Source organism: Diceros bicornis, chromosome 21 (assembly GCF_020826845.1).
Source record: "Diceros bicornis minor isolate mBicDic1 chromosome 21, mDicBic1.mat.cur, whole genome shotgun sequence".
NCBI classification, from domain to species: domain Eukaryota; kingdom Metazoa; phylum Chordata; class Mammalia; order Perissodactyla; family Rhinocerotidae; genus Diceros; species Diceros bicornis.
This window is the reverse complement of record NC_080760.1, coordinates 35,642,543-35,777,567: the sequence shown is the minus strand read 5'-3', so window position 1 is coordinate 35,777,567 and position 135,025 is coordinate 35,642,543. Positions and strand designations below refer to the sequence as shown.

Sequence of the window (135,025 nt, the reverse complement as noted above, 5' to 3'; positions counted from 1 at the left end):
GAGCATAAAAGAACCTTGGAGAACATCTTTGTCAATAATTTTAAAATTATTCTCTAAGGAGCCATAGGATTTCTAGGAAGGTAACATTTCAGCAATTATAGGAATTAAAGGAAACCAGTCGGGTAGTGCTTCAGGCTCCTTATTACCGCTCAGCCTGAGCAACTCCGCTTTTATCTGTTTTATTAATGGGGTCTTTAAAAGCTTTTGTTCAAAGAAAATAATCTGTGACTAAAAAGAATTTGTGAATCCATCTTGGCACTCTTCTCTGCTGTGTCAAGGTGCAGCCTCAGAGTCCTTCTCAATACAGTATTCCTCTCATCTACTAATAACAGATCAGAATTGGCACTTCAGATGAATCGTGTTTGCTATTCCTCACATAAGTCCAAACTTGGTATCTCATCACATAGCCATCAGTCAATTTCAATGCCTCTCAGTCTGACTTTACTAGCTTCTACTTTACACCCGCCCGGCTTTCGTGGCTGTATTACAGTCAGCCATGTAGAGATCATGAAATGGTCAAGCTAAAGAAATATTTATAAAGTGTTTAGGGGTTGAAAACTCAAATGCCTTCAGAAGACAGGTGGGCAGCAGACAAAGACCAGAGCCTGAAGTGGGAAGACAGATGGGCCCTGGGTGAACAGAAGTGTGGATGTCCCAACTAAAGGCATTCAAGTTCAAAATTTAAAGAAAATTCTAGCAAACAATGACAATAAGTCAAAGAAACAAATAAAAACATTCCACAATGCCTCTGGGCTCTTTTTTGGCCCTCTAGAATCTCAAATTGGTCTAACTTACCCATTTTTCAGATGAATGTCATAGAGGTGCCATGGCTTGGGAGGCTGTGTAGTTTGGGGATTTGGAGCTTGGATTTTAGAGTTAGACTGACCTGGTTTGTATCCTGGGACTACTGTTTGTTAGATGCGTGATCTTGCAAATAATGACTTCTGTAAGCCTCTATCTCCTCATCTACACCTCCCCAGGAAGAACTTGGACCTGGGCCTGGCACATTAAGTGCTCCATAAATGGAATTGTTTGTGTTGTTATTGGATAGGGTCACACACAACTAGTTTGGTGCAAAGCTGGAAGATTCCCTGTTGACCTGAGATGTCACGTTGAGGAAGTCTAGCACCAGACTTCTGGGCACTGTGTGTGCATGCACATGTGCGGATGCTACTTCTAGGACGTAAAAAAGAAGATTGGAAAAAGAGGAGACCTGGGAGGTGGATGATTTGAATTAAGGGATGGTTTGAGGCAGGACACAAGCTTCCTTTTAGCCTGATGTTGTTTCTTAGGAGCATCTGTTTTGCTTTAAGCCTGGAGTCCCTCTAGGGAATGTTTTTAAAGGAAGTTGATCTCTTTCTCAGGTTTCTCTCAACCCTGCCATGTGGTTCAGCAGAGGCCAGTGGCATCCAGAGCTTGTGCAGAGGCAGCTCTGCCTCCTGGGAGCACTGATTTACCAAGAATGAGCATGGACTGCTGGACGGCTGTCAGGAGGGAACAATTTTCTGTCATTCAAATCTAGAACAGATTTGAACTAATGCCCTGGAATTAAAAAGCCTTCCTGTCTCTGGTTGAACAGAGAATGAAGTTTGCAAATGCAGTTTTAAGCGTGTTGCCTGGATGGGTTTTGTGTTGCAGTATACCCTTCTCTAGAGTGTTAACACTTTGTGAATATCTGTGGGCTGTTTGGGGACAGTATGGTTTTCATTAAATTATATTCACAATTCCAGGGAAATGTCATCCCTGACATATCCATATAGTATGGGTTTTTGGTAGCTGTAAGGACATGATTTTATACAGTGTCCACTCATCAATTCAGGACATTGACACTTGCAAATGAATCACTTCTAATTAAATATTTTTTAATGTGCTTAAGGGAGGGAGGCAGCATGGTGTAATGGTTTAAAAGTATAGGCATTGAAGTCAGAAGGACAAATTCCAGCCTGCTTTCCAGGTATGTGACTTCATCAAGTCACTTAAATCTCTATGAACTTTTCTTTCTTCATCTGTTAAATGGGCATAATAATATCTCCTACTAAGGACAGGGCTGTTAGGAGATTTAAACTGCATAATGGGTGTGGATCACTTAGCTCAGTGTCTGGGAATTAGTGGGTGCTCTGAACACCAGGTTGCCATCCTTTACTCTCTTAGTGGCTTTGATGAGCAAAAATAATGAATCACAGGGGCCGGCTCCGTGGCGTAGTGGTTAAGTTCAGTGTGCTCCGCTTCAGTGGCCTGAGTTCGGTTCCCAGGTGTGAACATACACTACACATCGGCAGCCATGCTGTGGCGGCGACCCACATAGAAAATAGAGGAAGATTGGCACAGATGTTAGCTCAGGGCAAATCTTCATCAGCAAAAAATAATAATAATAATAATAATAATGAATCATGTTTGTACAGCCTGAATCAGCAATGCATGTGTTAGGTGTCTTCAGTTCAGGAGGAGCAATCTTTAGGAGTTTTCCTATCACACGGCAAGTGCTGGGAGGCAAGTCCAAAAGAGAACTGAGGATATCACCTTTTTCACTTTCCAGGGCTCTCCAGTGATCAATGATATTCTGCATTGGAAAAGTGCAAAATAAAAAACTACAAAGGAAATCGATAACTGGTGATGCCAAACAAATCAGGCTCGATTCACAACTTTGGCAGGTGGAATGTGGGGTGAGAGACAACTTCAGGGTAGGCTGACGTCTCCTGAGAAAGTTTAAGAATTAAGGAAAGGGAAGTTTGAGATCCCAGACAGACAGGTAGAAATGCCAAAGGGCCAGGCACAGCGGCACCCTCTGAATTGCTGGGACCCAGACTGCCCGAGAGGATCCACAGCCCTGGCTCCACTGAAAGACTCGAGCTTGAGTTTTCTGTGTTTATCTGTTCTGCCTGACGAGGCAGCGCCTGCCGTGCTTCGTGAGCGGTGCCTCCCTAACTACCGAGCTCGGCTCCCCAACCCTTCCTCACCTGCTGAAAGGCTCGTGATTGCCTCAGGTGTCCACCTCTCCAGCCATCTTCTTCTCTTTCTCTCATTAAAATAAAAGTACATTTCTGGGAGAAGAAGGTTTTCTAGTTGCTACCTCGTTTGCTGTGTCAGATTGCTGGTTTCCAGTGAGCCAGGGAGCTGAGGGTGATGATGAGGACATGGGGCTTGTGAGTTTTGAAAGAGGAGGAGCCTGACACAGTATCCTAGGAAGTCTTTCTGTCAATATGGTCTGAGCACCTACATCATAATCCCACCTGAATTGCTTATTAAAAATTCAGATTTCTGTGCTCCTGAATCAGTCTTTCAGGAACGAGATATGGGAATTTGCACATTTAACAAATACGTGGGATGATTTGATCACAGTTTTGTTTGAGAGCCCCTGCCCAGGTGGAGAGACCCTGGGGGTGAACCACGTGCAGTTTTAAGCAGCCAAGTATATGATATATTTGCTTACATGGTTGCCTTGGAAGATAAAATCCATCTACTCTATCTCACCGTTTTGCTAGAGCACGTCCTGGTACCACTTCTCCACCATGTGAGGAACGCCCGCACCAGCTGGCTGAGATGGAGAGGCAGGAGCAGGAGGGAGGATGCCCTTTCTTATCCCCTCTACACCCACTCCTTGTTCTACACTAACAAAAGCATTACTCCCAGGTAGAAATACACATGTCCTTTGATCCCAATTGTGCTCAGTAGAGTTCCACTGTGAGCATATCTGAATTGCTTTGTTCGGAGATTCAAGAAGAGAAAAGGCATTTAGCACCTTCCTGCAAGATCATCGGTACATGGCGAAAAGATGAGTGAGCATTAACACAGTCTGCTGTAACTCAGAAACTCACTAGATCCCTGTCCAATTTTCTAGGGCTGGTTTGCATGTTCCTTAAGTCCTGTGGCGACCTTTTGTTTTGTTTTGTTTTGGCAGAGCTGAAGGAAAACTATAATGGGGGTTATTTTCCATACTTTTACCATAAATTTTTATTTATCCACCAGGAAAGAAAAGGAGCAGTAAATTGAATGTTCTGCTCTTAAGAAAGACATGCAGGGAGGAAGGAAACTCACAAGGCTCCTAGTGACATCATTTACCAAAGAAAAAGTCCTTAGAAACCTTCAGTGCTGCCAGTCGGACTTGCCTCGGTTGGTGTCTGAAGGAAATTAATTGATTCCTGTTTTTGTGTGTGAGTAGAAAGGGCACTAGACATAATGAATAGTGGCTTTCACCTTGACAGCCGTCCTCCAAACTTGCAAACAGAAATAAATGCTCTGAAGTATTTTCAGAGAGAACTAGTTTAAGTGAAGGGGTGTCTCTGGTGGTCTTCATTTCTGGTTGGAAAGGAAGGATTTTTGTATCTTTAAAACAATTTTTTCTAAGAAGAGTGGTAATATATGAATGCTGAGGTTTGAATTGTATAACTGCATACGAAGAGTTTATATGATGACTGTATACGTTGTGAGCTCTCGGAGTTTTTACCTCTACTTGCATGTTAGTCAAATCAAGATCATATCAAAGGCTGCGCATTTAATTTCATAATAGTTGTAAATGTATTGAGCGTTTACTTTATGCCAGACTTTAGAAGTCTAATCTTGTAAGACATCAAAAGAGGTAGGTACTCTAATTTTTATTTTACAGATAAAGCAACTGAGACTTGGAAATGCCCAAAGTAAAAAAAAAAAAAAAGCAGTGGAAGATTTGTAATTTGAATCAAGACTATCTGATTTCGAAGTCTGTGGAGTTAACACAACCCTAAGCTTGTAGGTTTCTAGAGTACTTTGCCATGTGCGCACACACACACAGTCATGCACGCATGCACACACACACAGAAGGATGATTATTCCTTAGCGACAAATATTCCTTTATTTCATTTTATAGGGGCAAGGTTCAAGAGAGAGGGTATTAGAGGAAAGAAACAAAAGACCAAGAAAGATGTTGCCACTTGGAAAGAGGTCAGGAGTGTCAGCCTTGACTTTGTGTTGCAGTCTTATTCTTTCACTAACTCTGTATGTTCTTATGGGCAAGTGGCAATGTCCTTGACTCTGGGTTTTCTCACCTGTAAAAGATGGAGTTAGATCAAATGACCATTAAATTCCTTCAGTTTCTAACATGCTGTAAGTATACATGGTTCCTGCCTTCAAGAAACCTGCAGTCTCTAAGCAGGTGTAAAAATACAAGCAATGTATGATGCAGATAGAAGTTCAAGTGAATAACTGAAGTATCTCTTTAGATGGTCTTGGAGTCATTGCTAAATGAATGGTAAAGACTGTAAGGAAGGCAGAGAGATGACATAATCCTGGTGTCGTCCGAAAAGATTTCCCTGAAGGGATAAAACTTAAGCTGGGCTTCTTAAAAGTTCAGACAACTGGACTTACAAAAATTTACAAGATGAATACATGCTCTTTGTAATGAGTCAGATATTACAGGAGTGTGTGAAGTTGAAGGATATCTAGGATAGGTAAGAAAAAAGACGGGAGCCCTTTCTCTAGTATAGTTTGGCTTTTCATTTTGCTGTGTTCCCATGAATACTTCACACACATTGTAGCTAACTTTATGTCATATCGTTGCCATTCACTCATGGTGCTTTCATTTGGTCTGGAGCTCCTCAAAGACACTTCTGTAGCACCATATCTGGCACAGTGCCTGCACTGATGATGCACTTAATAAATAATTGGTTGAATGAATGCTGGCGTATTTTGGAGATGTTTGTTCATTCATTTCAACAACATCTCTATTGAGCACATTGTGGGCCAGACACTACATGCAAAGACTAAAGGGATATTAATCCTGCCCTCATGTAGCTCCATAGTCCTGTAGAGATGTGTTCATAAATAGCTGAACTGCAAAGTAGGAAGAGAATGCCTCAAGAGAAATTTTGTAATTGAGACTCTTCAAATTTGGGTGGACCAGAAGAAAGAGTGCAAGTAAATTTTCAACTCAATAAAGCCTAAAGAGAAGACACAGAATGGGCAAAAATAGCCCCAAATAACCAGGTGATTTTTTTTTTCCTATCAGTTTCTCAACTCTCAAGGTGGATCAGTTTCCTTAGGCCTTGGATGTTGACTCTTAAATTTCCTCCACTATTCTAGCATTTTGTAAGGCTATATACAAGAGGCTAAGATCACTTCCTGACTTTTGGGTAGAAGTGTATCTAATTCTAGAAGAATCCAGACACATGAAAGCAATGTAATAATATTGGTTCCCAACACAAACTGAAGAAGAACTTATTGGAAATGTTGGCCTGAGGTTGAGGGGAAAGGGAGAGAGGAGGATGCAAGAAAAATGGGCTGATCTTTTCATTTCCATTTTCCACCTCACAGAGAATTAAGCATGGGAAATCTAGGCGAGCAATTATTCCATTTTAAATTAATTAATGAATTCATTTGAAAAACACAAATGGACTGTTTACAATGTCCAAGGCAATGTGCTAAGCTCTGAGAGCCCCAGAGACTTCACCATTTGTGTAAATCTGAGACAGAATATGCAAAGTGTATTAGTTTGTTAGGGCTGCCATAACAAAGTACCACAGGCTTAGGCAACAGAAATTTATTTTCTCATAGTTCTAGTGGCTAGAAATCCAAGATCAAGTCCAAGTCAGCAGGGTTGTTTCTTCTGAGACCTTTCTCCTTGGCTTGCAAACGGCCACCTTCTTCTGTCTTCACATGATATTTCCTCTGTGTGTTATCTGTGTCCTAAATTCTTCTTATAAGGACACCAGTCATATTGGATTAGGGCCCACCCGTATGACCTCTTTTTACTTTAATTACCTCTTTAAAGGCCCTATCTCCAAATATAGTCACATTCTGAGGTATTCGGGGTTAGGACTTCAACATACGAATTTTGAGGGGACACACCAGCCCGTAATATGAAGCTTCAAACTTTCAACCTCAATTCAGGAAGAGGAGAAGCTTAGGAGTGTTTATTTTTATTAATGTTTCATTTAATAGGTAAATAAATATATGTTCTTCTGACAAATAGAAAACGAGATTGAAAAATCCAAAGCATTAAAATTTTCCATTCACTCGGGATTTCATTGTTTGATAAAGATAGTAATTTTTCAGTTTTTTGGCACTAAGCTATGTTAATCAGCCCTGACTGTTTTGTTTACTAAGTCCTTAGTTACAGCCTACAGTTGACGTAGAATGTCTTGCTCTGGAAATGTGTACACATTGTACAAGCTCTAAAAGAGGAAAAAACATGATACTTTGCTGGCCTCAGGCTGAAATTTACTATAAAGCAGGATTTCAAGGGTGTTAAAAGAGGGAATAGATGATGCTGAATGCTTTTCTTCCAATGGACATAGATGAATTGTTTGGACTTGGATAAGAGGAAACATTTTGACTTGGGATCAAGGGGAACAACATGACATTAAGATTGTTGGTTATGCTTATCAACAGGAACCTCTATGCTTGTAAAAGGCACTTCTGTTTCCATAGAGGACATTTTCATTTCTGACCTTAGTCATGACCTATAAGAGCCTGTGTGAAATGTTGAAAGATAATGCAAAATTCCATCTCTGAGCCAATTTTGTTATTATCACAGGGTGGTAACTTTTTAAAAAAAACCATCCTTATTTTGTGCATGGAGCACTAGGTTGGGGTTATTTTAAATAGTACAACCTATAGATTTTAAATCTAATAATATTATTAATTTGATTTTTTCCATCAAGAAAGAATAATTTCACATAAAGCATTGATAGAATAGTTGAACTCTATGAGATACTATAAGGCATTTTGTTCAGCTCTCTTATCTCACAGGTGAAGAGCCTGAGGTTAGCAGATGTTGCATATCTCTCTTAAGGTCGTCCTGTGTGCATTAGTGGAAGAAACAGAATTCAACCCAAATGATATCAACATTTCCCAACTCCCCTATTTAGTTAGAGCGTTTTTCCCCCATAGAGTCACAGAGCATTTGTGCTAAGGAAGACCTTGGTGGCCATTGAGTCCAACCCTCTTGTTATAATTAATTAATTAATTATTATTAATTAAGGACCTTGTGGCCCAGAAAGATGAGACTATCTGCTGAGGTCACAGGGAACTGAAGGCAGAGCCAAGAATTGGAACCTACATCTGTATTCTCCAAGTGCGTGAGAACCCTCCTCCAGGATTTCTCCTAGGGCATCCTGAGTTTATATTGTGCACAGAGCTAGTGAAAGATGTTCTGGCTCTTTATCTTACAGAGGAAAGGAGGATGGGGTTTGGTGCTCCTCTTCTTGGAATCTTTATCTTCCTTTTGCACAGAAGGAAGATGATACAGGGTTTAGAGATTCCAACAAGAAGCTAGCCAGAGTTCCAGTTTTACTTAAGTGCAATAATCAGTTGAAGAATATATTTATCAATTGGTCAAACCATTGGGTTCTTGCTAGTATGCAAGGATAAAAAGACCAGAAAAATGAAGACTTTCTGTGCTCTCTTACATGTGCATGTAGGGAAACTAGATATAAAGACTCCAAAACATACTGAAAATATACTGTGCATAGAACTTTTCTACTCTCATACCAGGTATTTCCTTTATTATAGTCTCATGGACATGTCTCCTCTACCTTTCTAAATTGCAACCTCCTTGAAGCAAGACTGTGTCTTAGTCATTTCTATCTATAGTGCTCACCATGTCCAATCCCAATTTAACTTAATGGAGTTGCATTCAACAACAATACAAGATGTCATAAAACACAAGATATGATAAGGCTCCTACATTGGTTAGAATTAGAACCGACTGTGGGAAACAGGACATAAAGGCAGTAGCTTAAACAAGTAGAAATGTATTTCTACCCCATATTCAAGACGTCTGTGGGTGGTAGCCAGTGCTCATGGTACAAGTGATCTAGACACCTTATTTCTATTGCACTACTGAGCATGGCTTCCATTCCAAAATGGCTCTTGGAACTACATTCACGTGCCGCATAACATTTCAGTCAACAATGGACTGCATATACAATGGTGGTCCCATAAGATTAGTACCATATAGCCTAGGTGTGTACCATACTATCTAGGTTTGTGTAAGTGTACTCTGTGATGTTTGCATAACGACGCATTTCTCAGAACACATCCCCGTCATTAAGCGACTCATGACTTTATAGTGGTTATGTGTATATTCTAGCCAGCAGTAAGGAGGGAAGTGATGAAAAATAATATCTCCCCTCCCTTTAAGAATAATTCCAAGGGGCCGGCCTGGTGGTGCAAGCAGTTAAACGTGGGCGCTCCGCTTCAGCGGCCCGGAGTTCGCAGGTTTGGATCCTGGGCGGGCACCAACATGCCACTTGTCAAGCCATGCTGTGGTGGCATCCCATATAAAGTAGAGGAAGATGGGCATGGATGTTAGCTCAGGGCCCATCTTCCTCAGCAAAAAGAGGAGGATTGGCATTGGATGTTAGCTCACAGCTGATCTTCCTCACAAAAATAAATAAATAAATAAAATAAAAAATAAAAATATATTAAAAAAAAAGAATAATTCCAAGAAATTGTCTACACCACTTCTGCTTATACCACATTAGCCAAAATTTAGTCATGGACATAGCTAGCTGCAAGGGAGGCTGGGAAATGTAGTCTTTTTTCCAGGGGCCACAGGCCCACATAAATATCAGAGATTCAATTACTGACAGAGACTGAGGAGGAAGATCATGGAGGAAACTGTCAGGATTGATACAACTCCAAGTTCCTGAAAGAAATGTTTCACTACAGTATTTCAGTATTTTTTTTTTTAATTAGTGGAGGGTCACTGATCTCTAGTCTAATGATTAAGATTGTAGACTTAATAATAAACAGACCTGATTGTACCCTAGTTCTGCTGATTACTGCACGTGTGTGACTTTGGTTAAGGCACTTAACTCATAAGATTGTTGAAAGAATTAAGCCACGGTCTTAGCACATGTGCAATATGCAATAAATTATGGTGTTTATTGTCATTTTTGTTCTTATTAATTTCCCAGTTGAGAAAATGTATGTCCAAAAACATGTCTAGTAAAAGATATATCATCTGTCAGATGGAGGATGAATGCCTTACAAGCTGCAGTCACTGTAGTGCCAAAACAAGGAGTTATTCTTTCCTTCTAATTAAATTGGTTGGGGGAACCATTGCTGTGAATATTTTGTATGTATGGATTCTTGTCCTGTGGCCCCATGGGGAATGTCATTCCTCATAGGATTCTCTGTACTTGGGGGCTAGGTGCCCTGAAGAGAAACGGCATGGAAGAATTCCAGAATCTTTAAATATGTTCCCATTACAAGTATGTCCATAAAACATATCTTTTCCCCATGTTTAGGAAAACTCTAAAGTTGCTGGTACCTCTTTCAGTCAATTTTACTAGTTGGTTGATTTTGAATTAGTTGAGCCATGAAGTTGAGCACCAGTTATATACCCCATCGTTGGTATTTTTAGGCTTTTTTAAATAGAGGCAAATGGGTTATAGAATCTCCTGCAGTGACCTTGGCCTGGAAAGCAACTCAGTAGAACAAACATTCACTGAGCACTCGCTATGTGGCAGGCACTGTATTGAGCACTGACGAGCACTGATGTCTTGTGGGAGAGACAGAATCCAAGGATGAGATGATACTCTCAGAAAGAATTATAACATAAGCTCTCAGGTCAAGAAAGTTTGTATATTCATCTGTCTACAATATAGTTAGAGATGAATATACAGAACTTGGGATGGAAAAATTTCTATTAAAGAATGTGTAGGGAAAATATAAAGATATTTGCATTGTCGCCTTTCTTTTGCCACTAATTTTGTGACCTTATTAGTTTAGTTCCCCTTTACCACTAGTAATGTTTAGTTCTCACTTACCATTGCCAGGAATGAAGCCAATGCAGTCTGGCTGATTTACAAGTGGGAGGCTGGTAAGTGAACATTGCACCAACACAGTCCTGGGTGCAGTGATTATGTATTTTGTGACAGCCAGAATTTGTAATAGGAATCCAACAACAATTTTCTAATTGAAGTTACTAGGAAACTATGATCTGAAGCATAGTGCATTTTTTACGCTACAGGCATTTGTTAAATTGCTATAATCTGACTTTCAAGTTAACATAGTGGAAACGGGGTGGTGCTTTGAATGCAGGACAGGCTTGCGTGTAAATCCAGCTCCTGCTTAGCATCTGTGTGATGGCGCAAGAATTACTTAATGTCTGTTAGCCTCTGTTTCCTCTTCTGGGGGATTTTTGAGAAGATTGACTGGGATGATATATGCAAAACAGTAGTGTATTTCCTGGTGTGTATTAGATACTTAGTTTGTCATCTTCCCCTCCACTCTCCTTTCTTCCTCCCCAAATTGCTCTTACCAATTGCCAATTCAGCGGACAGCTTTCAGTCCTTGCTTTACAACCGTTTCAACATCTGACATTGCTGACTATGCATCCTTTCTTGTACTTTCTCCTGTTGTTTTCCATAGTGCCGTTGTCTCCTGTTTTTCTCCTATCTTTACAATTCTATCCTTCGTGGGCTCAGCTTTCCCCACCTGCCCCTTAATGACTAGTGTTCCTCAGGCTCCATCTTTAATTTATATTGTCTTTCTTGGCAAATTAATCTATTTCATGGCTCCAGCCACCACAAGTTTCAATCCGCTGGAGACTTCCAAATCCACACCTCCTGCCCTGACTCTTCCTGAATCTCAGTTCTGTTTCCAACAGCCTGCTTTCTATCTTCCCATGAATGTCCCAGGAACTTCAACATATTAAAAAAACTTTTCCCTCTGCTGTGTTTCCTCTCTCAGCTAATGCATGGCCATCCACCAAGTTGCTGTTTCCTTTTCCACTTATCCTAACCTTCCCTTTTAATCCGTTACAAAGTCCTGTGAATTTGGCCTGCAGAATTTCTCCCACTTTCCTTTCTTCCCATTACTGTGACAACCACCCTAGTCCAGATTTGCTTCACCTCTCTTCTATATTCGATGACCACACTAGCCTCCTAATTGGTTTCTCTGCCTCCATTCTCTTTCTCTCTCCAGTCCATCTGTCAAAATCATAATTAGTTTTATGTCAATATATTCTCTCCTGCTTAGCTGTCTTCAGTGGAGAAATTCTGGCTAAAACAGGGGGAGTAAAGCCATTTCTACCCCAACTCTATCTTTTAAAAGCAACCGAAAAAAAAGAAAAAAAAAATTATCTTCCAAAAACTTAGAAAATACCTACAACCCCAAACTCCGAAGAATAATTGCTGAACACAGTATAATTTGAATCTAATTGAGGGAAGACACTTATAGTAAATCCACATTTCCATAGTGGTCTCTAAAATGTGGCAGCACATCGTTGAAGAGCCAATTGTGCTTGAAACAGCAATGTGTGGGGTTGTGGGTAGACTATGAAAGTGTCCGAATGCCTCTTCCACACTGTGAAGTGTCATGGGAAATGGAGCCAAAAGAGAATCCTGCAAACGTGCCATCTTCACAAGAATTCTTGGAGTGAGAGGGTACAGTGGAGATGGAAGGTAGCAATCATATCAGAGTCAATTGATGTACAGAGGCAGGCACATACACACAAAACACCTCTGACAGATGAGGCGTCCTTGTGTGCCAGGCAGACCTCTTTGTTCTTCCATCAAATAGTTCTCCTTAAAAAAAAGAAAAAAAATTTGCAGAGATATCAAAGAAGATAACAACAGACGATGTAGCAAAAATTAGAAAACAGAGGAAGCACTAAAAATAGAAAATGTAACTAAGAGAAGGGAACTAAGAACAAACACATCTATCATGTCAGTAAATTTAAAGGAGGGAAAAATCGTCTATTAAAAGAAAGACACAAAGAATGAGTAATAAAATAAAATCCGTATCTGATACTTTATAGCAAAATAAACTCTCGATTAATCAAAAATGTAAACATAAAATAAGTCATAGAAGTATGAAAGAAAACATGGGTGGATTTTAAAATAATATTGGAGTGGAAGAGCCATTTCTAAGAACTGGATAGAACCCAGAAGCCATAAATGATATCGTGGTCAATCTGCCTATTTTCTTAATATATAAAGAGCTCTTATAAATCAGCAAGGAAAAACCACAAACTAATAGAAAAATTGGCAAGGAAAAGAAAAAAGCTGTTCCCAGAGAAAGAAGTACAAATGGTTTATAAACATATGAGCACTTGCTCTTCTTCATTCAGTTAAAGAAATGTAAGTCAAAACAAGGAAGTTAAAAAGGTTAACTTATCAGATTGGCCAAGATTTAAAAGTTTGATAACAGAGTAATGTCAAGAGTGGGTGGAAACGGATACAGTCAAACTCTGGTGGTGGGAGTATAAATAGGTACTTTTTAAATGGGCAAGTTGAAAATAGCTCTCAGATTTTAAAAGCATATACCCTTTGATCCAGCAATTCTGCTTTTAGTAGTTTTTTCTGCACGAATATGCTCACATATTTGCAAATATTTAAGTACAAGGATGGATTGCAGCTTTGTTTGTAATAGTAAACAATTGGGAACAACTTAAATATCTGTCAACTAAGAATTAGTTAAATAAAGATGATGCAACAATCTAATGTGTGGAATACCACAGAGCTATTTAAAATAACGAGGCAGGGGCAGGGGCTGGCCCGGTGGCGCAAGTGGTTGAGTGCGCGCCCTCTGCTTTGGCAGCCTGGGGTACGCAGGTTTGGGTCCCAGGCGCGCGCTGACGCACCGCTTGTTAAGCCATGCTGTGGCGGCATCCCATATAAAAAGTAGAGGAAGATGGGCACAGATGTTAGCCCAGGGCCAATCCCCCACAAGAAAAAGGGGAGGATTGGCATCGGATGTTAGCTCAGGGCTAGTCCTCCTCACAAACAAAAATAAAATAAAATAATGAGGCAAAATTATATACGCTGAAATGGAAAGATCTCCATGATACGTTGTAAAGCAGGAAAGAAGCACGTACAGTACAGTGTATAAATATTCATCCACAGGAAGACTTATAAGAGTATTTATATGGAAAATTTCTGGAAGGAGAGAGAATGAAGATTTAATACTGAGGAGTAGACCCAGTAGTCTGGGATAAAGAGAGGGATTCATTTTTTATTATATCCTTTTGTACTGTTTGAATATTTTTTTACTATGTGTATCATTTTCATAATGAGAAGAGAAAATGCTGAAAACAAAATACAATAAAATGCAAAAGAGATATTTTCAAATCTCTTTAATGAGCTTGCGTTATTTATAGGATTAAGCCCAGAAACTCTGCCTAGCGTGGTAAACTACCCAGTGGACCTTGCCAACCCCATCTCCCAGCATCTCTCATTTCTTCTCCTCTAGCCGTACCTAACCAGTTATTGTTTCTTGAGCATCAGTTTCTTTATTCATTTACCCCTTTTGCATGATGTGTCTCTGATTCGCTCCCAGAAAAGGTTACTCATTCATTAAGACCCAATTTGAATCATGCCTCATCTATGAGGTCTGACCTGACTGTTCTAGGCAAAATTAGCTTTTCCATCCTCTTTGCTCTCATAGCACATTAATCTGAGGGAGGCCAGATTTGTTGTCATCTCACCTGTGAGTCCCAGGAGGACCAGATGAAATGAGCCCTCTACAGAGCACCCTGATCAGGTCTCCAGTTGCTATGTAAATTGGACCCACTCCCTTGGGACTTCCCTGAGTGGGGACTGTGTTCAGTGACAGTTTGGGCTCCACACTTACTTGGGCAGGTCATCATACAGAAGAAAGGGGCAAGAAGGGTCCAAACACGTTTGCTAACATCACACCCGTATGTGTTTTACATAAATTAACCTCATTCAGTCTTCATCCCTCAAAGTAGGTCTTATTATCCTTGTTTTGTAAAAGAAGAAATCTGAGGCTCAAAGAGGTTAAGTACCCAAAGTAAATGGTGGAGTTTGGTTTCAAATTTGAGATTTTCTGTTTTGAAAGCCTGTGCCTGTTCCATTCTGGAATCTGTGTTCTGGGGAGGGAGGAAGAGAGGTTCAGCATGAAACAACAGTGTTCTCACTTGAGCAACTAGCTCCCCAAATTCCCTCTTCTCTTGTGATATGGAAGTGAGCATGGACTGGGCTGAGGGTGGAGGGCATGGTGGGTAACATAAGGAGTGGGGTTGGGGAAGATGGGGAAAGTTGAGTGTGGCAACTTCGCCTCTACATGGCATTTATTTGCTAATTTCTCTGTCTGTGGAAGTCCTGGATTTGTGGATGCTCTCCTGACCCAGGTTCTGTCCTTCCAAAAGGCCAGCTGGGGCGATTCTGTTTTCTGGAATAACATAAGGAGGATGATGATTAATACTTGGCAAACTTCGGAGTAGGAAATCTGAAACACGTGCCTGTTTGGGGTTCCTTCACATGTTTCTAATCAACCAACCAGATTTCACTTGAATCTTTCATTCAATTATTCAATTTTATTCACTTGAATCTTCTCTGAAATTCGTAGTGAAATTGAAAGCCAAGTGTAGCCCTAGACCAATTTGTGGTTGCTGTAATAACTATCCCCTTTCCTGACTCCTTCTACCACTTAGTGAAAATTATTATTGCAGTAAAATTTCTTAGTCATACTTTCCAGGGGGTTGAAATTTCTTAGCTTGTCATGTGGACAAATATTATATTAATATTAGAGCAATATGGCTGGATGGGTCTTTGCATGGAATTTGACAAAAGACGCAATTGAAATTAGATATTGAAAATTCTATAAGTAACATGCATTGCACCTTCAATTTAATTCAAGAAACATTTTGAGCACCTACTGTGTGCAAGGTATGCCGGAAACTGGGTACACAGAGATGGTTCCTACCTTTATTTCTTATAAAAGTCCATAAGATAAACTGAACACATCTTAAAGTGAACTCACTATCTTCACAGTCCTGAGCTCAGATAATGGCACCACTAGTGACCCAGTTGTTGAAGCTAGAAACCCTGGAATCATCCCTGATTCTTCTCCCTCCTTTACAACCATATTTAATCAACTCCAAGAGATTTTTCCTTCTAAATGTTTCTTGATTTTGCATCCTCATCTCCATTGCCATGATCCCTTCTGTGGTCTAGGCCTTCATCATCTCTTGCCTGGACTATTCTAGTGGCTTTCTTTCTCACTTCCCTAACCCCAGGCTTTCATCTCCCTTACCCCTGCTAGAGCAATTACTCAAAACACAAAGATGATTCTGTCACTGCCCTGCTTAAAACCCTTCGTGAACTCCCTATCACGCACAGGATGAATGCCAAACTCCTCAGCAAGATATTCAAGGCCTTCGACTCTGTTGCCTTAGGTGTCATGTTGGGGGAGGGTGGGCAGATCCATGAGTGAAGATAGATACTTTAGAAAGACCAGCATCTTTTCATTTGGAAATATCCATCAAGACTAAAGAGACAGCAGTCTGACATTTTTAGTCTATAAAATGGGAAAGCTACGGTTTTGGATGAGCTAAGATAAGTTCCCAGTTCCTAGAGCTCCACCCTTTCAAGTGCATTCTGTGAAGGCAGGAAAAAATACATTTAAGACAAATACAGGACAGTAGATAATAAGCTTTTGGAGCTCTTTTAGTCAAAATGTGGTATTCATTGGAAACATGAGTTCAAGTTTTTTAACATATTTGTGCATCCACCCATTTATTCATTCATTTCTTTATCAACAGATATCTATTGAATACCTAGGCAAGGAGGTTACAAAGTACCATGATACAGTCCCTCCTCTCTAGGAAAGAAAAAAGTAGGCATTATGAAACCGTAGAATGAGTGCTCTGTTATGAAAAACACATGGTGCTTTGAGAACACATATTAGGAACACAAGAGGGTCAGGGAAGGTGATGTTTAAGTGGAGAATGGAAAGAAGAATGTGACTTACCCAGGAAAGAGAAGAATGAAGAGAAGGTCAATGGGAGAACATGGGCAAAGGATCAAAGCAAGACAGAGGGGAATTTTGAGATGCTAATATGGCAGAATTATAGTGCTGAGGTTAGGATGGAAGCAGGTAGGGGTGATTAGATATTAGCCTACAGCAGGAAGTAATAGGCCCTCCAGGCAGCACCTCTAACCCCTCCTGGGTCTTAGGCAGAAGTGGGCCAGTGCCAGAGCTCATGGCTTGGCATATGGAACATGGACTGGGTCTCAGCTCATTCAACTCCTTAGCTAGGGACTTGTCTATAGGCAGCAACTTGACCAGATTATAGCTAAACTATGTTAAGGAGTTGACCCTTTATCTTCAGGACAATGGGAAACCCTGCAGGGTATTAAGGGAGGAATTAGGTGGCTTAGAATTTTGGGAAGATCTCTCTGCTGCAGCATGGAACGTGTGTTAGAGGACTTCAAATTGGAGTCAAGGAGAATGGTTAGGAGACTTTCTCAGTGGTCCAGATGAGAGATGATGGTGGCCTGACCTAAGGTAGTGGCATTCATTGAGGTTAGCACCATCATGAGTAATTAAGAGAAACTCATCAGCAGCCTTCAAGGAGCTAGGCAGGAATTATAGTCTTGCTCTTTCTTACCAAAAGCCTGCCTTGGTGAGAGACACAGAACACTGGGTTTGCTGGACCATGATTTCAACTCAGTGAGGAAATAAGTTCTTTTTTGTTTTAACACCTTTTTTGAGGTATTGATATACAAAAACTGCACATATTTAATGTACATAATTTGATGAGTTTGGATGTATGTGTACGCCAATCAAAGTAATAAACATCTCCATCACCTCCAAAAGAGAAATAGGTTCTTAACAATAGAAGTTCAACAAGGGAGTAGGAAGAGGCACAGAACAAGATTCTGTTTATCCCCCAAGCTGGCCCAAATGAGTGTCCCCTACTTCCTTTAGTTGTATAATAACCTCACCTGAGCCTAATGGGGACATTTATATTGTGACAATGTGTTCCGTTTTTCCTCCCACTGGAAACATTTTCACGAGGCTATTAAAGAATCTCATTCATTACCCCAAAAAAGCAACTTTAGCTTTCATGGTTGTGCAATCGCACTGAGTTAAATTTGTACAGGCCCTTGGTTGGCCTGGCATGGGTGAGATGTGAGCCACCAGGGCGGAGGTGTGAGAAGTACAGAGAGTCAGACAATAGTGGAATTAGCCACATTGCAGATTTGGGTTGGTATCTGTTAATATCCTCAGTCACCAACTCAAGGGTGCTTTGAGGGCTAGTGCCTGAGCTGAAAAAACCATTAATGAACAAAATAATCATTCATATTTTCTCTAGTTTTCTAACCACATTAAAAATCTATTATTTTAACCAAAAGAAAAATCCCTGTGGTAAAAGAACAAGGTATCAGGAGAGTTGAATTCTATCCCCAATATTTTCCCTACTCAGGCATTGGATTACTTGATAAGACACAGCCTTCTCTGGGGCTCATTTGCTTGTCTCAAAATTCCTCTCTGAGTTTAAATCCCATGCTTCTATGAAATGTTTGCATTTTAAAGTGTCAGCACACAGTAGGATTTCAATATATATCTGTATAATTGGAGGAATGAGGTCTACGTGCTGGGCCCAGGGCTATTAATGGGAGACACAGAGGTAAATGAAAAAGGTCCTTGTGTTTTAGTTATTCATGGTCACATACACAGGTGATAAGTGGACGCTGTCTAGGCACTATCCCATAGGCACACACAGGGAACTGTGGAATCACAGAGGGGAGGAAGGCAAGAAAGAGAGACAGTTGAGCTGAATCTGGACAGAGGTTTGCCAGATGTGCAGGAAAGACCATTCAAAGCAGTGGAAGTCAGATGAAAGTCCACCAACTACCCTAAGTAACTGAAAATAGACACTTGATGCTTACACGAAAGGGCAGCTCCCCTGGAGGGGGCAGGGTGATTGTCAGACCACTTAGTAGCAAAATCGGTGTATCCTGTGGCCACTTGCTACACGTGGTTGTGTCTGACCACTGGATTCCTACGAAGGGTCAGCCACACTAGTGCGGATTTCAGGTGGACTTAACAGACACTCCAGAAAGGCTTAGCAGAGGCTGCCACGAGTAGGTCTGACACCTGAGAATAATCGAGGGAAAATGAAGAAATTGCAGGAGAGTAGTGCAGGTGAGCAGACAAGACCTAAGGTGCACAGAGCAAATATCCTCCGCCTGCTAGTGGCACTGATGGACATTTGGTGACAGAACTAGGTTCTCGCCATCAGCTTTTTATGCCAGGAGTGGACCTAACCCTTCCTTCTCTCCACTTTCCATCAATAATAGCTCTTCAGCTTCTGCTAAATCTTGCCACTGTCCCTACTCGCATCAAACAGAACACAGATGACCATCTGGCAATGAATATCTGCACGTATTTGTATTATTTTTAAAGCACCAGAACCCTCTTTCCATATTAAATTTTACTTAGAAGAACAATATATAAACAGCTGTGGTAAAACTTCAACAACTACAACAGCAGAAATTTTCATCAGGCTTTGATAATGTCCCAGGTGCTGTGCCGTGCACCTGATGTGCATCTCCTCATTTCATGTTTATAACGATTCTATGATGTGGTCCTCATAAGATAAGGATTTTTTTTGTGTGTGAGGAAGATCAGCCCTGAGCTAACATCCATGCCAATCTTTCTCTTTTTGCTGAGGAAGACCGGCCCTGAGCTAACATCTATTGCCAATCCTCCTCCTTTTTTCCCCCTTTTCTCCCCAAAGCCCCAGTAGATAGTTGTATGTCACAGTTGCACATCCTTCTAGTTGCTGTATGTGGGACGCGGCCTCAGCATGGCCGGAGAAGCGGTGCGTCGGTGTGCGCCTGGGATCCGAACCCGGGCCGCCAGTGGTGGAGCACATGCACTTAACCGCTAAGACACGGGGCTGGCCCCCAGGGATTGTTTTTACCCTCTTTTCAGAGATGAGGAGGCAGGGAACGAACGGTTACAGCTAATACGTAGCAAAGCTAGAGTCTGACCTGGCAGTCTGCCCTCAATGTGGAGTCCGTATGGTACAGAAAGTCCTGCCCCAGTGGCCCAGCTGGGACAGGGCTGGGGAGGCATTGCTGAGCCATCCTGCAATCCATCCCCTTTCCTTTTCTTCTGTGGTAGCAGCTGTGGCTAAGCTTCTCTATCCTCCTTCCCCTAGCTCAGGAATTTGGATAATTTACCAGGTTGCTGTGTAATATGGTCTAAGAAATATTGCCTAGTTAGTCCCCCAAGATCTCTACAAGAATCCATATTCTGTCACATCGACTCAATGTGAAAGGGTTGCTTGTGGCCAAATAGGTCTTCAAAAGTGCAAGTAGATGCCAATCATAAAAAACCAGTAATTGTATCATTCCATTTACATGAAATGGCCAGAACAGGCAAATCTGTAGAGACAGAAAGTACATTAGTGGTTATCTAGGGGTTGGGAGGCTGGGGAGATGTGAGGAGAGACTGTTGATGGGTACAAGGTTTCTTTTAGAAGTGATGAAAATACCCTAGAATTGATTGTGGTGATAGTTATGTAATTCTGTGAATATCCTAAAAATCATTGAATTGTACAGTTTAAATTGGGGAATTGTATGTTATGTGATTTATAGCTCAATTAAGCTGTTAATAAAACAAAAAACAAAAAATAAAAAATAAACGTAGAGCATCTCTTTAAAAATTTATTCAATGCGTTAATCCATTAATTTATGAATTCATTCCACAATGTCTGCAGAGGGCCATCTCTGGCTGGGCGGTCTGCTCCACGTGGGGATACAAGGAGAAAAGAGCTCCCAGTCAAGAACAATCACGACACAACAGCAGTGGCAGCGTGACTGCTCTCATAGGGACAAGAGCGAGGAGTGAGGAAGCCCAGAGCCCTCTGGGGACATTGGGAAAGGCCAGGTAGAGGAGGTGGTATCGAGCCCAAACCCAGACGTTACCTGGGGGTCCAGCAGCAGGGAAAGTCTTTAGGTAGCCAAGGTAGGGTAGAGCTGGCAGCATGTGGAAGCTCGGAGAAATGAGAACGCAGGGCTTGTTTGAGGGTTTGCATACTTGGAGAACAGATCACGTGTGGAAGGACCAAGGGGAAGAGGATTGAAAGATAAGCAGGAGCTAAATGACTCCATGCCTTGAATCATTCATTCATCCATTCAGTTCTTTACCGAGCATCCCCTGTGTGTCAGGCAGAGGTTAGGTCAGTGGTCTCAGGCTTGGCTTTTCGAATTGCCTGGAAAGCTTACAAAAACTGATAGTTGGGTCTCACCCCAGAGATAACTGGTTTGAGGGTACTCTGAGCAACAGGATTTTTCAAAGATCCTCAGAGGATTCTGATCGTAGTCAATGTTGAAAAACAGTAGATTGTACGATGGAGATAAAAATAATTAAGGCAAAGATGTCCTGGCACTTGGGGATTTACAATCAACAAATGTTTTCTGAGCGCCTACTAGGTGCACCCTGGGCACTAGGAGTACAGCATGAACAAAAGACAAGAGTCTTGGCCCCCATGAAGGTTCAGACTAGTGGAAGCAACAGAAAATAGGCAAGTAAGCAAACAGAGGAGTCTGTTATTACAACGTGGGATAAATGATGTGAAGGAAGTAAAGAAGGTTCACAGAGAGCCAATTATGAGGGAGAGGATGGCTCCCTCGATTGGCTGGTCAGGGAAGGTCTCTTTGAGGTGACTTTAAGTCAGGTTCTAAAGGGAGGAACCGGCCTTGGAAGATCCATGGGAAGTATGTTCCAGGCAGTGGGCACATGTGGGGAATGTGTGTGTGTTGTTATTGTTGTTGTTGTTGTTACAAGGAACAGGCACGTATTCACACCGCATTGGGAAAAATGGAGTTCATTTTATGGGAGAGACTTGAATGTGTTTATAGGTTGTGGTGTTTTGTTTATCCTTGTATGCCCAGAGTCAAGGATGCTGACTGTCATCTAATAGTTGTTTTATAAATATCTGCTGAATAAATGAACTGATGAAATCAGTAGAGAAAAAATTGAAAGGAAGGGGGATGTTGATGAAAGAATATTCCAGAGGAAATGGGAAGAGAGGGATTCCATAACACACAGAAGGAGGAGCACCTCTGAGGTGGGAAGGAAGGAGTTGAGACTGGAGATAATTTTTCTGGTGCAGGGGCAGAAAGAAGAGATCCCTCCTGATAGCCTCTGTACTCTTTGCTGGGGGAGAGGAGGTTATTTGCTGAAAGAAAGCCAGCTGGGAGTGGGCTCAGGGTTCTAAAGAGGTGGGAATAGTGACTTTGTGTAATTGGAGACGTGGGCTGACCGGGACACTTGTAAGGAACACAGTGGTGCTGGGCACCCAGCTGAGGCTGCAGACCACACACAAATGGTGGTGTCAATGCACACGGTTGTGTGAGGATGTGTAGCTCTAGCAGATAACTTCGTCTTGGGCAGGGGGTTTGCAGATAGATGGATATGGCAGTGGTTGGACAAGGAAATGAACAAACTGAGGTGGAAGGAGAGAAAGATTGAAACTGATATTAAAGTCTAGACTGGGACATAAAGGAAGGAGCTGAAAGATAACAAGTGGAAAGAACAAAGGACAATCCCTAATGAGTCAAAAGCCAGAAGTATGGTGGGAGGAAAGGATTAAGAGAAGTGGAAGGAAAGGGGGTTCCTTGTTACTCCACAGTAGGCACTGCACACATTAAAGTACTTTAAAATTCTTACCTTTTATTGAGTACCACTGTGTGTCAGAAGAAAGGCAAAGGGTTTTACCTACATAATTTCATTTAATCCTCATAGCATATACTATAATCCCCATTTTACTGATGAGAAAACTGAGGCTCAATGAGGTTAAATATATTACTCACATTTTTGTAGCTAGAAAGAAGAAGAAATTGCATCTGTCTGATGAAGCTAGTGCCCATTACTACCAAGCTAAGTTGATATTTTATTTTTCTTGTTGTAAAACAACATATAACACCTGCATCTTTTTCTTGGGAGCTGATAACCTAGGGCCAGTTATATTAACCCATTCGGCACTGCAGGATGAAGTCCAAGTTCCCTAGAGTGACACAGGAGGCTGGTCAGAGTCCAAACTCACACCCTCCTTTCTAGACACAGCCTCCCACACCCTCTGCTCCTGCCTGCAGGAACTATTTTCAGAAGGCACGAGGACAGCTTTTGTATGTGGTGTTATCTGGCTCGGTGATGTCCTTCTCCCTCTTCTCCTGGCTGACTCCTTCCAGTCCTTCCCAACTGAGTGTGAGTATCACCCCCTTTCCCCTTCTGTAAGCTGAAAAAATGTGAATGATGCCACGCGACACTCCAGGTGGCTCTAGAGCATCTCTGCAGACCTCCAGCATAGCCCTCCTCATCACACTAAGATTCTGGGATGCTGACTCCTCGTTCAGGGCTCTCTTCACAATCCCACAGCCCCATCCCCTTTCATCACCTGGAAGGACCCAGAAAAAAGAGAGAAGAAGGCTCTGATTGTGGCTAGTGATGGACTCTTATAGCAGCCTCAAGAATCCCTGACTTGTACCCAACACCTCAGGTGGCCAGTCTGGTTCCCATAGGATCCATTTAGCATCTGGTAAACAGAAAAAATTAGACCAAAGAAAAAGAAAAAAATGTAGTCAAGGGGCCGGCGGGGTAGGGTAGCGGTTAAGTTTGCATGCTCTGCTTCGGCGGCCTGGGGTTCATGGGTTTGGATCCTGGGCACAGACCTATGCACTGCTTATCAAGGCACGCTGTGGCAGCATCCCATATAAAGTAGAGGAAGATGGGCATGAACGTTAGCCCAGGGCCAATCTTCCTCAGCAAAAAGAGGAGGATTGGTGACAGATGTCAGCTCAGAGCTAATCTTCCTCACACACACAAAAAAATGTAGTCAATAAATTCAAGATATCTGTGGATATCATTACCAAGACAGTTATTATATTAAAAAAATTTCTAACACTTTTATAATTCAAAAATTAAAATACTTATAGCTACTGTGGCTTTATATTACTCATTATAATTATGTGTTATAATATGTGTTTATGTGTTATGATTACGTTTGTGTGGTGGGTCACCCAGAAGGGAGGTGGGTGGTTTGTGGATGTGGAAAGGATATGGATGGAGAGGACGCAGATTTCACTTTCTGGTTGGGTGATTGGGCAAATATCTTATTTTTCTGGAGCTTCTGTTTCTTTATGTGTAAAATGGCAGTAACAGGAGAGCCTCCAACATTGTTCTGGAGGCCAAATGACAGCATGACTGTGAAAAGCCCTTTGTAAACTGCAGCATGCTCTAGGAAAAAAAAAATGGTGGTATTATTCCCCAGCACGTTAGAGGACCTCATACAATATACCCTGCCCACGTTTAACCTGGAAACGCTCATTCAGGGAACTCATCAACAACACAGCAGGAAACTTCTGCAGCAAAATCCTTTTAGAAACCGGGAAAGAATCCGACAGAATGAAGGAGAAATGGCAAATCAAACCTCACAGAGACTCTCCTTGAACGATTACGGGATGAAAAATTAACTTGGCACTGTTGGGGGTGGGAATGTGGACGGCTGCCCCGGGTGCCCCGTCTTCAGCCTCCGGTCACTTTCCTTCCCTAAAGCCGTTTTAGTCAAAGGTCATGTGTGAGTCTTGTCAAAGGCCAGCTTCCAATGGAATCATTGTCCCCCGGGACAGCGGCCCCCTGACTACATCTGCATTGGAGAAATCCCAAAAGCAAACGGCCCAGTGCAAACAAGAGCAGCCGGGGCAGCCGTCCCGGGGCAGAGCACGCAGGTCCGCGGGCCGGCAGCAGAGGCCGCGTCCGCAGCGCCCGGGCCGGACCAGGCACCCAGACGCCCGCAGCATGACCCGCCGCGCCGATCGGGTACGGTAGGCGCCTCTCTCTTCCCGTCCTCCATTGCTTGGGCTCCCGGGTCCAAGCTGCTGTTCTGTCAGCCGAGAAACCTTGCAAAGGGCCTCCAGATTTGCCGGAAAACGGTCCCTGTTGGGCTGCGTTCCCGTGCACTCAGCTGGAGCAATTTCCAGGCGCGCAAGATGCAGAGCTTAACTCATTCCGAGTTTTCGTGGCCAGGGAATGTTTGGTTTGTAAATATGTATCTCGTTTCTGGGAAACGAGCCGGTAGAACTTGCAGAGAGGGGCCGTGGACGAGTCTGCGTCCACCGCGGCTCGAAGCTATGCCAAGCGGGAGCCGGCTTGGGCACAGCCAGTAGTCGCGGGGTGCTGTGAGCTCCGTCTTCCCGGGGCCGCGAGACGGCTCCGCGTTTTGTTTATTACCTGTTGGACAAGGGCTTTGCAAGAAGGATGGGGATTTTTGAAGCCATCTGTTTCGGGAATGCTGTCTGGGATCCTACACTTGTCTCCAAAGGAAATAGAATCATCTCGCAGATGGAGGGAGCCCCTTCCACACGGCCGGGTCCCCTCGCGGACTCCACAAAGGAAAGAAAGATGTTGATTGGCGTGCACAGAGCCGGCGCAGCCAGTCTCTCGGCCCTTTGTACTTAACTATTTGAACAAGCCTTTCAAATGGATCTGGCTAATTTTGGATAAGAGTTGAGGGAGCCTGGGGTCTCAATTGGGTAGCCGTGCTTTTGATCTGGACTTAGAAATCTCCCAGGGCAAACAGAGCAGGTGGGGAGGGTCAGAAGTGGCGGTGGGCACAGCCGGTGTTCAGGTGCGAGCGGTGGGTCAAAGGGTTTCCATTGCTGCGCTGCCACATTCTGGTTTCATTTTAACAGGTTAAGCCCAGAGCCATTTCTCACTGATAAAGGCCATGAAAACAAAAGCCTTTCTAGCTCTCAGCAGGACGGAGAGGGAAGCCCGTTCTGGCATTATGTATTTATCACACACCCAGTTCCCCAGAGGACAGGAGGTTTTCCACACGGCTCATTAGATGTTTGTAGAGCTTCTGCTCTTCACCTCCAGCTTCCATCTTGATTTTCTCCTCCTCTTTCTCACCAAACTTCTTGAAAGAGTGGGTGACATTCGCTCTCTCCACGTCCGCGCTACCTGCTTATCCTTCACACCCAGTCAACTGGCATCAGCCCTCACTTCTGAGGACAAACCTTGGTCAGGGCCACCAAAGACATCTTGATAGCTAACCTGCAGAGCATGCTCAACCTTTCCCGGAGTCTTCTCTGTGTCGTTTTGAACTGTTGGTCATTCCTGCTCTATTTTCTTACTCTGCCCTGGATTCTGTGATACCACACCTCCCTGGTTCCCTCTGACCTTTGGAGTCTTTTAAGGTCTCCCCTTTATCAATGTTGATATGTCCCTTTGTTCCTTGACTCTCCTTCTTTTCATCTTGCAGTGTCCCTAGAAAATCTCACCCACTCCCATGGCTTCAACCATTATATACAAATCTGTAGCCTCTTCTGATCTTTCTCCTAAATACCAACATTTTATATAGAACATCTCCACTTTGATGTCCCATGGAGCACCTTAAAATTAACATGTTCAGAACTGAATTTGTCTGCTCTCAGGCGGACTCTTCCTCTTCTATTCTCCGCTGCTCAAGTGGCATTCCCATTGGTCCCAGCCAGACACAACAGAATCATCCTAGATGACTTCCTCTCTTTCATTCACAACAGCTAATCAGTCACCAAGTCCTACCTACTCTACCTGCTTAATACAATTCATGCACATACCTGTGTCTCCATCTCACCTGGCACTGCTTTAGTTTAGTCAGTATCATTCCAAATTTGATTCTGGTCACAACTTCCCATTAGTTTCATTTGAAGCCAGTACTAACCATCCCCATTTCTTTCTAAACTTAAATATGATCATGCAGATCATTTTTTGAAAAGTCTTCAATGGATTCCTGTTTCTTTCCTTTTTTTTTTTTTTTTTTTTTGTGTGAGGAGGACCAGCCCTGAGCCATCCAACGCCAATCCTCCTCTTTTTTTGCTGAGGAAGACTGGCCCTGGGCTAACAGCCGTGCCCATATTCCTCTACTTTATATGGGATGCCGTCACAGGATGGCTTAACAAGCGGTGCATTGGTGCGTGCCCAGGATCTGAACTGGCGAACCCGGGGCCGCTGCAGTGGAGTGCACGCACTTAACCGCTTGCGCCACCAAGCTGGCCCCCCTATTTCTTTCCTTTTGAGAATAATGTTGATGCATACAGGTTCTCTGTGACTTGACTTTTACCTTCCTCATCAATCTCATCTCTTATATTCCTTTCCTCTCCATATTTTATGCACATTTTACTGTATACTTTATGCACATTGTATGCAAATTTAGGCATATTAAACTATTGATTGGCTAAACATGACTTTCCTCCTTGTCCTCCTCTAAGCTAAGAAGTTAGCTCTGTGTCTAACTTCTATTTTTTTTTTAAAGACTCAGCCAAGAGCCACTTTCTCTTGGAAATAACTCAGACCATCTGCTCCTCATCCTCCAGGATGGGTTAGTTGGCCTTCCCATTCTCCCAGAGTTTCCTTTATTCCTTCTATCAATCAGAGCATTTACCATTCTTTATTGCAAATATCTATTTACTTGTCTGTCCCCCACTAATCTGTAAACTTCTCAAGGGCAGGGATCAACTCTTTTTGTCTTAGCATCCTTAAAGCCTATAGCCTGGACCCAACTGGGATGCTCGAATTTGTGTGAATTCTTGTGCAATTCTTGTCAGTGACTATTATGTTCAGGCGTTGAATAAGATAATAGAGACACAATCTATAATACCATATGGTAAAGAATGAAGAATGAGAGTCAACCATGATTATCAGGAAAAGTCACAGTCTTTCACTTATTTAACAAAGGATGTGTTTAGACTTCCTGGGTATTTGAGATAATCCCCCAAGTCTCAGGATCTACCAGCTTCCGCTCAAATCCTCATCTCAACTAATGGGTTTCTCCTATTTCTACCAGCATCTATCCTAACTTTCCACGAGGCCAGGAGAAGCTGCATGAAAAGGCTTTTGCAAATTCACTTTAGCTTTGTGAAGGCAAAGAAATCCTTTTCAGACTAGAACCTGGCATGGGAAGAGGGTACTGAAGGCCACGGTAGGTGGACTTCTAAGAGAGCCTTTTGATAAGCTGGTATCAAAGATACAAGCTGGTGTCTGTTGATCCAGAAAAGGTACGCAAGGCCTCGAAGGGACGAGCAGGTGAGATCTCTTAAGGGCTGCTAGAGAGTAATGGAGGCTTTGGGAGACTAGAGATGAGAAAATGCAGCTTTGATATTCTAAAGAGAGAATTATGTGCATCTGAAACTCTAGACAGAGAAGTGAATGATGAGAAAGTTCTATAGAAAGTTATTTAAACTGCAAATTGTTCTTGTTTGGAGTCATGGTCCTTTTGAGATTCAGATGTACATTACTCTTCTCAGAACAAATGCACAATATACAACACATGGCACTGTTCACAAACTTTCAGGAGGTTCATATGCATCTATTCTTGGACCCCCTTGAGTTGTCATGAACCCCTGGTTACAAATCTCTAATCAAAGGATTAATTCACTCAATACGTATTTGAGAGAGTAGGTGGTGATTACTAGGAGCGAGCATAAGTCCAATTATGCCTATTTTCTCTTTTGAGAGGATCCCAGAGTAATGTGTGGTATTGACCGTGAACTTGGAGTCACGGGACCAGGGCTCATGTCCCTGCTCTGGCACTCACCAGTTGTGTGACTTTCTCTCTGAGTGATAGTTTTATTATCTATTTAAAAAAGGTAACAGATGTGGGAAATTTTAACTAAAATAAAGTATGTGAAAGCACCTGAAACATAGTTATACTCAATTATTATTAATCAATTCAAAACCTTGATTTCAGGAAGGGCCCAGATCTTGTGATATTCTTCTAGATTAGAGCGGTACATGCGGGCTGGGTTAACGTCTGGTTGAATGCATTTATTAAAGGAGAGCTGGCTAACAGATGGGTTAGCAGATGGATGTCTTTGGTGGTCTGCTGCTGGGCTCTGTATTCATTCCCCTTTTATTCTATGTCATTGACATCCACGAAGACATAACATACTGATCACATTTGCTCAGAGAAAAAGCATAAGAATTAGGAGTCCAAAAGCTATCAATCTGTCGTAGTCTATTTTGACTTTTTATTTTTGGGGGGAGTGTACAAAGATAGATATAAAATGTGTTATGCATGGGTCCTAAAAGTCAATTGCAAATTATTGGGTGTGTGTGTGTGAGAGGGAGTGAGAGGTAGAGGGAGGGCGAGGAAGAGGAAGAGAGAGAGGGGAAGAGAGAGGAGGAGGGAGAGAGAGAGTGTGAAAGAGACAGAGAAGGAAAGTTGAAGATAGAAGTCTTGGTCTCATATAGTTAAGGTTTAGGGGTTTAGACTGACAATAAAATCAATAATGAGATGTTTATTGTAAAATAATGTAGGTTTTATTGAAAGAGGTATAGAGTATGGAACATGGAAGATGATAGTCATTCTACTCTGTACTGTGCAGTCTTCATTTAGAACAATTGTATCTAGTTCTGGGTGCTACACATTAGTTCATTAGCATTTTTTGAGCATATGCAATGTGCTAATCACTGTGCAGGATGCTGATGATAACACTGCTGAAAAAGACCTGCTTTCCTGGAGTTCACACTGTAGCAAAGGTGCTAGATGAATAAGCAGGTGATTTTAATTCAGTGTTATACTTGCTTTAATAGGGGAAGCTTAGGTCTCTGTGCAACCACCTAAGAAGGGGTATTTAATCCAGGCTTAATGGGATCAGGATAGACTTTCCAGAGGAAGTGATGTTTAAATTGAGAACCAAAGGCTGAGTGGGGGTTATCAAGGTGCAGGTGGTGGAGGGAAGAGGGTTCCAAGCATAGGTGACAGTCCCTTCAATAGCCTGAGGGCAAGAGGCCTGTTCAAGGCACTGACAGAAGGAACACAGAGAGAAAAGTGAGAAGATGAGAGAGATGAGACCAGAGTGGTGGTAGGAGCTGGAATTTCATGTTGTGGAGCTGTAATTGATCCTTAGGAGAATAGGGAGCCACTGAAGATTGTAAGCAGGGCAGTGTCACAATCAGTTGTGTTTTGGAAAGATCATCCTGGCTGCAGTATGGACAAGTGGAGGGATGGTCAATGAGAGAGAACCACTTAGAAAGTGTTGTGGTAATAAGCAAGAAAGGATGGTGGCTCCAACCAAGATGGTAGCAGGAAGATGGAAAGAGTGGAACAATTCGAAAACTAATTAGGGGATATAAAGGAAACAATGACAAACTGCAGGAATGCTGTAGGAGGGATGGCTGCAGAACTGAAGGGCTATGGTATCTGTCTTTACATCTTTCACTCTCATCTGGAAGGGAGATTAGTATTGAGCTTGTCTCTCTGAGATGGCAGAGCTGGACCAAATGGGTGGGAGATAGAGGGAGATGAACTTCAACTCAATACAATGAAAACTTTTCTAACAGAGCTGTTCCAAGGCAATGAGTTCTTTGTCCCAGAGATATTTAAACAAAAACAAAGGCTTGGTAACTATTCTTGGAAAAGTTGAAGAGGGAGGGATAGGGGTGGCCAGGCTGGAGGGCATTGACATTTCCTTTCAATCCCAAGATTCCAGGATTCTGTGTTTGAAGTTCAAATATCTTAGCCTGGCATTTAAGACCCACTGTGAGCCAGCCCTTTGTAGGGTGGCCATATATCCTGGTTTCCCTGTACAGTCCTAGTGCACGGCTATTGTCTCCTAGTAGCTCTTGAGAGTACCCACTTTCACTCTCAAAAGGGTCTTAGTTGGAACAATAAATTTTACGCTCATCTATCCCCGTGACTTAATAGTCCTGCCTCGTCCCCTAGCATCCTGTTAGAAACCCTGAGCCGCTTGTTACTCTCAGAGCAGACCCGGCATTTTGCTACATGTTTGTTTACTTGTGCCATGTCCTATGTCAGGAATACCCCTCCTCTGCACATTCTGTACACTTCATTGAGAATATACTTTTTCATCAAGGCCTAACCTAAATCAAATGCTGAGTCCTTTATCAAGCATTCTTATAACATCATAGGTTACATCATAGTGTTGAGTACACAATATTTTATACTTATTTGATCTTCTTCTATTATCTCCTAGAAGTCCAGTACTAAGATCTGTGAAAAATACAGTAACCCAATGGTATGAATGGTGCTATATCTAAGGCAATAAACTTTCAGAAGGAAATTTCCATTTATTAAAAAAGTCAAATTTTCATTTTACAAGTGATGCATGCATTTTTTTTTAGAAAATAAATAAGGAAAGTACCAAGAAGAAACAAAAAATTGTCTACAATCTCACTATCTAGAAATAAACATATTAACACGCTAGTGACTATCCCTTCTATATTCTTTTATGCACATAGAGTCTTAAAATTGGAGTCATGCATATGCTTCTGTAACTTGCTTTTCACTACCGATATACCAAGAGTGTTACCCCATGTCATTATATATTTTTCAAAAACATGATCTTCAATGGGTACATTATGTTCCATTCTGTAGCTGCCTTATGATTTGTTTACCAAACTCTTCTTGGTGGACATCAGGCTGTTTCTACTTTTTTGATATTACAAATAATGCTATGATGACCCCCCGAGACACACGTCCGTGTAACCATATATCCATTCTGTGTGGGACATTTATAGTATTTTAAAATGGCAAGACAGTTAATGACTAAAAAAGGATATTGAGTTGCTAAGAAAGCAGGATTAACAAAAAAAGTGTAATTTTATTTTTAAAAACTTCATTCCTATTCTATATTTTATCTATTATAGATAAGATTTTTTATTTATATTTGTGTGTATACTTATTAGTCCTATAATTCAATGAAGCTATTTGATTTGGAAATATGTCAACAATCTGTAGGATTGATGCAGAAGTGAGAGATAACTGATAAATACATTTCTTCAACAAAGAATTGAGTTTGAAATCTAAAAACTTCAGTGTCTCTGTGAGTATCAATGTGACAAATTATTTTTATTGATGTTTTAATAGTTTATAACATTGTGAAATTTTGGGTTGTACATTTTTGTTTGTCCATCACCATATACATGTCTCCCTTCACCCCTTGTGCCCACCCCCCACCCCCATTGCCCCTGGTAACCACAATACAGTTTTCTCTGTCCATGTGTTGGTTTATATTCCACATATGAGTGAGATCATACGGTGTTTGTCTTTCTCTTTCTGGCTTACTTCACTTAACATAATACCCTCCAGGCCCATCCGTGTTGTTGCAAATGGGACGATTTTGTCTTTTTTTATGGCTGAGTAGTATTCCATTGTATATATATACCACATCTTCTTGATCCAACCATCAGTCAAGGGAAACTTAGGTTGCTTCCACTTCTTGGCTATAGTGAATAATGCTGCGGTGAACATAGGGGTGCATAAGCCTCTTTGGATTGTTGATTTCAGGTTCATTGGATAGATTCCCAGTAGTGGGATAACTGGATCATAGGGCATCTCTATTTTTAATTCTTTGAGGAATCTCCATACCATTTTCCATAGAGGCTGCACCAGTTTGCATTCCCACCAGCTGTGTATGAGGGTTCCTGTTTCTCCACATCCTCTCCAACATTTGTTGTTTTTTGTCTTGGTGATTATAGCCATTCTAACGGGCATGAGGTGATATCTTAGTGTTGTTTTGATTTGCATTTCCCTGATGATTAGTGATGTTGAACATTTTCATCTGTCTATTGGCCATCTGTATATCTTCTTTGGAGAAGTGTCTGTTCATTTCCTCTGCCCATTTTTTTGATGGGGTTGTTTGTTTTTTTGTTGTTCAGTTGTGTGAGTTCTTTATATATCATGGAGATCAACCCCTTGTCAGATATATGTTTTGCAAATATTCTCTCCCAGCTGGTGGGTTGTCTGCTCATCTTGATTCTGGTTTCGTTTGTCTTGTAGAAGCTCTTTAATATCAGTGTGACAAATTTTTATTCCCAAGCTAAATATAAGGAAAAGTGGTGACATGTATGTTACAGGATAAAGATAATTCTCTGAAAAGAGGGACATTGCCTAGTGTTTTGGTGTCTAGAGAAAGTATATGGCCATGGCCTTAGATCCTTATTCTAAAGTACATAATTCATCATCTTAGACACTCAACAAACAGGTAGGTCTCCATTGTAGAGTGAAATGTTTTCATATGAGAAGTAGGTCTTGGTTGGGAAAAACTGAATCGGTGATTTTTTAACAAAATAAACGAAAGATGTTGTCATGGATTGAATTGTATCCTCCCCCCCCCCCCCACCCACTGAAGTCCTAACCCCTAGTACCTCAGAATGTGACCTTATTTGGAGATAACATCTGTATTAATCAGGGTTCTCCAGAGAAACAGAATCAGTAGAGAGAGAGAGAGAGAGAGAGAGAGAGAGAGAGAGAGAGAGAGAGAGAGATTTATTATAGGAATTGGCTCATGTGATTATGGAAGCTGAGAAGTTCCATGATCTGTTCTGCAGCTGGAGAACCAGGAAAACTGGTGGAGTAATTCAGTTCAAGTCCAAAGAATTGGGGTAATTCACAGCTGATGGTGTAAGTCACAGTCTGAGTCCCAAGGCTTAAGAACTAGGAGCACCGATGTATGAGGGCAGAAGATGGATATTCCCACTCAAGCAAACACAGCAAATTCTCCCTACCTCCATCTTTAGTTCTATTCAGGCCCTCAGCAGATTGGATGATGTTCACTAGCATTGGTGATGGTGATCTTTACTCAACAGATTTAAATACTAATCTCTTCCAAAAACACCCTCACAGACACACTCAGAAATGTTTTACCAGGTATCGGGGCATCTCTTAGCCCAATCAAATTGACACGTAAAATAAACCATCACAGGGTCTTTACGAGGTGTTCAAGGTAAGGTGAGGTCATCAGGACGGGCCCTGATCCAATATGAACGGTGTCCTTATAAAAAGGGGAAATTTGACACAATGGCACACATAGAGAGAAGATGATGGGAAGAGACATAGGGAGAAGATGGCCATCTACAAAGCCAAGAAGAGAGACCTGCAACAAATCCTTCCCTCACAACCCTCAGAGGGAACCAACCCTGCCAACACCTTGATTTTGGACTTCAAGTCTCCAGCGCTGTGAGACAATAAATTTCTATTTAAGCCACCCAGCTTGTGATGCTTTGTTATGGCTTAATATAGATTTCATGACAACATAATTTCCTTAGCATAGTTTCAGCTGGTAACACTCAATACAACATTATTTTGCTCTCCAGTCACCAGAGATTCTGCTATTGTTCATAGGAATGATAGATGGCAGTGTATTGCTGTTTCACAGTTAGCAGAGCATTTTCATATTTATTATCTCCTTTGACCCTGACCAAAGCATGAGATGGGATTTTTATATCTCTGTTTCAGGGATAGGAAACAGAGGCTTAGAGAGACTATGTGAATTATTCAAGGTTGCACAGCTTGGAACTGGTAGAGCTGAGACTCAAACATGGGCCTTTGATACTAAATTCTGTGTTATTTAAATTAATTAAAACATGATGCCTTTCACCTTGATGAACATGTCAAATATCGTCTTCCTTGTTTAAAGTTTGAAAGGACATGAGTTGTGGCATGCTGAGCCAGAATTCTCTCTTTTTTCTAAATCCCCTGAAAATGATTTTATAATCCTGCTTGTTGGAAGGTATCTGATGCCGGAAGGCACCTACTCCACCCACGTCTTCATTATCAAATATTTATCAAGAATTTAGGTGCCTGTGTTTATGTGCACAGAATATTTCTTCTCCACTCAGAAGCTTTGTTTACTGACAAAACGGGCTTTCTCAGTACACAGTTTGATTACTGACAAATCCAACTGCAAAACTTTGGGCGTGCTGGATATAATTGAGTTTTTCCATCATGAATACAGCTCAGATGTTAATTCAACATGGTGATGTGAGGGGTGCCTAGCGTTTTCCAGGAAGCTGCTTGACTTTAATCAGCAGGAACAAATGCAAGATTATTGCACGTTTTCCTTGGGTGACCTAAGCTTGTTCTTGGCACCCGTGAGCGCAGAGCACTGGTTGTCTCATAGCGTTTGGTGGCTTCTACCCAGGGGACTTATTAGTTTTGAACCTTGGGGATAATTCCATAAGAATGCAATTTTTTTCTTCCCTGAAAGAACAAAATGTTGCTTTGTTGCATTTTGTTCATTGCTTTGAAATGAACAAAATGTCGGGTTGTTCTTGTTATGTGATAAAACCAGTGGTTCCCAAATTGCGGAATTGGGGCTCTATAGGTAGGGTTGTCAGATTTAGGAAAAAACAAATAAACAAAACAAAACAACAACAACAAAAACCCAAGATGCCCCAGTTAAATTTCAATTTCAAATAAACAACTACTTTTTTAGTATAAACATGTCCCAAATATTGAAAATACTAAAAAAGTATTGCCTTTGGTAACACTACCTATCAGGTAATATGGAGGGGTAGATAATTTTTCAATATTCAATATTTCAAAAGTCTGTGAAAATTATACATTTACCCAAATAGGGCTTCAGATGTTCCTGACAATGTTAAATTTCCTTGGTTTTGGTTGCTATTTTTTTGACTTGAAGGCACTGGACATCTCATGCTGAAACCATAATTATACCACATTTTTGATGACTTGTTGTATTCTAGGGATCATGCAGAGCACATATATTATCTCATGTAATCCTCAAAACCAGGGGTTGGGAAACTACAGCCTGCAGGCCAAATCTGATTGTCGTCTGTTTTTGTAAATAACATTTCATTGGATCACATCCACTCCCATTTTTTTCCATATAGTCTGTGGCTGCTTTTACACTACCACAGCAAGTTGAGTAGTTGTGGTGATAGGGGTCGTTGTATGGCCTGCAAGAGCTAAAATATTTATTTTCTGGCCCTCTACAGAAAAAGCTTGTCTGTACCTGCTCCAAAACACCCTTTGAAGGAGTTACTGTTATTCCCATTTTTAGGATGAAAAAAATGAAGGCCTGAAGAGGGAAAGTAACTTGGGCAAGGTCTCACAGCTCTTGGAATTCAAACCAAGATCTGTTGAATTCCAAAACTTCTGTTCCTACTACAGCTGATATGAAGGCTGATTGTCGATTATATTTGTCCTAAATGGGTTTAACAATGGGGAAAGTGATTTGTGATTTCTTATTAAATACCATCCATCTCAAAGACAAGGCAGACGGGATGATGCAATGGTTAAGCGCCCAAGCTCTGGAGTCACACTGTTTATCCTCAGCTTTACCGCTTAATTTCTCTGCACCTCAGTTTCTACCTCCATAAATTATAGTTGACGATAGTACCTATCTGTGTGAGTGTTACTGGGATTAAATGAGATGATGTCTAAGAAGATATTAGAAGAGCACCTGACATGTGGCCCACAAGACGTTTGTCATTTTTATTTCAAATAACTATTAGTTCAAAGCAAGGGTCAGATAAAAGTGTCTGGAAAGGTTGGGAGCATCTGATTGCTTGACAGAACACTTAACTAGGAAGCTCGCAGAGCGCGGCGGCCCCTGCGTGTCAGATAACAGCGAGGAGAGACGCTGTTCTAGCTTCTTTATCAGAGTTGTCTTTGGCTTGAGCACGTCTTTTAGTGTGCGGCTGGCCACGTTTGCCTTGGGAAGGCATGTTGTGAGATGTTATAGGATGTTCATCCAGTGCTTGCTGGACCCTAAACCCCTAATTACTATTACCCCTGATGTTTACAGTCCTAATATCCACTCCCAGTGGCTCCAAATTGACTAAAAATGTAGTCGGGCTGCCAGGGAATGACCTTCCTAATAACAAAAACCAGATAATTTCCCTCAGAAACACCTCAATCCATAATTTGATCTTTAGGCAAAAACAAGAAAAAAAAAGCAGTTTTTACCAGTATTCTTCATCCTCCAAAGCATACTTTGTGTGTGGAATCACTAGGAATAAAATCTGTATGTAGAGCGTATTAAGCATATTAGAATAGCCTTGATCTTTTGAGGAGATTAGGAGATAAAGTTGTGCCCAGAGAGGGATGGGAGTGGAAGGCTTGAAAAGACTGGAAAAATTTTTGACACTGTATACAAACAATTCCATGGCAAGTCAACATGAGGTAACCAAGGACACAGCCGAGACTCCTGGTGGCTTTGCTAAAGTGAAGCAGCACGAATGTGCGTGGACATCATCGCAGGGTTTTGCAATTTGCCCAGCACGTCTTGGGTGCATGGGAACAGGAGTAAAAAAGTGGCATTAGTTTCCTAGGGTTGAGGCTTAGCCCTCCTCTAGCATCTAGAGAATTCTTGAGAACGCTGGCCTTGGGGGCCAACCTGGGGAGGGATGGAGGGAGAAGGCCCCAGCAATCCTGCTGCCATTTTACAGAGTATAGCCGCAGGACAGTTGCTTGATCCCTTTTCTTCTCTGTCTCAATCCTCCACACTCGGTTTACATTGTCCCTCCTCTTTCTTCACCGTCCTCTTCCTTCGTTAATTTATTCAACCAACAGTGACTGAATGTCTCTGTGTGCCAGGCACTGTGCTGGGCTCTGGGGATCAAAGGGAAGGGGCATGGACTTGGTCTCTAACCTGGTGGAGCTTACAGTCAGTGGGAGAGGTACACATGCCAGGAGGTAGAGTAAGGATTGCAAGGCATAAAGGTGGGGGGAGAAGGAGAATAACAAGTTGGAGGGGGCAGTGTGTTTAGGGAAGGCCTCTCTCTGAGTTGAGAACTGAAGACTCCACGAGAGCAGAGAACTCTGATGAGTTACAGTTTCCAAACTCAACCAGATAGAAGTGGCAGCACTGGTTTGAACCTAGTTTTGCCTGACTCTAAGAACTGTCTACTTTTCACTAAATCTCAACCAAAGAAGAATTATACTTGCTATCAAAATGTTTACATTTAGCTGTGTTGTACTCCCATGAAGCAACTTGAGCAACAGTAAGGAGTATCATTCATTCATTTGCCCATTCGGATCATTTACTAGGGGTTATCCACAGTGTGCATGTAAGTGCAAAGTGCAGCTGTGAGCACCAATGCTGAGGAAGGTTGAGAAAAGCATTGTTAGACTGGAGTTGGGGTAGTGCAGAGAGAGTCCGCACGCTCTTCCAATTCATCACAATGCACCCTTTACTCCATGGGATTGTGGCCCTCATTAAAATGCAGGGCATGTGCATCCCATTTGTTTATTCCTTTCAGTCCTAGAAAAACACAAGTCTAATAAAGAGGCACACAAGTCTATCCAGGTCACAAGTCCACTTGGGAACATGGGTATTTTGGGGAGGTTAGGCTGATGTTAGCAGGTTGCCATTGCATCGTGAACTGTGAATGCCGTTTGGCACTCTGGGGTTCAAGGGTGATATTGCCCACAATGCTAATTACACACTGTAACCTACTGCCAAGGCAGGTTGGGAAAGTCTGAAAATTAGAATCAGTAGCCATCTTTCTTGAGTATTGAGATTTCTATCTGTCTGGGGAATGCAGCTGGTCCAGATGCAGAAAGGTCAACACTTTCTATGCCAGATGTTGTAGAACTTTCAGGAGATGATGGAGATGCAATTCCTGTCCTCAAGGAACTTTCAGTCTAGTAAGAAGAATCGCCAATGTAACAAACTCAGCAGAGGAGGCAAGGTGTGGTGGAAAGCCCCTCAAACTGGTTTAAATCCTTTCCCCACCGCTTGCCTGTAGCCTTGAGCAAATTATTTCATCTTTCTGAGTCTTGGTTTCTTCACTCATAAAATGGGATTCTATAACTACTTCATGCAATTATATAACTATCTTAATAGATGGTAACTATTATGATCATTGTTGCTGTATTTATTATTGTTATCATCAGATTATGGAAAATTCCTGTTCTAACACTGACTGGTGACTTTGGGCAAATTACTCAAACTCTTCATCTGTAAAATAGGATATTCCTAACTGCCTTATTTGTGTGGTTCAAGAGCTAACCACATTCTCTCATCACTCTCACCACGCTGTTTTATTCTTTACTTATAGCTCTTATCACTAGTTGATATATTTATATATTTTATGTCTTTTTCCATCCAATAAAATGTAAGCTCCACGAGCAGGCATTTGGGTTCTTTTGTTAGCTGCTGGTGTCTTTTGTGCCTAAAACAGTGCCTGAAACACAATAGGTTCTCCATAAAATATTTGCTGCATAAATGGATGAGTGAGCAAGTGAAAGAATGCTAAATCCTATGTTAAACGTTTAGCAGGTGGTAGGCTCCCGGCACACAGTAGCTGTTACTGTGCTTAGTGTCATTATTATGATGAGAATATGGTGCGTGCTGTGAGAGGAACCAATACAGAAAGATTGCTCCTGGCTCCATCAGGCGGCGATCTTGGTTCTTAGCACTGACATCTCATCAACTGTGATATGGTTGGGTGAAACAATTGGGTCATTGTCAATAGTAAGGTCACATGAGATTAATTGCAAAAATAAGAGTTTCTGAATTTTTATCAATTCTCAGGCAGAAGTGGAAACAGCTGCCAGAAAGGGAGGGAAGACTGGGAAAAGGAGAAAATAGCATCTTGTGCAAAATATTTTGTCACATGAGGCCATAGGCTGCAAGCCCCAAACCTAGGTAAATGCACACAAACCAGCTGCCTTGGTCAGATGACACAAAAAGAGCACCTTGGTACAATGGCTCCAACCTCAGTTGGTGCCAGAGTGAGAAACTGTCCTTGACAGAATCTGTTCTGTTTCTGAACTGTTAAAGGCACTAGAGAAAAACCCCTCAACTGCCCTCCAAATGTGAGACTGGAGGAACTTCTTTTAAAAATAATAACATTAAATGCACCATAGCATAGTGGACTATAGCAAGAAATACTTAGAAGCTTACTTAGAAGCTGGACTCTGGCTAGACAGATTTAGTTTGAATGAATTTGTGTGAACTTGGGCAAGTCACTTAAACTTCCATGAGCCTCTTTCAAAAAGATAAACAATATGTACTTTGCAAGATGGTTGAGAGAATTCAGTGAGATAATTTCTATGCAATGTCTGGCGCATTCAAAGGGCTCAATAGAGGGTAGCTGTTGTTATTAACAATTAACACTACGTGAATTATTTTACTTAAGCCCCGCAACAACTCTCTGAGGAAGATACTGGGATTATTCCCATTTTACATATGAGGAAATGGGGGTTTAGAGTGGTTTCCTAACTCAATCAAGGCCACACAGCTAGTGAGCATTCGAGCCATGACTGTAAGCCAAGCCTGAGAACCCAGGATTTTTAGTAATTAACAAGTTGTATAACATTTCTCATAAGAGCAACAGAAGCTTAACGAGACAACATAAGATCCAGAATTTCTGCATTCTCTTGCATAAGACTCTAGTGGCAAGCTGAGGTCATTGGTTTTCAACTTTGCGGTCACTGTTTACAAAGGATTATAGATCTCTACCTATAAGGCTGGGAGAGGCAATGTAAGGTCAGCTTGTCTTATGCTTGTCTTCTAGATCTACCCGGAGGTATGTTGCTTCATCTCTTGCTTAAGTCCATCAAATGATTTTGTGAAAGTTATTTCTTTCTCCTTTTCTTAGCCTAGCCCTGACAAGTATTCCCTTTAATTGGCATAAACTAAATTGCATATGCCAATTATATATCTATCTATACCTACCTATATCTATATTTCCTTCAGGAGATGAAATAGTAAGAACAAGGTGTATATAAGGATCCTTACCTTTCCTTTAGATTTATTGAGAAAAAAAATTCTGGTTATTTAATTTAATTTGAGTAGCTCTTTGCTGGTCATTACGGAGAGAGAACTCAGCTCCCTAAGAGTTTTAAGAAGAGAGGAAAATAATAAATGCTTAGAGTTGGAAAGGACCTTAGATGTATAGCCAGTCTTCCTCTGAATTTAGATACTTTATAAGGATTTCTGACCCAGCATCACCCAGCCTTTCCTTCAATAGTGACTGTGAGTTCATTTTTTTGTAAGAGAACTCTGGCAGCACTGAGTGCTAGAATGTTCCTCTTCTGAGATGCAACATGCTTCTCTGTAACTTCTAGTTTTGCCTGGGGAAGCGCACAAAATAAAACCCGTATATTTTGTATTGCCCTTCGAATATTTAAGGAAGACAACCACATCCACTTTCTCCCGTCGTCCGTGCAAGGTACCCAGGCTGCACAGTCATAGGTTCCTTAACCACTGGCCATAAGGGAGCTCATTAAATATCCATTTTCTAAACACCAGTCAGAGTGAGAATTTGGAACATAAATTGGATCATGTCACTGCCTGGCTCAAATTTCTCCAGTAGCTTCTCATCACACCCAAAATGAAACACAAAGGCTCCACTATGACCTGTGAGGTCCTACATGAACCAGCACCCGATCACCTTTTTGACTTCATTTGCTTTTGCGCCCCCCACCTCTCGCTCCACTCCTGTCACAGTGGCCTTCTTGCACACACCTGGCTCCTCCTACCTCAGGGCCTTCCCACTTGTTATCCTTCTGAGAGACATCTGTTTCTTCCCTTGCTCCATCCAGATTTTTGTTCAGATGTCGTCTCTCCAGTGAGACCTTTGTTGTCATCCAATCAAAAACAGCTCCTCCCATTACTTTCTGTTCTCTTGCTCTGCTGTGTTTTCCTTGTCGTTTATCAACTACCTCACATTATATTTCTTCTCCCACTAGAATGTGGGGTCCCTGGGGCAGAGGCTTTGTTCTGGTCACTTTGCATCCCCAATGCTTGCTACATACTAGATGCTCAATAGAAGTATGTTGAATAAATAAACAAATGAATGAGTGAGCTAACGAATGGACTGGATAATATGGACTCCTCATTATCCTGATCATGCCTCTCTCCAAGGCATCTAGTTTTATAGTGCCCTCCGAAAATGAGACATACAGAAGTGAACACAGTCTAGATGGAGTCCAGGCAGTGTCGGGCTCAGCTGAACTCTTCTCTCCTGGATCTGGGTAGTGGTCGTTTGTTAAAGGAGCCCAAGATAAAATGAGGTGATTTAGAATTGTGGTCAAGAGTGGGATCCTATAGAACTTGCAGGTAACAAAAACTCTCAGGTTTCTTTTATAAGAATTGTTGTCAATTCTGGTCTCTCTTAGTGTGAAAATGTATAGCTGAATTTTGTATTCTGTTTAAACTGTGTTATCCCAGATAGATTGATCTGGCGCTCTCTCTATTTTTTTTAAAACTCTTGATTTCAACTTGTCAAGATATTTTTGAATTTTGATTCAGTCCATGGTTCATAGTACATGGCAGATAGCTGTCACTGGAGTATTGAGTTCAAGAACATACCCCGTGTCTATGATTCAGGAATCAGGAAACTACCATCTCTGTCACTCCCACAGATGTCTTCTAGTGCTTACGATGCTGGAGAAGGGACACTGAAGTAGTGTCACAGAAGACCTCCCATTTCCAAATCTTGTTAGCACAGAGAAACAACTAAAAGTGAGAGGAAGATGGCTACCGCCTCAATTTTGCTGTCCAAATCTCATGTGCATAATGACAAATCTCAGAGGCATAATTGGCAAAATCTATAAACTGTACCTATAACTCACCCTACAAAAAATGTGCAAGACAGGAGGGGTCCCAGGAAGTGGGGTGGAATAGAGATTGAGTGAGCCAGTTCTCAGTATCCTCCACACATGCCCATTTCATACCTTTGTTCTAACTCATCACAGTGTGTTAATAGACTGTTGACTTGCACATCTCCCAATTAAAACATGCTTTTTATCTCAATATCCCTGAGATTAAGTAGGACTTGGCACAGAGTAAGCTTTCAACAGGCATTAGCTAATATCATAGTTAGTGTTTACTAAATCTGCATGGAACCAGTATTATATGAATTCGTAAAACTCTGGTTTTCCGAAGTTTAGGGTAATTGTCTCACAATGACCAGCATTCTCTTTGATCTCTTAGAAACTTTGAAATAACATGAAATAACATGACGCCCATGGTTCTGGTCACTTCCTCATTACCAACCAATTCATCTTTTTTTTGGGTCAGAACAAGGTCTGCCTAGAATGTGACTTCTGATATGTTCTCAATTAGGAAACATTGTCAAGTATCAAGACTTATCAAACATTTATCAGATTCTCTGCTTTTAATAGACTCAGGTTTCTTCCAGCAAATAGTTGAACTTCCCCTTCCTTTTAGATCTTGCCAATTTTGTAATCCTCATTGGGATATCATGGGGAAAAGACGACTCTCCCACTTAAGAGGTACTTCAACTTGGAAAGTTGCCTGATATATTTGAGCTTGTTTTCTCATATACTGACAATGATAATACTGTAAAGGGTTTTATGAAGATTAAATAAGGCAATATATGTAAATGTTTGAAGTATGTTGCCTGGCAAAGAGCAGGCACTTACTAAATACTAGCTACCAGTTATGGAGTGTCTGCTGCATGCCAGGTATGGTACCACACACGCATACTGGCTTTTCCCTTTCGCTTCACTCTGTCTGTTATCTGAGCTGTCTTGATCTCCCAGTCAGAGGTACCTTGGCTCTGTAACCCCGCCTGTGAGCAGCCTTTCAATGTTATTGATTACAATGTGGGAAGAGTGAGCAAGCATTGATTCTTCTAACTCATAGGGCTGTTTTGTTGTTTTGTTTTTTTTTTAAGAAGTTTTCTTCAAATGTAAGGCATTGTTCTTTTTGTTTTTTAATTGAGGTATAATTGACATATAATATTATATTAGTTTCAGGTGTACAACATGATTCAATATTTGTATATATTGCAAAATGATCACCACAAGAAGTCTAGTTAACATCTGTCACCAAACATACAGAATTTTTTTTCTTCTGATGAGAACTTTTAAGATCTACTCTCTCAGCAACTTTCAAATATGCAATACAGTATTGTTAACTATAGTCACCATGCTGTACATTATATCTCCATGACTTATTTATTTTATAATTGGAAGTTTGTACCTTTTGACCACTTTCACCCATTTCACCCACTCTCTACCCCCTGCTTCTAACAACAATCAATCTGTTCTCTGTATCTTTGAGCTCAGAGAATTTTGTTTTTTTTTTTAGATTTCATGTATAAGTGAGATCATAGCATATTTGTCTTTCTCTGTCTGACTTATTTCACTTAGCATAATGCCCTCAGGGTCCATCCTTGTTGTTCCAAGGCATTGTTCTTAAATTCCCACAACTGTCCCACAAACTCTGACTACACTTTGTTGCCATTAAGATTCAAGACCCTTGAGATTTGTAGGCGAGAACTGGCTTCTCTTCTTAGGCTATTTTATTTGAAAGTAAAATGAAACAGGAAGCCTGATGAAAGTGGTATGGCAGAGGGCCTGAAGGGCTCTGAGAGAGTCCCAGGAAATCCTCCTATTTTTAGGAATGTAGAGGGCTTCATCACACACAGGGGCTGGTTAAAATAGGTCCACACCACCACCACCACACAAACGCTTCAGTCCTCCTGTTAATTATCAGGTTTGGAGGGTAACTGAGGTGACTCCGGAGACAGCTCTGAAGGCACAGACCTGAGAGTTGAAGATCAGGGTTAATGTTACTTTTCTGTCAGTCCAGATGCTTTGGGATTTCTCCACTGCAGGGATAATCTCACTAGCTCTTTTTTTTTTGTTTCTAGCAGTATTTTTTGATATATAATTCATAAGCCGTAAAGTCCACCCTTTTAAACTGTACATTTTGGTGGTTTTTAATGCCTTCACAGAGATGTGCAAACATCACCGCTATGTAATTTTAGAACATTTTCATTACCCCAAAACAACCTTCATACGCAAAAGCAGTCACTCTCACATCACCTGGCAAGCACTAATCTACTTCCTTTCTCAATGGATTTGCCTATTTCAGATGTCTCATATAAATGGAGTCATACAATTTGTGCCTTTTGTGTCTGGTTTTTTTTCACTTAGCATGATATTTTCAAGGTTCATCCGTGTTATAGCATGTATCAGGACTTCATTCCTTTTTATTGCTGAATAGTATTTCATTGGATGAATATACTTCATTTTGTTTATCCATTCATCAGTTGATAACTCTACTGTGAACATTTGTGTAAAAGGTTTCGTGTGGACATGTTTTCAGTTCTCCTGGGTATATACCTAAGAGTGGAATTGCTGGGTCGTATGGTAACTCTATGTTTAACATTTTGAGGAACTGCCAAACTGTTTTCCAAAGTGGTTGCACCATTTTACAATCCTACCTGTAATATATGAGGGTTCCAATTTTTCCGCATCCTTTCCAACACTCGTTATTGTCTGTCTTTTTAGTTTTAGCCAACCTAGTGTGTGTGAAGTGGTATCTCATTGTAGTTTTGATTTGCATTTCCCTGATGACTAATGATGTTGAGCATCTTTTCATGTACTTATTGCCATTTATATATCTTCTTTTGAGAAATATCTATTCCAATCCTTTGACCATTTAAAAAATTGGGTTATATGTCTTTTTGTTGTTGAGCTGTAAGAGTTCTTTATATATTCTGGATATTAGACCCTTATCAGATATAGAATTTGCAAATATTTTCTCCCATTCTATGGATCATTTTTTCACTTTCTTGCCATCTTAGCAATAATGTCTTTCAATCCATGAACATGAATGTCATCTCACTTCTTTAGGTCTTCTATAATATATTTCAGTGAGCTCTCTAGTTTTCAGTGTACAAGTCTCCCACTTCTTTTGTTAAATCGATTCCTAAGTATTTCAGACTTTTTGATACTATTGTAAGTGCAATTGTTTTCCTAATTTCATTTTAGATTGTCCATTGCTAGTGTATGGAAATTTAACTGATTTTTTTATATTTATCTTGTATCATGCAAACTTCTTGAACTCATTTATTAGTTCTAGTAGTTTTTTATAGATCCATTAGGATTTTCTATATACAAAATCATGTCATGTGTGAATAGAGATAGTTTTATTTGTTTCTTTCTGATTTGAATGTATTTTATTTGTTTTTCTTATCTAATTGCCCTGGCTAGAAGTGTGATGTTGAATAGCAGTGGTAAGAGAAGCATCTTTGTCTTGTTCTTGATTTTAGGAGGAAAGCATTCTATCTTCCACCATTAAATATGATGTTAGCTGTGAGATTGTTATAGCAGCCTTTTATCAGGAAGAGGAAGTTCCCTTCTATTCCTAGTTTGTTGAATGTCACTAGCTGTTGTTTGATTGCAAGGGGAATCACAGAAATGGGAGTTTTGCTTCCTCCCCAAGAGGGTACGATCATGCTGCAAAGCATGTGATAATGCCATTCCAGTAGCAAGCATAAACTTCTTTTTAAGTTTGCCTTCAAACAAATTTCTTGAATTGAAGCTCAAATTCTTGGGGCTTTCCAATTCAAATAGAGGGTCTTTATTATTGTAGTTGAAACTTGTGCCTTCCAAGCTGTCCCCAGAGTCATCCCACCCTTTGCCAAATAAGTGCTGGTCATTTTCTCTTGAGGTTAGAGAGAATGTGGAAAGGGTGGTTCACAACTTTTCCAACTTTAATCCACATATAATCTCCCCATAAATAAAGGGAATTTTCCTAGAACTTATGTCACTACTAACCATCTATTATGTGATGGTTAAATGCTAAATGCTGAGAACATGACAGCAGATGATGCAGTTTTTATCCTCCTGTATATAATAATGGCTAATATGTTTGTTCTTTATGTTTCAAGTGCTGAGCTACTTGCTTAACACATTATATCATTCAGTCTTCATATCAACCCTCTGTGATAAGAACTGTTATTATTTTTGTCAAAAGAAATCTGAGTGTTAGAGAATTTAAGCAATGTCTCATGCTTGAAAGTGGCAGACTCAGGTTGGTTGGGCTCCAGAATCCACACTCTTAGTCTATACACCATGTTGTTTATTTCTCCTGCTCTCTTGGAATTTATACTCGTATGGCTGAGACAAGAAAAGCTCAAATAAAACAGGGAACATAGAGGGCAAGACATAAATGTCGTGGGTAGAATCTACAAGTTCTTGAAATGACGATGGTGCAGTGGGTGCTATAGTTGTGAGGGAGATTCTTACGAAGAGGCTGACCTTGGGGAAGGCCATGGATTAAGATTTGGAACACAATGGAAAGAGGAGGACTTCAGGGCTGAGAAACAGCATGAGGAGAAATGTGGACATAGAAATGAGCTTGGACTCCTTGCTTCAAGGAGTTGACTAGAGTTGACTAGTTGGTTGACTAGAGTGAGAGTTTCTGTCACTCATCAATGAAAGATCTGGCCTGGGGGCATTTGAGTCAGTTTTTGGTGTGTGTGTAAGTATCTGAATACTACAATGAAGAGATTGGATTTAGAACAGTATTTAAATAATGGAATTAATTTAGTTATTGATTGTTTTTGTTCGTTTGTTTTCACAAATTGCACTCCTTGAATTTCCAGGTTTCTGAGAAGGTGCCATAGGGAGAAGGGAGGTGGCTTGTTAGATAGGATCCTGGTTCCCCACCCCCACTTAAATTAGAACAGCTCCACATTTAGATGTTGGTATTCATTTTGAGATAAGGTTTTAGTGCTTAAAAAAGGGTTACAAACCACTGAGTTAGCTCAATAATCCTGCTTTACAGATAAAGAAACGTGGGCTTGAAGTGACACAGCTAGTTAGTAAGAGAGCAAGAATTCAAGTTCACTTTAAGTTTCAGTTCCAGTTTCTTGATGCCAAGTACTTCATTCAACAAACATTTATTGTCTGCCTATTATATCTTAGGAAACATGCAAAGCTCTGTGGAGTGCAAGGGTGACTGGTTCCTGCATTCGAAGAGATCATGAGGGATAGAGATGCCTAAAAAGAGATTACAGACAATGTGGGAGCAGAGTGGAGGAGCCCATTGCTCTGGGCGGGAAGGGCAAAGTCGGGGGCTGAGGGAGCGCTTCACAGAGGAGTGAGACCTGACCTGAATCTTCACAAATATTTTGGAGTTTGCCAGGGAGATCTGGTGGAGAACGGCATTCTAGGCCAAAGTAAAAACCTACATTAAAACATGGAGGTGTGAGAGAGCACAACTTAATCAAAGAACAGCAAATATTTCTCTAATTAAGAAAACTTACCATTTATTAAGCATTCTTCTGTGCCAGGCATTGTGCTAAGCAATTTACATGGATTATTTCATGTAATACTCTTAAAAATCCTATGAGCTGGATACAGATGAGAAAACTGAGTCTTAGGATAGAGATGTAATTTGCTTAAGGGCATGTGAGGTCTCACAGTTAAATAGTGGTAGAGCTGGGATCTGAATCCAGAAGCTTAAGTTAGAATCCCATGTGCCTTGCTAAGCAGTTTGGATTTTATCCTCTGGGTCAGTGGTTCTCAAACTTGCAGCAGAATCATCAGGTGGGCTTGTTAAAACATAGATTCTGGGCTCTACCCCTAGAGTTTATGATTTAGTAGGTCTGAGGTAGGACCCAAGGATTTACATTTCTAACAAGTTTCCTGGTGATTATGACCCTGCTGGTCCAGGGATCACACTTTGAGAACTGCTGTGATCGGGAGCCACTGGAAGGTTTTAAGTTTGGGAGGAAAAGAATCAGATTTGCATTTTATGCAGGGCACTCTGGACAATGAATGAGAATGAATTACAGGTTGAATAAGAGAAGACTCAATGAAATGGTGTTTGAAGGGAGCAGAGAGTACAAACAGGAAGATCTTCTAATGTGTGTCCAGAAGAATGAAGATGAAGGGATGAATGTAAAAGTAGTCACACAGTAAGATAATTTAGGTACTAATAGCACTTACCAAGCTCTGATAAATGACAATAATAGTTATAATTAATAACTAGAATCTGTAGACATGGTGTCTGATTAGAAGCAAGAGATGACAAGATTACAGAAGAACAAAAAGTAGTTTTAAGGTTTCCATAGAAAGAAAGAAATTTGGGAGGGTGAACTGGTGGTTTAGGTAGCTGTGTTTCAGGTGTGTTGAGTTGAGGCCCTCGTGTGGCATAATAGAGAGACATTACGCTACAGTGGAAAGAAGACTAAGCTGGCTTAGGAGGCTTGGTTTCTAGGCCTGGCTCAATCACTTGTTCTACCACTTTGGAGATGTCACATGCTCTTTGAACCTCCATTTCTTCTTCTGCAAGTGGAGTTGACAGTAACTTCTCAGCCTGCCTATGTGACACTGGAAGGTAAAGGATGAGAGTCTTCAACCCTGTGACGAAACTTTCGGTAAAACAATTTTCTCTAGTCATATACCCACCCATTCAGATACTGCATGGCCTATATTAAAAAGTAGACTCAAGGATGAAAACCTTGACGAGGCTCACACACATGCCGGTGAGCCATTTTTACCAAACTGTTACAACGTCTCTCCATTCACCTGGACATTTAGCATGAAGGTTTCCGAGTAGCTGGAAAGCAATAGACTTAAAGTGAGTTTTTTTTTTTTTAATTTAATTTTATTTATTTATTTATTTTTTCCCCCAAAGCCCCAGTAGATAGTTGTATGTCGTAGCTGCACATCCTTCTAGTTGCTGTATGTGGGACGCGGCCTCAGCATGGCGGGAGAAGCAGTGCGTCGGTGCGTGCCAGAGATCCGAACCCCGGCTGCCAGCAGTGGAGCGCACGCACTTACCCGCTAAGCCACGGGGCCGGCCCTTAAATTGAGTTTTGAGTTTTAAAATGTTTTCTTATAAGCTAGAGTTGGGAACAAAACTGAGTTATTTCTGGGAGTAATTCTTTTTAAACTTTACTTATGAATAAATGTATTTTTAGTGTTTAAAGTCCAATATAACTTTACTTTAAATCAACTGCATTAGATGATTTTTAGCACTACTGACAAACATTTTAAAACTGTCACCCATATCCTTTGTTTTAACTATTTAATTCTAGAGTGTTAGCAGATGGATACGTATCTCTATGTCTTTCTTATAATCCAACGAAGATTTAAGCAGCTTTACTGAGTATGTATTTGGTCATCATAATCGTTAAGTATTCATTAACTCAGGAGTTGCACTTAACACTTTCCTGCCCCTCAAACCCCATACCTAATTCATTAACAAGCTCTTTTCCTAAATCTCCAGTTTTCTCCCTCTCCACCACCACCATAACGTTCTTGCTGCAAGGTATCACTATCATTTGTCTGGATTACTGCCATAGTCTCCAAACTGGTCTACTGTATCCATTCTTGACTCCCTCCAATTCATATCCACACTGTACAGAGCTTAATGCCTCAAAATCTGATTAAAATTCCACCTGCTTAAGCCCTTTTAAGGCTTTCTATTGCTCTTAGGATAAAGACAATACCACCTAACACGACCAATGAGGCCTCACATGAACTGGCTTTACAAACCAACCTCTCCAGCCTCATTTCACTCCATGCCCACCTTTGCTCTCCCTGCACAAGTCAAACTGGCTGTCTTTTCATCTCATGGAAGTGCCGTGCCTCCACCCTACACAGAACCTTTGCATATCCTGTGCTGTCTAGAATCTTTTCCTCCTCTCTTATCTAGTTACTCCTACCTACCCTTCACATCACAGCTCAACTGATACTCTGCAGTCTTCCATGACCTTCCTGACTAGATCAATCCTGAATTATATGTTTTCATAGCACCATTTACCTCTACGCTTACCACAGTTGCCATTTTCCATTTATTTCTGTGTCTATTTGATTATATGGAGGGCAGGGGACTATGTTTGGTTCAGATCCCCATATAGTACTAGTGCCCAGAACAGTGCTTGGTAAACAGTAGGAACTAATGAATATTTGTGCAATGAATGAGTATTCTTAGAGGGCAGAGATTGTTCTGGTGTAGGGGCATATGCTTAGAATCCATTGGGAGTAAATGTAATGCATAGAAGTTTACAATATAAATTGAAGTCATTGAAAGATGTGACAGTGTTGATTTTAGCTTTCCATTGTGTAATAACTAATAGCACAAGTCCTGTTTGCATTTGAATAGCACATGCTATGTCTCCACTGGGGAACCCCCTGGGACCATAGATTACCCATAAAACTTTGCTTCTGTGGTTTAGAATCTTAAGTGATGTCTTCTTTATACACATCTGCAGTCCTAGATTGTGAGAGCAATTGAGCCAGCTTGTTCCTCTATTAGCCGTCATAAATTTTTGCTCAATTTAGATTGGTAAATCCTTTTTGTAAAGAGTGTTGTCCGGTTTTTGTTCTGAACTTTCTATAGCCTGCAACCATAGCAGAATTTAAAAACAAGACTTAGCTCAAAGAGTTTTAAAATAGAATAGGAAGCATAGATGTGGGTGCTGTTCTCTTACTTTCATAGTGTATGTGCTGTAGTTACTAGTAAGTGATACTACCAAAAATCAGATGGTCAGGAATTGTCTAACATCAAAGCCTTAGAGGCATTCTGGGAATAGTGTTAAGTTAAGTTAAGGCACCGTTATGCAGTTAATTCTGCATAATGAGAAACTGGATATAGATCAAGTTTGAATCAGTTTGTGAAAATTTCATAATTACTGCAGAAGGCAAGAATGACAACCCTCAATTACATATCTTTCGAATCTCAATGTTAACCTCAAGCCCTCTTACCTTAATCAGAGCTTGGGAACAAGGATTCGCAGAACCATTTCATGAAAAGATAGACTGTGCATTTGTATAAATGCAACTACTGTATTGCAATTAAGCAATACACACACTGCTGCTTTGTACCACCAGCAAAGTAAATAAAATACTGTTCTGCTGCTTACAGTTTGGAGATGATTCCCATGGAGGAACAGCCATGGTTTGTCACCAAGAGATCTAAACTTTAATGTCCAATTAATAGTGAGTGCTATTAATAATATATTAAAATTACATTATGAATTAGACCAAGCAATTTCAACTTTCAGGGCACAAACAAAGTAACTCAGAGCAATTTATTCTAATGCTCTGTTTCTCTAAACATGGTCCTTATATTACTTGCATCAGAATAGCCATTGTTCCAGGTCTTGTCTGGCCCCTAAACTCCCCTTTCTTCTCCTCACCCCCTACACCTAATGAATCAGAACCTTCGGGAATAAGCCATAAGCATCAACACTTCAAAGAAGCCCCTGGGGAGATTCTTACTCCCGAGAAAGCTTGAGAACCACAGAATGATTTCTAGGGCCTGAGACTGCCAAAAGATCTGTTTATAGTTGTGGGTTTTCTTCTGCCAGGGGGCAGTGTTCTCTGAAATATGGCTGGATTCATAAACCACGCTGGGAGTTCATTTTAGTATTTCTCATATACTTTCTTGTTTACTGACCCAACCACAAGGGACCTCATACCAAAATCTTAAACACCGGAGCAGGTGAATTTTCTTAGTTTGGTTTTGTTATAGAAAGTTTTGGACTATATTCCAGTCATTTTAGTTGAGTTTCTAGACCTGCATTATGCATTTTCAGGCTTTTTGGTTTTCTCATTATTAGATAATGAGAGGTAATTATATTTGGTAGTTGATTTGATGCCTGAACTAGAGAATTTGGTCATCCTCCTGACAGTTAATTTATAGTGATGTCTTGTAGTAAAACTGTGTTTAACTATGGTTAGATGGTGTCTGTATATGTATGTGTGTGCATGTGTGCACTTGTGAGTATGCGTGTGTTAATGAGTTCCGTATGCACAATGACCTGGTAGAAGATAAAGTTCTTTGGCAGAACGGTTAACAGAAATAGTGGCAGAGCTCAACCCTCTTAGATAATTGCTAACAAGTGCTGTACAGAAGCCAATTATAGATCAACTTGGCTATTACACTTAAGCCTTTTTCCCCCTGCACAGCTAGCCTGCATGTCAAAAAAATTAATGGATGATGTTCAGCTCCTGAGTCTAATTTTTTTTTCAAGGGGAGCCTTCATTGTCCTCTAGCTGGGTTCCTACAATCAAATGTCAGACAGAATCTAAAGTTGTTGGACTCTGTTAAGGGCTGGGGAGGTTGGAGAGAAGGGGAGGCTGGTTTTTCAGAACACTTGGAACATTGTGGCATTACAAATGCAATCACAGGATTGCCTTGATACTTTCCTTTTTGGTTTATAGTTTTCCTCTGCAAAAGCAAGTCTGCATCTTGAAATTTAACATAAATAGTAGAAAAATCTTACATGGAGTTAACATCTTTTATAAGCCTTGCTAAATATCCAACTCCAAATCATTTCAGTATGGCACACAGACTAAAGCAAGAGACTTCTATAGAAAAATTCACAAGCCTGCCATCTCTGCAAGAGTGCAAAATTAAAAGGATTTTAGAGAGGCAACAAAGTTTGGCAGTGCGTTTTCTTTTTCTCAACTAGCTGTTACTAAATTCTAGAATATATAATGAAACCCAGGCCTACTGTACAATCCACCATAAACAAGATCTTGCTTTTGTGCTATCATGTTTTATTTGAGCAGAGCCACTGCTCCGTTGTAATTTGTTGCGTAAGTGCCGTATTTGTTTATGTACACACATATGTTCTGTGCAAGAGTGATGGTCCCTGGGCCTGGAGAGGGAAAAACCAAAGACAAGCCTTCTTCCCTCATTTGAATCCTAAGAGCGCACAATGTCTGAATAACTTTCAGGTTTAGAGACCTGGATTTCTTTGAGAAGTCTCCTGGTTGCCAGATAGCTTAGCAAAGAGACTTTAACACTCACAGTAGCCTCAAAGGACACTGTTTGGTGGCTAGATGATAATTTAACCGGGAAATCACTAGGGAAATAATTCTTTAAAGCTAAATTCTTGTGGCTGTTGAGATTTCCTTCCTAAATTCAATCACTAATAAAGCTTCCCCATCCACCGCCCTCCCTCCCCCCAAAAAACCAAGCTGACAGTTTTTTCGGGAAGAAGAGGCAGACACTGAAGTTATTTTGTCCCTCCTCAGAGGGCAGGACTTTATGCTGCTTAGCTGGCATTTCCAGTATTTTGATAAAACTTACTTCTCTAAACTCTAACAACACACGGGGAAAAATAATGCTATCTCTTGTGTTAGTTACAATCTTGAGAGAGTTCGTCGTGAGAAATATTTGAGGAGTTGGGAGTTGCTGAGAACGTGGCAGTAGGGACAGGGTCGTTTAAACTGCCAGAAAAATAAATAAATGGGAAAGACAGGGAAAGTTATTAGGTTTATAAATTATAAAACTTTCCTTTTTTAAAAAAATAAAGTCGTGAGGTTGACTACATTGAATGACTACATTGTAAACCTTAAAAGCTTAAAGCTGGTGGAAACCCTTTTACGGCTGTTTCTTTTTTATCGGATAAAATGCATTTGGTTTCTTTTTTACAAACCATGTTTTTGTGAGGGAAGGAAAATGAACATGCACTGTTATTGGCCACAGCAACATAAGAAACCCTCATGTTACTGTAGGAAACCACATGAAAGTGTCTGTGTGTTAGGGGAGGGACCGATACGGGGGTGGGGAGAAGGAGGGTGATGTTTCTAGCCTCTTAGGCTCAGAGCTGCGATTTGTGAACAAACCGTGATGAAATCAAGCTTTGGACAAATCAGAGGAGCCTATCAACCTCCCAGGTGGGATTACTTGTAGTTAATAGACTGAACTCAGAGCCCCAAAAAGCAGTGCATTCAGTGTAGGCAAAAAAAGAACACACTGCAAAAGGCTTTCCAAGAACCTCTGCCATGGCTAGGAGAAGCTCGTTCCAGTCGTATCAGGTAGGAGAAGGATGGACTGACAGAGGAAAAACTTGATCCCCAGAATCAGCTCCTGATTTTGAATTTTTCTTTTTGTTTTTAAAAGTAAGAAAGCATTTTATGGTACATTTTGGAAGTTGTAGGATTGGTTGAGGATGTTGAAGTCATTTGAATTGGCTTCATGTAATTTGCTTTAGTCTTGTGTGGATGTGTTTGACAACTTAATCTCTTTCTTCCCTTAGATAATATCCCTGTTCACTTTTGCCATTGGAGTCAATATCTGCTTAGGATTCACAGCAAATCGAATTAAGAGGGCAGAAGGATGGGATGAAGGCCCTCCCACAGGTAAGTGTAGCAACTATTTGCATTTTCAATCCTTTTAAAATATTATACACTAGGTAATCAGTTTAAGCTCATTAAGAAATTCATCTTTGAGATAATCTTGCAGTATAACTAATTTAGTCCTAGATTTGTCTGGAGTAAAGCCAGCTCTGTGTATAATTCAGGTGAGAGAATGTAGTTTTAATTAGAGAACATTTATGATTGCTTCATGGTAACCGACTTTTTAAATCTTTGTACTCTGAAATTTACAAATATTAAGATAAAAATTAAAACTCTTGTTAGTAGAGAAGGCTAAAATAGAAGTGGTGAGAACAGGTGCTGGTTTAATATTGGAGATACATGAATTTGATTTATTGTCATGTGATAGAGAATGTAGTATATGTCTCCAGAAAGTTCTGACCTAGGAAAAAAGAGAAATATAAGTAAAAAAGACAGTGAACTGTCTTTATGAAACTTGAGAAATTTAGGACTATGAGGTTAAGATTTACCTAAAATAGGAAAAACATAAAAGAGAAGAGGGCCTTAAAAAAGCTTACAGGATTGACTTGCACTCATTGTTTTTTCTTTTGGCATAAGGAAAGGTAAGTTTTAATAATGTACCTTGACTTAACTAATAGAACCGAAGTGAAAGAGTTTCTTTCTACAATACACTGCACCATAAGCAGTGTGGGAATTCTTATAAAGGAGCTCCTTGTGCAGACGGAGGGGGCTTAACTGACCAGGTCTTAAGTAATGAGTTGGTTAATTTCCTGGAAATTGGAGCTGCTGATGGTTTTATAAATAAAAATTACATATTAAGTAATAGGTATTCTAGGGGGCAATATTTTCTTGACTTTCCCTGACATCTCAGCATGTTTGTCTGCCTTCCTGTGAATTTTGCATTTCTCTGTATTTCTTGACCTGACTCCTCTAAAAGACTATCACCTGTCTCTGGTTAGCCAGCATAAGATTTTATTAACCACATTATGATACATATATTGATGGAATACCAAATTTTCCTTACATCAAGTAAGCTACTTTTGAGTCACACCAGAAGGTTGAAAGAATTATATTGGAAGTAGTTTAGTGAGTCAAAGTGGGGTGTGATTGGGGTGAAAAGTGAGAAAATAGATCATAGAAATTGAACCCCCAGGGAGCCAAATGGACAAAATGAGTTGTCTTCTGTTGGGGAGGGAGAGGAGAGATCACTGGGCTGGAGAATCCTGTTTTTATTGGTAACAAATGCTCTCTTCAAAGACCTCTTTTTCTTGTTCCAGACAAGTATAACTCTCATTAACAATGGCTGTAACTGCTCAGACTGGAAAGGGATCAAATCCTTCGTATGGTCCTGTGGGCAAGCTAGCAACTGGAGAGACCAATGGAGGTTCTTTCCAATGCACCCTAAAAGGAGCTTTTTTCTCTTTCGTATTAATATATCACTTCAGCTAAAACTGATATTAAAAGCTGTTTCCTTAATGAATGTGTAAAATCAAGTCACTCATTATTTTCAAAGTTGACTTTTTTGGAAAACAGTCATGAAAGTCCTGGACTGGTACCCTGGATCTATGTAACTTGCTGTGTGGTCTTGGGCAAGTCACTTGTGAAGTCTGTTTCCTTAGCTGGACAAGGAGGATCAAGCCTAGATGATTTCTAATTTTCCTTCTGAATTGAAAAAAAGCTCAAGATTCTATCCATTCTGTTTCATTGTCTCTTGAATTTGTGTGCTCTCTACTGGAGAACTTGAAAAGTATAGACCAGATTTATTAATTCTTGAATGTATTCTATGTGTAATAAATTATTTCCATACATTATAAGAAACAGCTATAAGAACTAACAAATCAATGCTACTTCTAGAAAAATAATATAATCTGTATTATAATCTATAAATCTATATAATCTTAAATAGACTACAAAATATTTGCTTCTTGAATTATTTAATTAAATCATCGATTATTTTAGGCCTTTATGGTGTCTTCTAAAATAATTTATTAGTGAAAATTCTACTTATATGAAGCTTAGTCGTGAGATACAATGCCATTTAACTCTGAGTTTTAGGATTTTAGTATGCCTGAACACTTTTTATTTTTAATTTTTCTGTTGATGTAGCTTACCGGCTGTTTAGGCACTGCGGTTGATTTCTACTGAATAAAGACTAGAGATGTACTTTGGAAACTGAGTGAAAGCATAGTGCAGAGAGTTTAAGCATTTTTATCTTTTTAAATGTTAGATGTGCCTAGAAAGGGGCCCCCTCAAATAACACATGTAGTTGGTGATTCTGTCAACAAAGCCTTCACATCAAAAAACATTGGGCGAACTTTATATATGTATTAGAACAAGATAGTAGGAGGAATGGCAGCCATGCCTATTTTCAACACTGCTTTCATGTTCCAACAAAATCCTGAGAAGCTCAGTGTTTCGAGATTGTTTCACCCAACAGAAGGAACACAAAGTGTGTTAATCTATGGCCAGCTTCAGACTGACCAGAGCAAGGTCTCCCATTCAAAAGCAGTTTTTTGTTTAGTACGTGTGGTTCCTCAGAGTCCTCAACAATAGCTGAGAACATTCTACACACATGCAGACCCTTGCTGCTGTACTATGGACTGGAGTGTTAGTTTCAAGGCTGTGGCAGTGGCAACAAACTGTTAACTAGCACACTTGTTAGCTGTTTTTATTGTTAGGACCTAGTGATCTATTGGAAATAACGATGGAATGGAATTTCTTCTACCAGATCATAAAATATCTATCAATTTATTAGAAGATGGGAAACAAGCAAAGCTAATTATAATTCTGTTGGGTATATATAATAGGCAGTCAGGTAAATGAGATGGCTGGAATAAATCTTCAGAGAAAATGCAAATAATAAGTGCAATTCAGTTTGGCATCTTGTCCCATACCTCTGATATAGTCAGCTTGCTTTACCTTTAAGACTGCAAGAGAATTTGTGTGTATGCAGGTATGTGTGCACTCATGTACGTGTGCATATGTGTGTGTGTGTGGTGTTATGGTGGAGTCTATTTTACTAAAGTTGATGATACATACTCTTTCAGTCTCCGGGTGGAAATGGGATATCCCCTGAAATATAAGCCACTTGATACTGGAAAGACAAAAGGAAATTTGTGAGCTTGTGAATAACTGGCTGATAGAGGCTTGAAATCGCAATCCAATCCATCATCATTTTTAATGGCTTGAAAGTTTTAAAGTAGGTGAATGTGAATGAAATTCATGGGTAAATGTGAAATGAAGAGTGTCTCAAACAACTTTGTGAGTAAAGCTTTTCTTTGTGAATCATAGAGAAAACAGACGATAGTAATAGGAGCGGGAAGGTTCATGTTCATTTGATAACTTTAGGAATCTTATTCTACAATTTAAATGATGGAATGGTAGTGTGTAGAAAACTGCAGAGCTGACAGATATATCAGCCATTACTCTGTGAGGACAACTATCTCAGGAGGAATATGAGACTCATCAGACTTTATGTTAGATCTAATGTAGAAATCAGGGGGAGTTTAAGTTGGAATGAAATCATCTGAATTAGAATCTAAGGAAGGCACAGATTTTTCAGTTCTTTGTTAAATGGAGCTTTGGCGTAGTAATTTTTCATTTGTCTTGAAACTATACAGAATCTTCTATCTTGTTTACATAACCAGAAATCTCAGTCTTCAATGTAGTTCAACATAGATTCTTGAATCAACAAATCTTCCAAGATCATTTCTTAAAAAGAGCGTCCAAAATTTGGAGCCTATGTACGAAGTTTGAAAAATCTTTTGTTGATGAAAACAGTACTGAATTTATAGTCAGATGATCTAAAATTTTAGCCAGGCCTTTGCTAGCTCATATGGCCTAGAGTTCTGATTTTTCAGCCAGGAAAATGGGGATAATGTTGCCTCTTTCTCTGAAAAAGTTTTTGAAAACAAAATGCCATTTTAGGCTGATGAAAATATAAGACGTTAAGTATATGGTGATACATTTAAATTATCTTCTATTATGTTTGAAGGCCAGTATCTAAGTTCTTATCTTATCGAGTTGACAATGCCTGTGATTTAAAATGATGGCATTTCATGTTTGGCAGCAGATTTGCAAATTATTCAGACTCAGACTACTGAATACCATCGTATATGCTATTTGAGTAGTTTAGAAGTTGAATTAAAGTTTTTATTTATTTTTTTATTTTATTTATTTATTTTTTTTCTCTATGTGTTTGTTTATTGTTGTTATTATCTACTACTTAATGAAGGAAATCATACGGTATTTGACCTTCTCCCTCTGACTTATTTCACTTTGCATAATACCCTCAATGTCCATCCATGTTGTCACAAATGGCTGGATTTCATCGTTTCTTATGGCTGAGTAGTATTCCATTGTGTGTATAAACCACATCTTCTTTATCCATTCGTCCTTTGATGGGCACTTAGGTTGCTTCCAAGTCTTGGCTATTGTGAATAACGCTGCAATGAACACAGGGGTGCGTGTATGTTTATGCATTGGTGTTTTCAAGTTCTTTGGATAAATACCCAGCAGTGGAATAGCTGGATCATATGGTAGTTCTATCCTTGATTTTTTGAGGAATCTCCATACTGTTTTCCATAGTGGCTGCGCCAGTTTGCACTCCCACCAGCAGTGTATGAGAGTTCTCTTCTCTCCACATCCTCTCCAACATATGTTGTTTCCTATCTTGTTAATTATAGCCATTCTCACGGGCGTGAGGTGATATCTCATTGTGGTTTTGATTTGCGTTTCCCTGATAGTTAATGATTTTGAACATCTTTTCATGTGTCTGTTGGCCATCTGTATATCTTCTTTGGAGAAATGTCTGTTCAGGTCTTTTGCCCATTTTTTAATTGGGTTGGTAGTTTTTTTTGTTGTTGAGATGCATGAGTTCTTTATATATTTTGGAGATTAAGCCCTTATCAGATGTATGGTTTGCAAATATCTTCTCGCAATTGTTAGGTTGTCTTTTCGTTTTGTTGATGGTTTCCTTTGCTATGCAGAAGCTTTTTAGTTTGATGTAGTCCCTTTTGTTTATTTTTTCTGTTGTTTCTCTTGCCCGGTCAGACATGGTGCTTGAAAATATGTTGCTAAGACGGATGTCGAAGAGCGTACTGCCTATGTTTTCTTCTAGAAGTTTCATAGTTTCAGGTCTTACATTCAAGTCTTTAATCCATTTGGAGTTAATTTTTGTGTATGGTGTAAGGTAAGGGTCTACTTTCATTTTTTTGCATGTGGCTATCCAGTTTTCCCAACACCATTTGTTGAAGAGACTTTCTTTTCTCCATTGTATGTTCTTGGCTCCTTTGTCAAAGATTAGCTGTCCATAGATGTGTGGGTTTATTTCTGGGCTTTTGATTCTATTCCATTGATCTGTGTGTCTGTTTTTGTGCCAGTACCATGCTGTTTTGGTTACTATAGCTTTGTAGTATATTTTGAAATCAGGGAGTGTGATATCTCCCTGATTTGTTCTTTTTTCTCAGGATTCCTTTAGCTATTCAGGGTCTTTTGTTGTTCCATGAATTAAAGTTTTTAATCTTTTAAATTTAAGTTTATAGAAATCTGTTTTGTTGTAGTTTATGACATCTTTCTACATGTATTTATAAATGCATTGAAGTACAGGTGTTGGAAAACTTCTCAGGTGAACCTATTTATTAAAAAAATTGTCTATGAAATCTGGCCCAGCAGCTGTGAAGAAGAGAGAAGAGTGATGCCATAATAATGGGTATTTATAGAAAGTGATGTATTTAGGAGGCAGAGATACTGACATGCAGACCTGTATGTGAGTGCTGCTTAGTAAGGGACGAGGTAATAGATCAAGAAACAATGGCAGGGGCTGGCCCCGCGGCTTAGCAGTTAAGTGCGTGCTCCACTACTGGCAGCCTGGGTTCGGAGCCCGGGCGCGCTCCGGGCACTGCTTCTCTGGCCATGCTGAGACAGCGTCCCACATACAGCAACTAGAAGGATGTGCAACTATGACATACAACTATCTGCTGCTTTGGGGAAAAAACGGAGGAGGATTGGCAATAGATGTTAGCTCATAGCCGGTCTTCCTCAGCAAAAAGAGGAGGATTGGCATGGATGTTAGCTCAGGGCAGATCTTCCTCGAAAAAAATAAAAAAAAGAAAAAGAAAAAATGGAAACTTCAATATGAGAAAGTATGACCAGAAAGAATGAATTATATACTCTAGAAGAGGCATAAGACAGTATTATATTCTAGAGTTGGGTGGCATCTTGAATGTCGTGCCTCCTTTTCCTGCAATTTATACTTCAGACAGAGCAGGCAGACACAGGAGAACCAGTTCTGTTTCAATGCTCTTGGAAAGAAGGCGGCATAACCACAGTCTGTAACCCATTTCAAGGCTTGACTCCCTCTTTCAGGAAGCGCTTGGGCTGAGAACCATGGAGAATGTGAGAATCAGATAGGGTGCTGTATCTCAAACTCTGAACAAAAGACCAGACAAAACTTAGAAGAATCTTCCAGCTTTAGGCTGAGCTAAATGTTTTCAAACTTAAATATTACCTCCCTCATTGGCCATCATCCAAATCTGAAAATTTCTGTTTTGCAGAGAGATTTAGAGGGAAATATGATTGGCAGTCCAGGATGAAGTAATGTTTAGGTCACAACTCTTGTCATGAATTAGGTTCTTTCCAATAGTCTAATTAAATTATCAGTAGTTTCCCCCTATATAAATGGCACCAGAATTCTACACTACTTCTGTATATGTATGGTAAGATGGAACGTTTTAAAAATAAGATTTTACTTAGCTAAGTAAAAATAATTTTACTTATTTCTATCAGAATTATGAATTTGAGTGAAATAAACCATGTTTTACATTGGTATTTTTTTAAATCATGAAATTATGCTTTTGTGAAAAATAAGGAATGTATAGCATTGTTTTTATGTATATCATTTATGTACATATACACACATTTTAAAATTTGAAGTCTCTATTTAAAAAAACGATGTCTTTGTAGACCTGTAACATTTATTTTTTAAGGTTCTGGAACCGACTTGTATCTTTGAAGTAAAATAATGTTATTTAAATTTGTAATTAAAAAGGTAGCAGAAGAATTTGAATCTCATAAAAGTATTGGCAAATGGCTCATATGAAATTCTACACCTCCATCATACCTATCACACATTTCTGACTTGATCCTTTTGAGCTTTTTAAAAAAGTTTTTGTCTTCCTTGTTAATTCCAAGCTTTTACGGAAGTCTCAATAATGATCTGAGATGAAAATTATGGGATACCCCAAGGTCATTTATCCTTCAGTTTTCATCATACTTTTCAATAAATTATAGAACCGAAGTGTGTACATTGATGTTCTCTTGATTTAGGTCAGGTAAACGAAGGCTTTACAGATTTTAGAATTCGCACTTATAGTAAGTCAGGGAATCTTTGCATATTTGACCATGACCACTGACTGAATCAGGTGCTAGAGCTTGTTATGAAGGAAGATGGCGGCAGTGGGATAGGCCCTGGAAATGCAAAGTGAATATTATACTACTCTATTACTTTTTTTATTAAGAAAGGTGCAGCAGTTGACATTCTTGGGATTATTGGATTCAAAGAAGTATATGACTCAGTTCACCTTCCTGTTTCTCCTTCTGCCATTGTCAGCTGATTCCACGTCAGCCAAGAATGAATTTTGGCATATGTGTCTCGAATCCACACAGGCCTAGGAATTTACTGTTAGTTGAAAGCTGTTGGTAACCCAATCTTGAGTACAATACTTTTTATGAGATATATCTTTGCATTATGAGCGCCAGTGCACCTCTTTCTTAACCAAGCTATCTTCAGTTTAAGGATTGGCAAGGAAGATTATAATTGATAGGGTCAAGCTATTGAGTGAGATTCAATTATTTTTAAAAACAAAGTGAGGGATAAACTTAGAGAGTAATTAATGTTGTAAGAAAATAGTAAAAATCACGTTGATAAAATGGATGAAGAAAGGTTTAAAATGGCTGAAAATTCATACAGGTATTTTGAAAGTAAAGAGAGAAATAGGGAAGAGATTATGATGTGGGGAAAGCAGAGGTCGTGAATGGAGGAAAATTTCAAATGCGTGCTGGGACACCACGAAGAAGAGGAAACAGGACATCAAACAACTGTAAACAATGTGCCTTTGGATGTCTTTTCATTATCTCAGCTATAAGCACAGCAAAGCATATTTACATATGCAGCTCACGGGAACTAATGCTACTCATAATTTATTAGATGGCTGTTGGAATGATTCTGTCTAAGCAGTACCCTTAAAAAAGGAATAATTCAATTATAAGCATTTTCCTTATCTTTATTTTTACCATAGGACTTTCTCTATTTTTCTTTTTTTCACTTCTCAATCCCTCCACCCCCCACAGTTCCTTATGGTCCAGCGGGCACTGTTGACAGGTTGGCAAAAGTCAATAGAAAAATGTGGTTTGTGAACCGGAGGTAAGACACTGCATTGGAAACCTTATTTCCTAAACCGAACTGGTGCGATTGGTACGTATTTCAACAGCCCAGAATCAACCATGCAAAAGTGTTTCACATCTCATGGTCTAGTGAATCTGTTTGCTTTAGTTGAACTGATCTGTTGCCATAAAGGTTAGGATTGGGTGACTCGGACTTTGAAGCAAACAAAGCACTAAGGGATGAACAGGATGTTCAGATAAATGGCTTTGGTGAACCTAGAAATGTCACTTAACATCTGTTCTCCTCCTGCGTCTTGATTTTTCTTGATTTTAAAAGTAATACGTACTCATTATAAAAAAATGAAAAATTCATAAACATGTAAATAAAGAAATAAAATTACAAATAGCATGTCATAGATAACATTTGTTAGGATATTTTTGTATATGTTATATAATGTATATTTTATACGCATATATACACATGCATATATACATATATTTGAGAGAGAGAGAAGTAAGGAAACAAACAAAAAGACATTTGTAAAATGTCTTAGAAATTTCAAACTACCGAAAGGTAAAATGTCTCTTTGCCTCTCTCTTTCTCAGTCATTTTCCCCAAATGTAATTCCTATAAAGAGTTTCTTGTAGGACAAAAAATAGGTTATTCACACCTGCACTTTTGAAAAGTTATGCACACCTATATCTTTTCTCAATCTCTCTGCCCCTACCCTCTCTCTCTCTCTCACCTCTAGCTCTGGCTCTGTTTTTATTTTTATCTTTTTCTCTATCCTTATTGCTCTTTTTATCTCTATTTTTAACACAAAATATAATATGTACTACTTAATACTATAACACTGTTCTGTACTTTGCTCTTTAAAAAACTTGTTTATATATTTTGTTGATCTTTCCTTATTAGCCTACAAGATCTACTCATTCTTTTTAAGGCCCGGGTGATATTCCACTTCTGGATAGAGTGATTCTTTTTTGATGAGGAAAACAACTTTGGTTGACTTCAGGGTCCCTCCCTCTCCTTACAAAAGATTGTAGTGCATAGGACATTTTTTGTACGTATGTCTTTTTTTTTTTTTTTGTGAGGAAGATCAGCCCTGAGATAACATCCATGCCTATCCTCCTCTTTTTTTGCTGAGGAAGACTGGCCCTGGGCTGACATCCGTGCCCATCTTCTTCCACTTTATATGGGACGCCGCCACAGCATGGCCTGACAAGCGGTGTGTCGGTGCGTGCCCGGGATCCGAACCCGGGCCGCGAGCAGCGGAGCGTGAGCACTTAACCGCTATGCCACGGGGCCGGCCCCTGTACATATATCTTGACAATCTTTTGGAAATATATGTGAGATATAAATTCCTAGAAATGGAGTTTCTGGGTGAAAGATTCATATGCATTTAAAAACGTCGATAGATATTTCCAAATTGTGTTCTATCTTAGGAAAATTTTTATCCCTAACAACAGCTATGACACTCCTTATATTTTCCATTCATCAGAAATTATTTCGTAAGCTACAATGAGGATCCAGCTTAATTCTTTCCAGTCAGCCAGTTATTCCAGCACTACTTACTAATTAATCCTTCTTTCAGTTACTGATTAATCCCTGTTTCTTCTTCTAATTTATAATGTTATTGTCATTATAAAATGAACTCTCATATATTTGGCCTTATTTCTGGTCCTCACCCCTCAGCACTGATCTACTTATTTTCTACTACCAAACTGTTTTAATGATTTAACTTCAGAATATATTTTACTGTCTAGTCGTCGCCAAATTACTCTTCCTTTCAGTTATTTATTATTTCTTGATTGATCGATTGATTGATAAACTTTTAATATCCTCTCAAGTTTTGAGAAACCCTCTTTCTATTTTTATTGTGATTGCCTTGAATCTTTAGGTTTCTTTAGGAAGAATTGATATTTTTATATTAATATTTTTACCTCTAAGATGGTATGTCTTTCCATTTGATTACATCTTTTAAAATACCTTTTTGTAGAGTTTTAATGTGTTCTGCATGTGGATTCTACACGTGTCCTATTAAATTTACACCTCGAAATTTTATCTTTTAGGTACTATGATGAATGGAACTTCCATTTAATTTTTGAACTAATATTGCCTATATATTACAAATTTGTGGAATTTTCATCTCACTGAATTCTTTTTTTTCAAACTTTTAGTTCATTCTTGAGATTTCAAGATATGCAATTATATCATATGAAAATAATGAAAGAGGATTTATTTTTGACAAGCCGAGACTGTAGAGTTTGTGTTTGTGTAACTCTGGTTATAGGTGTAGATTTTATGGCTGGAAAAGATCTTTAAAGTCTTCTATTCCAATCCCAGACGTTCAGACTGTTCTCAGAACATATGGGCTCAATTTTCCTGACAAAAAGCCATGAATTTTTAAATAGGGAAATGAGCTCTTGTTTCTAAATGTATAGATAAAAATTCTGTTCTCTGTTGGCAACATCAGCATCCACAGAGGTACTAACCATCACAGAATTGCAGTGATAATAATTGTAAACAATAACAAAACCAATAGCCAACATTTGTTACACTATCTATATGTCTGACACCCTGTTATGTGTTTTGCATAGGTTGTTTCATTTAATTCTCGTGACAACCTCCAGTTACTTTTATTAAACCCCCATCTTACAGATGAGAAAACCATGGCGCAAAGAATTACAGCAACCTTCTGAGGGTACATAGCTTGCAGGTGATGGAGGCAGGCTGCTTAGCCAGAGTCTGACTGCATCACCACACTGTACTGCTTCCCAGTGCCACCCCTTCGTGGCGACATGAGCCAGTCCCCAATCCCATTGCCTTTGCCTCTTGTGTCTTACAGTGTTATCAGACTCCCCCTGGACCAACACTTCCGGATCTTGCAAGGGCAGATGCTTTGAACTGCAAGAGGCTGGACCTCCTGAATGTCGGTGTGACAACCTGTGTAAGAGCTACAGCAGCTGCTGCCATGACTTTGATGAGCTTTGTTTGAAGACAGGTATGTGACTTTTGAGTCCTCTTTAGCCTCGATTAGACGGCTTAAAGATCCCCGGCTCTTGTACGTGTGCATCGCCACCCTGCTTTGGCCAAACCAAACCGTGGGTTCTAGTTTTACTTCTTGAATGATTGCCAATTGTATGATGAGTCAACCTGTGTGACTGTTGCTTCCATAGAAGGCCCACCCAAAGGATGTTCTTTGCAGCTGCAATCATTGTTTGCTGGTTTCAGAAGTATCTCTGGCCAGGCTTTTTTTCAACTTCATTATGTCTGTCTCTTGCTGTCAATTCCCACATTCATTTCTAGGGCATGTGGGCTGAAATTGTGCACATTCTTGAAGTGTTGGGATTTTTTGTTTTTCTTGCTTTCTTTCTTTATTTTTGCTTGCCTGCACAGTTTCTAGCATGTTTTTATTCCATCTTATCCGTGATGTCATTCCCCATTCTCTGTGCAAGTGGAAAATTGCTATGGAATTCTACTTGGGATTGCATGCTCGAGTAGCTCTAAAACCTTTCTCTACAGTTTTCTTGACTTTTATTTGCATTTCTTCTATACTGGAAGAGTCAGTAGAATCTACAAACTTCTGAATGAATGCACATGAGTTGAAAAGAACCACCTTTGGGGACTTTGCCATCCCACCTGCTGTTTTCAAAGCCCAACACTTCAGATAGGACTATGGAGATACCTTGTAGGCTATCGACCACACCTCTGGGCAAAATCATAATCAAACTCTCTGAGAGAGACCACAATTGACCCTGTTCTTAATACCACCAGATGCAGAGATTCCACAGCTCTCTTAACAAGTTATTACTTGTTTTTGGACTTTTATGGTTAGATGATTCTTTCAAAAATCTAACCTCTGTTTCATTGCTATTAGTCTTATCTTCCTAATGATATCATTCTCCTTTGCTAAAGAAATAGCCCTTGATTTAATAAAAACTGACGTCAACTCCCTTACTAGATCTGATTTGTTTGTTTACCCCTCAAAATAAGAAGAGTTTCATTAGGCTGTTTTTTGCATAATATGTTTTCCAAACATTGACCTTTTTGTTTGTTGTTGTTACTTTTCCTTTGGAACTTCTCCCAGGTTCCTTAGTTGTGGGTCTGCAAACTTAAATGCCGAGAACCTTGTAAACTGAATATATGGATGGAACAGATGTTCCAGCAGAATTCTTTAGCTCTAAATCATTATTTCAAACCAGCAGTCTGTGTTTGCTTGGCACTGAGGAATTAAAATTTTATATTTCCTCTCCACCTTCGGTGGCTTGTCCCTGACATGTCATCCCAGCCTTCCGCATTCCTCATCTTAGAGCTCCTTGCAAAGTTGAATGGCTCTCCTGACTCTAGCTAAGCCCTCTCTGAGTGTAGCTCATGCCTTTCTTCCTAGGTTTAATAAATATGGTCTATAATAACATTTTTCAAGTAGTTTATTTCCCTGTGTACAAAGATAACATATGCCAAGTGTGGAAGAATCAAATATCAAATAATAATAAATAGTTGAAGGAGAAAACAAAAAAGTCTTTGGGATTCTACTGTGCTGACACAAGCACTCTCTAGAGATAGGCACAATCAATGTTTCAGTGTAAACTCTGACTACTCTGTGTGTGTGTGTGTGTGTGTGTGTTTAGTAGGTACGTATGTGTGTTTGTATATTTATACAAGTTTGTATATGCCTGTGTGAGAGTGTATCTGTGTTTGTATACCTTTATACACATCATCCTTTTTTTTTGATTGGCTACATAGTATTCCATTGAACAGATGCAACCTACTTCATTGAGTAACTGATATTTAGATTTTCCCCAATTTTTGCTATTATGAACAATGTATCAATGAATACTATTCATGCATATTTGTACTTTTGTCTGTTTTCCTTAAGATAAATTCCTAGGTGTGGAGAGTCAGAGTCAGAGTATATACGCATTTTTAAAATTTAGATACATATTATAAAATTATATTTCTGAAAGCTTATATTTCTCTCAGAGGGCACAAGAGCCTTTCACTACTCTTTCAGCACTGGATATTCTCATTCTTAAAAATCTTTTCTTTCTGATCTGATAGGTAACCTTCTTATTATTCAGTAAGATTAAATTTTTTTATGTTTATTCCCATGTTTGCCTTGAAAATTACACACCTGACTGGCTCATACTTCGTAGTTCTGAACCTGATTTTTTTTTTATTCCATTATTATATGAAATCAATAATTCCTCAATAAATGTAGCTTGTTAATAGTGATGCTCCTTTGGAAGCAAAGGGATTTTCTTATGAAAGTAGGAGAGGAATAAAAGTATATTGGTTGGTAGAGTTATCTTTGAATTGGGAAAAAACCCCACGGTCTCTATCAGTCAAAGTAACTTTGGAAAATTGCTAACCATTGGGAATAGCAGGTCCTGGATAAAGAAATTCCAAGCATTTAATCTGCTTGGGAAGAGAAGGCAGTGGAAATGTCAAAAAATCAGAGAATTGAATCAAGATGCAAAGATAATTCTAAAAGAATAGAAATTAAACAGTGGCTGCATGGTTTTCTAGCACGGCAATTAATGTCTCTTTATCCATTTATTCACTTAACAATAGTATGTCTTGTTAGAATAATACTAAGGAGCAGCATTGCTTCCTAAAATCATTGTCTTTTACTTATGACATATTTTAAGAGATGAAGACCTTAAGTGTTCCTTAGCTCAGAGAAGCCTTTCTTGACCATTCTATGTCAAGTAGCACTTCCCTCCCACCCTGTCACTCTCTACCAATGCCATCCTCTTATTTCCTTCACGGCACTTAGCAAAAACTGAAATTATCTTGTTTACTGGATTACCTGCTTACGGTCTGTCTATCCCAATTGGAATGTATGCTCCATGAAGACAGAACCTTGTCTTTCTTGTTCTTCATGACCTCCGCAGCACCTAGAACATGGAAAACACAGTAGAAATATTTATTGAATTAACTATGAAGTTTCTCAATATAGCAATCCTGAATTTAAAGAGTCATGCTTTATTTTTATGGTAATTTTCAATTAGATTTAATAAATGTTCCTGGAACACCTAGCATGTACTAGGCACAGTCCCAGGCACTGGAGATATAATGGTGAAAAAAGAGATGTGACTTTTCCTGTGATAGAGCTTACAGTCTAGTAGATGAAAAGTCAAACAAAAAGTACAGCACTGTTTTAAAAATGAAAATATTACTTTTCTGAATATACCCTTCTGATGGGGTTGAGCCGAGAGCTCTCAATCAAGTATGCTCGGAGAGAAATCTATAACCCAGTTAGTGGCCTCCTTGAAAGTTAGGACTCTGACCTCTCATTGTAGGTAGGGCCACATTTTGGTCAATATTTTGGAACTGTGGGTGTTTTTAGTACCCTTGATACACATCACATCTGTTTAGGACTTTAACCTCCAGGTCCGTCTTATAGCAGGTAGAGGCCATTTAGTTACACTCTCATTTGTATTTAAATCAAGCTGATTATAGTGAAGTAAAGCTACTTTGGAAAATAAAAGAGCCCAGCTATAGTGACTATGCTTACATGGTAGATACTCCTGACACACAACCTTAGAAACCATACATTTTATTGGGTCTTTTAGGACAGTTTGCAAATGGAAAAAGGGTTCCATTTTCCCAAAGGAGCCCAATTGCATTGAGCTTTGGATTCTTATTTGAAAAATTAGGAATTGATCCTATTTGTAAGTCCTCCAAATATCGTCTAGGCCTCAGGCCAACTCTAATTTCACAAGCAGATTAAATGATGTGGGATTTTAACTCTTTTTGTTGGCAACCTTTGTAAGCAATCATGGCCTCTTTCATTGGGTTTGTGTGAAGCAGTGAAAGTTTTATTGTGCCGATTACAGCTGGCGGCTGGGAGTGTACTAAGGACAGATGTGGAGAAGTAAGAAACGAAGAAAATGCTTGTCACTGCTCGGAGGACTGCTTGGCCGGGGGAGACTGCTGTACTAATTACCAAATGGTTTGCAAAGGTACGTGTTTGCTTGGATTGGCTTGAGGTTTAAAAGACTAAAAACTGGAGATGCTCCAAGAGATCTTAGATGTTGTGGATGTAACACCTTAGATATGGGTTTGTGAGGAAGGAATGACTTGTGCTTTTTAATTTCTCATACTTCTTTCTTAATTTTACTTCCCTGCATTTCACTGATCTGAAATAACAAGGAAATAACCCCAAATTCCATAATTAGGTAGAACAATAGTAATGAAGAGATTCCTGAAGTTCCTGTCTTGGTCTTAGATCTGGTTTCCTAGAAGCAGAGCCTGAGACAGGAATTCCATACATGGAATGTATTGAGAGATTGCTCTTCAGGAAAACCATGTAAGGGAGCAAGGGAAGTAGGAATAAAGGGGAGGCAAGCAAGGACGTGGTTTCAGGTGAAGTCTCACCTTGGCCTGCTCTACTGTGGGCTCTGGAAAGTACCTCCTGGCGTTCTTACCCTTGAGGCAAGGGGGTATGGCTTTTGTACCCACTGGATGTAAGCTATAAGCCCAGGCACCAGCAGCAGCCTGAGAATGGGGGTACTAGCTGGTAAAAAGGATCAGGGCACCAACAGCTCCTGTTCTACCCCGAAGCCACGCATACGTGTGTGCTGATTTTGTATGGTTGATTATAGAATATGATGGTTTTATTCCAATAATAAATACTAGTCAATGGAATACTGAAAATATAAAAGATGCAATTTCTGTCTTGAAGGAATTTAAGTTGCCGTGGTACCCACTTATAGAAGTTAATGGAAAGATCCAAGAATCTTATGTAAAGTTTGCAAGTCACTTTTTTTTTTTTTTTTTTTTTTTTTTTTGTGAGGAGATCAGCCCTGAGCTAACATCCGCCAATCCTCCTCTTTTTTTTTGCTGAGGAAGATGGCCCTGGGCTAACATCTGTGCCCATCTTCCTCCACTTTATATGGGACGCCGCCACAGCATGGCTTACCAAGCAGTGCATCGGTGCGCGCCCGGATCCGAACCAGCGAACCCCGGGCCGCCGCAGCGGAGCGCGCGCACTTAACCGCTTGTGCCACCGGGCCGGCCCCTGCAAGTCACTTTTTACTGTCTAAATTAAGTCCTTCTTCCTAGCTGTGACGTGGAACACTTAAGAAGAGTTTCTGTTAAAAGATTTCAGGGAAAAAGCAAATCAGTTCTGAAATGGGTGTAGTGTTGAGTTGTGGCAAGAGGGTATTACATTAATCCTGAGTTTGGAAAATTTCCCTTACCCAAACAATTATTGTAACTTTTGCTAAAGCATAAAATTGATTGAGAATTTATTTCCTTTTCCTTTTTATTTCCCAATGTGGTAAATGTACCAATAAGCCACAAAGGCTGTTAGAAAAGAAAAGAAAGAAAAATCCTAGGTATCATTGGTCATTGAATCACTACACACTGGCTTTTGCTGGTTTAAAAGTCTAGTTGCAGTACTTTTTTGAGGCCCTTGTGTGTGCCCTGGGTTATTACCTGTGTGGTAAAGCTTCTCCATTTCAAGGAGCATGGTACTTCCTTACATAGTTGGCAGTAATTAGATTCTTGGTGACCAGGGAGATTTCCAGTGCTCTTTACATGGGAGCAGTTTCTCCAAAGTCTTCATCACAAATTTTACTTATATTCAAGACACATGATTTTTGTTTGTTTTAGCACGATTTAAGGCAAATGCTTTTGATAATTTTCATTTTCTCCAAAGGAAGCCTCATTTTTTATCTGAGCTCTTTTCTGTTCTCTATTCTTGGTAGGGGTAACTCAGGAAAGACGTAGGTTTTTGCTCTCACATCTTGGTGGCAGATAAAAATGAAAGATAGCATTGTTTTTTATTCCTAAATTCAAGAGCTGTACACAGGTCCGTTGGCAAATAATCTGTCTATTGGAATCTTCCATCTATCATCCCTGAGTATTCTAAGCCTTTTTCCCCAACTGAAGGGAAGTTGTACCATGATTTCTATGGCTTTGAGATGTTCGGTGGCGGAGAAAAGAATGTTCCATCTAATGACCAAACAGTTTATTTCTGGAGGGAAACAAACATGAAATTTTGCTCACTGACGCCACTGGTGTTTTTATCTACAAACCATTTAGACTCAGAAGGCTCACGTAAATACCACTTGGGGTTATTAAATCTTAGCTTTCCCATCATGTATGGGTGTACTCTAGTAAGCCAAACCAGACACTAGACTTTATTTCAGAATTTCTTTTTAGATAGTGTTCCCTAAGCAACAAGTTTCAGACAGGACACAGGTCCTGGAATTGTCCTCTTCAAGGCTCCGGATGGCATTTATAATTAGATTCACCAACAAATTTACCCATTTTTCCCAATAGGAGAGTCACATTGGGTAGATGATGACTGTGAGGAAATAAAGACCCCAGAATGCCCTGCAGGGTAAGTATAATTTATGAATATTATGAAGTTTTATATGTTAGTGGATAAAATATCATAGGATATGGATGGGTACATGGTTAAAAACAATGTAAAACTGAAATCTACTTATATGGGCAAACTTGTGAGTACTTATGAATAATTTACCAGTTAAAAGCTAGAATGTACATCTTGGAGTAGTAAATTTTTTGTTTTTTAATTTTCTCCTATTACCTCTGTACATATCGGAGACTGAATATCCCCCTACATTTCACCTTAGCTGAAGATTTTACAAAGTGTATCTAAATGTCACTGAAGAAGGAAAGAAATGTTTCTGGCAGTGACGTGCTTTTTAAGTGTTTTTTCCTAAAGTGCTGCTTTTGCCTTTTTTTTTGGGTGGGAGAGGGGAGGACTACAGAACTTCTCAAAAAATGTCATCCAAGATGGTAACTCCTACCAGATGCTCCAGAAACTTGACAAACCACTGAAGCCCTGCTTTGCTGGGGTACAGCCAAACTGGAGTGACACCCCACAGCTCAAATGTGACCAGCATAAGGCACTTATTACGTCTTCCAGGAAACTGTTGAAAAGTCACAGACTCTTAAATAAATGTCTGGCAGAAAATGAATTTTCAACCAATGTTTCTTCATTAATGTATTTGTTCAAGTGTATTTTTGTTTCAGGCAGCACAGCCTGGGACACAACAACCAAGTATTTAGATATGGTCTTAATTTTTGCTTCCTTTTTAACTTTAATGAGCCACTTGAACGTCCTTGGACTAATTTTAGTCTTGGACTAAATTTACTATGGCAATAGTTTCTGTCTATTTAAAATGTGTTCAGTTATTTTTGAGGAAAAAGCAGTCTATGTGATACAAGCCCTGTTAAATAATAGTGATGATAATAATAAACTCTTATATAGTATTGTTCTCAGTGCTTTATATGTGATTCATTTAAAATATGCCTTATTTATTATGTGGCTTCAAATAGACTCAAGCCTATACTTGCTGAATTATCTAAACTCTTAGAAACAATTTTGCACATATTTTAGTATTCTCAAGTGATTGAACAACCAGAATATAGTAAAGGATCTATTTCAGCACATCCTGCCCTAGTTACATGGGTAGTCTCGTCCTTTATTGATGTACAGTTTAGAGTTTTTCAATAATTTTAATTATTTTTTAAATTATTTTATAACTAAACCTAAAATAATTTTTTATAAGAGCTTAGTTCTAGTGACAAGAGTGTTACTGCTATTAATTTTTTATTCATTCATTCCTCCATTCATTCAGTCGTGTTTAACAAATATTAATGAAACCCTACCATCGGTCCACAAAATAGAAAGATGAATAAGATACAAACCGTGCTTTGAAACTAGTGAGGAAGAGAAACATGTTAACAGATCATTACAATATAATGTAATATGATATATATTGAATGGTAAAAGAGGTATGAATTAATATCTTAAAGGAATTCAGAAACATGTGCAACTAGCATTATAGAAAAAGAAACCTTGAGCTGGGTTTTAAAGAATGAATAGGAGTTTTCCAGGTAGCAAATGGGACAATATATATTCTGTGTAGATATAAAAGCTTTTCACATTGTGAAAAACCTTGTTTGCAATGTGAGAGGCAGCAGTGGAGGAAGTACATTAGGGGAAATCTGGGGTCTAGTCCTCTCCCTGGCTGTTTTGTGACCTCGATCATTTAACTCCGGACTTCAGTCACCACAAATGTTACGTGGCTGGAAGCCCAGCCTGTACAGATACCCTCACTTGAAGTTTCATCTTGGAAATTCTTGGTCCCGATTATTGAGATTGACTAGGCATAATGGAAACTCTGTGGCAATAATTTTTCTAAAGCTTAATGTGTTACTGTTTAAGGTTTGTTCGCCCTCCATTAATCATCTTCTCTGTGGATGGTTTCCGCGCATCATACATGAAGAAAGGCAGCAAGGTCATGCCCAACATTGAAAAGCTAAGTAAGTCATTTTCATACTGCGTTCTCATCTGTGATCCATGAACTGCACAGTAACTGCTCAGCTATGGGCTTTGAGACCTATGAACACATGGCTTTAAATATATTTTATTATTGGAAATACAAAAGGTTAACACATGTCTTTGATAGTTTATAAAATGGATTTCCATACATGAAGTGATTCCTGTTGGTTCTCTTGTTCTAATATCTGCAATTCTGTTTCCAGGGTCTTGTGGCACACACTCTCCCTACATGAGGCCAGTGTACCCTACAAAAACTTTCCCTAACTTATACACTTTGGCCACTGTAAGTATTTTTTCAAAGGATGTAGATTCAAAGGGCTGATTTCATCCTGAAGTGACTTAAAGGGAGATTTTTAAAACATGTTCCTTAGTGTTCAAAGAAAGTCTTTCTGTTTTCCATCTTACCTGCATTAGTTGTTCACCGTAAATGCCTTTTACAACTTGTGGGTGACTGAACCTCACTGCAACTTGAAAGCTGAAGCCATTTTTCAGGTGCAGTTCTGTCTGAACACATACATCAAACCTCTCTCAAATACCACAGGATCTATTGTTTATTTTCTGAATTTTCAAATAATAATGTTGGCTTCAGGGCTGCTGTGTTTTAATTTTCAGATACTCCCAGTTCTACCTTGCTTTCTTCTTTAAAAACATAATTTGTTTACTTATTTTATTATTATTAATTTTTTGTTGTTTGGGGGGAGAAATAGAACTTAGGAAAAAGGAAAAGTGTATGTAGAAATAGAAGCTCCTTTGGAGGCACATAAGTAAATTTCAAACTAAATGTTAAGTTATTGAAACAAAAATTAATTTCATCTTATTAAATTATAACAGTTAAAACACACAAATATTTAATTTCTTGTAATCATATTAAGTTTCTCAAATGGCTTATAATTAGTCCATAGATAATATTCATGTGTGCTCAGACAGACACTCTTATCTAAATTTAGAAATTAAGTATTGCTATACAACCTCTACGATAAGAACACTTATGATAGGAAATATGTGTGGATTATTGTATTGTTATTTTAACAATGAATTTGCTTTTACACAAAGGGGCTGTATCCAGAATCACATGGAATTGTTGGCAATTCAATGTATGATCCTGTATTTGATGCCACTTTCCATCTTCGAGGGCGAGAGAAATTTAATCATAGATGGTGGGGAGGCCAACCGGTAAGTTTTGCATTTTGTGTGTGTGTGTTTGAGTGTGCATTGAAACATATCATCCCCAAATTTGTTAGCTGCAAAAAAGATGCATATAATTTCTTCATACATGACAATGTTTATGTCTTTTTATATTATATATATGTGTTTGTGCATAATATATATGAATATGTATATAGGTAAATATGTGTATATGTATGTTTATAATATACATGTGTATATGTGTCTATGCATATACAAATGTGCATATATAATATACATGTATATATAGATGTGTATATGTGTCTGTGTATATATATGTGTGTACATTTATGTGAGGTTATGTTTATAAAATTATGAGATGATAATTGTCTTGATTAGGATGACAGTGGAAATGGTGAGAGGTAAATTCCAGAAACATTTTGAAGAAAGAATAGATAGTCAGATCTTATTGATTTATTAGATTTGGGGGGTACAATGAAAAAGAGAGGTGAATGACTATGACTGCCCCCAAATTTTGGCCCAGGTGCCATATGAACTGAAACAGGAAAACTTGCTGAAAAAAAAGAGCTCAATGAAACTCACAGTAAATTCATGCATTCTTTTGTTTAATCCCTTTTTTAAAAAAATCTTGGAAGTTACATATAATAATTAGAATCCTACCTTGATTCTGGACAAGCAAATTAATACTTTGAAAGAAATCATCCCGTTTACTTCACATCAAATGGCTGGGCCAACTGTAAAAAGGAATGTACGTGGCTTTCTACGCAGTATTTTTCCTGTGACTGTGTGTATGGTTAGGCAGCTTGCTTTGGTCAGACATGAGCAAAGCAGCAACATAAAGTCATGGTTGTTGAATGTGCAGAACTGAACTAAGCGCACACGACCCTTGGTAGAAGGATCAGGATCCCCATAGGAACACATCCCAGTACACGCAGTCAATCAGAAACATGTAGAAGGATGGCAAATGGTTCCATCTCGTGTCAACTCTGATTGGGGGCCATGGCTGCCTGCAGCACTGGTTAGGAAAGAGGTCTGGGAGACCTTCGTGTGATCTGCCATGGCATGAAGAGTGGGCAGTGTCTGCACACATCTGTGTATCTGCCATCCTTAAATGATCTCAAACCTGGAAACATTTGCTACAATCTACAGGCAAAATAGAGTATAAAGCAAGAAAAGAATGGTATTGCTCTTTGAGAAAAGGTCATTTGTGATAAAAATATTTGTATTGCGTAATAAACTTGTATGCAAGGTTAAATATGGGCTTTTCATTTAAAAAAAAAACAAAACATTGGAAGCCTTCTTATGTGTCTATAGAAGTGTTTCTTTATAGTCGAGGTTCTGATTCTGCTGTCTTTATTCAGGCTGGACTCCCAGAAGTCTACGATGACCTAGGTTGTGAGCATAGTGAAATTTGTTTACAGGGTGGACTTCACAAATAAAGTTTATGATAGAGGAACATTTTATGATTTAAATAAAATGATTGAAATTAGAGCTCTGTCAAGCTGTTGCTAGTTGGTCTTTATTATATCAATTTTATCATGGAAGCAAACTTGCTTGAAGAACCATAAAGGATATAGGGATAAATAGTAATTTTATCAAATTGGATCACCTTATACCAAGTGTTGACATTAGGTTTCCTCTCGGTTGGTATGACTCAGAAGATGAGTCCACATATTCATTAACTTCTGCAGAAACAGAGCAGAGGGAGTGCTGTTAACCTTCCCAATGAAGTGAAGTCTCTGTTTCAACTCTGTTTGCCCGCTTCCTCACTAACTCTCCAAGCTGACACATTTGACCAAGTTTAGTACTTTCCTAGTGCTGAGCAAGATTTGCGGTGAAAATGATTTGTGTTTCTATCTTCTTGAACAAGAGACCACCATAAGAATTCCAGTGAGCATAGTAGCTATAATTTAAAAACATATTTTATTGAAATTTGGCATAAAAGAAGAACATATGGACAGAAACTATAAGAAACTGCAGTATAAGAGTATAATAAACTATAAATACCGTAAGAAAAGATGAGGAAAAGAGACTTAATAAATATTCCTCAGGCATTTAACCATCCTCTCAAAGGCTTGTACATTTCACAAAATCACCAGTGAAAAAATAATTGGAGTAGAGAAAATATTTATAAAAATCTTAGACAGAGAATTAAATTAAACAACTTATTTTTACTGAGTGATTAACCCATGAAAGACATTTGGCTAAATAATATAGAGGTAGGATTAAATGGTGAATGAGAACCACCCTTATCCTAGTTTAAAATCTAGTAGATGGGATGAGGCATTTGTTCAGTGTCCATCTCAAAATTTTGCCATTGGGCTTCCAAAAATAATTTCTATAATTTAATTTCATCTTTTTTTTTACCCTGATGTAGCCACTTGAGCAAAGTCGAGTCTGCTTTTAATTTGCTAATCTTCAGAATGCACTATTAGAAATTGTCACTCACCGTATGACGCTACACTTCTCATACATATTTTAATAGAATTACCTTTGTTGTTGTTTTAAAATTGTATTTATTTATTTTTTTCTCATTACAAAAGTACGTTTCATACTGTTAATGGAGTTCCTTAAGTGTGTTTGTTTCCTCGAAAATTCTCTCTGCTATGATCCTGCAATCTAGTACTAAGTTAGCTCAGTGGGAGAAATTCCCTGTTCTATTTAAATCTAGACTCAGCAAGGTGAAGACGGAGCAGGACTCCCAGGAGCCCACTAAATGTGGAGACTTGAGAAACAGCCCGACATCCCACTGTGATGCAGGTCCTCTTAAGCCATAGTTTCTGAAGTAAGGAGTTTCTAGGAGGAGCAGATGCATTCTTATCCCTTCTCAAGTTGCTCGGCCTGCAGTTGTTTTTCTGCCGGTATTGGTGATGCAAAGAGTTGGTTCTGAGACCATTGTTGTGAATTACTGTAGTGTAAAAATGCAAGACAGATGGCATGTTCAAGAGAGAGACAGCAAAGAGAAGAATGACATTAGAATAGGGGTGAACTTCCAGGCCCAAGGGTCTGGCTTCATGGAAAGTGTGGGTCATTGCTTACCTCCCTTTTGTCTATTTTATTATCCTGCTAGTGGGAGGCTTTGCTTTCTTTTCAGGAAAATCTTACCTTTCCTTTATTCTGTTGTTTCTTTTTCATATGCTGCTATAAATCTGTATTTTTCTTTCTCTTTTTATTGTATCTTCATGTGCTTAGGATGGACTTTGCTTGCCTGGTCCCTTTGCTACTCGACTGGTGTTTATCTTTCAAATTTCAGTTGAAGTATCTTCCCCAGGTAGCCTTCACTCAGCCCCCCCAGCCCTGGCTAGGCTCGGGGCCCCTCCTTTGGGTTTTCATATAATTTCTATCATACATTTGACCATATCCTTTAGAAATTGTTCACATATCTGCTTTAGACTGTGGGCTCCCTGGGACTAGGGATTTGATTTATCTCTTTATTCTCAGGATCTAACCCACAGCCTGATACATTTAGGTGCCCTACTGCTGCGTTTTGGCCTGACCTGTTCTGTACCCCCAGCTGAGGCATGTTTGCCTGTATTTCCTTCCTGTACTCCATTACTCACCTTCTTCCAGCTCTAATGACCTGGAAGAAGCCACATTGGTCCACCATCTTTTCTGCTGCATCCCCCAACCCTCCCATCCTTAGTTTGTTCTGACTCTTGGCTCTCAGTGACTGATTTGCTCTTGCTGATACCCATCCCTCTGGTCTCCCAGAATTCTGCTTATCCCAGCTCTCTGCTGTTGAATGCAAGCAAATAATTTCCCTGCAAAGAACTGCTAGAAAGGCTCGAATAGTAGTTTATGTTTTCGAAAAATGTTTTTTGCTTATTTTCTTTTTCAAAACTTGTCTCCTTCTCCCACAGCTGCACACTTTACTTAATTTGAGAAAGTGTTGGATTTCACATTGAAATCCTTCTGGTTCCAGTGGGAAAGCTTTTTTTTTTTTTAATTCCTGATAACATATCAAGAAGGTACAATATTATTCCCATTTGTCCCCTTTTCAATATGTAGCATCTAGGACACAAATGTTGAAAACTCTGCCTCTAGATAAAGCAGAGCAATGGAGAAAATATTGGAATTAAAGGCGGGAAGACCAAACCCAGTGTCTTCTCAGCTTATTTTTTTTTTCAACTGAGTTGTTTTACCAATTTCTGAGGAAATTTATATTACATTCAAATTCAGAGAAATCATACTTCCCATTTCTCTAAATTAACAAGGAACTAGGAACTTCTCTCTCTCTCTCTTTTTTTTTTATAGCCCTGGAGGCTCCTTTTCACTTTTCTTCCTTTAATGTCTTTTTTTCCTCTGTAATTACTGGATTTAACTTCTGAATTCTGAAATATAATATATACATATGACCTGCAGAGGAACTTTTATAGCTGCTTACGATTTGATTTAACTTTAGAACTTTCTTTATGCTGCAATCTTGTACCAATTAAACCTTAACAGATCGGCTTCATTACTGCCAGGATACTTTCGTTTGAGATTTTTTAATGTGTTTTTTAATTTCAATTATTCTCTCTTATTTCTTCACTTTTTGTACTTTTCTGACCATGCTCTCAATTTTCTTTTAGAAAATGTGGTCAACATGACTCTTACCAAGACACAGGGAGAAATTTTTTGCTTCTTTTTTTGAGAAGAAATAAAACTTTTACCTTTAATTTGTCTTTGTAGTTCACATTGCTTTTTACAATTGGTTAATTTTTTTCTGATTACAAAGATGTTAATTGTCACTGTAAAAATTCAGGGACGTACGGAAAAGTATAAAGAACAAATAATCCTGATTTTGCCATGGTGAAGATCTTAGCACACTCACTTCTGTCATCTTCTCTCCCAAGGTCTTTCCTTATACCACGGCAAAGACCACTTCTGGTGATCTTTTCCCTTGAGCAGTACTGAGCTAAAAGTTACTCATAGGGTTTCCTGTTTCCCAGATAATGCAACATCAGCATGTATTCCACAAAATAACTTTTGAAAGTGCAGGGTCATCATTTGACAAAATCGCATTTAAAAAAATATTTCATTAGAAGGCCCCAGATTGACCTTACATTTCATATGTAAGGTCAAACATTGCCTAGTACAACTTCCTTGGGAATATCAAGGCATTAGATTTTCTAGGAAGTTATTTGGATATGAATACACTAAGCTTGTGTCTCTGAAATTAATATAAGTGTGAAAATAGATCACTTCACACATATGAGAAACTGGTCTCTACTGGATCTAGTGTGGTTTTGAAGCACCTGTAGAATGTCCAGGACTTAGTTTGAGAGCATCTGCATCCTAGTAGAGGCACTGGAACAAAAATATATGAAACTCCAGGCCCCATCTTGAATCCTGGTTGGCCTGGGGACTCCTGGAGTTTGTCCGTAAAGCGGAAGGCTACTCTGGACCAAACCCTGAAAGGGTGCTCAGAGCAATCTGAGATCCTTGTCTCTCTGATCCATCGCAATGGGATGAGGACCCCACCTCTCCCATGCTAATGACATCCACTGGCATCTCAGACCTCTGTGGATCTAAGAGGGCGCTGTATACTCTGCCGTCCCATTCCTCACTTGCCAGCTGCAGCAGCTGTGATTTGGGGGCTGGGGATTTTCGGTCCCCCTGAGGGGCTTGAAAATCCTTGCAGAATTCTCCCACGCTAGGAGTCTCAGCCCATGAAACCAGGGCCAAGCTCCTGGATGTCCCATGCCTCCAAATTACCCCTTTCCTCGAAAAACAAAGGTTTTTCACTGGAGTGGGTAAGACACTCTCAAAGACATGGGATACAATGAAACCAGAAAGGGGCTGGCTGCAATTCCTAGACCATTTTTGCTTTAGTTTTTTAAAAAACAAGCCACACTTCTCCTTCCTGGTTGCCTTCTAGAGTGAGACGGTTTCTTGGAACACACTTCTGTTCAATGGGACACAGGCCATCCTAAGCTGTTTTTAATGTTCCTAGAATAACTAGATTATGTTTATTTCCATTATTGCATAATAATTAAGATTAAATTTGATCGAGTGTTTACCAAATGCTAAGACACTGTTTTAAGGACTTTAAGTATATTAACTCATTAAAGATTAGAGTAATCCTCTGTGCTAGGTAATATTATCTACATTTTAAAGGAAACTGAAGCATGGAGAGCTTAAGTAACTTGCTGGAGGACCACATGACTGGTAAGTGACAAGGCAAGGCTTAAAATCCAGCGACCTGGTTGTAGAGCTCAGGTTCTTAACTGCTTTGTCTTCTGCCTCCCAAGAACATAAGCTAGAAAGAATATTTAAAAAGCCATAAGGAAATGCTTGGTTCACCTAACTTATCCCAGGAACTTATTCCTAAAATTCCATTTACTAAAAGGCGAAGTAAAAGATATAAGGGGAAATCCAGAATAAAAAATAGCCTTTTTTCCTTTTGATTCACCTAGTTTAAAATAAAACAAGACAAATCTAGGTTCTAAGATCTGGCATCTGTGTGCCAAATTGAGGTTCTCCTCTGTAGGCTTTCTGTAGTAAAGGAAACATATGGTCCACTCCTGGGTCCTTTGATGAGCCGAATTCTGCCACATAAGTGAAATATTGAAAACAATGATCAGACAAGACAGGTACAGAAGAGACTTTTGAGATGAAATAAGAGTTTTAAAAAATGCCACTAGAATCAGAACAGAGCTTTTGAAAGTTTTCGCAGAGAATGTATTGAATTACATTTATGGAAATAATGATTCTGACTTCCAGATGTGAAAAAAAAATGGTTGCAAATAATGTGAAATTTACGGTGAGGTGTGAGTAAAGTATAAGATATCTGATCTAATATATTTTAAAAACTTTTTCTTCTTTGACCAAAACTCAGAACATGTTATAAACCTCTTATATTTTCCTCATTAGCTATGGATTACAGCCACCAAGCAAGGAGTGAAAGCTGGGACGTTCTTCTGGTCTGTGTAAGTTACCTTTATTTTGTCAACGTTTGTAAAATCACAATTACGATTCAGTTTATGAAACGTTAATTCAATTTAATTTTATTTCTGTTAAATGTAAAAGTACTCAAACTTTTAAATATTTTCTGATTCAGAATAACCTTCCAGGTATTTTTTTCCAGAGGCCCTCTCTCCATCTCTCCTCCCTCCTCCTCCTCTCACACTCTTCCTCTTCCCTTTCTCTTTTTTTCCATTCTTTTTTTTTTTTAAAGTTAGAGATTTTCATCTTGTGTGTGTGTTTGTTTTTTTTTGTTTGTTTTTTAATAATTTTTTTTATTTATTTATTTTTCCCCCAAAGCCCCAGTAGACAGTTGCATACCATAGCTGCACATCCTTCCAGTCGCTGTACGTGGGACGCGGCCTCAGCATGGCCGTAGAAGCAGCGGCGCGTCGGTGCGCACCCGGGATCCGAACCCGGGCAGCCAGCAGCAGAGCGCGCCCACTTAACCGCTAAGCCACGGGGGCTGGCCCTCCATTATTTCTTAATAGAATTTAAGGAAGATGTTCTCTTCTTCTTCTAGTCATCCTTTAGATTTTTCTGTCCTTATTTAAAGGTTTTTGGTAATTTGCCACCTAGGGAATGTATATTTCTCTTAGACTGTTTATTGCTGTGGTTTGCATTATCATTTTCTATAAATATATTATGACATGCTGCATTTATTTTGGTTCACAACTTTAAAAATCTAGTGTGATCACAGACAGCTGATGTAGTGGTCTAGAGATTGGAAATTCCAGATGGGCAACAAGGAGAATCCTCTGTTTCCACCAATTTTCCCACTGAACTCTAGGATTTCCCTAATAAGAAAAATGGAACTACTTCTCTTCCCCACAGAGGTGATGGGGGATTAGTAGTTAATGTTCGTAAAATAGTCTAAAGATGAAACTTACCTAATAAAACTGTCAACATGTTGATTATTTCCTTAGTAAGAAAAGGAATCTGTTTCAACTTTCATGGGGATTTTGTTCCCACTGAGATGTTCTTTCCATCTTTTTTTTTTTTTTAACCACCTAAAGCTGTTTCCATATTTGCCTCTTATGCCTTAACAAAAATCTGACTATTCTATAATAGTAGTGTGCTGAGAGCAATCACAGGTTCAACTTAATCCAGAGCGGGTACCGTCTATATTCTCCAAATTTAGGAATAAAAGTAGCTTTTTCGGATATGAAGGGCTAAGTTGGAATTGGGTTTGGTGATTTGAAGCTAAGACAGAGTGTCCCTTTAAAAGTCTCTCTTCTCTTTTTTTTTTAAGGAGGTTTTCTGAGTTGAGAAATAAGTGTGGGTATGGTAGAAATGACACATAAACAGCATGTTGATTTACCAATTTAATCTAATGCATTACATTTTTTTAACCCTTGACTGTCATAGATGCTTATAGAAGTGATTTCTTCTGCTCCACCACATGTGTGCCTGGCAGAATGGAGAGGAGCCAACAACATAATTAATACTTAGCCCCCACCCTTACCCCTTGAAACTGCTGCAAAGCGTCATTGAAAAGGCCCAGTGTTCTGATTTTGAATGGCAATTTTCTCCACCCGTTTCAAACCACTTATAAGAAGGTGGCTTTTGTGTGCCCCAGAGATGTCTGTAGTTTCGCTTTGCTTCTCGGACCATTCTTCTTTTATCTCTGTGTCCTGGGAGTGACTTGCATTCGTTTTGTTCTTTCTTTTTAAAAAAATCTTTTTGTAACATAGAAAAAAAATGTCACACTTCCAGTTATTTAATGGAATATATGTCAGGGAAATCTACATATAGAACATTCTGAAAAATTTAAGATTTAAAACCAGATTCAAATCATAGACTTAAACTCTGAAGGCCATCTTTTTAACGTGGTTCTGTACTGCAACCTAGAATTATTCTTGCTTTTTTAATGATAGTATTTCATTCCAAATCATCCTCAGCTGATGCTCCATCACATTCTTGTATGTCAATTCATGTTTAAAGGCAGTAATTCCCTTTATGTATGAGTGTTTAGATTGATTCTAATCCTAGCTTTGCCACTTATTAGATTCCTGACCTTGGACAACTGATTTAATCTCTCAATAAATCAATGTCCTCATCTTTCAATGGGACTGATAGTGCCTTCATCATAGGGTGTGGTGAAGATAGAATGAGTTAACTTATTTAAAGCGCTTGGTAGGGTACTTAGTACACAGAGAACAACCAATAAATGGTATTTGTTTTCTTATTCACACTATGTCTTTCAACATTGACCAGACAATGGCTACATATATCCTAAGGTAATTTGTACCCCTTTACCGCTAAATAACTCATCCAGTCCATTTTTCATTCCTCCTTTTTTTTTTTTTTCCTTCTTCTGACCATGTCTAATACACTTGGTCTCATGACAAATTCTGTATCAATCAATGATGATAAAGACAACGTCATGAACCTCATTTCCCTTTCCGTTGGACATATGCTCTTCCTTTATCAGATTTGTTTGTGCTGTCTCTGCATTGTATTTTGAACACTAATGGCTAAGGGTCATGTCTTTTTGGTCTCAGGTTATTTCATAGAGATAAACCAGAACTCCTAGGGAACAGAGACCACTTTGTCCAAATCCTCATTTTTGAGATCAGAACACCAAGGCTTACAGAGGTAAAATGTTGTGCCAAGGTCACACTTAGGATGGATGCTCAGACCTCCAAAGTTGTCATCTTATACTCTTACCATACTCTCACACTCAGCCCCTGCCTGGAAAATGATAATCACTTGCTCATCTTTCCAAGCAGAGAATGGTGACTCCTCCAAAATAGTCTTTTTGGTGGGAGTAGCTTATATCTTTATTTATATTCACACAAATGCCTTGAACATAATATGCTTTTAACAAATATTTTGTGAATGAGTGACACATGATACATCTCTGTGGACCTGTGAATCCAGTACATAATGATGAAAGCTAACATTTTCCTGAACTCTTTCTCTGTGCCAGGCACTATTCTAAGTGCTTTACATGTATTCTCTCTTTTAATTTTTAGGACTACCTTATCAGATAGGTACTATTATTATTATTATTTTTTTGATTATTGGTAGTAATAATTTTATTTTATTTTTTAATTTTTTGTTTATTGCAGTAACATTGGTTTATAACATTGTATAAATTTCAGGTGTACATCATTATACTTCTATTTCTGCGTAGATTACATCATGTTCACCACCCAAATACTAATTACAACCCATCAACACACACATGTGCCAAATTATCCCTTTCGCCCTCCTCCCTCCCCTCTTCCCCTCTGGTAACCACCAATCCAACCTCTGTCTCTATGTGTTTGTTTATTGTTGTTGTTATCTACTACTTAATGAAGGAAATCATATGATATTTGACCTTCTCCCTCTGACTTATTTCACTTTGCATAATACCCTCAATATCCATCCATGTTGTCACAAATAGCTGGATGTCATCGTTTCTTATGGCTGAGTAGTATTTCATTGTGTATATATACCACATCTTCTTTAGCCATTCGTCTCTTGATGGGCACTTAGGTTGCTTCCAAGTCTTGGCTATTGTGAATAATGCTGCAATGAACACAAGGGTGCATGTATCTTTATGCATTGGTGTTTTCAAGTTCTTTGGATAAATACTCAGCAGTGGAATAGCTGGATCATATGGTAGTTCTATCCTTGATTTTTTGAGGAATCTCCATACTGTTTTCCATAGTGGCTGCACCAGTTTGCACTCCCACCAGCAGTGTATGAGAGTTCCCTTCTCTCCACATCCTCTCCAACACATGTTGTTTCCTGTCTTGTTAATTATAGCCATTCTGACAGGCGTGAGGTGATATCTCATTGTAGTTTTGATTTGCGTTTCCCTGATAGTTAATGATTTTGAACATCTTTTCATGTGTCTGTGGGCCATCTGTATATCTTCTTTGGAGAAATGTCTGTTCAGGTCTTTTGCCCATTTTTTAATTGGGTTGGTAGTTTTTTTGTTGTTGAGATGCATCAGTTCTTTGTATATTTTGGAGATTAAGCCCTTATCAGATGTATGGTTTGCAAATATCTTCTCGCAATTGTTAGGTTGTCTTTTCGTTTTGTTGATGGTTTCCTTTGCTGTGCAGAAGGTTTTTAGTTTGATGTAGTCCCATTTGTTTATTTTTTCTATTGTTTCTCTTGCCCGGTCAGACATGGTGCTTGAAAATATGTTGCTAAGACGGATGTCGAAGAGCGTACTGCCTATGTTTTCTTCTAGAAGTTTCATAGTTTCAGGTCTTACATTCAAGTCTTTAATAGATAGGTACTATTATTATCCTCATTTTATAGAGGCATCAAAAAGTTAAGTAACTTGCCAAGGTCTCATCACCAACACATGTTAGGGTCAGGATTCAACCCCAGGCATTCTGGCCTCAGGGCCAATGCTTTTATTCCCTACCCCTTACTGGTCAAGCACCCTATCCAATGAGGGTGTTACAGGGTGAACGTTCTGAGCTTGACACAAATTCTATTAGCTTGTATTTTTCCACTGGCATCAAGTGAGTCCATCAGAGTCCATTTTTGTGACTTAACACCAATTATGAAATAAAGTAACTTGTAGGTAGGTAGTGAAGTAAGGTAAAATGAAAGGGCTAGGGCATTTGCTTTTTTTTTAAGTTAGGAAAGAATTCAAAATATGTAATTATTTTGTTCAGATACAGGCGATTTCTAAGGCTGAAGAATTAAATACTTTAAGCGATTAACCTGGCTTTGCTATGCCTATTTCTAATTCAATTATAGGATATAATAAACAGGGTCACATTGATTCAGTAGTATTGAAATTTGTTTAAATTAGGACTCATTTTATGATAAACATGATTTTTTTCTGGGCTGGTAGGATAGTTCTAGACAGAGAAGGGGCCAGAGAAGTGACAAATCCCTGATCTATCAGAGAAGGCCAGAGCTGGTGGGGGTGGGGATGGGGGGAGACTGGTTGATGAGAGCTCCTTCCAACCCTAGCCTTCTACCATGGCTCTGAAGATTTGTCTGTCCCCTAGCTGGCTCTTGCTCACATCCACCAAAAGTAAATGTTTAAATGGCTCACCCAACATCCCATGATAAATTTTTAATAGAGTTTATTTTTTTAGAGCAGTTTTAGGTTCATAGCAAAATTGAGCAGTAGGTTCAGAGATTTCTCCATGTACCCCCTGTCCCCACACAGGCATAACCTCTCCCATTGTCAACATCCTCCACCAGAGTGGTACGTTTGTTACAATTGATGAACCTACATTGACACATCATTATCACCCAGAGACCAGAGTTTACACTAGGGTTCACTCTTGGCCACAATAATTTTTACTAACCACAATTAAACTTGGCCTTTGGTTTGAATTCATTGTAAACATGCTCTAATGCCTGCTCTTGCATGGGGGAGCAGAAAAGTGTGTTATGCTCCTTGTTAGGAAAGAATAAGCGAATTTCCCCATAAATAAAGACATCACTCAGCTTACGAGCATCTTAATTAACTCAGCCCATGATACAGTACTATCACATTAGCCAAGAGCTCTTAAAGCGAGTGCCAGATTTAGGGTAATTATATTTCAACAGAGGAATGAAGCTTGAACACAAAAGTCATTGTGGATGAAGATTATACCCTTTTTGTCAGTCTCGTAATTATATGTGCCTATTCTTGATAGATTTTTCTAGAGCTCGAAGAGAATTTCAAGAATACCTTTCCTAACCCCTTATTTTATAGAGGAGGAACTTAAAGTTTCAGATTAAATAATGTTTCTAAAGTCATATAGCTATTTAGAAATAGAATGATAACTAATTACCATCATTAATAAAAATAAGTTTTTTTAGCACTTACTATGTGCTAGGCATTGTACATGCCCTTTACCTGTCTTGTCTCATTTCATCCTTACAACCAAGCTGTGCAGTGTGCTTTGCTATTATCTTTATTTTACTGATGAGTAAACTGAGGCTGAGAGAGTTCAAAGAGGCCTAGAGGTCAAGAGAGGTCACACTACCAGCAAGAGGTAGATTGGGGATATAAGTCCGGGTCCCTCTGTGACCACAGCTAATGGCTTTACCCAGTAAATGGCAATGATTTTGAGCCTGGAGTCCTTTCTGCCTGTAGCAGAGTCTCTGATCAGCAAGACAGGTTCCTCATTTGACTGCAATCAGAGTTGCCAGTCTCATCTTTGGAGGCAGAGGTTGAGCAATGTTGTATGTTGCAAATAGAAATGGAAGTTTAAAAACTACAGTGGTCTCCCATTATCCTCAGGGGATACGTTCCAAGACCCCCAGTGGATGCCTGAAACCACAGAGAGCACTGAACCCTATACATACTATGTTTTTTCCTATACACACATACTTATGATAAAGTTTCATTTATAAATTAGGCACAGTAAGAGAATATTCGAATTGCCAGCATCCCTACTCTTGCACTTTGGGGCCATTATTAAGTAAAACAAGGGTTACTTGAACACAAGCGCTGCTGTACTGAGACAGTTGATCTGATAACCCATAGGGCTGCTAAGTGACTAATGGGCGGGTAGCGTACACAGCGTGGATACCCCGGACAAAGGGATGATTCATGTCCTGGACAGGATGGAGTGGGACTGCGTGAGATTGTGCACGATTTAAAACTTATTGATTGTTTATTTCTGGAATTTTCCATTTAATATTTTGGACCGCAGTTGACCTCAGGTAACTCAAACCTCGGGAAAACAAAACCATGGGTAAGGGGAGACTACTGTAATTTCAAAGGGGACCTTTTACTACAATGTAGTGAAAGCAGATGGTGGTAAATAGAGAGCCCTTGGCCTGGGTGCAGGAGCAAGCACTCATCAGGCTGGAGTTTGTGGAAATGCAACCAGCATCATTCTTTGCTTGTTATTACCCTACAGGGTCATCCCTCATGAGCGGAGAATATTAACCATACTGCAGTGGCTCACCCTGCCAGATGACGAAAGGTATTTGTTTCCTTGTCCTTCCCTTTCCCTCTTCTTTCTTCAGTACATTTCCATCTTAGGTGAGAATTGGGTGAAAAACTAGATGGATTATGCAATAGAAGCATGGCCAAGGTTTGGTCTTGTTAAAAGTTTTGTGGTTCTTAGCCTTAAGAATTACTTCTGTAAGGACTGAGGTTATAATGGTGTAGGATATTGGGGACCACTTAATTACATGGATTGCTACAGCTATGAATCCTGGCCACCACACCAGAGCTTTAGGGAGTTCCTGCCTTTGATAAATGAACCAGCAGCATCCCAAGGATTGGGGAAGCATTAAGACTAACTTTTCGCTTTAACAGAGTTGTTCTTTCAGGCTGCAAATTGCACGGCCCATGTGAATTATCACTGGGCTCTATTATCTTGAGGATCAAAGACCTGAGTATGTGTTCAGATTTTCCTTTGTGACTTTGATTCCTGAAGGTGGTACCAGGCAGTTACCACAGAGGGGGTGGTGTAGGGGGTGGTGGATGTGGAAGCAATAGAAATAAAAAAAAAAAACAGCAAGAAAGAGATATTGTCCATGGTAAGACTGACAGTGGTTGGGAGATTAATTAACTTGATTTGAGAGGATTTTTTTTTCATTTGTAGGGATATTTGATATTCTTTGTTATGTGTGGTTTGGGGGAGATTCTGAACCTTCCAATTTTCCCGTAGGCCTTCAGTCTATGCCTTCTATTCCGAACAACCTGATTTCTCTGGACACAAATATGGCCCTTTTGGCCCTGAGGTTAGTAGCTTATCATCTGCCTGAGGAGCACCTGTGTCCCTGGGCTGCCTGATCTACTGACCTTATTTCAAGATTTGTACAAAGTATCTTGGGGTATTCCTATCTGCAAGACTAAAAACATTTTCAAAAAGTCTTAAACCTACCTGTTTCTCTTACAGGAACTTCATTTCAGATTGATTTGATATTCAAAAATATCCTAAACATGGTGTTCATGGGAGGGGTAGATTCCAGCACTGCAGGCATCAGTCAAAAGGTGAAAGACTGGGAAGGGTTGGCATTTGCCGTCACTGGGATAGGAATGGAAAGGAATCTGGAGATGAAACTTGCAATACAAAGATTGCAACTGAATTTCAGCTCCCTTCAAATGATTATACAGTTCAGAGAGGGTAAGTCAGCTATGAAGCTCTAATAGCTTTAGCAGTTACAGTCAACCAGGCATGCTATAGCATTGGACACTTTTTTATTTGATAAATTTTGACATAGGTGTATACCTGTGAAACCATCACCACAATCAAGAGTATGAACGTATCCATCACCCCCAAAAGTGAAACAGATTCTTAATTGAGAAAAATACCCTGTTGAATAAATCTGTTTAGCAGAGGATCGTGACATCCTTTTATCAAACACTCAGGAATCAGTAGAAGATCATCTGTTTGTAAGGTGATAGCCAATATAACTTCAAATTCAGCAGATGGGAAAGGGATGGTGATGTTTTATTATATTCCTCTTTCATCTCGAGATGGCAGTCTTCCCAGTGTTGCCCCATAGAGCGTTTTAAAATATGATGGGATTTACAAATCTAAACCTTTTCATGTTTTAAATGTTTTCCACCTCTCTTTCTTACTAGGGTGGTGAGGTGTACATCAACATAATAAAACTTGATTTTGGATGAGAAATGATTACAAAAACTCTTTGGTGATGGAAACTGCCTTCCATTCTCTGATAGCCTATGACAACACTGTTGGCGATAATTAAGTTGCTTGCGTTCAGCCTAAGGATGAGAGGAAATACAGAGAACTTGTCTAAACAAAGGCAGTAAATACCAAGGAATCATAAGTCTTTCTGAATGCTTTAACATCAATTCAGTGGTGATTTTTTTAAGCACCAAAAACTAATGGCTATGTGAAACCATTCTTAGTTTGCCTTAAATCATTGAAGTCATCTAAGTCTGATGTTCTTTTTCCTATCCCTTTGATGTTTAACCAGTGTTGCATGATTATGAAACACAAATAATAGAATGAGATAAACATCTGCATACATGAAACACAAATCGTCTTCTTGCCAGAGCAAACATGGCTGTTTTATGTTTAGGATGACTTTCTTTGAGATTAATCTAAAGCGAACAAAAGGAACCACATTTTATTAAAATGTTAAAAAAAAAAAAAAACTCTAAGCAGTTCCATGTGCCCTATTTAAAGGTTCCACTTTTCTTGGATAATAATATCCCCTAAAAGACCCTACACATAGGCAAACCAGAGATTGATATAGCCATTCTTTTAAAAGCAGCAGGCTGATACTTAAAAAGGTTTGGGGCTGCTCAAATTGCTTGGCAGGTAAGTGGACTTAGAAATAGAATCTCAGAACTTCTGACTCCCACACCAGGGCTCTTCCTGTGGAACCATGTAGCTCTCCTTCAGTCCAGGAGATAAGCAAAGTGATCAGTTAATAACTATGTTCAATTTACACAGAACATTTTCTTTACGTCGAAAGTTGGGTTTTTACAATACATGTGAAGTACAACTCTTATAATCCTTAGTTCCTTAAAAGTTATATGGCTTAGCAAAAAATGTTCTTTATCCATGAACATCTATGGATTTCTAATCTATGTAGTTCAGTTATAATTACCTACTTGAGAGTGTATGTGTGTGTGTGTTAATCAAGAAGTAAACAAAAGTTTTTTTTAAAGTACAAGCAGTGATAAATGAAGCATAATATAGGTTGCTTTAATTTGCTATAATGATGATTCTATGCTCAGGGTTGCTCATAAATAGACAAACAGAGATTTTTTTTTTTGATGTGGTATTTTTGAATTAAGAGTTGGAAGTATTCATGCTATGTTCTTTTTAGTATTAATACTTAATTATAGCTGGGATATTCTCATGTATCTACTGGGTAAAACACTCTTCATTAGGTATCTTGGAGTGTATCTTTAGTTATGATAACCTGATAACTTGGTCACTTTTTTCTGATAAGGCAAAGGATATTTTCAGGTATCAACTAGTTCTCACTTGGTTCTAGGAATCTTATTTTTACTGAAAGAAAAGCAAAACAGTTTACACTTCTAAAAACGAAATCAAAGCAAGCCAGCAAAACTTCTTTTCTATTGTAGACTAATTGTCTATACCTATATATCCATCATATACATTTATTGTGCATGTAAAGATTATAGTAGCTGAAATATTTTTAAAATGAGTAACACGTTTACATCTAATGTGAAAATACCTTTCATTTGGAGTTTAATTGAAGTGCTTCAATCCAGCAAAATGTGTGCTACAACACAGTTGAAGTTTGTGCTTTATTTGCTTAATATTTGAGTATACATTTTTCAGGACGAATTTCAAAGGCCATTAAATAAGATGACCAAACGTTGGGCTAATAGCTTCAGGAAACGGTGTATTGCTCCTGGTTTCTTAGTGTAATGGTGAATGTTCAGAAATATGCTTGCTTTGTTTATTGGCACCATCTTTTCCTCTTTGACCTTCTATGCTTTCTCTGTGACCCCTCGTTCGGCTGCTCCCTCAGAGGCCTAGAGGCAGAGCTTTGGCTGGCTAGTTACTACCTTCAAATGGCAAAGTATCCTTCTGAAAAGCAGAGAAATTTGCCCCTCTACCTCCCATCCTCTTAATAACCTCAGGCTAAATCTTCTAAAGTCAGACTAAAGTATGGCTGGTCGGTGAAAACTTAGCTTCCGTCTACCTCTAACATTCGAAGAAGAAAATACATGCAATATAATCACTGGATGAAAACTCCTTTTGGCTAAATCCTGTCTCTCCTGCTGCTCCTCTAACCTGCTGCAATCGGAAGGGCTCGCCTTGGGAGTCTTCGGAATGTTGAGGTCTCTTGCAAATGGCCGAGTGTCTGATGGGCAGACTTGAGCGCTCGCTGAATGTCTTCGGTGCCCTTGAAATGGGAAACCCTCTTTTTCCTTTTGCTTCTCTTCTCATGAGAACTGCCTAAAACTAGAAGCGTTTAAAAAACGAAAGAAAACCAGAGTCTGTGGGGCTGTGTCTTTCAATCGCTCTGCCGAAGAGAAATGATGAGACAGAAATGGAAGTGCCTTTGCAGTCGCTTGCTCTGGAAACAGTGAAATCGCATGGCAGATGGCCTTCTTTTTGGAGACACTAACATTGTTCCTCTCCTGCCCCTTCCTGCATCTGAATGATTCTCGGAATAGTCCCGCCGAGAGAAATCAGCTAGGTAGACAGCAGGGCTTGCTGCTTTAATTCACCTTTGCACCATCAGCAAATCAGGGGCCTGTTTTTCTTTAGCATCTGGAAGTCCCAAAAGGTTATATCCTTTCTCAGTTTATGAGTCAGCCTTTACTGCTTTCTAGATTTTCAAAACAAGATGCGTAGTACTGCCACTCCCCCCAAAAAGGAGGTTTCTGATAGAAAGAGTATAAGTAGACACTTTCTTAATATGTATACTAAGATGAAGAGATCTTGACTACTTTTTACGTTTTACCTAATTTTACAAGAGAATTTTTAAAAAGACAGTTCTACTTTTGGTTATCTCTTGGCTTAAAGTTCCTCTGTACTGGAAACCTAAATTATCCAGTGAGAAGTTCTCTCTCCTGCTGAAAGTCCTGATTTGTGGAAGTACATTCATGACCAAGGAGGATTGTTTATTATTTGTTTCATTCCATCCTTGGTTTAAAAATTTCTTTTTCCTGTTCCTTGCCAATGAAGGTGACAGTTGCTTTGATATATTTGGTGGTGCGAACAGATAGCCTGTCAGATTCTGAATAGGAACCACCTACATGAATCCCAGTGTCACCTTGAAATGACCAAGTGGCTAGTGTTCTATTTAATTTTCAGCTAGTACTTTATAAATGAAGAGCTTTTCATAACCAAGGACCAGTTTCTCCCTAATGCAGGAGTTGTGGAATGCAGAACTCTATGTCACCTTCAGGTGTATCCACAAGTAGGCCCCTCAGCCAAGAGAAACCCATGTGACTAGATTCTCCTGAATTATATTCTTGATCTCAGTGAAGAAGCTGTGACAACATCATCAAGATGGATTTAGGAAGCTTCTCTGTATAGAGTTCCCTGAATCATCCCTCATACCAACTTTTTCCCACTTAAGGAGCCTTAGCTTTTCTAAGACTCTGCTGACCCCGAGGCAAAGTGTGAGCTTTATTATCTGACCCCAGAGGGACAGACGACTTCTGAGTCCAGACATCTCTCTCCGCCAGTACAGGAGAGTAGTTATGGCTCACCTCTTACTCCGGCTAAGAGACCTAAGAGGAAGGTTACCCCTAAGAGGAGACAGGAAAGCCCAGTTGCTCCTCCAAAGAAAAGAAGAAGAAAATTACATAGGATGGATCGTTATGCTGCGGAAACTCGTCAGGACAAAGTAAGTTTATCTATTGTTCCAAAGCTTTGCGGCGGGCAGGTCTGAGTTGAAGGTTTCCTTCAGTGCCTTGGTTTGAAAATCAGCTGAATAAGTTTCAGAAAAACTCTGGCGCATCATCCTTGGCTTTGAGTCCAGAAGAATCTGGTACTTCAGAGGTTAACACTGATGTGAAGATCTCTTGTACTTTTAGCGAGACAGGAAAAGAGAGCATTCTACTTTCTTTAGAATTGGTTGCCCTAAAACTAGTATTAACATTTAGGCTTGAGTGAATGTTAAGACGGCTATTGGCTTTGCTAGCACTTATTCACAGAATTAGTCACAGTGGTTTGTAGTCTTGGTTCTTGAGAACAACCCAGCAAGATAGCTGGGGGAATCCTCAAAGACAGTGTAGATTAGAACTCAATAGAAAATTGGCTTAGATTAGTGCTCTATAACTTCAGAGTTCAGAAAAGGTCTTAGGTTGTAGACAAGGAAATAGCTGGGATAGAAAGAAAGAGAAAACAATGGGTAGATAGAGTTGTGTGTGTTTTCTCATAGAGATATGTGCAGTGTCTACTCTTTTCAGTACATTCAAAACAGCCTATAGGTTGTTACTTTTCTCAAAACCTTCAGATGCCTCTGAGGCGCTATCTTATTTATGATTGTCTGAACTAATCATTAAGAAGTAGGTTCTGGATTTTACCTTGAGTTGCCTTGTTGAGTAAAGGAAAATAAGTTGTTGCCAAGGATTGACATATCTTGCGCATTGGGTATTTCTTTGTTTAGGCAAAGGTCTTAGAGGAGAGCATGGTTTTCTGAGAAGCAAATACCATTTAGTTCCACATCAGTTAGTCCCTTCAGATTATGCTACACAAGTCATTCTGAAAGTTTCACCTGTGACTTACTCCTTGGGACAGAACTTGAAATAATGACTTCTGTCATGAAGAAAAACAACTTTACACCTGATTTTACTGACAGCATGACATGAGGAAAGGTCTTGAATCATCTGAGAAGATGCTAATGGAAGATAATATTATGTGTCTGAGCAAAAATGATATGCTGATGCCTTCTGTTCTTGTCTCAAGTCATCTTGGGTGTATGTGTGTGATTGTAGCTAAGTTGCAAAATTCATCTAAAGTACAGTCAAACGTTTGTCTGATGAGATATTTCTTGAAAATCTTTCCATTGCACAGAGATGAGAGTGAGAAGGAAAGTCTCTAGTATGTGGGAGCATTCATGCCATTAGAAACTTCCATTTGAAGCAAGAAAACGAGATGGATTATGTTTCTTAGGCTTTGGAAATGTTCTACAGAGAATTGATTTTTCATTTTTCATTAGGCTAAATAAGAAATCTTCTAGAACAAGCTCAGTGGTTCACTTCCGTTTAAGTTAGGACTCTTATAGATTCTAATTTTACTGAAAATCAGCTTGAATAGGACTAAATTGAGAAGCAGTAGCTTGTTTCTTAAAGGAGGTTCTTCTATTAAGAGTCTATTGCTGTAAGAAATCAACAGTTAAGTCCTTTGGAACCTTTGACGGATCCCATTGTATTAATGATGTTCTAATTTAGCATCCGGTGGAAGGTTACCATTATTCTCTGAACTGCTTTTGATTCACTTAGCCTCCGTCTTCTTGCCTTGGTTCAAAACCTAATGTGATTTCACCTAGGGAACAAGAGGCTTAAACTATCCATCTGACTTTCTGCTCACTCTCAAAATTCTTGGATTTAAAGAACATTGTTACATTTTGGAAAGGCCATTTTATCTTTGAGAAAAAGAATTGACCTTAATATTTCTGATATTTTTATATCAAAGAATCTTGAAAGGGATTGGATGAGGAGAGGTTTTATGCTCCTGAAATAATACAAATAAAAGTGCTTAGAACAGATTTCCATTAAGAATGGCAGGCAAATCTCCCTGGACAAAGCTCTGCCTCTGGGCCTGAAGTTTTCTTTCCAGAATGTTCTAGGAGTAGAAGATCTATGAGAAACTGAAAGGAAAAAAAAACATGCAGGGACTAATTTTCTTCTTTTTCCAGATGACAAATCCTCTGAGGGAAATTGACAAAGTAGTGGGGCAATTAATGGATGGACTGAAACAACTAAAACTGCATCGCTGTGTAAATGTCATCTTTGTTGGAGACCATGGTAAAGCTTTGTTTCTTCTTTGCTAATAGGATAGACACATAGATAATATTTCTGATGGTGTTGAGGAAAGGAACACTTACCCTCAGAATCCCAGGTCGTATTCTTCACTTCTTTCCCTCTTTCTTCAGGATGGGGAAAGAAATCAGACCATAATTCGAAAATATGAGCCGACCTGAGATGACCCTGGGTTCATTTTGATCAAAACCAGGGATTTCCTGTATCTTCCTATTCTTTGCAAGAAAAGCCTTTCTACAAAAATCTGTCTCTTATTAAAGTGTTGCAGACAATTCTTGTGATATTAATAGCTTCCTCTGTGAATGTGATGTATCAGGTGATAATCCCCCATCCCTGCTAGCCACATCCCCAAAAGGAGCCCACAGAGTTTATGTGGCTAAAAAATAATGTAAAGATGATAAGGAAGCAGAAACATAGGATTCTTGTCAAAGAAGTGGCATATAAGTAAAATGATGTCTTGGCATTCACTGAGGAAATTCAAGACCAAAACCAGAGGACTCTGCTTCAATAGAGAAGACTGTTAAAGAGAGGAAGAATGAGTTTTTCTAAATCACTGTATAAAGTAAGAAAATTCATGACCACTTTTTTTTGTGTGTGTGAGGAAGATCAGCCCTGAGCTAATATCCATGCCAATCCTCCTCTTTTTGCTGAGGAAGACTGGCCCTGGGCTAACATCCATGACTATCTTTCTCTACTTTGTGTGGGACACCACTGCAGCATGGCCTGACAAGCAGTGCGTCGGTGTGCACCCGGGATCTGAACCTGGGCCGCCAGCAGCGGAGGACGCGGCTATGCCACAGGCTGGCCCCATGACCACTTTTTTGAGGTGATCAAAAGCATCATAAACATTATATGATTATACAGCTGGAAGGGGTCCTCAAAGAGCATTCTTATTTCACAGGTGTGCAGACTGAGTTCTAGAGAGTGCCTCCTGTATTCTAGAACTATCAAATTGAAATAGTGACCCTGGAATGTGGGGCTGCGCCCTTCTAGGAGTGGGTTGGGAAGAAGAAAATTGATTGACTCTTCGATAGTTCTGTTAAGAATGGCAGGAAAATCTTCCTAGTCACAGCTCTGCTCTGGGCCTGAAGTTTTATTTCCAGAATGTTCTAGAAGATCTATGAGAAAATTAAAAAAAAAAAAGCTGTGAGACTAACTTGCACTAAATGTGACTCTCTACAAAATTATGCTTCATGAGTTTGACTTGGTGGAGAGCTGCAGATAGGACAGCGAATTTGGAGCATGTGACCCAGCTGATTCAAATTAAGTTGCCGAGAGGCGTCAAGAACTATTGGTCACATGCTGGAGCCAGATGTCTAAGAAATAGATGGGTCCCAGTGAGTCACATGCAGGATTATTGGAAGAGTCTTGGGTTGATTAAAACCTTGTCTTGCCAGTGTGTGGGCTTTTGAGATGAGTAGATTGCTTTGGTTTTGGGGAGCCATGGCATCTCTTTCTTAAAAGGTAGTATGGTGTAGTGTTTCAGAGTCTGGGCTTTGGAGTAAGAATGAGTTTCAGTTGAGTTCAAATTGCCCTGTGCCATTTAAGAGCCATGTGCCGTGGTATACGTTATGTGGCCTCTCCAAGTCTCAGCCTCCTCATCTGTAGAACGAGAACATTAATGTTACCTACACACAGTCTGGAGATTGAAGGGTGTTGATGCTTAGGAAGCACTTCTCATATGGTCTTTGAAAGCAAGAGAGATGGTTCACCGTTAGGGTAGCCTACGTGACTTCCTAGAAATGGAACAAATGGAAGATCCTTCCATTCTTTCATAAATAAGCATTTGGAGACTTCCCCTTCCTGAGTTAACATTGTACTAGAACATAGTAGCTGTTTATTGCTTTTATTTTTCCTACTAAGAGTTTAAATGTTAAAAGGCAAGATATATAACCCTTGTGCTATGTTGGGATATGTTTTTCTTTCTCTTGGTTCCAATTATGTATTAAAAAAAGGCGAGAGTCTTGACCTGGGATCCCAGAAGGTGATAATTTCTCTTACCAGATCCTGGCCACTCTGGGTTATATTTCTTTATTCCAAAACCTTAGGAAGTCCTTTACAGAATCACTTATTTTCCCCCTCTTAGAGAATATTCATATATTGGATTATGCAAGCAACATGTTAAACTTTCATGGTTCCATGTCATCTCATAAATGACAATAAAGGTCTCTACCAGACTCTATAGTCTGTGATTCTAAGATTTCAGTTTTTGTTTTTATTTTTAACATTGATCAAGAAATTTTCCTTGATGGGGGGCAGGAAGAAAATCAGGTGGGGGAGGAATCTTTCTTGGTTAAAAAATTCCCCACCTAGACCCTTTTTGTGTTCTAGTTGCGAGTTTTCGGTTTTGACTGATTACGTTGTTTACAACTTGTTTTCAGCGTTATTTTGTTTGTCACTTTGGGTGGTCATTGGGGCTGACATTTTTCTTTCTCATCTCTTGTTGCCAGTATTGTTTTGTCAGTAACATCCAAGGCCACCAGTGGAGGCAGAGTGAGGGCTGGTGATTATGTACTCAAGTTGGGAGATATATTAGAGAGACAGAGTTGGAAAATGACATTTTGTAAAAGAGACACAGAACTACAGATTCCGGTTATTTACACCACCCCCAGCTGGGAAGAGTTTGAAGCAATCTTGGAATTTTTTTTTTTAAAGAATAGATCTTTTTCATAATGACTGTGTAAATAGTTTTTTTTTTTTTTTATAAAAAGGTCATAATTACTTCCCTTGTCTTGCTGTTCTTGCTGAATGGCTTAAAATGATAATTGAGATGATGCATTTTCAACCTTCTAGTGCTTCAAGATAATGACTAAATCAAAGTCTGATGAAAAAATTATATAAAGAAGCATTAAAAAATTTAAAGTCAAGTTAAGAAATCTTAAGAGAGCGGGATCCTCACATTAAGTTGTTAAAAACAAATTAAGGAGATGCCTGGATGTTATCTTTAGTGTCTGTGTTAAGATTTTAATTTTAATATTGCCTGAAAATACTTTTTTTTTCCTCCTCCCCATAGGAATGGAAGATGTCACATGTGATAGAACAGAGTTCTTGAGCAATTACCTGACTAATGTGGATGACATTACTTTAGTGCCTGGAACTCTAGGAAGAATTCGACCCAAATTTAGCAATAATGCTAAATGTAAGTTGATTCTTAAAATACTAAGTTGTTAGAGTGGTAATACAGTGGAGTCAGTAAGGGCTTGTTCTCTGAAGCCAGAATACTTGGGTGAAAATCCTAGCTCTGCTACTTCTCAGCTGAATTACCTTAAGTAAGTCATTTAAACTCTAAGCCTCAATTTTTTTATCTGAAGAATGGAGATGATAGTAACAGTAGCTACCACGTAGGGTTGTTGTGAAAATGAATCCATGTATATCACTTAGAGTGGTTCCTGGCACATGGTAGCATTATATAAATATTTGCTCTTGTTTTTATCATGTGGAAAATACACTTAATTTGAGGCCTGTGTATAACCATAAACTTCTGTTTACAAGAGAAGAACTTTTCAACAAGAGATTCAGGCTTGTTCTTTATCTGAAGCTAGGGAGTCTGTGACGGGGCTGGCAGAACCACACTCAGTCCCTGAACGTTCCTAGGAGCCCACTTGAAGGGGACTCTTCACTTTATAAAGTAATTGACAGAACCCAGGAGGAGAAACTGTTAAGCCTTTGGGAAGTGGCTGCTGTTTTGAAAGATTAGAAATAAAATAAGTAGGAATAATCATCACTGTGTTTTACACATTCAGGCTATGATATGCCACTGACAAGAGCTTTAATTTATGGACTAGATGTTTTAGGTGCTGCCCACCTAGCTTTTGAGAAGCCCATAGTTTTATTGGAGACATGCTGCATTTAAGAAAAAAAAAATCCTTTAGCGTTTTTAGCCTTGGGAATAAGAAACCATTGGCACCAAGTGTAAAGCTTTGGAAAATTAAGTTTTTCCCAAACTACGTTCCTGAGTCAACACAAATGGGAACCATTCCAAGGTCAGCTCCAGGCAACGTTGTGAAATAAACAACGTTGTCCTGCCTTCTCTGTCCATGCCCTCTCTGTCCTCCGTGTCCTCCCTTCTCCTCTGCTCACTTGAGATAGGCAAGCCCTCGCCAGGGATGGGATGCACGTCACTAGGGTACCTCTTGATTTAATATTTGCATTTTAGGGCTTATGCAAGAAAGGTTTTGTCTATTTTGAAAGGTATTTCAGACATCAGTAAATGTAATGGGGAGGTTGTTTTAGGGGAGAAAAAAAGCTTTCCTGGGGCCAATGAAGTAATAACTACCAATAATGAGATGTTTTGTACTTTACAAAACATTTTCATAGATGTGATTTCATTTTGTGAGAGACAGTAGAGGGAAGTGGTTAAGAGCACAGACAGCAGTGGCAAGATTTCTGGGTTCAAATCCCAGCTCTTCGAGGGGCTTGCACTGTGACCTTGGCTAAGCTACTTAAACACTCTGTGCCTCAGTTTCCACATCTGTAAAATAAGGATTGTTGGGAAGATTAAATGAGAGATTATTTACATATCACTTAGATTGGTGTTTAGCACATGGCCAAAGCTATATAAATGTTAGCTATGATGATGATGTCCTGGTCACATCACTGTTTCAGCTAGATATATATACAACCTTATTTAATCCTTCCAATAGCCCTGTGTAATAAGTATTATTATCCCCTTTTATAGATAGTAGAAATCAAGGCTCAGAGAGAGGTAAAATAACTGGCTCAGAGTATGACAGCTAGTAAGTGGCAGAGCTGAGATTTGAACTCAGATTCACTGATTTTGAACTACCCACTCTGGGCCAGGAGCCTCTTCACCTCACACAAAGTGAGAGCTGTTTGCATGAGAGGACTGAGTACTTCAGAACTGAAGGATTGGTGTCCCAAATGTGGACTCAGGCATATATTATTTCCTAGTAGTTCTCTGGGATTTATTTGAGCACAAGATTGCCCCATGCTCTTTATTTTTCTTCGTTATCGAAGAATGTGAATTTGCTCTGTTTGGTCCTTTGAGGACTGTGGTTTATGAGGCCACAGAGTGTAGATGCTCAAAGCATCGCTTGCTCAGTCAGGTTGCTCAGTTCCCAGTGTGTAAGCCCCCCATCTTCTAAATGCCCATTGGCTTGGTGAGGATTCTAACACCCCCTACCTCCCAAAGTTGTTGTGAATGACCAGAGAGAAAGTGCCTGCCAAGCTCTTACAGAGACACTGCACATGGCATGGACACAATTAGGGTTAACCATTACTGCTACCATTATTACTTATTTGTTCTTCATTAAAAGATGCAGCTGAAATTTAACCGCAGTGTAGAATGGAATTCACATTTTAGTTTTGGATTGCACAGCTTTAGAACTAAGATTCTGAAAATTGTCTTTGAAGTGTGTATATTTATACTGCAGGGCACGCTTATTCATGAATTTTTGACAAATATGAACAAATATTTATTAACAAATGCTTATTGAGTGCCTACTATGCACCAGCCCTGGGATACAGCAGGAAACGACACAGACACAACATGCTCCCTGACGTTTATACTCCAGGGAGAGCTGCATCTTGATAGTTGGTATCTCTTCTGAAGGCTGCTTTCCTTTTTTGCTGACTCTATAATGACATACTGAAGCAAATTTTTTGAAAACAAAACAAAATCCAACCAACCTACAATCTCCTCTTTCTCCCCACACCCCCCAAAGGGGGACCTTCAGATAATATAATCCTGTCCACAGTTTATACACAGCCATCATTTACATAGTTTTGCTTTTGGCTAGTTCAGGGTATTGACTAAAATATCCTTTGTTTGCTGGTAGCGAAAATAAAGGAGGTGCATACATGTGTGGCTGGAGACGTGCAGCAACCTATGTCATTAGACCCATAATATTACCAAGAAAACAAAACTGTTTAAAAAACACAGCTCAGTGGATTAACAGATTCTTCTTAAAGCAGATGACCAGTTGCTTCAAAGGTCTGCACATAAATGGGAAGTTACATTAAAAACTCCAAATGCTCAATTTGGTTCCTGATGTGCAATTGTGAATAAATGAAGTCCAGGCTCCAAAGGGACCATATGGGGGAACTTAAAGAAGCAATTTACCTAGCAGTAGCCTGGTGCTCTGGAATTCCCTTCCAGAAGAGGAAACCTGGATCAAGCAGGGAAATTTACCATAGGAATTATTGCACTTATCTAGCTGCATTTCACTTACTGAGATATTAAATACCCCTAAACAATTTTACATATGTTTTAAACAAAACCTGAAGTGATAGCTCTTCTGGGAGGGAAAAAAAAAAGAAAGAATTGAGTCTCTTGCTACAAAAATGATTTCTGTCAGTGATTATTGTCATCCCTTTTGAAATCTTTCTCATTCTCTCTTTGAACAGACGACCCTAAAGCCATTATTGCTAATCTCACAGTAAGTATTGCAAGTCACCAGGCCTCTGCCCTCGGAGCAGCTTCCACTGCTCACCGCCTATGTTCACCTCCCCTGCTGTTCTGTGTATTTGTTTCCCTAGGAGCTTTCAAAACTTCTGGCCTGTGTACAGCTTCAGGCTCCCTAATGGTCTTGGCAATGATACAAACTGAGAATATTTGATCTTTCCATTAGAACTGCAAAGTATTCATTCATAATTAAACAAATCCTTACTGTCTCTGATCCAGATATTCCCACCACTCTGTTCGATCATTCCTCATCCAAGATAGAGATCTTAAAAGCATGTGAGAATGTAAACACATAGGTCTGAATGTGTGTCCTCTTCCTGTCCCACCCCACCTCCATCTTTTGACTTGAAGCAGTTGGGAAAGGCCTTATAGTTTTAGCTGCTCTCAGTGATGGTCTCACAAGTCAGGAATGTATCTTAAAAAGTCCTAACTCCCCTCTGATAACCTTCCATATCGTCTTCAAAGTTATCTAATCCCCTTTGAACCTATTTGTTTTCAACTTGTATTATTTGATAGAGGATAACTAATTCCATTTATTCTTTAACCAACCTTTGCTTGGCTTAAAACCTCCTTCAACTTTCTAGAGAGAGAATCTTTAGGATGTTTCCTAGAAGACATTCCATCTAAAGTCCAATTTCCATTTATATTTCAGTGTAAAAAACCAGATCAGCACTTTAAGCCTTACATGAAACAGTACCTTCCCAAACGTTTGCACTATGCCAACAACAGAAGAATTGAGGACATCCATTTATTGGTGGACCGCAGATGGCACGTTGCAAGGTAACTTGGGGACTGGCTGTCCCTGTTTCTCAACTTCATAATCACCTCTTTGGCAACTGGAGTGCTATAAGGTCCTTAGCCATTGTAAAAAGAAATCTCAGTTGAAAATCTCATTGTTTCCAAAGATTTTGTATGTTAGATAAACAATTAGCACTGAAACAATACATCTCTATGTTCTGGGTCTCAGCATCTTGGTGTCTCTTTACAGCCTCTCAGTAAATCTCTGTGTGTATCTCTCTTTCTCTGTTTCATTTTTTGAATTTACATTCTAGCCTGTATTCTTATTACTTGAGTAAGTAAAAAGTATGACTGGGACATTGCCTTATCACACTGGACTGATTTGGTCTTGGTTGACGAAACTTAGCCTGTAGCAACGTTTATAGCAGAGTTCAGAAAATGTTGTTAATCTTAAAACCTCTGTTACGGTGGGTATGTTTTATATTGCCTTAAATATTTCAGATGTTTGCCTTCTTTTGAACTACAAAGGACTCTCCAGTATCGAAGAGACTATTCCTTGCTCTTGAATCTCATGTAGAATGTGTTTGGAAGCTCTAACCACTTCCAAACAGTTAATCATAAAAAGTTTATCCATTTTCACACAGACCTGGGAGCAGCCCTTTCCACTCACTCTTGTTTTTAATCTTTAAGAAAAGTGTTGTGAATCAGTCTGTAGTGATAATTGAACAACTACTATATGTACTCTAGCTGGGTACTTTAATGAGTTTATAAGGGAGAGAAGATAATGAGAAAATGTTGGTCCTCTAGGAACTTGTATCAATATGGAACACAGGGAGAGACACATGTGACAAATACATAAATATCCTACTGTAATTGTCAGGGGGGTACATAGATATGTAGGAATGTGAAGAGAGATGTATGAAGACTCAGAAATTATTGAATTCATTTAGAACAGACAGGGGGAGTCTTCATAAAAAAGTTATAAATATGTGACCAAAACGGCTTGGCTGAGTGTGTCCTCTGCAGGAACATTTATGTATGGGGCAGCTTGGAAGAGAGAGCAAATTTGGTACGGTTGGTGGGTTTATATGAAGAAAACCTGGTTGTTGAGTACAAGTTAAGTGAAAGATGATGACAGTTGAGCAAATTAGCATAGACCAAAGCCACGCATTTTCATTAGCAGTGTATCTTTTAAATTTAACTCTTGCATTGTTGAGTTATTATATGCACATATCCCAAGCCAAAAGTACTTTTCTTAAGAGTGGGGACCCAAGTGTTTAATTTCTTTATATTCTCCCAAGCACTTTACTTCAGTGTGATGTACCCCATAGGTCTTAGGAAATATTTGTATTAATAAACATGGAAGTTTTTTGGAAAAGTGCTACATGACACTGAAGCAAAGGATATTATCCTATCCCAACAAGGAAGGTCAAATGGTTTTGATGTCTAGAGAGCAATGTTTCCATTTTCTATTTTTAAATAGAGATATTGTCTAGGTGAGGCTGGGCTTTTGTTAGATATGTCACTATTACATATGTTAAGTTTACCACTCAGTTATACTCTCTGGTTGCAATATACTGATAGGTAAAGTTGTATGCAAATGTTTTTATAGAATACAAATCTCCATTTACTGATTAAACATCACATATTTTAAAAGTGCCTACTGTGTGATTGGCATTGAGCCTCGTGATGGGTATAGAAGTGAACTAGACAAACGTGGTATTAAAGTGGAGAATCTTAGCGTCTCGGAGCTAGTGAAGCACATAGACAGACAGAACGTTACCTATGACAAGTGCGTTGCTTGGTACAAACACGAGGTATGAGGAAGGCACCATGACTTCTGTTCAGAGGTCTCCATTTGTCCTGGGCTGATCGTCAAAGCAAAGTCACTTGGGGGAAATGAACAGCATCATCTTTTCATCACTGCAGGAAGAATGCAATGAAAATAGAGATAAATATGTTTATAAAATCCACTTGGAGATTTTTTGTGCACTGTAATTGGCTTTTTATCAGAGTGATTTCGTGAGAAATCTTGACTGATTATACAATTGTTTCAATGTAGGAAACCTTTGGATGTTTATAAGAAGCCATCAGGAAAATGTTTTTTCCAGGGAGACCATGGATTTGATAACAAGGTCAGCAGCATGCAGGTATGATCCCAGAACTGTGAATTGGTTGTGTTTTAGTGATTCTCAGAAGGGATGGGGAATGGTGGTGTGGAAGTGCTGCTACGGGATATTAGCAATGTCTGATTGTTTTCGTTTCTTTTGGAAGACTGTTTTTTTAGGTTATGGCCCAACATTTAAGTACAAGACTAAAGTGCCTCCATTTGAAAACATTGAACTTTACAATGTTATGTGTGGTAAGTCACTTATTTCATCAAAACCGATGAGACCATCTTGAGTTAACAGACGAACTTCCTCCATGCCAGAGAAAGAAATGAGGTGTCTGTTTTCCGGGACCACACCATCTCCCTGCAAAAAAATGTTGTAACTTGCCCATTGGTTCGAAGGACAGAATATCATCCCCTTCTAAGGCTTCTTTGTCTTCCTTCAAAGGTTGACTAATGGGGAGTTTTCATAGTGTTGCTGTTGGCAGCCTCTGGCTGATCCAACATAGCATTACAGTTTGACACCACTGGTCAGAGACCTGGTGAAGCAAGGGTTCTGCATGGACGTGGCTCCCACCTCCATCTCTTGCGTTGCAGCCCAGTTAAAAATTTGCCAGCTTGCATGCTGGCCAGCTATTTATGTGCTCCTAATTATTTTTCTTCCTTGAGCTTCTAGTTGCTGAATGAGGACAACTTTTCCTATTTAGTAAGGGAGTGCCAGTCTGGTGGTTAGAGGGGGAGTCTGAAAGTCGGGTCTCCTGGGTTCTTTTCCCATCTTGGCTGCTAGCTCTCCCTTGCCCTGCCTCTCAGCTTAGGCAAGTCACTGTGTGCCCACTTGGCACCCAGTCACTTGCTATGAAATCAATCCGTTCATTTCACAGAGGCACGTCAAGGCACAGGGCCAAAGCCTCTTCTTGTCCCCGTACTTCTGTGGAGTGCATTAGAGGGCAGACTAGAGGTTATTTATTGATTATAAGTCTCATTTCAAAATTCGGGTTAAAAAGTCTCATAGAGATGCAGAAAGGCAGTGATACTGACACTGATAGTCCTTGGGTTGTATCTATCACAGACGTAGGCAATAGCTAAATAAGGACCTATTCCTTTACTCTTTGTTTTGGGGAATGTCTCTCTCTCTATGGTCAAGCAGTGAACATGGCTATTTCAGAAAGCGTGGCAAGACATGGGAAGGCTGGCATGGTTCAAGAAGTAAGAAGGCATTGCCTACCATTTAAATTTGGTTTTACCTAATTCTAATTTGTGTTCAGAGTTTTCAGACCCTTGGAAAGTGAATGGTTTTGACTTTCACCATATCTAATCAAAAAATATTTATAAAGCACCTGGCTTCTTTTCTTTCTTCTCATCAGATCTCCTGGGATTGAAGCCGGCTCCTAATAATGGGACCCATGGAAGTTTGAATCATCTCCTGCGCACTAACACTTTCAGGCCCACCATGCCAGAGGAAGTTACCAGACCCAATTATCCAGGGATTATGTACCTTCAGTCTGATTTTGACCTGGGCTGCACCTGTGATGATAAGGTAGAGCCAAAGGTAGAAATAATCTTTGTGTTTATTACAGAGGAGCTTGTTGGGTTTAGAGCAGTGCTGTCCAATAGAATTTTCTATGATGATGTAAATGGTCCATATATTTGCTGTCCAAAATGGTAGCCACTGGCCAAATATGACTTTTAAGCACTTGGAACTAAAGTTTTAATTTTGGTTTAATTTAATTACTGTAAATTGAAAGAGCCGTATGTGGCTTCTGGCTACCATATTGGACAGCACAGGTATAGAGAATGAAGGACAAAAAGTAGAATTCACAGTGCTATTCTGTGGAGTCACAATTCCCAACCAAAGGCTTTTTCTTTTTTTCAACCTGGATCATGTGTCTATCAGTCATGGTCCCAATAGGAAACAGATGGCCCATGCAGAAGAGGTTTTTAAGGAGAGTTTAAAGGGATTGTTTCAATCATGTTTAATGAGAGGACTATTTACAAAGGCTGGGCAGGGTAGAGGGAAGTCAGTGAGGGATGGTGAATCACCCTGGGGCTAGCAGGGTACCAATCCTAGCCCTGAATAATAAAGGGACCAGAACACGGAGAGAGAGAGAGCTGTATAGGAAGGAACTGTGGGATTTGGTAGATGGGTGCAGCTAATACAATGCAACTTGGTAGGGAGGAAGGTGGGGGAGTGAAAACCCCATGTTGTCTTTCTTCTCTAATCTGCTGCTGGCGCCTCCCATTGGTGGAGCCCAACAGGAAGCCAGAGGGCAAGCTTGCTCTTTGATGCAGTCCCTAGAGTTCAGTCTCCCAGGGCACAGAGCAGGGTAGGAAAGGGTACAACATGGATGGGGTGGTGGTGGTGGTGGTGGTGCAAATAGAGACTACCCACGCATTGTCTTTGGACAGTTTTTGAATACCAAACAAACTGCAGGTGTTAAGCAATAATTTGCTTATTGAATTTTGTATTGATCAAAGAGCTTTATAGTTGCCAATCAGTGCTTCTGACAGCAAGAAATAAATAGTATTATCACACTGAGTTGATGTGATTCCAACACAGAGCAAAGAAATCTGTTACTTTTGCAAGTGTGATTTTATTATAGGTAAATGTGTGATCTTTCTATTAGACCTCAGAGAAATGGAAAATAGTTCTCCTACTGCCCTATCCCCCTCCCCTACTATTTGCTACCTTCTAGGATTCCTGGGTACCTAGGAGCCAGATTTGAGAGGCTCCCCACGGGAGGAATTCAGTTTGCTCTTCTTCCTCATCTCCTCTTTTTCTCTCCTTCCTACTTTTGCTCCTGACAAGAACCAAGGAGGCTAATGACTATAAGGAAGGTAATTCTCAGACTTCAGTTGGAGGAGCTGAGTTGCCAAAGTCAACAGGAAGTGGCCTCTGAAGTAGATTCCCAACAGAATTTTAGAGGAATCTATTAGTTATATTAGTTATATCTTGTTTTCTGAATTACCTGTCTTTTGGAGAACAAGAAATATTTTGGATATGTTATCTTAAACCATTTTAGAGGAATTCTGGGTTGTCTTTATTTTGTCTATGGGTTTCTCCAAAAGACTACCTCCCTTTTCTTAAAAAAAATACAGACATACTGAAAGGTATAGAGATTAATAAAATGAATGCCTCAGTATACACATTGTGAGAAAGAAAACATTACAGATTGAGTGGAAGATCCATTTGTACCCCATCACCCCAATCCCACCTCCTTCCTACCCCAAAGATAACTAGTATCCTGAATATAGTGTGTATAACTTTGCCATGCAGGTCTCTATACATTTACTCCATATATATGTATCTCTTAAATAATATATTAAGTAATCTTTATTATAGTTCCCTAAAATAAACTATGGTATAGTTTTGCATATACCATATATAAATGGTATTTTTATGTAAATGCTGTTATATTCTAAGTATTCTGCAATTATTTTGTTCATCATTATGTTTTTGAGATTGATGCATATTAATACATGAAGTTTTACCTCATTCATTTTTACTGCTAGTAGTTAATATTTAATTCCATAAATATACCATAATGATTTTATTCATTTTCCTATTTGAGAACATTTGGTAATTTCCAATTGTTAGTGCTTCCAAACAATGCTGCAATAGACATTATTGCAAATGTCTTTTTGTACATATATGCTAGAGTGTCTCTAGGACATGTGGGGAAGGATAGAGTTGCTGAGCCATGACTTTTCAGAATTGCTGAGTCATTACTTTTCAGCTTTGGAAAAAGCAATTTCATAAATTAGTTTGGGAATCGCTTTAGTGTACTTAGGAAATAATCAGAAATATCGAGGCAATATTCTAATTAATTTACATGTATGTGCCCAAATAATCATTATTACCAACAAGGGAGGTTGCTATCATAACTATCCACAGTTTTAAAGAAAGGAAACAAAGTCATGGAGAGTTTAAATAAGGAATTACTAGGAAGTGGAGCCTAAAATGTCAATTTGAGATAAAATGGTAATTCCTCTACAGAGCTTATGATATTGAGGAAGTTTAGGATCTTGTTTTGGATTTCGCAGGGTATTAGATAGAGAGAAGTGTGCAGGAAGGAAAGAACATTTCTGATTTGTGTTCTTTTCTCTTTTCCTTTTCTGATTTTCCCACATGAAGAACAAATTGGATGAACTCAACAAACGCCTCCATATAAAAGGGTCTACAGAAGGTAAGGAGTTGATGGAAAAAACAATCAGATGAGTTTTTTCTAGTTTTCAAAAATTGAAGAGACTTCTTATTTGCTTCATAGTGTAAGCACAGTATTTTTTACAATTCAAATTTGGATTGCAAAGTGATTTTAATATCCATCTGCCAAAGGGTATTGGTTTATCTATGTACACATGATGCCAGCTGTGTAATAGTCAGAAAAATTCCATTATCTTTTTTTTTCTCAATAACTTTTAAGCCCCAGAAAAACAGACATACTATTGTGTATCTGATGGGTCATAAGTTAAGGTGCTGGTAAGGACTTCTATGAAGAGAAAGGAAGTCACAATTATAAATAATAGCAGCTGCTACCTGTACTGAAGCTCACGTACCTGGAGAGGCAGTGTATGTATTGTCATGGGGAGAGATACACAGAAGGAACCAAATCAGAATTCTCTCCCTACGTAAGGATCACCTTGAGCCCTAACTCATTCTCCTCCTACTTTACGTACAATCATAACATGCATATATTAGTCAACTTTTGCAAGCTTGTGACTCAAAAAGAGAATCTCACTGATTTGTACAAAATGTGAGCAGAAGCGTTACTTGCTTACACTTCAGTATGCTGACTTTAGGCCAAGTGTTGCTCCGCCCCATGTGTACTCTTTATTCTGGAATCCAGGCTAAAGGAGTAGTAGCCCCTACCTGGGACATGCCCATGTCATGGCAGAGGGAAAAGAGTAACGGCAGAACCATGAAGTGGGTCTCAATGCTTCTGCATTTATGAGGCATTTGTCACTACCATTCACGGTTTGCAGGTGAAAGCAGAGCATATGAAACCAATGGAGTAGAGAAGTATACTCTTTCCACAGGGATGCTGTCCTGAAAGTCACATGGCAATAAGTAGCAGTATATAGTCCTTTACAAAGGAGCAGTAAATAATTAGGAACAATAATGCAATCTACCACACAAGCTCTTCCTTCTGGTTTTGAAATTCCAGAAAATTAGAAGAAAATACAAGAGGAGGGAAAGGCTCCTATGCAGGTTACTACAGTAGATGGGATAGCATCTTGTAACAGCAAGAGAAGGACTAAAAGTATATGAAAAAGCAGATAGAAATCAAACACAGCGTGCCCAAGTCATGCAGTGAAGATGCACATAGTCAAATTCTCCTGAGAGCATTACTTGAGTTATTAGCTTACATGTGGTTCTGTTTATCATATGTGCTGTTTCCAATCTGATTAAGTAAAGGTTGAGGAAACTAGTAGAAGATTTTATTTACTTGACTTATTTTCCCTCTTTATAAAGATTTTCATCTTCATCCTTCTTCCCTTTCTGCATCACCACCCGCCCTCTTCTCTCTTTGATCATAGAACACACAGACTCTTTGGCATGTAATTGGATGAACACAGCTTTGAAGAGAGAACTTAGTTGGTGGAAGGTACATAAATCCTTCACAAATGCTAGAACTGATCTGAAATGTTCAACATCCAACCTCTAGAGAACTACAGTGTCCTTCTAATTAGAAAAATTGGAACATTGCCAGAGTCAAAGGGTGCAGAGTCTCATGATTTGAGTTTTTCATATAGTCAATTACTAAGGCAGAGAAATAATACTGAGATGTTTCTCTTCTAAAAGTCGCTAATGAAATAGTTAACTATGATAACTTTTAATGGACTCTTATGTTTCTGCTGATTCAAGCTCTGGCTATTCATGGTACTCAAACATTTCCGTCTGGGGAAAAAAGTCTGCATTTAGTTTGTTGGTGGCAGTGTGCTCATGTGACAAAACCAGTTCCACAGCTCAGCATAAACAGTAGCCTCAACCTTCTAAGCCTGAAAATAAGAGCATCTTCTAGGTGAATCACTGACTTTCAGGGCTGGAAGGAGCTATATATAGTCAGTGACCTCACGTCTCCATTGTTCTGCTCAGAGGTGAACATAAGTGTCTTATTTCCAGATGATTTTACCTCACTGAGGCTTAAAGTTTATACACTTTCATAGAAATGGCCTCTAATGGGTATTTGGTGAGTGCCTGCCCTGGGCTGGGAACCAATTTCTCTGAGACATTTGGTTCTGTCAGCTGTGTTACCGATAGTTTTCAATGTATGACTTCACAATGGTGACATAAAATATTAGGGGAGGATCACGTTAGCACATCTCCTTGGTCTGCTCATGGCCTAGTGGGACAGCCTTTAATGATACAAGAGAAACTTTAAAACTATTACATGAAATGAAAGTAATTATTTATCCTTGTCTTATTATGTTCAAAGCATTTTCTTGTTTAGATTCTAGAATACGTATAAGCCTCGGTATTCTGTCTCCTGTCTCTCTTTCTCTCTCTTTCTGTCTCTTGGTTTTTGTCTGTCTCCTTAACGGTCCTATCTCAGTCATTTCTTCAGCTGCAGAGCGATGTTTTCTTGGTCTGAGTTCTTTCAGGTCTTTATGGTGTTTCCTGGGTCATAAATCTAGTATCCCACTTGAAATATTCAATGTCTGCTTCACTAGAGTAGAACCTCATGAATTCATGTGTGTGTTATGTTCAGAGTAATTACTTCCCCTTTCTGGATATCTCTGAATATATATTGAGGCTTTTAAACAATTTTGTAGACCTAAAGTTCTATACAAATGTAAAGTTGTATTATTTTTATTCCTAGTTTTTTTAAACACACTGACAGGTAACCAATCTTTTCAGAATAGACTACGTGCTGTGCACATTCCATTTGTCATATTCATATGTGGCTGTTTTAATGTCATATGCCCTAAAACCACTCATATGTCTATACAAAACATATGTGTAAAATCTGTACATTCCAGTAGTGAAACAACCCAAGGGATATTTGAGGTAACAAAAGAGAAGTATATTAAATTAATCTTAGGCAATATATTGCTATAAATATTTAAACTGTTATAGAATGAAGTCTTTTACTAAAATGAAGAGGACAAAAATATATAATCTTCAAAAACAGTGATCTAAACTGCTTGCTAAAGCCTTTATGTTTCTAGATATGTGGTGAATTCTGGATCTAATTGCATGACTGTTGTTATTTTTGAATTATATGTGATTAATGTCTTGGCAAACTTACTGTTCAATGAAAACTTGTTTTTTTGAGACATTGAATCAATGGACGAATGAATGAACAAAACGAAAAATATTGAATCTCTCATAGCAAGCAATTCTGGCACTATAGCCAGGTCTATATTTCACTGTAAGAATAATTGCACTATTTATTTTCACCTTAGTCTTTTTTCTATTTACATTGTTATAAAAATGTTTTATGTTTTCTTAGTCAGGTTAGCATTCACCATAATCTTTATGAAAAAAGGAATTAAATATTATTTTAACACATATATATTTGGCTCTTTATCACACACAATGAGAAGTTAGTTTGGATAGAAAAATGACTTAAACTTTAGTAGTTCTTGTTAACTTGAAAGAAAAGCCCCGAATATGACTAGAGAGGGAATCTGCTCTGTAGCTCTTTTCAATTCTGAAATGTTTCTCATTTTTGTTATTTCTGGAGTTGTTAGCTGTGCTAGAGGAAGAAGGAGATATACCTGTGTTTCTCTATGTGTGTATCCTTGTGTGTGTTTTGGGAAAGATTTGGAAGAAATCAATACAGAATATAATTGTTTATGATTTATAGTAGGATTCAAGACGAATTCAATGGAATAGACACTGAATTTTAATAACCTTTACCTACCAAAATTCCTTACTGATACTGAAGCAGAGCCTATGCCATTTACTAAATCACAACTACAACTACTTTGGGTCAAGACTGAGCCAAGTGTTTTATATATTTTGCCTCTAAATGGCACAACATCTCAGTGAGATTTGAAGCTTTGGGAGGTTAAGTTACAGAATCACAGAGCTATAAAGCTGAGATGAGATTTGACTCTTGTTCTATATGATACTAAAGCCCTTTCCTCTATAAAAGCTTCTTATTCTAAGGGTTAGAACAAAGAGAATAATATGTCAGGAGAGAATCTCTGTGCATATCAGGGTTTGGAAGTTGTTTCTGAAGTATTCGATGCTTTGGTACAAATTGCTATCCTCGTTAGCTTCTCAGCGTGCATGTCTCAGGCAGAACTCACGCCCAGGGGTACTTGGATCTTCATTCCAATACGCCCTCCATTAGAATAATCCAGCAGTTGGCATTCCACTGGAGACTGCCCAAAAATCTGAGAAGAAGAATAATGGACCAGGAGGATGGAGGCCTAGATTCTGGGTACTACTGTGTAGGTGAATTATCTTGTACAAATCATGAACATCCAGTCCCTTCACCAGTAAAACGGAGATGATATTGATCTGCTCAGTCTATCTCCTGGGGTTATATTGGGCAGGTCAAATGTAGAGAGCCAGTTCTTGAGAGTCATAAAGAACAGTATCTTTTAAAAGTGAAAAAAGCGTTTATTTATTCAACAAGTGTTTACTAAGTAGAGATTATGTGCTTGGCATTGTTGGAGGTAGAGATACAATGGTGAACAAAACAGATAAAGTCTCTCTCCTCATTAAGTTATTATTTTATTGTGAGATTTAGCCAGTGGATGAATTACAACATAGTTTTAAGGATTGAGGTAAGAAAGACGAGGACACTGGTAGAAACATCGAATCTAATTCCAGCGGAGGTTGACATGGCAGTAAATGATAGTAGGCACTTATAAGGCAAAGGAGGACAAAGCATACAGGAAAAGGAAAGACCTTGGGTAGAGATTTTGTGGTAAAATGTAAGCATATTATTGTGGGAGTGAATGTTTTCAAAAAACAAAAAAGAGGAGAGATTTTCATGTGGCTCTCAAGTCAGCCAGCTAATCTGTGGGAATATGAATCAGGAAGCTGAGAAGGGAAAAGAAACACAAACTCTAGTCTGGATGACCAAATTTTCGAACACAAAAAGAATGAGCGCTGGGGAAGTCCACACCACTTGAAAAGATTTGCCTCACAGTATTTTGCCAAATGTGGTATCTGGAGGAGACCCTTGGCGTGTACCAAAAATGCCAGAGACTATTGTAAACAGGGAACTGGGGTGTGGAAGAAAGGCTCCGTCTGGAATTCCATGGAGTAGGAACCCAGCCTGGTTCCTACTGGAAAGACACGGGCTATACTAGATCCATATCAAGAAATCACGAGGACCATATTTCAAAAGCAGAGGCATGCAGGCTCGTCTCCAGGGTGGCTGGTCTCTAGATGAAGAGCTTATGTGTCCAAGGACTGAGATTCAAGTCCACTCCTGTGGCTGGAGCAGGAACTTTCTGCTCAACAGAAATGCAATGGATGGCTTGCTCAAGATGTCATAAGGAGTAACAGAGTCAGGCTGTTACCAAGAACCTGTGATTCTTTGATACTCTGATAAACTGAAAAAGGAAGATCTAAATTTTGATTCTAGATGTTAAATATTGTGTTTCTTACTGCAAAGATTAGATGAAACTACTATGCTTCAGGAAGACCCAAGTAGCTTCTTTGTGTCAGTGGGGGAACTTGGTTGGATTTTAGGAGACTGTCAACACTGCTACATTTTTTTTCTTTCATGTCATATATGCCCAGTTAACAGTTGAGAAAAAATTAGTCAGGTAATGATATATTTGTGCTCCACCTATGTGCCAAAAACCACAGTTGTGCATAATAGCTTAGAAGCTGTGAAGCCCACATTTCTGAAGAAAATTGAGTCTATACATGGAGAGCAGAAGAATGAGTAGAGAAGGAGAAGCTTACCTGGGGAAATCTTTCAGGAGACAGTGAATCTTAAGATGTCTCTTCCCACCTTGTCCCCTCTCTCCCTGTCCTCCTCATTTCTCTTCCATGAGGGCTGAACTATGTGACCATATTATTTGTCATCCACTTTTGAGTGTGAAAAGAGGGACAGTTAACAGCTATGCCAGGGCAACAGGCATGAATCGGAACATGGGGTCACCCTGGCTCAGCTTCTTATGCTCTGTAGGAACTGCACTGATGCACCTCACCCCCATCCATGGCATTCCTCATGCTGTGTTCCCATCACACTCTGTAAACATTTCTGATACAGTTCATACCATATTGGATTTTAGTTCTTTGTCCCATATTTGTCTCTTTCATTGAACTGTGAGCTTTTTGAGGGTAAGAGTTCTATCTTAATTATCTTTGCCCAGTATCTCTATTCTATAGCCCAAGGCCTGGCACAAAGAAGGTACTCAGTAAATGTTTGATGAGGGGGAATACAGTAAGGAAAAATCTGAAGGGAGATAGGTGACAGGACTGATGGAGAAGTTATTCTGGATAGAGAGATAGGGAATCACGTGTATAAGAGCACAGAGCTGCTAACAACAATCATGAACAGAGTGTTGCAAATAAATCAGCCTTCATGGAATGGCGTGTTATGTTGAGGAATGCCAAGAAATAATGAGGCCTAGAAGGGGGACCAGAGTTGGTGGAGTCTATAGATTGTCCAAGACTATTTGATGGCTGCTCTCCGGAGGGGTGCTGCATAGAGAAACATGGTTGCTCTTTTGTTGTCCCCTCAACGGAATAGATTGGATGCTAGGTTTGCATTTGAGTTTGAAGGAATGTGTTTGGTAAGCATTAAAACTTGAATGATAAAAAAAGAATAGCTTCTCAAAGAATTTTGATACTTCTGCTTCCAGCTGAAACCAGGAAATTCAGAGGCAGCAAAAATGAAAACAAGGAAAACATTATTGGAAATTTTGAACCTAGAAAAGGTTTGGTTTGAGTTTCAAAGGAAAGTCTGACTTGGTTAACTGCCCCCAAGTACTACTATTATGATTTGCTGGCTTTTTATTTGTTCATTATATTTCATTCATATAATATTATCATATTATGTTCTAATTCTTAGGAGTGGGTCCCCAAATTTGGCAGCTTAACCAAGGCTTCTCCATTTCCTGCAATGCTGACAAAGCCAAATTACCCAGAACAGGCTTGTGCTCTAACAGTGTGGGCTGCTTTGCCTCAAATCAGCAGTTCTACTTGGGAGGGTCTTGCAAAGTATTCTACAAAGCGTTTTCTCTGTTACTTGCATAGAATGGTAATACTTTAATTAAAGCAACATGTATACATAATTTAATAAGTGATTGCCAGAGCAGATTTTCTCTAGTAGAAATAATAGTAAAAAATTTTTTGATTATCACTTAGGGAATTGTGAATTGCCTAAGCCTCAATCTCTAAATATTTTCGTCTGTAGGACCCCAATTTCCAAGAATCTGTGGAAGTTCTGACTTTAGCCTATCCAAAATGGGCAGATCAAGCTTCGGGCATCTATTGTGGGGGTGGAATGAAGGTTTGCTCACTAAACTCCCACGTCTTCTTTCTAAAAGAGTAAGATTTCAGACCTTTTCTTTTTTTTTCCTAAAAGGAGAACTTTCTCTTGAGGGTCTGAATCTACATTCTGGGGTCCTAACTGAGTTCTTTGATGACCACCGCTCTTCTATATTTAAAGGACCCTCTTGAATGCCCACTTATTTTATCTATACATGTTCCTTTAAGTTCTTACCTAAAGAGTTTTCCTCCGTGTGACCAAGCTGCTTACTTTAAATGCACATTACTACTCACTTTTTGTGCTAAAATAATGCATATTTGAGTTGCAGTTTGCAAATAATGATCAAAGAGTGCCTTCCTCTTAATTAAATCATTGGTTAATTTGATGAGCCTTTTCAGGGGTCAAATGAAGGAATTCTACAAAAATCCAATCCTATTGACTTCCCATTCAGCTGGATCATTTCAAAATTTACTACATATTATTTCCTTCCTATACAGATTGAAATTCTTTACAACTAAAAAAGCATTAAAATAAATGTGGCATTTACATTGTAGTTTTGATAGCTGTAAGCCTTGATCCATGCTAAGGTGATCAAATAAACCACAGTACTGTTAGGAAAACTAACTTGATTAAATTAAGGAGAAGGAGCTACATTATTAATAAGTAAGCAACCAAATTGTGGACAACTTGACTCTCTTCCAATATTTCTTTAACATTTGATATAAAGTTTAATATGTGTTTAACACAGCTAATTTTTTCTTTCCTAGAGCGACACCTCCTCTATGGACGGCCTGCTGTGCTATATCGGACTCGATATGATATCTTATATCATACTGACTTTGAAAGTGGTTATAGTGAAATATTCCTAATGCCACTCTGGACATCATATACTGTTTCCAAACAGGTCATTGAGAAAATTGGGTTTTATATTCCTCAAGTAATTACATTCCTTGCCTTAACATAATGATTGTTTGCCTAACAGAATTTTGTCTTAGAAAAGATTTTAATTTTTCCTAATGAGGAAGAAATCGTATGTTGGATCTAATTGCAAGATACTGTGAACTAGACTTTATTCAGTGTTCTAATAACTTCATGGTAATATGTTAAATATCAAAGGGAGTATATTAATTCTTTTAGTTTCTTTTACTCTGCTTATCATTGCCAATAGTTACAGAAGCCACCAAGATTTGGCTGTTTGTTTTGACAGACTTTATTTTTTAGAGCAGTTTTAGGTTCACAGTAAAATTGAATGGAAAGGATGAGTCCCTATATACGCATGGGTCCACACATACACACCCTCCCCCACTATAGCATCCTGTTTTTTAATAAAGGTTTTATGTTGGGGTTTCAGTTTTGGTGAAGATGAAATTGGTAAGTTTATATCAGGAATTATGAAAAATTATTTGGAAGTTGTTTTTAATTTCTGAATTCAAATGACTACTTCCCCAAACACAGCTTCATGTTAATTTTTACTGTGTGCACATATATTTGCTCAGGCACATGCAATATACATACAATTTTTTTTAAAATGGGGATATGTCTATGTTATTTTACAGAGTGTTATTTTTTAAGCTGTCTTCTGTGGAATCCCATTTATCTTCAACAGGGGGATTTCTGCTTTATATATTGTTGTTTTACTTAAGACTTTGATGAAAGAGTTCTGCTGTTAACAAAATAAGAGTTTGAAAATTACTTGCTTACTATATTTAAAACTGAGACTTTTTTTAAGGAGTCAGAATATTAGAATATGAGCTATCGAGAAAGCTAGAGGGGTTTTGATTCTGGCTGTTCATAACAGAGCAGTTCTGGCTTCAGTATTGCCCTGTTGGCTAGGTGTTGTCTCTGCGATGGCATTACTGAATACCTCTGACTCACCACACAGGCTGAAGTCTCCAACATCCCTGATCACCTGACCAATTGTGTCCGGCCTGATGTCCGCGTTTCTCCAAGTTTCAGTCAGAGCTGTTTGGCCTACAAAAATGACAAACAGATGTCCTATGGATTCCTCTTCCCGCCTTGTAAGTTATAGAGTATCAGGATCTGACCATTCTAGAGGGATGTTATTTTGTGGAGTCTGGAATGTGAAACTTGGTATTTAGGATTTCAGTGGTTTCAGGTTTTCTTCAAGAGGGGCACTCAAGAGATTGAAGAGATGAACTTCTATGGAATCCTTCTAAAATCAGCCAAAAAAGAGACCAGGTTGCAGAAATCCTGTTCTCAGGGGAATTCTGAAGTGCAAGGGAATATTCTGCGTGCCCCCTCACATCATTAAATGAGAATCTGAAAGTGAAATAGTAAATCATTAAGATATTAATCTTTTAAATAATACTATAGAAATGATCTCTTAAGAATACATAAGGCCCTTTAATTATCTCTCATTACCTTCATGACGCTTTTTTTAAAGTCCCAGTTATACTTGTGATATCAAGGAATTCTTTTACATAATACTTAGTAGAACCAAGACTAGGTAGGAAGGAAAAGCATTGTAAAAATTTTTGAGAGTGAGCTACAGAGTGAAGGGAAGAGACTGAGTGGGAGAGAATGTACGAAATGCTATATAAAGGAGGGAATGAATAGGAATAAAAGAGTAGATCCATTCACTTCATGCTGTTTGGACAATTTTAGAAGATTACTTTTTAATTGATGTAGACTTTGATAAGTAATGAACACTATTTGTTTTCCTAATGTTTAGATTTGAGCTCTTCACCAGAAGCTAAATATGATACATTCCTAGTAACCAATATGGTTCCAATGTATCCTGCTTTTAAACGTAAGTCCAATATTTACCTGGTAAATTGTTATTTGTGAAAAGAAATATTTCTAAATTTACCACTTACCTTTTCTACCTCTATATTAATTTTAATAATAAAAATGCCTTTCATGTGTTTAGCCTTTATAATTTTTGAAGATCTTTATGTAAATTCTCTACTGTTAATCCAAACTATGAATCTGTGAAGGAGGTTGGCAGGTGGTTTATAGTTAAGAAATTGAAGTCCCAAGAAGTGACCCAGGTCGTGAATGGTAGAAGCTGAACTAAACGAAGTTTGTGTTTTCCTTCTAATCTGGTGTTCTTTCTAATTCAATGCTCATTATGTTGGTGATTAAAAAAGAGTCTTCTCTGTATTTTGGAGGCTACTTGACATTTAACAGCATCTGAATATTACAGTAAAAGCTGCCAGCACCTTTCTCCTTTAGAGTGACAGTGATGATGTATTCTGAATGTTGACCCTGAAATCCAGCAAAAGCCTAATTGTCTTCTGAATCATCAAAGTATTAAATTCAGATGGTTTTAGGGCTATGCAAATTATCTTAGTTTCTTTGAACACTCATAATTTCTGTGCACATGACATAAATATTTGTGGATGGTAGTGATGCTATGAATGGTATAGACACAATAAGCCCTGGCCCAAAACTGAGTTCTAGTCTCTGGAGTGGGATCATTAGCTGTGTGATCATAGAAATGCCATTTAACCTCTCATTTGCAAAATTACAAGAATTGATTGCATGACCTCTGTGGCTTATATGGATTTATGACTTAATTGTTCTATGGCAAAAATAATCATTTTCTATTTCTGATAACAAAGAATTCATTCATTCACCCATCCATCCATCCATCCATCCATCCATCCATCCATCCATCCATCCATCTATCCATGTATTCAAAGATAGAGCATTATGGTGTAGCTTTTACCTTTCTTTAGTTCATTCACGGTGAGCAGACTTATATGCTTGTAGAAAAGGTAGGAAAGGAAGTCACCACTACCTAATTCCACTTGGTAAAGGAGCACTGAGCTGTGTTACAAGACTCTCAGGGCTGAAATAAAGTCTCCAAATACGAACAAGTGATAGTGAAGTGCCATCTACAGTGGCAGAACTCCCCAACTTGACATTGGTGAAATGGCCAATGTGGTTTAGAGAAAAAAACATTTATTTGATGTCGTAGGTAGTAAATGAAGGTTTATTCAAAGGTAGAATCCATTGCTTATGAGTGAAAAATTCAAGTATGCTTTTGAAAGGAGGTTTCCTGGTTCATTCTCAGGCCCAATTGAGAAATGTTTCAGAAACTCACATAGATACATTTATCATAATATTACATGGAATGCAACTTCATTTAATTTCCACAGTCAGGGTTTCCTGGATTCCTTTATTCTTTATTGATGCCTTTTTGACCAAGCAGTAATAAAGGAAACGCACGGTACCACCCTGAGGCTGGCATGGCGAAGTGCCTTTCACAGAGAGCTCGCTGTTCTTCGCTAGGGGAATGGTTTTTTCACATGCTGCATTTCTGTGGGTTTGGCCCTTTGACTGTTCTCATTGTTATTTCTTTTTCTCTCTGCCTCTCCAAATTTTATGTTTAAGTTAACATTTGAACTCTCCCACTGTCCTTTTTTTTATTACAAACAATTATCTATGGTATTTTGGCTCTGGTGGGCTGCTCTGTCCTTTCTATTCAGAGTAGAGTGTCAGAAGGTATAAAGAACAGTTGAAACACTATGAGAAAAATGTTGATAACTTCTTAATAAGGGAGATAGGAAGTGATAATAGCCTGAACCTCACAACCCCCACGTAGAATAGTGCGTGGTAAGTTAAATCTAACGTTTCAGAACCAACTCATTGTGTGCCTTTTCTGTCCTCTTCTGTCATTCCCTTCTTTTGCCTTTCCCTTTTTCCTTTCTGCTCTTCTTGTGCCTCTCTGATTGGCCATAATGTAAATTGGAGCTACGGTGAACAAAGATGTCTTCTCCAGAGGGTGACCTTGAAAGTGAGACATGAATAATGGAGGAGAAATCAGACGTGCACAGAGCAAGGAATGAGTTTTCCAGGCAAAAGAAAGAGCAAATGCAAAGTCTTAGTCTGAAACAAGTTTGGCAAGGTTGGGGACAGGTAAAAAGCCATGTACCTGAGGGGGAAAGAGGTAGGAAGTAAAGTCATAAGAGGTAGGCGGGGCACCACGGTGGAAAGTTGGGATTTTATTCTAATTACAGTGAGAAATCATCTGGGGTGTTAGAAATGGGTGTTGGAGAGAGTGTGATACAATCTGATTCATGGTGTAAAAGGATCCATCTGGTAGAGAATGGGCTACAGGGAAGTAAGAGTTTCTTACAAGGACCCCAGAAAGTAGTCTTTTGTAGTAGTTCATTGCAGAGAGGATAGTAATCTAGACCAGGGTGGACGTAGTGAAAATGGTGAGAAGTGGTCAGATTTGGATGACTGTGATGCATTTTAGAGCTGGTGTTGACAGGATTTGTTCATATGTGTATGAAGTAAGGAGAAAAGTCAGGGATGACCCCTAGGATTTTGACTTGAACATCTGAGTGAGTGCGAGTACCATTAACTATGATGGAGAAACTGAGAATTGGCGCAGGATTGGGAAGCAAAATCAAGAATTCTGTTTGGATTTTGCTCTACGTGATTATTAGGTGTTCAAGTGGACCAGGAGATGGGTGGTTGGGTAACATGTCTGGAGCTCCATGGAGAGGTCAGGGCTAGAGACATAAACTTGGGATCTAGCATATCTGCGAGATCATGAAGGAAGAGAAAGTAGATTAAGGCCTTTTTTCAATTTCTCACAAACACCATACTTCCTTTTTTGTACGTATTGTTCCCTCTGCCTGGTATGTTCTGTCTCTATCTCTTTGCCTAGGGAACACCCACTTATCCTTCAGATCTCAGCTCAGTAGCCACTTCATCAGCAAATTCTTCCCTGACTCGTTGGGCTAGGTGAAACTCCCCTACCAAGGTCTCCACGTCTTTCTCTTTGCTGGTTCACAAATGACACACACACAGCTAATGCTTTAGGATGGATTCTTCTCAAGAATCACAACAGCTCTATTGTCTCTTGGCTTGTGACGTTTGGCTTGTAGAATGCATCCTAGAGAGAATTTGGCCGGAGCAAGGAGTTTTGTTCATGAGGGATTGATTTTGTCTTTGCACAGGAGTCTGGAATTATTTCCAAAGGGTGTTGGTGAAGAAATATGCTTCAGAAAGGAATGGAGTTAACGTGATAAGTGGACCAATTTTTGACTATGACTATGATGGCTTACATGACACACAGGACAAAATCAAACAGTAAGTTTTCGTTTCCACTCAGTGTGTGGCTTTAAATTCCAAGATCTCACTTAAGGCTATTTTTCAAATATTCACGTACTAGAGAAGAGCTGATACTCCTTAAATCTTTTGCTTTTTGAATCTCCTTGTGATTTCTTCAGTTCTTTTAGACCTTTGAATAAACGTGGCATTGGTGTTAGAATGGAATTGGGTTTTGTGCAAATAAATGCACTTTTCCATTCCATGAAAGAAAATATATCACAAGATTAAAAATTTTTTTTTGTTTATTTTTCAACAACTCTTCAGTGGGAAGATGATAATTTTCATGTATCTTCATTATTTGGAGGGACTTTTGGAATCCCTTAGATTTTCTGAGTCAGTATATCTCAATAAGAAATTGCATATAGACTTTGGTCAAATCTAGTTTCTATCTCTCTGTGGTGCTATTGAGGATATGAAAGGATAAGATATACTCTGTTCACAAGGAACTTAACAGTCTGGTGGAGAAGGCAAGTAGATACAGATACAACAAATTCATGAGAAATCATTTAATTTTGTACATGCATGAAAAAATCAGAGCAGCACAAAATATGAGGGTTTAATTATGACTTACAGATAATTAGAGAACAAAATGCTATTTTTTCATATAGATAACTAATAAAATAGAAGTTATCTCACTCCCTTTCCAGTCATTTGTAAGAGAAATTTCATTTTAATTGTACATTTATTTTATTGTTGATCATTGTTATAGTTTTTAGCCCAAATTACATGATCAGTTCAATCATAATTTCAGTATTTTGAAAATGATTACAATTAAGATAATAGAAAACCAGGTAAGGAATTGCAATTTCTGTACTTCACTCTACTGGAAAAGACTTTTTATACCTCTGGACTCATCACCAGCACTCAGTCCTTAGTATTTCCTTTAGTAAGTGACTTCTCTGTACCCAGTTCTGGATCTCATTGTGGCTTGAAAGGGCTATTATTCCCCTAGCTCCAGTGTCTCCTGTCTCTGGTCCATTTTATCCAACTCCCTGAAAGTTATCTCCCCGAAACATGGATCTCACAATGACACTCCCTAGCATAGAAAACTTCAGTGCAGCATTACTGCCTAAACAATAATGCCCAAACTCCGCAATGTGGCACTCAGAACCCTCCAGAATTTGGCTCTTACTGACTCTTCCAGCCTTACATTTCTACTACACCAATATATTCATCATGTCCAGCATCCAAGTCTTGGTTCAAGCTGTTTTCTTTGCCTGGAATATCTCTGTCACTCTGCCAGATTGAGAGAAAAAGGAGGATTGCAGGCAGCAAAAACATTATGTTCAGAGATAGAGAAGTGGGCTAGCGCTTAGAAGTGAGAGTGATACAATTGAGTGGGAATTAATTTCAGTGACTTCGGCAATATTCGTTGGTCACCATTTAGAAAAGAAAGCTACTACGTCGGTTAGAATTGTATTTCGCCTTCCTGTTTCAGGTACGTCGAAGGCAGTTCCATTCCCGTTCCGACTCATTACTACAGCATCATCACCAGCTGCCTGGATTTCACTCAGCCTGCGGACAAGTGTGACGGCCCCCTCTCTGTCTCCTCATTCATCCTTCCTCACAGAGCAGACAATGATGAGAGCTGCAATGTGAGTTCAAAGACAGAGTCCTTTAGGATTTGCTTACATAACTCATCTTTGTTTCTTAACCAGAACACACTTATAAAACATTTTGACTATACAGCCAAGTGGAAAGAAGAAATGACCCAAACAAAACTTTGCTTAACACTTGGGGACTTTGTGTACTAATGGCATTTTATTTTTCAACGTAAGGATATGTGTGGGGGTGTGGGTGTACATTTAATGTAATTTTGTGTGTTCAGTTTTGACACGTGCTAAAAGTGCCCAAATGTTTTTAGTTTTGCAAAAGACATATATGTTTTGTAAAAAGAAAGAGGAAAGTAGCAAAGTTTTGACAATTATTGAAACCAGGTAAAAATTCACAGGGGCTCATTATATTATTCTCTCTACTTTTGTGGCTGTTCAAAAATTTCTATAATAAAAACTTTTTAAAAAGACACACACAGGAATATATACTTTACAAATCAGATTTTTATTTGCTGCTAGTTATGAGGGCAGTTGTAACAGGTCACCCTACTCTCACGTAGCACAGATGACTCCTGATTCACTTATTCTTACGTCAAGGCAGGATGGCATGATGCAAAAGCCCTGGGCAGGAAGGCAGAGCCATGCTGTGTGCTCCTGGCCCTGTACTAATTCTGCACTCAGGGACAAATCACAGAACTCCTCCAGATCCCTTTAATGTGATGGAAAGTCCATGCTCCAAGGTTGATTTCAGGAGTGATAGTCTCTATGATTTCGTTTTGTAGAATAGAAGGCACAGGGATATAATCTACAGAAGAAGGTTTTCAGTCAACAAGCATACTCAAATTCCTAAATTGTACAACGTACTCAGAAAGAAACAGTAGTGTGTTTAACCTAGTCACTACTCCGGGCAGCTTTCAGTGGGGGAGAGCACATGAAACAGGTAGAGAAATGGCTGCACTAAAAGGCAAAGGGCCAGAAGAGTAGCTTCAACAGAGATTATCAGCTTCATGGACAAGGTAGCTTTTGGCCCCTGGCTTCAGTTGAGGCTACTAATCAGAAGGTTGAGGCTCTGAATATCCAAAGCAAATAAGGGATGCAGGAAAAAAAAAGTAGAAATATGAAATATGACCAAGGAAGCTAATTAAGTTTGGCCAGAATATTGGAAATGAGGGTAATAGTTGAAGATAATGTTTTACAAGTTGCGTGGAATCAAATATAAAATAACTGTAGTAGTAATAGTAGTCATGTCAGCAGCAGTGGTACTTGTTACCGTTTACTGAGTACATGTTACCATCCAAGTGCTGTGCGAGTCCTCTACGTATATTATTTCTAATCATCCAGTTACCCTATTAGCAGGTATCTATGATCTCCCCCGCTCTCTGTTCATTAACTGTTGAGAGACCTATAGCTAATAAAGGAAAAGTATGTTACATGATTACCTGGTTAGTTTGTAGGAGAGCAGAACTTTAGATTCAAGGCCTCTGACATCCTCTTTCAAAATTACCAGATTTCAATAGTGGTATCTTGGGACCTTAAGAGTTTTTCGTATTGCTCAGGCGTTAAATAGCCACGGAAAATGTTTAAGCATAAGCGCAACACTTTAGGCTCTGCTTTAGGGAGATAAATTTGAATTTGAGGGGATCAAGCATGGTGCTCAAAGGGCTTTGCCAAGATTCACGAGATTGAGGTAAGCAGAACTTGAACTGGGGTTGTGGTCTTGGAAATTTAAAAAGGAGGGCAGAAGGCAACGAAATTATACTGGAAGGATCAATAAGATCTTATAATTAATTGGTTGGGAGGTGGGAAAGCAAGGGAACTGCAAGTGAGAGATGAGCTTATTGGCCTGACCTGCTCAACTGTTTGTAACGACGAGAGTAGCTCATGCTATGCCAGGGGGATGGAATGCCTCTGTGTAACATGGTATACTTTCTTTGAACTTCAGTTTTACTAAAAACTTGTTATGCAGAGGTAAAATTTTAGCAAAAAAGTAAACACGTATATTATGGAGTGAAATTCAAAATTGCCATGCATTTTTAAGATAAAGCAGAGACTACAAAGAACATTTCATATTTAAAGTAGGCCATTTAAGGTACATCGAGATATTCCTAAGGAGTGTATGTTCAAGTTTCTCTGTCATTAGGGGAATTTGATGAGAGGAGAGTTTGAAAGGTGTTGTTCCAAACTCAGTTGAAAGGGAGTTCTTTAGTCACCCCAAATTTTACATTTGACAAGTGAAATCCACTAATGTCCTCACAGGTCTTCCTCTCCTTCCTGGTTCCTGACTCTGCACAGAGCTGAGAGGTATTTCCAGTAGAGTTCATGGCCAGCCTACTTCTCGCTGGAGAACCCCCTGCCCATGTAGAAACCTGTTCTTGCTTTGAAGTTCACTTAAAGCTGCTGGGGGCTTGAATTCACAAACTCACTTGGGAGAAAGTCAGGGGGAAAATGCAGGTGAAGAATGAATGTCTATAGCAAGGAAGACAGTAAGCAAGTCCATTGATTGTGCTTTTGTTTGCGTTAGTGTTCTAAGTTATTTAAAGTTTTTCCTTTCCTTTCTCCCTTGGTGCACATCAACTTTTATTTGAATTTTATTCGTTTTGCATTTTGCACTAGAGTCTCCCTCAGCAAACACTTCTGTGGATTGCCAACTAGCATCAGGCAGAAGGCATTTTCTTCACGTGTGACATAGCCCAAGACTTCCTAATGACTAACTAGAGGCTAGATTTTTGCATGTGAAGACCAGAAGAGAATGCCTCTCAAATGAAATTGGCAAATCACTTCACAAGGAAAGAAATAGCGAAAGACAGATTTTTCCCTGAATTCGTATACTCCCAGCTGGCTATTATTTAAATTAGGAAAAACCTTTTCACCCCTTGTCCACAGATTCAAATGACTGCATTTACAAAGGAAAAATTAGACTTACTGACCATTGAAAAATCAAATAAATGAGTTGAATATGAAAATTTTCCCAAAATACAGCTTCATGCTTGCTCTGCTTACTCTGAGGGGGTCCTGACCCATTTGGAGACCTCCTACTTCGTTAATTATATGGTCGCACTGAGGATTGGTCAGTACCGTTGTGGGTAGAGTTATATTTAGGTCTGTCCTTTCCTGTGAATCGCAGAGATCTTGGTTAGCTTGGGTTAGGAGGGTGGGGCATGGAGGGTTAAAATCCTTACTTCCCCAGCCTGCAAAGCAATTTCTTCCTATTTCTTCATTTTGCCTGGGATGGCCAGGCATCAGTTTCCTGAACCAACACCCTCATGGTACATATTTAGCACTGGCACAAGCTTCTGTAGCTCCCTGTCCAGGTCTGTGTGGGTTGGAGCTTTCCGAGAAAACCCATTGCAGGTTCTTGGACTTTGGTGGGTAGTTCATTGAGACCACTAGCAGGAAGAAAGTTGGGCAAGGGCATGCCTGAACATTCTCGGCCCTGGGACACGCAGCCGCCTTTCAACTTGTAGAAAGACTCTTGGAAGCCATTGCATTCCCAAATTCCTAGGGCATTTGGGAATGAAATTATTTGCAAAGGCCCTCCTGCCTTATGTCTGCTAATGAAGGTAGGCATCTCTCCATAGTTCTCGGAGCTCTCAGATCTCGTTTCTTCTCTCCATTTCCCTCAAAAGTGAAAGATCTTTTTAAATGTAAAAGACTGCTTTGTCTGGATTACTCTTTGGTTTCGACTTAGGCATGAGATAAATTGTTTGGTGTGGGACATCTGAATGTCTTCCATCTGGAATTTGTGCCAACGAGGCAGTTCTTGGCGAGTAGTTAAGACAGAGATTTCTTTCATTTTTTTCATGATGCTGTTTTCTTACTTTACTTTTCCCCCCCTTGTTCTTCCCTCTTTTTCTCCATCCCTCCCAGGGAACTGCTGAAGTCAGCATGATTATCTTTGTGAACCAATGAAGAAACTGAGGTCTAGAGTGGTCAAGTAGCTTGACCAAGGTCTCATAGCCAGGAAGTGGAAGATCCACAATTCCAACCCAGGCCTCCTGGGCCCCAAAGCGCCAGGTGTATCAACTGAGCTACTTCAAGTTGAACTCATTACTCAAATATCAATTCCTTGCATCTAATAGATGATATAGTTGATGTAGTGGGTTCTTCTGAAAGACTGGGAATGCACACACGTAATTCTGTGCGCTTGGCACAAGCTCTTCACTTTCCTTGGGGGGGAAGGGCATTCTAAATTATTCGTACTCTGTGCTCAACATTGCAGTTTGCGGAGAAAAGAAACAAATGATCGAATTCTCCAGGGCCTTTGGTTTTCCTAAGTTTGATTTATGTTCTGAGAACCCATTGAGTCAAATATCCTTTCACGCCACATGTCTCGTTTATTTGGTACAGCTAATTGCTGCTGAAAATGTTTACAGCCCAGGGCGGGTATTTGTGGCACATTACCGATGGGAATGTGGTCGAGTTGCGGGGAGGCCGGGAAGGAATAACATGCGTTGGCTCTGAGTGCAAGAGTACGTAGAAGTCATTTGTGGACTTGAGGCAAACTGACCATTTGGAGAACCTCCTCTGGAAAATTCTGACTCTGATTGTATTCTGTTTCCATTGCAGAGCTCAGAGGATGAATCAAAATGGGTAGAAGAACTCATAAAGATGCACACAGCTCGGGTGCGGGACATTGAACATCTCACCAGTCTGGATTTCTTCCGAAAGACCAGCCGCAGCTATCCAGAAATTCTGACACTAAAGACATACATGCATACATATGAGAGTGAGATTTAACTTCCTGATCATCTGCAGTGCAGTCTCATCAACTGGTGTATATTTTTATATTGTTTTTGTATTTATTAATTTGAAACCAGGACATTAAAAAAAAGTTAGTATTTTAATCCTGTACCAGATCTGACATATTACGCCTGAATGACTCCACTGTTTTTCTCTAATACTTGATTTAGATAGTCTTGTGTTCTGGGTAGAGCTTGTAATAAATACTGCAGCTTGCGTTGTTAGTGGAAGCTTCTAAATGGTGCTGCATATTTGATATTTGCGTTGAGGAAATATTAATTTTCCAATGCATAGTTGCCACATTTAGTTCTGTACTGTATCAAAATACTGATTTTGTAAAGTTGCATTCATTTACTGTTAATTATGACAGACATATTTAAGCCTTATAGACCAATCTTAAATATAATAAATCACACATTCAGTTTTTTTCTGGTTTTATTTGGCATTTATTTCACTTATAAATTAGAGTGTTTGCTTCTGATATATTCGTGTATGAAAGGTATACACTTCCTGTGTCAAGCCCTCTTCCTAGTTGAATGTAGTTCACATAGTTAAAGGGGCATCCTTGATATTCAGCTACAGTAGCCTGGATGGTTTAGGTACATACCTATGAGAAATCAGAAGGACAGAGGGAAATGGAAACCAGAACTTCTGAGTACCCTCTCTCACTTGTCTCTTTTAAAAATATTTTGAAGTTTAGAAGAATATATTCTTTTGAACAAGTTGGTTCAAAACTCTAAGTATTAGACTCAACTGAGACTGTATTAAGCATATATTCTGTGTAAGTTATCAACCTAAGAACTATGGCAGATATAAAGAGAAATAAGACAGTGGGATGAGATATAGACATAAAAGTGTGATTAACCAATCAAGATAGAGAATAATAAATGCCAAGTAAAAAGTGTTAGTAATAATACAATATGACAGAAGAGTCTGAATGGTAGGTGGGATGATTTTAGATGGACACAGTTATGGCTTTAAATAGCAATGGAGCATGGAGTGAGGAAGTCATTCAGAGATTTTCAGTCCTTCTGATGGTGTCACGGAGAAAGACTCACGTTAGCATTTCCCAATCTCTGACAGTTGCTAATCTCTTTATTTATTTATTTATTTTTTATTTTTTTTTGTGAGGAAGATTAGCCCTGAGCTAACATCTATTGCCAGTCTTCCTCTTTTTGCTGAGGAAGATTGGCCCTGGGCTAACATCTGTGCCTGTCTTCCTTTACTTTATATGTGGGATGCCTGCCACAGCATGGGTTGATAAGTGGTGCATAGGTCCACTTATCCTGTGGGATCCGAACCTGTGAACCCTGGGCCACCAAAGCGGAGCATGCGAACTTGACCACTACGGCACCGGGCCAGCCCCACTAATCTCTCTTTTTAAAAACAGAACAGCATATTGTTTTGTTTTCATTGTGTTAATTTTTACAGTCACTCCCTTTTATGGTCAGTGAAATGGGTGTTTAATTTCTATAAATTTGCCTTTAAAAATAAATTTGTTTAAGAAGGAAGACATTCCATCAAATAAGAAATACATTACAACAAAAGTAGGACAGATGGTACTGGGATATGAGAAAAATCATGAAGGTGGTAAGAGAAAAACTGATGTTTGGGAAACACAGCTATAGGAATGCATTGGAAGAAGTGAACTTGATGCTACTAATGATAGCCATATTTATCGAGCACCCACTGTGTCCAGGCATGTCTCTGGCACTTCATATGCCTTGTCTCTAAATGCTGAGAAATGAGGAGCTCAGGGAAGATTTTATGGCAGGAGGAAGAATGAGGATGGGCATGGGGAGGAATGCTTGACTTGGGCTTTGTAGTTTGGGGTAGGGTGAAAGTATGGTAGAAATGAATTAGAATATGACTCATTATTCATTTCATATTCAGTCATGATTCAGTGATCATTTACTACAGACCAATACCTGTACTTGCTTTGGGGGATAAAACTGGATAACATAAACATGGTTCCTGATGTTGTAGATTTTTCACTTTAATGGGAGAAAGAGACCCCTTAAAGAACCCCAAAGTTTAGTTGTGATATGTGCTGTGAAAGAATAAAACAGACACGGAGTGACAACGGGATGGAAAGAGAAGGGGATGTCATTTGTAGAAGACATTACAGCCAAGACTTGGGGAATGACAAGACCTGGCCTCAAGAAGAGTAGGGACAAGGAAGAGCATGGCCAAGGACTGGAGTGGAAAACATCTTGGAATGTGTGAGGGTTGGAAAGAAAACAGGCATGCTTGAACACAGTGGTGAGTTTGGTAAGGACCAGGTCAGCAAGCAGATTCTTATAGGCCCGTTTGAGACACTGGGATTCTATTCTAAATGCAATGGAAAATCATTGAGAAGTCGCAAGCAGAGGTGTGAGAGGACCTGTTTTACGATTTCAGTACATTAACATCGATATGCAATAATTATGTAGTGTGCTCTAAACATAATTCCACATAAAATACGTCTGATAAGAGAGAGTCCACCTACTAGGTGCTGTAATTCTGTCTCTCAATGGTCAGCATGACAAGTGAGAAGGGTCAATTCTGTTGTTTTTAATAATTGCAAGCTCCTTGCTTAGCTAGATTTCTATATCACCTCAGATTGAACTCTTCTCAAAATAGGTTATACCCGAGGCTTTTGGAGAGAGCAGTTGCAAATTTAGTTTAGAACTGCTGCTCTATTTTTATCCCTAGGTCAAGTCTTTCTTTCTCATAAATAAACTCCATACCCAGAGAGAACATCAACCACTGTGTATTTCAGGTGAGTGGCTTTGCCGATAAACACATGTCATTAATTGTGGGGTTATTTATGAAAGTCTCTGAGTGGACAGGGACTCTATTAAAATGAGGTCTGGAAGACTATTTTAGGTTGGGGTATTTGTTTTTTTTTTATATTGAGACCTTGGTTCATTCATGCTTTCATTGAGCAAGTTGCCAACAGCTTGCTAGCATGGTGGTCCCGTTCTAGTGGATGGATTCAGAAACTGCCTCTCTAAAATGAGCTCACTGTAAACAGAGTAAACCAGGAAAGCAGCCTCATAGTTTCCCAAGGGCAAAAACAGTCTGAATTGTTTTTAGGAGAGTTGACTTTTTAAAAAAATCTCTGAACAAAAGCAGTGTTTGGTGTCAATTGGGTTTGCCCACAGCTCCCAATTCCAGTGCCCGTTATTCCTTATGGTGGTTGGGAAGATGGCGGCTGTGGAGGAAGTCTAGATGATCTCTCCTGTTTATATTCCTCTCCTTTAAACTGTCTCTCACTATCTCTTTGCTGAGTCAGGACGGGGCTGCCTTGTGGATGGGAAGTGGTAAAGGCAATGGGAATTCTCCCATGGCTCTGAGGAGAGGGATTGTATGCGACAGTGAGGAACAAGACTTAGACTTGTTGGCTCGGGTAAATAGAGCTGCTGGAGGCCCAACCCAGAGGGGCAGCAGTTCCTGTTTGGGCTGCATTTCTAGGAAGCACATGTCCTTGACCCCTCTTGGCAGGGATGTCCAGTCTTGGCTGGAATGTAAAAGTGGAAATGATGCCTGTGGCCTAAGAAGTTTTGTGCTCTGGCTATTGGGAACAGGCAAAACTCCAGTCTCTGTGTGAGCTCTGGGCACCGTCCCCTTTAATTCCTTCAGGTTGTTCTTTCCCTGCATTTAGGTGGTTTCTTCACACAGTCTCAGGGGCTGATCACTGTTCCACTGAACACTTGAGACCCTCTGCAGCATGCTGGAAGAGGAACACCACCAGCATTCCAGGCAGAGGCCAGGAGACAGGCCATGTTAGACGGTGGTTACAAGCTGGAGACTTTTTTTTGCAGTTACATAGCCTGGGGCAACTTTAAGTGTAAGTCTAAATTTTCTCATCTGTAAAATAGTGTTAATAATACCCACTTCTTGGAGTTGGCATAAGAATTATGGCAGGAGACCTTGCTGAAACATAAGTTGGTAAATTTCCCCTCTATTTTTATCTCCATTTTCCATCAAGGAAGGCATACCCTTTTAAAGTATTTTCTTGGCTTTGGGGCTTTTTGCAGAGCGGAGTGGGGAGCAGAAGCAGTATAAAATTAAGGCATTTCTGTTCTTTTGTGAAAAGCTAAACCCACTGAAGAGGTGGAAAGAGCCTTTAGAGTGCCAAGAGAGAAAGAGACCTTTCCTGGGATTCAGAAGTGGAGAGAAGTCTGTGGATGTGAGCAGGTGGTTACACTCCAGGATGTGCTGTGTGATCCTTTTAGGGAGGTGAAACCCTAGGTCCTGAGGGTCCTGGGCACAGCTTGAAAACAGATTGTCGGACCCGAGGGGATCTGGAGACACGCACAGTGAAGACATGCACACCTGTTGCACTTCTCCCATCATTTTCCATTTACCAGATTTCTGGTGTAACCCTGGGGGGAAGATGGGAACCTCAGTAAAGAGTGAATTAAAACATCATGTAAGCCATGTAAGCTGCAAGCTTAGATTAGAAATGAAATTTATTTTAGAGAAATGGTTTTATTTTCTGTGGAGTGAAATACATACCAGCTACATTTGGAAAATGCTTAGCCCCATGCTTGGTACATGTCAGGTGTTCAATAAATATTAGCTACATGAAAATGAGCCAGGAAAAAAAAAATGGAAGGAGCAGCCTGAGAGGTAGGGCGAGAACCAGGAAAGAGTGCTATTGTGAAGCCCAAGATAGAGACACTTTCAAAATGGAGGAAGTGGTCAGGGATGTCAAATGCCAGAGAGGAGTGAAGTTAGACGGGAATTTGAAAGCATCCATTCAATTTTGCAATAAGGTGTTCATCTGTGACCTTCCTGGGAGCACATTCAATAAAGCAGTCTGAAAAACAGCCTAATTATACTGGGATGAGGAGAGGACGGGAGACCACAGGGAAGGCGGTGAGTGGAGACTACTCCTTGAAGAAATAGGAAATAGGAGAAATAGACAATAACTGCTGGAGGGAATAGAGTTGAGGAAGGGTTTTATTCTGTTTAGGATGGGAAAAAGCTTTTATAAGCTGTTAAGAAGATTTGAGGATCCTGGAAAGGCACTAATGGGTAAAGCAATTGAATTACAAACAAATTTGAAATTGAAAGAGACTGATAAATAAAGAGTCAGCTGTAATAGATTTGCCTTCAAATTAAGGAGCAATGTAATGACCTCTTGGGGAAAGTGTTAGTGTAGAACACATGATGTACGTTGCACTTTGCAAAATGGTGGCCTGCAGGCTGGATACAGACCACAGATTGCTTTGCAGTGCCCACATGATATTTTACAAAATGAATTAGATGCCAAAATGTAAAAATCAGGAAATTTCGCATAAAAATCCAGATTTTTGACCTCTCAAAACATTAAAAGAGTTTTTTACTTAGTTTCTGTTTGTAGGCTATTTTTCCTGTCAACAATCAGCAGAAGCCTATTTGGCTGCCCTTAGACAGGGCAAGTGTTCTCTAGAACGGCGGTTGGCC

General features: G+C 39.3%; 1 protein-coding gene across 9 annotated transcripts; it reads left to right on the top strand.

Moving 5' to 3' along the window:
* The first annotated feature begins 22,884 nt into the window (after positions 1–22,884).
* Positions 22,885–130,004, top strand: ENPP2 (ectonucleotide pyrophosphatase/phosphodiesterase 2). 9 transcript variants are annotated; one of them, XM_058564851.1, is made up of 26 exons: positions 22,885–22,953; positions 54,274–54,376; positions 65,584–65,739; positions 69,578–69,703; positions 72,030–72,090; positions 73,948–74,045; positions 74,268–74,347; positions 75,118–75,237; positions 82,066–82,121; positions 88,980–89,045; positions 89,739–89,811; positions 96,403–96,511; positions 99,540–99,665; positions 102,893–102,924; positions 103,603–103,730; positions 105,751–105,838; positions 105,963–106,050; positions 107,163–107,347; positions 109,931–109,982; positions 116,578–116,652; positions 117,974–118,110; positions 119,089–119,224; positions 119,899–119,976; positions 123,143–123,275; positions 124,735–124,891; positions 129,416–130,004. In XM_058564851.1, exons 1-26 carry the CDS (start codon positions 22,900–22,902, stop codon positions 129,584–129,586), a joined length of 2,688 nt encoding a protein of 895 aa, XP_058420834.1. In that variant the 5' UTR covers positions 22,885–22,899; the 3' UTR covers positions 129,587–130,004. The 9 variants fall into 9 exon arrangements, with proteins under 9 accessions (XP_058420834.1, XP_058420831.1, XP_058420830.1 ...); XM_058564848.1 differs by lacking the exon at positions 22,885–22,953 and adding an exon at positions 24,247–24,564 and having other exon boundaries at positions 105,751–105,823; XM_058564847.1 differs by lacking the exon at positions 22,885–22,953 and adding an exon at positions 24,249–24,564 and having other exon boundaries at positions 107,163–107,335.
* The last annotated feature ends 5,021 nt before the right edge of the window (positions 130,005–135,025 follow it).

What these genes read in the sequence shown, in the direction of transcription:
- ENPP2 (XM_058564846.1), top strand. Translation starts at nt 24,319, where the DNA reads ATGTGTGAGTCTTGTCAAAGGCCAGCTTCCAATGGAATCATTGTCCCC. An exon ending in GGATGAAGGCCCTCCCACAG is followed by an intron (nt 54,377 to 65,583) that starts GTAAGTGTAGCA and finishes TGTGTCTTACAG; the next exon opens with TGTTATCAGACTCCCCCTGG. An exon ending in ACACAGGACAAAATCAAACA is followed by an intron (nt 123,276 to 124,734) that starts GTAAGTTTTCGT and finishes TTCCTGTTTCAG; the next exon opens with GTACGTCGAAGGCAGTTCCA.